The sequence below is a fragment of the Rattus norvegicus genome, chromosome X, assembly GCF_021556685.1.
Source record: "Rattus norvegicus strain SHRSP/BbbUtx chromosome X, alternate assembly SHRSP_T2T, whole genome shotgun sequence".
NCBI classification, from domain to species: domain Eukaryota; kingdom Metazoa; phylum Chordata; class Mammalia; order Rodentia; family Muridae; genus Rattus; species Rattus norvegicus.
In genome coordinates this window covers 27,035,536-27,179,714 of record NC_141554.1, presented here as the reverse complement: position 1 = coordinate 27,179,714, position 144,179 = coordinate 27,035,536, and the positions used below count along the sequence as shown (strand labels likewise).

Below are 144,179 nucleotides of genomic sequence, written 5' to 3'. Positions count from 1 at the left end.
TTTGTTGATTTCTGTTGTTTTGACAGAGAGTCTTTCCAGGTAACCTGTGCTAGCTTTGAACTTGTCATCCTTCTGCCTGACTCCATCCCTGAATTGCTGGCTTTACAGCTGTCAGGAGGTACTACACCTGTCAAGAGGAATTTATTTTTGAGTCAATGTTTCATGTAGTTCAAGCTGGCCTCGAAGTCACTATGTAGTTGAAGAGGACATTGAACAGGATCCTCCTGTTTCCATCTCCTTAGGCCTAGGGTTAAAGGCTTTTGAAACCATGCCCAGTATAGTTATGTATGCGTGTATGTATATGTGTGTGCACTTGTGTGGTATGGTACATATGTGGAGGTCAGTGACAACTTGTGGTAATCAGTTCTCTCCTTCTACCATGTGTGCCGGGCCAAGGGGATTGAACTCAGGTTGTTAAGCTTGATGACAGGTATCTGTTTACCCACTCAACCATCTCACTGGGCCCAGGAGAGATTTTTGATATCGTGTCTTACAATATTTCTCACGCTGGCCTTCAAATGGCTGAGCACAAGCCATCCTTTCACCCTTGTCTCCTGAGTATCTGGAATGATAAAGAATTAATGAATGTAAACAGACAAAATGGTTAGAACAGTGCCTAGCACTATGAAAGCACTTTTGTAACTATATCCATTTCTGCATTTCCATTGGAGACTCTTTTCAAGACCTCTGGCACGGGGATGGGGATTTAGCTCAGCGGTAGAGCAAGGCCCTGGGTTCGGTCCCCAGCTCTGAAAAAAAGAAAAAAAAAAGACCTCTGGCAGATATAAAATCAGTGAGCATTCAAGTCTCTTCTGTAAAACAGAAGTATTGTCATCTAGCTTATACACATTTTCCTCTATATTTCTAGATTCCTTTGTAATAATTTGATACAGTGTGAAGTACAAGTAAATGGTAGTTAGACATGTTTAGGGAATGGTGACGAATAATATCCGGTATAGATAGGTTTTTTTTTTTTTTTTGGTTCTTTTTTTCAGAGCTGGGGACCGAACCCAGGGCCTTGTGCTTCTTAGGCAAGTGCTCTACCACTGAGCTAAATCCCCAACCCCAGGTTTTTTTTAATTACATTAATTTATGAATGTTTGTGCCATGGTATACATGTGAAGGTCAGAGGACAGCTTTCAAGAGTGACCTTGTGGACCCCAAGGAACAAACTCAGATCATCAGGGTTTAGAGGCAAGTTCCTTTACCCACTGAGCCATCTTGCTGGCCCTTGGATGTAGTTACTGTTTCACAGTTAGTTGAGTCAATGGATTTATCACCTATATATAGAGAGCTAACTGTGCTATAAGTATTGGAGTAGAAATTATGAGACAGGTGTAGTAGTACACACCTTTAATCCCAGCACTCAAGAGGCAGAGCCAGGCAACTCTGAGTTCAAGGCCAGCCTGGTGGTCCACAGAGTGAATTCCAGAACAGCTAGGACTATACAGAGAAATATCTCTCTCTGTCTCTCTCTCTGTCTCTGTCTCTCTCTGTCTCTCTCTCTCTGTCTCTCTCTCTCTGTCTCTCTGTCTCTCTGTCTCTCTCTCTCTCTCTCTCTCTCTCTATATATATATATATATTCCTAACACTCAGAAGACATAAGTAGGAGAATTGTTACAAGTCTTAACTACATAAGAAATTGCAGCCAACTTAGATTATATAGCAAGAACTTGTTTCAAAATACTCTGCCAACATCCAGACTCTTGCTCCTTGGAATTTAGCCCCCTAAAAGATGCTGTCAGCACATTGCCCGATTTCTGAATGTTAGACATTTCTTAACTGAATCAGACCCAGTGGATGACTTGTTTTTCTTTCAGCCTTCAGAACTTGTGTCTTTCCTCTCTCTCATTTTTTAATTTCTTACTGTTTTCATTGAGGTAGCGCCCAGGCAGTCTCAACACAGTATGTAAATAGACTCAAACTTGCAGCAATTTTCCTACCTCTGCCTCCCAAGGGCTGAGATTACAGGCATGGGCTACCACACCCTGCTGGGGGAGTTTTAAAGAGTAGATACATTTTCTGTAGTTCTGGGCATCAAAATCGGGGACCTTGTGTGAACTAGGCAAGTGATCTATAGCTGAGCTTTATCCCCAGATAATTTTAGTTGAATAGTCTTCATTGGTTATTTAAAAGGCAGAGCGTTTTATAATTTAAAAAGTTTACAGTAACCAGGCATGGTGATTCATACTTATAATCCCAGCATGCTGAAGACAGAGGCAGGATTACTGTAAATTTTAGGCCAACTTGAGTTGCATATTGAGTAATTCTCAAAAAAGAAAAAAATCTGGGTTGAGGACTCAGCTTAGTGGATAAAGTGCCTTCCATGTAAGCATGAGGACTAGAGTTCAAATCCCTAGGACCCACATAATAGCTGGGCAGGCATGGTAGCCTCTTGTTATCCCTGTACCTCACAGAGGCAGTGATAGTGATAGCAGTCCGTGGGGTTAGGTAACCATAGCCACATCAGTTAGTTCTGGGTTCAATTGAGAGGCCCTGCTCCAGTAAAGTGGAGAGGAACTGAAGAAGACATGTGATGTGAACTTTGGGCCTCCACATACATGCACATGTACCTCCATACCTACTTGGGGCCCCATACATGCAAACATACATGAGCAGTCCATGGTTCATATCCACATTCACATGCAAAATAAGAAAGCAAATTATTAGCTGGATGTGGAAGTTAAGACGTGTAATTTCAGCACTTGAGATGCTAAATCAGTAGAACTGCTGTGGGTTTCAGGTATGTCTGGGATAAACAGTGAGACCCTATCAAAAAAAAAAAAACTCAAAAAGTCCCAAACCCCAAAACTTATAATTGCAAGTGTTGGTGGCAGAGGTTTTTAATCTGGAGGCATCCTGCTTGTCTGGCCCGTTGATAAATAAGCACTAGTAAAGGTATCCTGGTTGTACAACAGAGGGAAAGGAGCTAGCTGGATGTGTGAAGAATAAGTACAAGGTTTGAGGATCTAGGAGGTACATAAACTTGAAGATGGGAGAGAGGTGTCTGAGACTACTTTCAGAAGTTCAGGAAACTGCACGTGATGCCTCCTTTAGTCTAGTCATGAATGGATGGTTGGGTGATAGTTGGGTAAGGTAAGGGGTCAGTGTAATTGTGAAGATAAGGATTAGAGATAGGTAGGGTTAGCATTAGGGTTAGGGAAAAGGGAAGGGTTAGTGTTAGTGTTAGGTTATACTAAGTGTAAGGGAAGTGTTAGGGGACAGTTTTGTGTTTGGAATTGGTGTTGTTGTAGGGAAAGTGGTAGGGTATGGTTAACCGTAGGGGTAAGGGTAAGCTGAGAGTAAAGGTAAGTGTAAATGTAAGTTTAAGGTTAATAGTAGGGATGGGGAAGGGGTAGGGGTTAGGTTGGGGTTAGGCATACAGGTAAGGGTAGGTGAAGTGTAGGTTTAGGGGTAGGTGTAGAAAAGGTGGTAGGTGTATGTGTTGCAATTGGAATTGAGGTTGGGTCTGGTTTAGGGTAGGGTATGGGTAAAGTAAGAGGTAAGGATAAGTGTAAAGGTTGGGGTAGGGATTGGGATTGGGGTTGGTGTATTGAAAGGGCTAGGAGTAGCAGTGTGGTTAGTGGAAATCTTTAGATGTAAGGATACCAAGGAAGTGGGAAACCTAGGTTATTGGAAGGGCCACCTGGTGTCCTCCAAGTGGGTGGTGATTGAACTTTGTTGGAAAACAAAGCTGTGAGCCACGAACTTCAGTAAATGTGGAAAAGTGACTTTTCAGTGATAGACACAGCAGAATGGTAGGGACCCCAGAAGAGCAGCAGGGATTTTGTTGTACTTTTTTGCTTTTTTAAGAAGAGGGGGAGATATAGTTCCAGTCTGACAATGGTGACTCAGGAGGATCCCTCCCATCCCTTCTGGGCTCAAGATTAATGTTCCAGAAAGAACATCCATCTTTTGAAAAATCTTACAAGTAAACCTTTGTTACTGGGAGAGCCAAGACTAAGGGTGGGCGGTTGGCCAGCTGTTCTGAGGAGAGGCTAAAGGCATCTAAGAGTGCGGATCACCTTTATATCGGAGTTCCAGAGGACACCAAGGTAAGTTAGATGCCAGGGAAGAGGAGGGAAGGGACAGATGAAGTCAGTGCATCTGTGGGTATACAGGGACATTTGGGTGGGGAGAATATGGGAGATGAGAGATCAATTAAGGGGCAAGTCTGTGTATACTGATGTGAGAGTTGATGATTTTAGGCCCAGAAATTAGATGCAGGAATTAAAATTTAGATGGTGTATACCTCTATCTCCAGCTACTGGGGAGACTGAGGCAGCAGGATTGCTTGAGCCAGAGTTTCAGACCCATCTGGACAACATAGTAAGACTCACCTCTCTAAAATAAAACAGTTTTTCAAAATCATATATCTAGGTAGGCGTTATGGCAGAGTAAGGAGCCAATCTATCAGCTACATAGTGGTAGATGTTTTCCTGAGGAAACTAGTAAAGCCAGAGTGACCAGATGATCCTGTGTGCTGAGTGGTGACTGACTCTGTCCCCTTTCCCCTTTTTGTCCTCCTACTCTTTCTTTTCCTCTTTGAAGTGGGTGCTTTCCTTTGAGTGATGTCTTTTCTTTCACTGCTTGTCTATATCCAGTGCTAGGGCTCCTTTGTCAAGGAAGTCAGGGATGTGGAGGTTGTAAAAGTTCTGAGACCTAGTTCATTCTAGCTATCACCTTCCTTTCAGTTGCAACAAAGTACTTTGGAAGTAAAGACTTGAGGTCTATTTTGTTGCTATTTTCAAGTGGGGGACATTGTTGGGTTTGCTAGCTCATACCTGTGTTCACAGCGTTTGGGAATCCAAGGCAGTAAGATTGTTGCAAGTTCAATACTAGTCTGGGCTACATAATGAGACTGTTGCTATGGCAACTAATATTCTGGTCAGATTTCTACCATCTGGTTATATATTGTTTCCTCTAACTTCCTACTTTTAGCTAAACTGGTAACAAACACGTTACCCAAGTTAAATAATAGCTCTTTTGTTTCTACTCATTCAGAGTAAGACTTGTAGCATATTTTGTGTGGTTGATTTTTTTTTCCTGGTGCCCATTTCTTGACTCTTGGAGTTTGTTGAGTTTGATGTCCTAGTTCTGAGCTAGTCCCTTAGGATTTTCTTCCTGGGTTTTAAGTTAGAGTTCTCAGCCATGTCACCAATTAATCCAAAATTTTATCAATGTCCAGTTTAACCCTGTTTTGTTTGGTTTACTTTGCAGCCTTTATTCAGACTTAATTTTGTTTTTTATCTCCTGTTCCTCCCTTTTCCTCTTCTTCCTACCCCACCCTCACTTGGACCTTGAACATGTTGAATACATTTCTACAAAAGTCCCTAATTTTTATTTTTTGGCAGTAGTTTTCCAAGGAAGGAAATATTTTTACATAAAAGTGATCAGATAGAAGAACTTGGTTGGAATGTAATTAGCCCCTTTCTTCAGGACTTAACTGAACTTCCTAATTTAATGCTTTAACCTTGAAACATTTTGTGTGCCCATATGATGTCACAGGTAAAAGGTTTACACTGGGAAATTTTGTCATGTACACAGAATTATTGAAAATTGCATTGAGTCTGAAACATAAATGAATCTCATAGTTTAATTTAGCTCTATTCTCCCAAGACATTTCTTTTTTTAAATATAATTTCATTCTTTTATTTTTAAAGAATTATTTATTTTATTTATATGAGTACACTGTAGCTGTCTTCAGACACACAAGAAGAGGGCATCAGATCCCATTACAGATGGTTGTGAGCCACCATGTGGTTGCTGGGATTTGAACTTAGGACCTCTGGAAGACCAGTCAGTGCTCTTAACCACTGAGCCATCTCTCCAGCCCAAGACATTTCTTTCTTTTTCTTTTGAGACAATGTTTTAAGTTGCCCAGGCTGACCTTGAACTCACTATATAGCCAAGGAGGGATTTCTGGTTCTGTCTACACCTCCCGAGGGCTGATATAACAGATGTGCAACATCATGGTGTTTTTTGTGGTGTTAGGTAGAGAACCCAGGTGTTAGCTCTCAATTTTCTTAATGTTGGTGAAAAGGAACAGCTGCAGCCGAGAGACACTGGGTTATCGAAAACACTGAGGAACTAGGCCAACAGTATACTGTATGAATGTGTTGACATTAGAGTGGAAACATGCAAGAGTTTTAAGATGGGCATGTGGTTATGCTTATGTATCTACAGGGAATGAAAAAATATGGTTACCAACAAAACTTATAAAGACTAGATCTGACTACTAAGACACCATCTAATACAACTGACTTTCCAAAGAGTCCTTAAGTTTCCATTTCACCCAGGGCTTTATGCAAGTGTTGTATCAACTGACTTATATCCGCAGCTCTTCCCTTTGATATTCAATTGTTTATATATAAATATTCCAAACTAGGAAAATCAAAATCTGACTCACTTCTGAAGAAAACTGTTTTGGATAAGAGGTATCCCAACCATAGTGGCCTTGCTGTTAACTATTCAGAGTCTGCTTCCTTCTGTTGGGAACTTTGATTTGGACACTTGTAAAAGTTTTTTGTCTCTTCTCCTTCCCTCCCCCCTTTCCTTTTTTTTTTTATATAGGGTTTCTCCATGTAGCCCTGGCTGCCCTGGAACTTAGTCTGGTAGACCAGGCTGGCGTCAGAACTTGGAGATCCACTTGCTGCTACCTCTCAAGTGCTGGGATTAAAGGCATCATTGCCTGGCTTTCTTTTGGAGATGGGGCTTCTCTGTGTAGCCCTGGTTGTCCTAGAACTCCCTGTGTGTGTATGTCAGGCTGGCTGTGAACTCTGAGATCCATCTGCAGAGTTCGGGCAGCCTCTGTTTACTGAGTACCATTGTTCCCAGCCTTAAACTTTTCTCTTTATTCATGGAGTTCAGAAATTTTGTCAGGTATGCTAGGATGGATTTTGTTGTTGGTAAACTTTCTCTTAGTTTGGCACTACTGGGGATAGAACCCAGGTCATTGTATGCTGAACATTTAATCCATTACTGAACACATTCCCAGAGCCCACTGTCTTAGGTTTTTATTGCTGTGATAAAACACTATTACCAAAATGAAATGTTGGAAGAAATGCAATATTTCAGTTTACATGTTCTAATCACACAGACCATCTTTGAAGGAAGTCAGGAAGGAATTCAAGGTGGACCTGGAGGCAAAAACTTAAATAAAGGCCATGGAAGAGTGCTGTTTATTGACGTGTTCCTGAGTCCTGGGATCAAAGATATTGACTACAACCACCCAACTTTAAAAAAGTAGTTTAATGTATTTTAACAGCAAACATATAGAAACAATACAAAAGACAGACAACATACTTGCATGTAGAACAACTCAGAAAAGTACAGTGAATGAATAGAATCTACTGTCTGATAAAAATGCTACAAACACTATTTGGTTGCAATCAATAAGACATTGACTTTTTTTTAAAAACCCAAATGCTGGCATTGTCTAGAAAAATTTAACAGGTTTATTTAGAATTGTTTTAAAGTTGCTGTTGAAATGTGTTCACTGAAACATTTTGCTTATATTAATGCTTTACATCTTCTGTTTATATTAAAAAAATTCACACACAAAAAGAAACTGAGAATACTTGATTCTGTCCCCTGTGTTTCCCCTCACAATCATATACTTATAGACCTTTGACCCTATGGAAAACAAATCTAACATTCAGAACTACTGATAACAGGAAGAGGAGAATTTTTTTGAGATGAAATGTTTCCCCTCACATTGAACTCTTAAGCATGTACTCCGAATATGCCGCATGCTGGCTGTATATTTTTTGATAATAATTGTTACATGTTTAGCACATAGGTTGGTATCTTCATAAAGGCCAACTCCTCCAAATATAATGGTGACAAATTGTGGTGTGGATGTGGGGAGAGGTGAGCATTTATTCACTGCTGGTAGGAGTGTAATCTGGTACAGCCAATTCAGAAGTCAGCATGAAGGTTCCTTAGACACCTAACATCTGCCACATTTTATGGCACACACTTTACATAATGTATATTCTTATTCAACTGAATGTATTTTCATTCATATTTTTAATAAAGTTACTAGGAGATATTTTGAACTTACAAAAAAAAAAAAAAAGAGCCGATCAAAAAGGCTTCTCTTGCCTCCTGCAAAACACCAATAGCTGCACTCTGGAAGCGCACATTTGTCTTGAAGTCCTGATCAGTTTTTTGCACCAGATGCTGAAAACAGAAGTTCACTGGACTTCTGTTAGTATCTGATTTCATAGAGCACCACAGTACAGGGCCTGTAACACGATGAGGTTTCTTCATCCTCAGTAGAGGGCGCACTCTTCTGAGGGGCTTTTGTTCCCAGTTGTTTCCTAGTAGCTATATAGAAAGTCTTCTTTGAAAGAGCTGTTCTAAGGGCACCTGCTTCTTTATCCTCCTCCTTTGGCTGGCATTAGAGTGTCTAACCTGGACCACCAGCCTAGGGATGGCACCACCTACAATGGGCTGCACCCTCTTCCATCAATCACTAAGAAAATGCCCCACGGGCCAGTCTTACAGAGAAATTTTCTCAGGTGAAGTTCCCTTTTCTCCAGCTTGTGTCAGTTTGGCCAGAAGACCAACCAGGCACCCATGTTTTAATTGATGCTCTGTGTACCTTTCCATTCTGAAACCATAGACTTATCTTCAAGGTAAAGAATTTTAATCTGTCATTAACAAATACTTGATTCTCTATTTGTACCTTTTCTTTTTCAAGAATTCTTGTTTTTGAAGATTAGTTTCTACATTTTCTAGTTTTATTCTCATTTATAATTTCTTTTCTTTGGAATTTTATTCCAAATAATCTACCCCCCCCCACTGTCTTCTATTTTGAATCATTATTTATGGGTGAAATTCCACTGTGGCAGAGAAGTCATGGAGGGGAAAGCGTGATGCAGCTGTCATATGGTCACTGTGTTTAGGAAATGGAGACAGATGAATGCTGGTGCTCAGCTGCCTTCTGTCTTTTTAACCCTCTGATTCAGTCTGGGACTCTAGTCCATGGGATGATGTTTTTATCTCCAACCTCTCTGGAGATACCCCAAGGAACATACCCAAAGGCGTGTTTCACAGTCCTCCTAAGCAGGACTTTGGGCATGTTGAGGAGAGGTAGTAACAAACACACATTCAGGTCACTTGAGAGAATTTCATTAAGAATTTATGGAGTTTACACTGACATAATTCTCAAAATATTGTACCGAGTTACTTCCTCTTGACACGTGGTGGTTTTTGCCATCTGCAGCTCCATCTTATGCTGGATCTAGACAGACTTGGCATCTGAGGCTTCTAAATTTCCTAGTTGGCCTGGCTTTCTGATTAAACCATTAACAGACATTGGGTAGTGGGTGATTGCAATTCTCTTTCTGTCTTTTCAGAAAACAAAAAACCAGGTAAAGGTTCTAAAGGCTGTAAGAAGGTAAGTGGGCCTTACCTTCAGATGAGGTGTGTGTATTGTTGGGAGTCAGCTTAGTTATTGGGAGACTTGTCATAGGGACGAACAAATCTGGCTGACTTTTTTTTTCTCACTCCTTTTGGCTGTAGGAAAGTTACCTGAATATCTGAAGGTGTGTGTGTGTGCGTGTGTGTGTGTGTGTGTGTAAGCCATATACTGCTTTGTGTGTGCTTGGTTTACATGTAAGGGATTATTGTCGTCCCTCTGTACTTTTGTAGTGGTGGGTATTGAACCATACTGAGCCTTGAGCATACTGGGCAAGTGTTCTACCACTGAGCCACATACCCTCAGCCCCGAAATTTGCATTTTTGACCAGTTCTCAGGGCTTGTTGCCCTGGGTCCCAAGACCTCATTTTGGGAGCTGTTTGTCAAGAAAGGTTTCTCTTTGGTCTTGGAAAACCTTCCTGACTGCCCCTGTCCCTATCACTTTCCTCTCAGTTCCTGTCTGGTTAGAAGAGAAGGGCCTCACCCTAGCTAGACAAGCAGATTTCAGTCCTCATCCAGACTATCTTCCCTGCTCCTCTGGGTGGGAGGTGGTTTCCATGGATTCAATAACTGTGTTTATTTTTTCTTTTCTTGCTTGGCAACCAGCCCGCAAGGCAAAATGGGAAGAAAGTAACGTCCAGACCATCATCTGCTCCCCAGATTGTTCATGGCAATGACCATGCCAGTCGGGAGGCCGAATTAAAGAAGAAAAGGGTGAGCCTTTTGTCTTTGGGGAGTGATGGTCTGGCTTGAATCTCAGGTCTGCATAGTATTCCGAGGAAGGGCAGGGGTTCTTGATACTCTTCATGGTTAGGGTAGGGAGAGTGAGACTGGTCATCGTGGTACTGGTTTTAATTTTCCTATTTGCTCACCTCGTTTTGCCCTTCCAGTTCGTTGCTGTCTGCCTTATGTTCCCATTGATCCACCAAAACCTCTGCTGCTGGCCTCCTCTACACCTTCTGTCTCACATTCACCACCGTGCTTTCCTTAGAGTACTCACATGTTGTCTTTGTAGTTTCCCACTCCTCTGTGTGTCTGGATGGCTCTCTCCTCTGTGACTAGCCTTTTGAAGTCTTTTGCTGCTTTCTTCATGTTTCCTTTGTTAGGCAGGATTTTGCTTTGTTGCCCAAGCTGGTCTTGAGTGTTTGGGTGTGTGAAATCGTATCTCAAACTCTGAGTAGCTGTGGCTACAGGTATGTGCCAGTTTAGCAGCTCTCTCTTTCTGCCTGGTACATCCTATGACCTTGTTCTTGTTTGGACTTAAGTGTTTTCCTCTCAGAGTGCTTCTCTCTCTGTTTCTCAGGTACTCTTTTTTATTTTTGTCCTTTTATTATTTTTAATTTTTAATAATTATTATTTCGAGACTGAGTCTTTTTGTATAACAGCCCTGGCAGTCATGGAAATCACTCAAGTCTGGTCTTGAGCTCATAGAGGTCCACCAGCCTCTGCCTCCGGAGTGCTGGGATTAAAGGTGTGCACAACCAGTACTCAGCACTTTTAGTAATTTTTTAAAATTTAAAAAAAATTAATTGGATAGTTTATTTCTTTATATTTCAAATGTTATCACCTCTTTCTGTTTCCCCTCCGACTTTTAGTAATTTTTAAAATACACTGTATTTTTTTATTTGTGGTGGTGGTGGTGGAAGGGGGCAAATGCAAGCTTGAATGTGCCATGGTCCATATGTAGAGGTTAGAGGGCAACCTGTGGCAATTGCTTTCCTCCTTCCAGTATAGATTCGAGGGATTAAACTTAGACTGTCAGGCTTGAATGGCAAGCCTTTCTATCGATGGAGCCACCTTGCTAGCCCCCTCCCCTTTTAATTTTTAGACTTGCTTGGATGATATTGGGTCTTGCTATGTACTCTGGCTGGCCTGGTAGCCTAGAGTTCACTATGTAGTCCTGGCTGGCCGGCCTTGATCTGATAATGGCAATTCTCCTGCCTCAACCTCTCAAGTTGCTGGATTTAGAGTTGTGTGTATTCCCTGCTCTTTTAATTTTTCTCTGCCACCCTCCTTCCCTTAGTCTCATTTTTCTTCTCTGGCATTTTTGCTCTCTTATCTGTCCCTTTCCTTCTATCCCCACTTCTTCCCTCCTATGTCCTACAGACCTACCCAGATCCAGTCACAGTGTGTGCTTGTTTGGTAGGTTGAAGAGATGAGGGAGAAGCAGCAGGTTGCTCGGGAGCAAGAGAGACAAAGACACAGGACCATGGAGAGCTATTGTCAGGATGTCCTGAAACGTCAGCAGGAGTTTGAACAAAAGGTAAGAAAGCAGTTTTTATTGCTGGCTGGGATTGAAGTAGATTTGCTGTTTTGCTGTAAAGGAAGAAATAGCCACATAGTAACACTTTGTTTCAAGGAACAGGAAAAGAGTAAAAGAAAGGGTATAAGGTCAGGAGAGGAAAGGGATGAGTGCAGAGAAGGACACCAACTGGGAGAGAGAGGTAAGAGAAGAGGGAGGAAGGGGCCCTTTGCAACAGATGTGCCCACAGATGTGAAGAATGCCTCTCCCAAGTTTGAGCCTAAAGATGGAGTGGCAGTGGGACTAGGGAGCAGGAGACGTATGACTGGGGCATGTGGCAGGAAGGAGCATGGGAAAGGAGGACTAAGAGACAAAGGAGTGTCTCGCTTTTCTCCTGGGTCTCTTTCTGTTTCTGGCATCTGTTGTCTTACAAACACAATATGCACTTGCAGCTCCCACGCCCTCAATGGCTTGGAGTAAATGATTTCTTTCCTGGTCCCATGTGCCTCATGCATTGTTTTTTCACACTTTCTTCTTGTTTCCTGCTTAACCCCCTTGTGACCAAGCAGGCCTCTGCCTGGTGCTCACATGGAGTCAGTTCTATCTTTCCACTGTGGTTCCAGGGATTGAACTCACATCCTCAGACTTCACAGCAAGTGCATTTAGTGGGTGAACCATGGTTGGCCTGATCAGTGCTCCTTTTAGGTGATCTGGGACTCCCTTGTGTGCTCCAGCTTCCGGTGGTTTTCAAAAGTCTTTGCTTCTTTCTTCTCCCTCCCTACTTGTCCCTGTTTACCCTAGGCTGTTTTCTTTTTTACAGGAAGAAGTTTTGCAGGAATTAAATATGTTTCCTCAGTTGGATGATGAGGCCACAAGGAAGGCCTATTATAAGGAATTCCGGAAGGTAGGAGGATTCATTTCCCCCTTTTCTTTGTTTTAGATAAGATCTTATTTTTTAGCCTAGGCTAACCTAGAACTTGCTAGATCCCAGCCTGTCCTGAACTTGCAATCCTGCTTCATCAACTGCTGGCATTATATGCTTGAGTTGTGTAACAAGTATCCATTTCTTAAAGCCTTTTGGTGAGGACTCCAGTTTATTTCAATTTCTTCTTTCTGTTTTTTTTCTAACTGAACTGGTGACTACCACCCCATCTGTTCTCAACATTCTTTCCCTGTATTCTCTGTCCTGCAGGTGGTAGAGTACTCTGATGTGATTCTGGAAGTCCTGGATGCTAGAGACCCATTGGGCTGCCGGTGTTTCCAGATGGAGGAGACTGTCCTTCGTGCAGAAGGCAACAAGAAGCTGGTCTTGGTCTTGAATAAGATAGGTAGGTTTTGGAAGGGTTTTGTAAGACAGGGAAGGGTTAAGTAAGCTAAGGCTAGCTCAGATTACGTGCTGAGACCCAGCAACTCAGTGGCATGCAGAATAGTCATTCATAGTAGGAATTTTTGTTCAAATTTCGAAAGTCAGAAATATCATCTGATATATATACACATAGAGAGTATAACATGGGTTGGGGGTGGCTAGAGTCTGAATTACCTTTTAGCCCTCTTTCCTTGCAATTTTGAGCCAGTTTAATACCTGGTCATTCTTAGAGACCTGTCCCCACAGACTGGAACTCAAAGACCAGGGCAAGGACATGGCTTGGGACTCATTGAAGGTTTAGTCTTATCCTACAGTTGCTATTTTCTTTGGGATACCACACAGGCCATATCATTCCCAAGAACTTCTATTTCTCAAACAGTAAAGAGGATCATGAACAGCTCAGTCTCGTAGCTTTTTTGTGAGAATTAATGCAGAGCTTGGTATATAATCCACTCATCACAAATGATACCCATTCTGGGTGATGGCTTTTCTTGACACTTAGCCTGGCCTAGAATGATTGGGAAGGAAGTGGGAATGAAATCTTTGTGCACCTTGACATGGAATGGGGTGGCTGGGACAAAACTACTTCTTTACATATTTTCTTGAAGAGAATAAACCTCAGTGATGGCCAGCTGGCCCTGTGGATCAAATTGTCCTTTGTAATTCCATCCTGGGACTCGGCAGGATCAGTTCAGGCAAGAGGAGAAATCTGTTAGCAGGAAGTGGACCTAGACATGGGCGTGTGGCTTGGGGGAAGCCATCAAAGTACTGAATCTTACAAGTTGTGGCTGTTTCTATTTTTCTAAGACCTGGTTCCCAAGGAGATTGTGGAAAAGTGGCTGGAATACCTTCGCAATGAACTGCCGACTGTGGCTTTCAAGGCCAGCACACAGCATCATCAGGTCAAAAACTTGGTAAGCTTTAAGTTACGGTGTCTAGCCTCTTCCATTGTGGTTTGGGGCCATGGTTGTAGGTGTTAAGATTTGGATTGGGCTTTCAAGTTTGAGGTATTTTCTCTAGTGGGTGACTTGTTAATTTTTATTCCAACTTCTTCCTGTGTTATTGCCCTTCAGAAAGCATGTTTTCTCCACCTGTGAGGGTGTAATGATGCATGCTATCTATAAAAGGTCTGGAAAATAGAGTTAACTACTTCTGAACTCTTCAAAAATGTCCATTTCCCTCCTCTATAAAATAAGGCATAGGAGGTTGGAGAGATGATGATTTAGTGGTTAAGAGTTCTTCTGTTCTTCTGGAGGACCCAGGTTTAGTAGCCAGCATCCACATGGTGCTCCCAACCATCTATAACTTCAGTTCCAGTTCTTTTCACCTCTCCAGATAATAGGCATGCATGAGGCACACAGGCATATACACACAAAATACTCATAGCAAAAAATAAATAAATTTTTTCTGTTTTGTTTTGTTTTTCTGAGGCAGGGTTTCCTTGTGTAGCCTTGGCTGTCCTGGAATTGGCTGGACCAGGCTGGCCTTGAAATTAAAGATTTTTCTTTTCTGTATCCTGAGTGCTGAGATTAAGGTGTATGCCACAATCACAATTTTAATAAATAAATAAATAAATAAATAAATAAATCTATCTTAAAAAAAAACAAAAAAAAAAAAACCAAGGGTTGGGGATTTAGCTCAGTGGTAGAACGCTTGCCTAGCAAGCGCAGGCCCTGGGTTCAGTCCCCAGCTCCGAAAAAAAGAAAAACAAAACAAAACAAAACAAAAAACCAAAACCAGGTGGTGGTGGGCTCAGGCCTTTAATCTCAGCAATCTGGAGGCAGAGGCAGATGGATATCTGAGTTTGAGGCTAGCCTGGTCTACAGAGCAAGTTACAGGACAGCCAGGACTACACAGAAACCTTGCCTTAAAAAAAAAAACCAAGAAACAGAAAACAAAACTCCAAACAAGGCATATTGATATCAATATAGAAATGTAAAATATTAAGGTATTATAGTGGCATTGGTTGTTTTGGGGGAGGTAAATTGGTTACCGGGAGCCAAGCTTTTCAGTTTTGCACTATTCTTTTTTTTTCTATCTTTATTAAAATGAGTATTTCTTATTTACATTTCAAATGTTATTCCCTTTCTCGGGTTCCATGCCAACATCCCCCTAGACCCTCCCCTTCCCATTCTATATGGGTGTTCCCCTTCTAATCATTCCCCCATTACCCTCCCCCCCGCAAGAATCCCATTCACTGGGGTTTCAGTCTTGGCAGGACCAAGGGCTTCCCCTTCCACTGGTGCTCTTACTAAGCTATTCATTGCTACCTATGAGGTCAGAGTCCACGGTCAGTCCATGTATAGTCTTTGGGTAGTGGCTTAGTCCCTGGAAGCTCTGGTTGGTTGGCATTGTTGTTCATATGGGGTCTCGAGCCCCTTCAAGCTCTTCCAGTCCTTTCTCTTATTCCTTCAATGGGGGTCCCTTCTCAGTTCAGTGGATTGCTGCTGGCATTCACCTCTGTATTTGCTGTATTCTGGCTGTGTCTCTCAGGAGAGATCTACATCCGGCTCCTGTCAGCCTGCACTTCTTTGCTTCATCCATCTTGTCTAATTGGGTGGCTGTGTATGTATGGGCCACATGTGGGGCAGGCTCTGAATCGGTGTTCCTTCTGCCTCTGTTTTAATCTTTGCCTCCCTATCTCCTCCCAAGGGTATTCATGTTCCCCTTTGAAAGAAGGAGTGAAGCATCCGCATTTTGGTCATCCTTCTTGAGTTTCACGAGTTCTGTGCATCTAGGGTAATTTGAGTATTTGGGCTAATATCCACTTATCACCTTTTTTTTTTTTGTTCCGGAGCTGGGGACCGAACCCAGGGCCTTGAGCTTGCTAGGCAAGTGCTCTACCACTGAGTTAAATCCCCAACCCCAATCTATGTCTTTTTATTGGGGAGTTGAGACCATTGATGTTGAGAGATATTAAGGAATAGTGATTATTTCCTGTTATCTTTGTATTTGGAGGTGAGATTATGTTTGTATGCTTTTCTTCTCTTTGTTTTGATGCAAAATGATTAGTTTTTTGATTTTTCTAGGGGGTAGCTTGCCTCCTTCCTTGTGTTGGGCTTCACCATTTATTATCCTTTGTAGGGCTGGATTTGTGGAAAGATATTGTGTAAATTTCTTTTTGTCATGGAATATCTTGGTTTCTCCATCTATGTTAATTGAGAGTTTTGCAGGATACAGTAACCTGGGCTTGCATTTGTGTTCTCTTAGGGTCTGTATGAGATCTGTCCAGGATCTTCTGGCTTTCATAGTCTCTGGTGAGAATCTGGTGTAATTCTGATAGGTCTGCCCTTATATGTTACTTGACCTTTTTCCCTTACTGTTTTTAATATTTTTTCTTTGTTTTGTGCATTTGGCGTTTTGACTATTATGTGATGGGAGGAGTTTCTTTTCTGGTGCAATCTATTTGGAATTCTGTAGGCTTCCTTTATGCTTATTGGCATCTCTTTTTTTAGTTTAGGGAGGTTTTCTTCTATGATTTTGTTGAAGATATTTACTGGTTCTTTGAGCTGGGAGTCTTCACTCTCTTCTATACCTATTATCCTTAGGTTTGGTCTTCTCACTGTGTCCTGGATTTCCTGTATGTTTTGGACCAGTAGCTTTTTCCATTTTACATTATCTTTGACTGTTGTGTCGATGTTTTCTATGGAATCTTCTGCTCCTGAGATTCTCTCTTCCATCTCTTGTATTTTGTTGGTGATGCTTATATCTATGGCTTCTTGTCTCTTTCTTTGGTTTTCTATATAGGCTTATCTCCCATTTGTGCTTTCTTTATTAGTTCTATTTCCATTTTTAATTCCTTTACCTGTTTGATTGTGTTTTCCTGGAATTCTTTCAGGGATTTTTGCGTTTCCTCTCTAAGGGCCACTATTTGTTTACTTGTGTTTTCCTGTGTTTCTCTAAGGGAGTTCTTTATGTCTTCCTTGAAGTCCTCCAGCATCATGATCAAATGTGATTTAAAATCAAGATCTTGCTTTTCTGGTGTGTTTGGATATTCAGTGTTTGCTTTGGTGGGAGACTTGGGCTCCGATGATGCCATGTGGTCTTGGTTTCTGTTGCTTGGGTTCCTTTGCTTGCCTCTGGCCATCAGGTTGTCTCTGGTGTTACCTTGTTCTGCTATTTCTGACAGTGGTTAGACCTTCCTATAGGCCTGTGTGTCAGGAGTGCTGTAGACCTGTTTTCTTGTTCTCATTCAGCCAGTTATGGGCCCAGAGTGTTCTGCTTTCGGGCGTGTAGTCTTTCCTGTCTACTGGCTTTCAGCTGTTCCTGTGGGCGTGTGTCCTGAGTTCACCAGACAGGATACTTGGAGCAGAAAAGTTGGTCTTACGTCTGATCTCGGTCCTGAAGTCGCTCCTCAGGGCTGGGTTTCAGCTCTCCATGAGGACAGCAACCAGAAGGGCCTTTCCCTACTTCTGGGTCCCTGTGCGCAGGGGGGCCTGATGGCGCTAGGTATTTTCCTCTAGAGTCAGAAATGTGGGCAGAGAGTAGTCTCTTCTAGTTTCCCAGGTGTGTCTGCCCCTCTGAAGGTCTAGCTCTCCAGGGAGCTGTTTGACTGGATCCCTTCAGATCTGGGCGCAGTCTGGACTGCAGGACTCCTGCAGCTTGAGTGCCCATATCTTCCTGTTCTCAGAGGCCCTATACAGTTTCCTCTTGGGCCAGGAATGTCGGCAAACGTGGGCAGTATTGGTGGTGTCTCCTGCCCTGTAGTCACAGGAGTGCCCACACGTCTGGGCAATGAGGTCTCTCTCCCACGGGGTTTGGGAGCAGGGAACTGTCTGCACCATTCTTTTTTACAATGTTGGGCATGGAGCTCAGAGAATCTTGCTCTGACATTCTACTATCGAGAACCATTTTTCAATATTCATTATTATTTAAGTAGTGTGTTTATTAATCCACTTGCGTTTATCTCCTTGGGATGTGGACAAGTGTTAATGTGGGCTAACTACTGGCCAATGGCTGGGTCATATATTGGACTCATGCCTTTGATATTTTCTTAGACACTGAGAAGCTGTTCTTTATGTAAGCTGTGCCAATTAATCCTCCTCCCACTTGGGTTAATGGATTTGTGAAAAGAACCTCTTTTCCTACACTTTTGCAAATATAATGTGTCTTGCTTACAAATTTGTGGCTTCCTACTTTCCCACCATCAAAACTAAAAGTAGGGAATTTGAGGTGGCCTTGTCCTGTGTAAAGTGTTGCACAGGCAGAGAGGTCAGGCTTCCCTTTTGTGCATATGAGACACTAAAGCCCTAGGAAGGAAAATAGACTTTTCCTCATAGGCCTGAGAGAGAGAGAGAGAGAGAGAGAGAGAGAGAGAGATGAAACCTGTTTTGCCTCAAGCTGGGATGTCTTCGTGCCTCTGCTGTGGGAGTCAAAAACCATGCATATTGGGTTAGAAGCAGGGACAGAGGAAGTTGGAGACATACAGACAACAGCAATTGGAACCAAGAAGAACTGGGAAGGAGTCAGCGTGATAATCAACCAAGCTTAGCAACCCCAGGCTGGTTCTGAATATCCCATTAACATGTTGGAAATATGGGCTCATAATTCCTTCTCTTACTTGGTGCACATTTTTGTAATATTCCCCATTTCCAGACTCGGTGTAAAGTTCCAGTGGACCAGGCCTCTGAGTCACTGTTGAAAAGCAAAGCCTGCTTTGGAGCTGAAAACCTCATGAGGGTCCTGGGGAACTACTGTCGTCTGGGGGAAATACGTGGCCACATTCGTGTGGGTGTTGTAGGTAAGGCTGGCTAAAGTAGGCAGAGGGCCCAGGCTCCTTCCTTGGGCAGTGACTTCATTGAGGGAAAGGGTTTGGAATTTTGTGAAGCTTCTTTGGGAAAATCGGAAGAGTTCTGGAGTGATTTTGCATTTGCAGTTTTGTCTGGTGGGACATGGGAAGGCATATTCAGATTCGGTGTGGTTAGAGCCAAATACTTGGTACCGAACACTACAGACTGTCAGAGCTGTGGGAAGGAAGTGTGATCTACCCACCTCTTCCAGACAGTGAGACAGAACAGTGAGATCCACAAAAGGAAACAAGGCAGAGCTGAGGCTTAAGCCTCAGTCTTTCTGAAACCCAAGTACTGTAGAAGGAGATGAGAGGGAGCGGGAAAATTGAGAGGCAGGGAAAGATCATCAGAAAGGGAAAGTGTCTCAGCTTGAGACACTGAAGAGAACTGTACAAACTGTACAGACTGTACACCACACTCTTGAATAGACAACAGACAACAAAAAGAACAAAGCCAGATTGTGAAGTTGGTGGTTAATTAAAAATACAAATTTAAGCTTCAGGCATAAGAAGAATGAAGGAGATATAACCCCAAAGAAATGCTAAAAGGGACATTAAAACTATAATGTGGCCAGGCTCGCTGACCCAGACCTGTGTGTTAGTTGCTTTAGAAGGCTGAAGGTTTGAGTTCAAGGCTAGCCTTAGGGAACTCAGTGAGACCTTGTTTCATAAAAAAAAGTAAAAGATCTGGGAGTGTTGCTTAGTGGTGGAAGACTTCCCTAATATTCATGAGACCCTGGGTTCAGTCCCCAGTGTTAAAAACAGCAGGAGATAGTTGAAGTGTGTACAGAAACATGTAGAGGGGTCGGTGAAGAAGAGACACTTGGGGTATGTACTTGTGTAGATATGCACGTCCAAAGAAAGAACATAGGAATGTAGACAGTTTGAACGAAAGAGATATAGCCACAGGGACATACAACATAGGTCTACTATAGGGATACCATATGTGCCCAGATCCACTGTAATTCTCTGATACAACCTAGAATCATAGGCAAACAAACATGCCTGCGATGAGACGAAGTGTTTGTATAATAAGAATTAAAGACATAGTCAGGGAGGCATACAAAGAAAATACAAGGCCATAATGAAACTCAAATGGGAACACATCTATAGACACACTCCAGAGAGAAGGAACAGATTGTCCATGTCATCAGAAGTGGAATGGACAGGGTGGAGAGTTTCAGAAGAGATAGTGTCCAGATTGAGAAAGAGTGATTTAGATACTCTCATAGAAACAGCTGTGAGGGCAATAGATTTATTGAGAGGTCTAACACAAGGGAAAAGTGGTCACATTGCAAATGAAAAGGACCAGGAGACACATAGAGGTGTATCGACTTCCAAGTACCTATCACAGATCTTCCCGGGCACACATGTAAGAGAGTAGTGCATATTGGTAAACTTTAGTACCCATAGAGGACAGTGAGAATGCCATCCAGTGTAGGAACTCACAAAGACAGCCCCAGACTGAAAGTGGTGCACAGGTGCTGCTCAGATACAGATTCCATAGGCGAAGACAGCTGTGCAGAGGCGGGGGGGCATCTGGCGAGGAGTCCCTTTTCCCAGGGGAATTACAAGTTCGAACAGGTGGGTCTGTTTCAACACTTGATATCCATTTTCTGTTAGGTCATGTCTGTGAGGCCTTTTGTGGAGAGCCCCTCCAGGCTTGTTGTCGTGGGAGGTGGACTGTACATCTGAAGAGAGGGCCATGTGTGCTTAGAATGCTGATGTGTGAGAGAGAGAGAGAGAGAGAGAGAGAGAGAGAGAGAGAGAGAGAGAGAGAGAGAGAGAACACGAGAGAACTAGAAAGACCCAAAGAGGCTTGGTTGGCCAGGGACTGGGGTGGGAAGACAGTAGTGTACTTTAGCTCATCAATGGCCTGGTTACTGCCTCTGCCAGGCCCGTTCTTAAACAGGCTGGCCTGACTTCCTGTGAGCACTTTCTGCGCTGAGTATTCTGCTCCTACTTTGCAGGCCTTCCCAATGTGGGGAAGAGCAGTCTGATCAATAGCCTGAAGCGCAGCCGTGCGTGTAGTGTGGGAGCTGTTCCTGGTGTCACAAAGTAAGATCTGCTCACTGCCCCACTTCCAAAATCTTTGACATTACCATTCCATCCTAGTTCACATGCCTTCAGCCCCTACCCCATTTCCTAATTGTGGACCATCCTCTGATTCATACCCTAGGTTTAGGAATCCTACTAATAGCCCTCCTTTACCTGGCTCATCCTAGGTGTAGGTTGGAGACTCTGCTGGGTCCTTTCTAACAACTACAAATAGCTCTGTTGCTTAGATGAAGCAGCAGAGACCCAGAGAGTCAGAAACTTGTCTGAGATCCTACAGGTAAGTCCTCAGTATAAGAAAGTAAATTTTAGAATTAGCCCTGGGTCTGTAGCACCTCATAGCCCCCTTCCTGGCTCTACATCTTTCCACTTCACCTAAGACTTACATACCTTCCCCTCTCTTCTTTGACCTCCCAACCCCCTAGACCCAACATTTGTGACTCAATATCATGTATAGCTGGCCCTTGTTTTTTTCTGTAGATTCATGCAGGAGGTCTACCTAGACAAGTTTATCAGGCTGCTGGATGCACCAGGCATTGTCCCAGGACCCAATTCAGAGGTGGGCACCATCCTGCGTAATTGCATCCATGTGCAGAAGCTGGCAGACCCTGTGACCCCGGTGGAGACCATCCTTCAGCGCTGCAACCTGGAGGAGGTACAGAGCCAGGGTCCTCAGTGGATGCTTGCCCTACCCCACTATTTCACAGGTCCTTCATCCTTCGAATGGCTTTTCTTCTTCATTTTGCTAGATTTCCAACTATTATGGTGTGTCTGGATTCCAGACTACTGAGCACTTTCTGACTGCAGTGGCCCATCGTTTGGGAAAGAAGAAGAAGGGAGGTGTCTATAGTCAAGAACAGGCTGCCAAAGCTGTGCTGGCTGACTGGGTGAGGTGAGGAAGGGCTTGAGTAGGAGGTGGTGTTTATTGATGCCAGTAGGGGCAGCCTGATTTCCTGGGTTCCAAGGTAGGGAACGGCCAAAGACTTGGTCATGCCTTGCTCAGCATTCTGTGCCTAGTGGTTATTCAGCAGTTCAGCACACCGTGGAGACACTGTCGTCTGGACTTTCTTGTCCTTTGTCCTCTTTTGGAAGGTTTTTTTTTTTGTTCTCAGATATATCATCAGCAATCCCTCCTTGTCTCCCAATACAGTGGGAAGATCAGCTTCTATACGCCACCACCGCCCACTCACACTCTGCCCACCCATCTCAGTGCTGAGATTGTTAAGGAGATGACTGAGGTCTTTGATATAGAAGACACTGAGCAGGCCAATGAAGATACCATGGAATGTAAGTGTGGATGGGTGAGGCACCTTTTTTTTTTTGTTCTAGTAGAACCCAGACCTAATGTCAGAGCACACATTTGATCTCCGCTTCCCTGGGGCTACTTGGGGTTTGTTATTAAAATGTATTAATTGTCCTGCAAGGTAGAATATTGTAGTTTGGGCTGTGAGGGTATGGGTAGGGGTGGTGGTTGTGGTGAACTTTTGGTAGATTGCCTGACTAACTGGAACCCTTTTAGGTTCTTTTTTAGGTGAGGCTTCATTTCTTTTTGTTTGAAACATCCCTTTAAAAGCTCATGTGTGTGTGTGTGTGTGTGTGTGTGTGTGTGTGTGTGTGTGTGTGTATGGGTGGGTGGTGTTGTGTTGAGACATGGTTTCACTGTGTAGTCCTTGGCTGGCCTATAACTTATTATGTAGATGAGGCTGGTATAAACTACCTCTGCCTCCCAACTGCTGGGACTAAAGGCTCAAAAATGGCTATGTATGTTTACATGGGCCTGTAATTGCAGCTGAACAACTGAATCAAGCAACTAAATGGTCCTTCTCCCTATTCTCCCTCCTATTGCCCTAGGCTTAAAAAAAGGACATTGAGGATTAAACCCAGGGCCTTGTGCTTGCTATCATAGCACTCACCACTGAACTACACCCATGGATGTTCTAGGATTTTTAGACAGGATTTTTCTGTGTAGCTTTAACTGACCTAGTGCTGACTGAATAGCCCAGGCTGACTTTGAACTTTAGATAATTCTCTCCCATCAGTCTTCTGAGTACTGATCTGTCACTGTTCCTGGCTGCTTTACAGTCTTCTAAGCTTTCTTAGGTTTTGATTTTTCCCTCCATTGGCTAGTAAGATAGTCTATTAAAACAAGTTTATATTTACTGGGTGTGGTAGAACATACCTGTTAATCCCACTACCTGAGAGGCAGTAGAAGGGATCTCCATGAGTTCCAAGCTAGCTAGAGCTTCATAGTGAAACCCTGTGTCAAAAAGAGTGGTGTTTGTGTTACAGGCTTAGCCGTGGGAGAATCCGATGAGCTGTTGGGTGACATGGACCCCCAAGAAATGGAGGTCAGGTGGCTCCATTCTCCACTGGTGAAAATAGCAGATGCCATTGAAAATAAAACCACCGTGTATAAGGTATCTCTGCACATCTTCATAGCAGCTGTCTCATGCACAGGGTTCTGGGGCGGAGTCAGTTCCTTCTGCCTATCTCCCCTGGGGTGCTGAGATAGGAGTCGCTTCCTATGGGCTTGTAGATGCTTGATGTGGTGGGTTTTTTTGGCTAGAAATTGACGTGTCTAAGGAGCTCTTTCAAGCACGCTTTCCAGCCCTGCTTCCAGTCCGTAGCACAGGCATGACCTTAGTCACCCAATTATTCAGTTAGCAGATGCTTCCTTCTCCTGACTAGTATCCAGAATCCCATACACTGTTAGTCACCAAATCCCATGGCTAGTCCTTACCATATTTCTTGAGACATGGCCAAAATTTCTCATTTCTATGGTTCCTGTAATCCTAAAGTATGCTTCTAGGCCTCAACTTACCTGGACATATGCTCCACGGTTTCTTTTGCTGCTGTTTGAGACAGGGTCTCATGTAGCCAAGGCTGGTTTTGAAGACCTGATCGTCCTGCCTCCCAACTCCTCAGTGCTGAGTTTACAGGTATGCATCACATATGCCTGGCTATTCTGTGGTTCTAGTCTGAACTTGTCAGTTCCTCTGCTTAAACACCTTTCCATGGCTTGCTATTCAATACCGTCACAGCATCATATGACTCTGCTTTGTTGTTGTTATTTTCTCTTCCAAGACAGGGTTTCTCTGGGTAACAGCTGTGATATAGACCAGGCTGGCCTCAAATTTACAAAGATCCCACTTCCTTCTGCTTCTCAAGTTCTGGGATTTAAGGAGTGCTCCTCCATGGCTGGGCCGCTCTGAGTTTTTCCAGCATCTTTTTTTTTTTCAGCCACCTACCTCTGTTCCTCCAAAGTTTTCATTTCAGACACATAGAAGGAGTGATTATGGGTGGGCAATAATATGGGAAGAGCCTGGATTTAAGTGCCCTAAACTGTACTCTTGTTAGTTGGTCAGAGAACCCTTAAGCTACATCTTGAAGACTGAAATCTCTGGGCTCATAACAGGGCTCAAAGAGTATGGTGTTTGGAGGGAATCGTTAGTGTTATTATGTGACTGGAGTAGAGGTTGAAAAAGATGAATCTAGAGTCTGAGCATAGAATGCATACCTTAAATTTGACTTTGACCCTTAAGGCAACAGGAAAGCATTGATAAGTCCCTGTTTTCATTTCTGAGTCAAATCTCCTCTTCAGTTTTATGTATTAAAATAAAAAAAATTTAACTAAGCAATATGTGCTCATCACTTAAAATTGAGAATTGACTAAAGTGAAAATGAAAAGTACATCTCTTATGTCTGACCCCTACTCACTCTGTTCCCTCTTTGGAGATGGTCACTATTATCAGACTTTGTGATGTCTGAAAGACCTATCTTGTATTTATTTACACACACACACACACACACACACACACACACACACACACACACACACACACCGTTTGAGATAGCCCTTTTTAAATTTGAGACATGGTTTCTCTGTGTATCCTTTGCTGTTCTGGAACTTACTCTGTAGACCAGGCTAGTATCAAACTCTCAGAGATCTATCTGCCTCTACCTCCTAAGTGCTGGGATTAAAGGTGTGTGTCACTCTGCGCCAGGCTGAGATAAAAGCTTTTGTCAGTGCTGGGGATTGAACCCAGGGTCTCAGATACTAGGCAAGCCCTTTACCACTGAGCCACATCCAGCTCCGAGTAACTATTTTAATTAAAATAGAGGAGGCTTTCCCCATTGTTCTGTACTTTACTTATTTCACTTACAAATTTGTTTAGTGGTTACTTCAAGACCTCTTATTTTTCATGATGACATAATACCTGGAAGTATTTAGCAAACATCTCTTGTTGCCATGGCAGTGAGTAAGAATAGTAATTCAGAAAGAAAGGGGGCCAGGTTGGCCAGGGAGGAAAGTCACCTCTAATCAGTATGTTGTAGAAGGTAAGGTGGGAACATGTGCTGTGCCAGGGATCACACTATTCCCATCTTTACATAGTGCTAGAAGTTTCCCATGCCTAAAGAAAAAAAAATCTATAAGCCTGTCTATTTAAGGCTTCCTTTCCAAATAATATTTTTGATGGAGTCCCTGGACACAGTATATTTCTTAGAAACTGACAGTAGTCTCCCATTTTTGTACTACAAGTTCTCGATTCTATCCAGGGCCCTCAGCAGACCTCCCCATTACACAATTCCTAGGAAATACTGTACGAGGATGCTACCGTGTCTGCCTACCTTGACAGGATCTTCATTGTGGAAACACTGTAGAGTGTACTGCCATAAACTAAGAGGCCTATGACAGGCCACCGTCACATATGTGGCTCACTGTTGCCTGAATCATGGTTAGGTGACTGTGTACTACCTTAGGTATGTGTATATTTATATGGTAGATTGGTACATGATACACAGTAAATGCTCTGTTAATATTTGCTTTTACTGCTCACATGTACCCACCACACAGATCCCCTTCACACTGCCCCAATGGGTAGACAACATGCTTTGGGTTAGCTTTAGCCAACCAAGGTGGAAGTAAGTCTAACATTTCTTTGTTTCCAGGTTTGTCCCATATATCTGGGCCCAAAGTAGGTGTTAAAAGTACTACCTGAGTAAGGCCTAGCAGGATCACTTCAACAAAGGATCATTATACTATCAGTTGTCACTAATCAAGTAGATAAATAGGTTTTCTGTTTTTTTTTTTTGACAGTCTCTGTAGCCCAAGCTAACCCAAAGCTTAACCATTTAGTCCAGGCTGGCCTTATACTTATGGCAGTCGTGCCTCAGCCTTGTGACTGCTAAGATTACAGGTGTCAACCACCACTGCTTCCTTTCCTTTTTTAAAATCTTGTAAAAGCCTTGTAGCCAAGTTGGGGACGACATACACCTTTAAGCCTTCCCTGCAGAGAGGCAGAGGCAGAGGCAGAGAGGCAGAGGCAGAGGCAGAGAGGCAGAGGCAGAGGCAGAGAGGCAGAGGCAGAGACAGAGAGGCAGAAGCAGAGGCACAGAGGCAGAGGCAGAGGCAGAGAGGCAGAAGCAGAGGCACAGAGGCAGAGGCAGAGGCAGAGAGGCAGAGGCAGAGGCAGAGAGGCAGAGGCAGAGGCAGAGAGGCAGAGGCAGAGAGGCAGAGGCAGAGGCAGAGAGGCAGAGGCAGAGGCAGAGAGGCAGAGGCAGAGGCAGAGAGGCAGAGGCAGAGGCAGAGGCATATCTCTGTGAGTTCAAGGCCAGCCTGGTCTACAGAGTGAGTTCCAGGATAGCCAGGCTGTTACACACAGAAACTGTCTAGAAAAACAACAACAAAAAGCCTTGCAAGCTACCCATTAATCACCTTGTTGGACAGATGAACATATCGAGGCTAATGGGGTCACTAAGTATCAGTTAGAATATGGTGGGGCCACAGTTGGCTCCACACTCCTCCTTACCCATCCCTATATTCGCTTTCTCTGTAGAAGTGTTTGGAGATCAAGACCCCACCATTATTCTTTTTCTTCCCAGATTGGAAATCTCACTGGGTATTGTACCAAACCAAACCGTCATCAGATGGGGTGGCCTAAACGCAATGTGGACCACCATTGCCCCCAAAATAACCGTGTAGTGGAAGTCAGTTCAGTGGACCGCCGCCCGATGTTGCAGAGGATCCTGGAGACAGACCCACTTCAACAAGGCCAGGCACTGGCATCTGCCTTGAAGAATAAGAAAAAATTGCAGAAGCGTTCAGGTAGGGGTACTTGACCATTCTTGTGTTCTGGAACATGTCTGATTGGGGCTAGGACTAGGGGCTTTTGAATAAGCATCTCCATATGTCTATCTCCATGGAAGAGTTGGAGATTGGAGAGTAGGAAACTCATGGACTGGTAAGTGGTTCTCAAAATTTTAGCTTGCATTATTGTCACCTGAAGGTTTCGTTAAGGCAGATTTTGGAGTCTGCACTTGAAGAACCACTGACCTTGCCCGTGTATCTTGTCCTACATTTCTTGGGAGCATTCTGTCAGTTAGAATGCCTATTATCATTTGTCTAGGCAGTGCATCCAAAACCCACAGGATACACAATAAAATCTCTTAAGGCTTCTTGTCATAGGCAGCTGGTTAATTCCTTGTCCTTCTTAAGACAGATATATAGAGAACTCATATGTTCTGAGTTTTCTTTTCCACACAAATGCTTGTCACTCAGTATACAGTTTTTGATTCATAATTTCTCCATTCTGTATCTGTCTTAGTAAAAACCTAAGTTTTTACCGCTGTGAACAGACAGCGTTACCAAGGCAACTCTTACATGGACAGCATTTAATTGGGCTGGCTTACAGGTTCAGAGGTTTAGTCCATTATCATCAAGGCAGGAACATGGCAGCATCTAGGCAGGCATGGTGCAGGCAGAGCTGAGAGTTCTACATCTTCATCTGAAGGCTGCTAGGGGAAGATTGACTTCCGGGCAGCTAGGATAAGGGCCTTAAATCCCGCCCCCACAGTGACACACCTACTCCAACAAGGCCACACCTTCAAATAGTGCCACTCCCTGGGCCAGGCATATACAAACCATTGCAGTATCTTAGCAATATTTCCACATCCCTATAGAAAAGAACTTCATCTCTTTGTATTAATGGCAGTCCTTTGTGTAGTTGACCCCTTCAGGTTTTCAGGTTACTTGTAGTTGGGCCTCCACATCTGTGGCTTCTGTACTACAGATTCAGTTAAGTGGAAATGAAAATCATTTGGGAGAAATTGCATCTCTTATGGGCTGGAAAGATTGCTCCATTGTTAAGAGCACTTGTTGCTCTTGCAGAGGACCCAGGTTTGGTTCCTAGTACCCTCATATGACTCACAAGTGTCTGTAACTCGAGTTTTAGGGCATCCAACTCTTCATCTGAGCTCTGTAGGCACTTAGCATGTGTTTCACATACATAGTCTCAGGCACACATACATGTACATAAAATAATTTTTTCAAGACAGTCTCACTGTGTAGCCCTGGCTGTCGTAGAACTCACTCTATAGACCAAGCTGGCCTCATATTCACAGAGATCCACCTGCCTCTGCATCCTGAGTGCTGGGATTAAAGGCTTGTGCCACTACACCTGCCTACATACAATTTTAAAGTTAAAATAAGTGCAGGCTATGTTCCTTGTCATTGTTTTTTGAATGACACAGTACAGCAGTTGTTTCATAGTGTTTGCATTATGTTGGGTATGATAAGAAATCTTGTTATACAGGAAGTCGTATGTAGGTTATATGAAGATACTCCAGTATGTGTAGTAAAGCTGTGGCTTTGTTAGCCCCCATGATTACTGAGGCGGTAAGAAAACAGTTTCAGTGCAGTAATAAAGGTAAGTACCATCATGCCTTACTATCTGTGGTTACAATATAAATATGTAGATAGTTTTGATTGACTCTGTCATCTATTCTTTTTAGGCCATATTTTATCTATATATTTATAGGCTATCTTCTTTTGGCTCTATAGTGAGTCCTGAGAATCCAAGGGTGACTTGCCCTTAAACTCCAAGTCTTATTAGGGAGTAGAGAGGAGACAAAACAAACAGTGGCAGTGTAGATCAAACACTCTGAGGGCATAAACAACAAGCACTTCTAGGGAGCTTAGCCTAGCTTGGAGATAGGGCTGATCAGCAGAGGGTATCTGGAGAAGTCTCAAGGAATCCCGAGGAACAAGTGTATCTTAAGGATGAGACTGAGTGGTAGGCATTCAAGTTCGATTGTTTGGGGGTGGGTAGGGGTCATGGAGGAGTGCTGAATTCACACAGTAGAAAGAAGTTACTGTTTTAGTACTCAGAAGACAAAAAAGACTTGGAATCCTTTGAGTCTGAAACCATGAGAAAGAATGAATCTCCCTGTGAAGCTGACAGATTTAATGGCTCCTCTGTTTTGTTGAATGATTAGAGGTGTAACTGAGCCAGTTGGTAGGTTAGTATAGGCCAAGTTAGTGATAATGGCTGTGGCAGGCCTGTTGACTAAGCCAGCTACCCAAAGATTGCCTGTATTTCTCCATCTACAGATAAAATCGCCACTAAGTTGTCTGACTCCATGATGTCTATGCTTGACCTCTCTGGCAATTCTGATGACTGTGCTGATGACTGAGCAGCTGACCTTCCCCTCATACTGCAAGTACTGCTTCCTGTGGGATGGGCGAATCCAGATGCCTTTCCATTCTCCCTGATGTACTCACATAGTCGAAAGCCTCCATATCATGTATCTTCTGCTGCGGTGCCCTCCCTTCTTATCAAAGGTCTGGAGCTGCCAAACCCCAATACCCTCTAATCCTTTCTGTCTTTGAAAATGACTTTGTGTTTGTTTTTGTGGTGCCAGGAATTGAACCTAATAGGTCCTCACACACGTTAGACAACCATTCTATTAACAAGCTGTAGTATTTTCATCATCACTATCATGGATACATCATTATCATTGGGGAGTCTGCTCACTCAGCCTCCCAAGTACAGGCTTTTGCCACCATTCCCAGCTTCCACTGTGTTTTACAAGGTAAATAAAATCAGCAGACTCTTGGCATGGTGGCAACATTACTTGTAACCCTGACACTTGGGAGACTGGAGCTAGGAGGACTGTAAGTTATAGGCCATCCTGAACTGTCTGGCAAGACCCTTTCTCAACAAAACACAAATAAGCAGAGTCCAACTGGGCACATACCTTTAATCCTAGCACTCTGGAGGCAGAGGAGTTTCAGGCCAGCCTGGTCTACAGAGCAAGTTCCAGGACAGCCAGGGCTGCATAGAGAAAGCCTGTTTGGAAAAAACAAACACTAAAACAACAACAAAAAATTTGTAATTATTAAAAAAGCAAATGAGCAGAGTCCAAGTGTTGACAGTGTACCTTGCACTCTAAATTCCTGTGTCCTACCCTGTCAGTTAGGCTGATAAGGGTTAACCTCTTGGACAGGTTCTAAATGCTAGACTGCTGAGAAACCTGGTGGTGGTGGTGGCAGAAGTGGCGGTAGTCCCTAGATGGGTGATTCTTTTTGTTTTTATCACCCTATCTCAATGCCAAGGCTCTTGTCTGTTATTTTCCAAATCAATAGGTAGGTTCTCATCTGGGTAATGTAGGAGTAGAGGACAATGGTGAGTCTTCTGTCTCTGGAAGTGTCTGGGAATAGGATAGAGGATGAAGATTCTAGAAGGAGCATACCTATCATAGTATGTTGGAAAGCCATTGGCTGCAGGATGTTCAGGAAATGTAGACCATACCTATTTTCTGGATGGTTAGGGGCTGAGCAAAAACTACTAAACTCGGAGAATCAGTACTACCTTTAAGCTTAAATATATCCCTGCCAGGAAGGGGTAAGGCTCAGAAAGCTGATAGAATGTACTCATGTCAACATTAAGTGGTGGTGTGCTAGGTTTAAAACTTGAGTCTAGGGGTTGGGGATTTAGCTCAGTGGTAGAGCGCTTGGCCTAGCAAGCGCAAGGCCCTGGGTTTGGTCCCCAGCTCCGGGGGAAAAAAAAAACTTAAAAAAAACCTTGAGTCTAATTCAAGTCTTTTGTAGCCTTTTGTTTGTATTATTTTGCCTTCTCAACAAAGGAACACCACTCTGTAATGTTTTCTGTCATCATGTATTTAAAATATATTTTCTCTACTCTTTTTTTAAAAAAAACAAAACGGTAGTTTTTTATGGAAAACTATCCTTTCTAAGTCTCTTTAAATGATGTCTAACTTAATTCACTGATTTCATCTTAAGTTTTGATAGACAATAATGTATTAGAAATAAAAGCATCTAGATTCTTGGGAACATAATCATGCCAAAATGAAAGAACTAAAACCAGATGTGTGGCTCGCACCAGTACTCCAAGAACTCAGAATGCTGAAGCAGGAGGATGACTATGAAGTTAAGTCCAGCCTGGGCTGCAGACTAAGAGGCAGTCTCAAAGCAAAACAACACAATCTGGGACTCTAGGTATTCTAACTCTAATGTATCTCAAGGTGGCGGGTAGCGTGTGCATGCACAGACAGAGGGTCTCCCCCATATAACCCAGTGTGATCCTGAATTTTTTAGCCCACTAATTAGCTTTCCAAGTACTGGGATCGTGGTGTTTGCTGTCATGCCTGACTAGTTCTTTATTCTTAAAACAAATTTCTGGGTCTTTAAAAAATCCTTTTTATACAGTAAATCTCATCCTTTTTAATTTTAAGTTCTATAAGTTTGGACACCTTTTAACAGGGGTGGTCTGCCACCATAATCAAGATAGAGAATTTTTATGGCATTGTCTCCAAACTTACTGTGTCTCCTATAGTATAGTCCTGTCCCCATCCTAAGAGCCTAGCAGGCACAGAGGTCTTTCCTGTTCCGTAGTATGATGTTGTAAGTCACACAGGAGCTTATTTTATGGCATTAAGCTTTTAGCTTTTTCCTTCTAAACCTTACATTCACATTAGATGCGGTTGTATAAGCTCCGATAAATGGATACAGACGAGTAATCATGAACAGAGTACAGAAGAGTTCTATTAGTCTCCCCTCCACCATTCCTGGTATTTCATAGTCAAATCTTGTTCTCTCCCTGACATTCACTGACGTGTGCTTTCACTTTATGGACTGTCTTTTGAAAAGAGTTGTAAGTGGAATTTAATAGTATGTAACTTTTGAGAATAATGTGCTAGAAATTAGAGATTTTAAATCCGTATCACTGGATGTATCAATAGTTTTGATTTCTGTTTCATATGCTATTGTGTGGATGTCTTACTGCTTATTCAACCCCAAGTTGGAGGACATTCGTTACAGTTGAGGAGGAAGTTGTGAATAAAGCTGCTATAAAACCTTGTGTGAGACTGTTTTCATTTCTTTGGCATCACTACCTAGAGTTGGATTGTTGCAATATATGGTAAGCATATGGTTAACATTCTAAGAAACCACTAAACTTCTTTGTTCTTTTAATGTACATTTAAAAATATTTTGTCTGCATGTGTGTCTGTGTGTCTGTGTGCCATGTGCGTGGCTTGGTGCCCACAGAGGCCAGAAAAGGTGTTATATCCCATGGACTGAAATTATACATGGTTGGTAGTGAGCCACTGTGTGGTTGCCGGGAACTGAGCCTGGGTCCTCTTCAAAATCAAAGTGATCTGAACTGCTAAGCCATCTCTCTGGATCCTAATGTAACTTTTTAAATTCATGTGCAAAACATTGGTTTTCATTTTGACATTATACACACACATACACGTGTGCACACACACTCCCATGTATTTATGCATGCGCACACATACACATTACCCACCTGTTGATGGACACCTTGGCTGGTTCATTAGCTTGTCTTTTGTAGAAAGTATAGCAAGAAAATGAATGTACAGCTCCCTCTGTGCTCTGCTGACTTGGATTCCTTCAAGTATATATCCAAGAATTAGTACAGTTGTTTTTTTATGAGAGCTGTAATTTTTAAGGTTTATGTGTGAAAGAGTGAATACCACATGTTGGGGTGCCTGTGAAGTCAGAACACATCAAATTCCTTGGAACTAGGGTTACAGTTTTAATATAGGTGCTAGGAACCAGACTCTGGTCCTCTGGAAGAGCAGCAAATGCTTGTAAGTATTGAGCTTCCCAGTAGTTTAACTTTCTGAGGACTCTCCATACTGCTTTCCTTAGAGGCTACACCAGTTTTGCTTCCCAACGGCAGTGCCTAATGGTTTCTCTTTCCTCACATCTTTACCAGCATTTATTGTCCTTCATTTTCCTGATGATGGCCATTCTGACTGGGATAAGATGGATTCTCAAAGCAGTTTTAAGGGCTATTTCCCCTGGTGGCTGAGGATGATGAACATTAAGATAAAATTGCCAATTTCTATTTCTTTAACAATGTTTTCATTAGTGTTTTTGAAAATTTCATACATGCAATATGAGATGTATACTTGGCAAAGATAGGCGTTCCGTGGGCTGTCTCTGCTGATGTTTTCCTTTGCTGTGCAGAAACCTTCTAATTTTGTACACACCCATCTTTCAAACTTGGGGAGTTATTTCCTGTTCTCTAGGAGTCATTTCCAGAAAGTCCTTGTCTGTGTGTACCTCAAGTGTTCCCTTCCCCCCTGTTTCTCTAGCAGTTTCAGTTTCAGGTCTGACTTTAAAGTCTTTGATCCGTTTTGAACTGATTTTTGTGCAGGGTGAGAGATGGATCATGTTTCATTCTTCTGCAGGCTATCATCAGTGCCATGTTTTGAAGAGCTGTCTTTTCTCCGGTGTATATTTTGACAGCTTTGTCAAAGATTAGGTAGCTGTAGGTGTGTGGGTTTATTTCTGGCTCCTTTATTCTATTCCTTTTGTCTGTGTGTATTTGCTAACCCATTTCCAGTGTGGCACTAACTTGGGATTAAAGGCATGCATGTGCTTCCATACCTGGCTTATAATTTCCTTTCTAAGGTTCTATGTAGTTTTCAGCATTTGAAGTGCAATAAAAATCATAATCTCAGCACTTGGGAGACAGAGGCAGGTAGATCTCTGACTTTTTCAGCCGGGCTGGTCTATAGTGCGACTTACAGGGTGACCAGGGCTACACAGAGACAAACTCTCTTGAAAAACCACCCCCCCCCAAAAGACAAAACAACAACAAACCCATATGTTTAAGTACTTTTTGTTTATTACTTTTTTGGAGACAGTCTCTTGTAATCCAGATTGGCCTTGAACTTAGAGATGGTTTATCTTTTGGATATAAACCATCTACGTAGACTTGAGAACCACATGGAGATAATATTTTTAGTTTTGGGGCAACTACCATACTGTTTTGTAATGGCCATACTAACTTATATTCCCATTAATAGTGTATAAGAGATCCTCTTAGATTCTCTCTCTGATTCTTTCCTCCCTGACTCCTTTCTCCCTCCCCACCCCTGACTCCTGGCCACCAGTTCCTGGCCGACCTCTTTTCTCCTCCCCTATCCCCTCCTCCCTCTCTGTCTTCTGTCTTTACTCCCTTCTCAACTCCCTTTCCCATATCCTAAATAAACGCTATTCTGTACTTATAAAAAAATCCTTTTAGGCTGGAGAAGTGGTTCAGCAGTTAAGAGGTCCTATCTTCTAGAGGGCCTGTACCCAGAACGTCCATTGCCACATAATCACTCCTGCTCCAAGGGATCTGATGCCCTCTTCTGGCCTCCTCAAGCACTTGAGCTCATATGTACACTGCCCCACCTTCCCAATTTTAAAAATAAAAATAAATCTTAACTTTGAAAATGAGTTTCTTTTTCTCTGTATCCTCTCTAAAACTTGTCTTTTGACAGTTTTTCCCCCTTGGTTTTTGAGACAAGAGTCTTTCTATGTAGTTCAGGCTGATCTTAAACTTCTAAGAATCCTTCCGCCTCTGGAATACTTGGATCACAAGGGTAAGCCACTGTGTCTACCTTCTCTTCTTATAGTACCCAGCCTAATATGTGATATACTATTGTGATTTTGATTTGGCATCTCTTCATGATAGCTATTAATATACATGGCCAGTTTTACTTTCTTTTTCTTAAACAGTATATTCCTACCACAGAGTTAGACATGTTATACTAAGGAAGAGGCAAGTTTCGTGCCCTCAAGAAGTTCTTGGTCTACAGTGAAAATACCAGTATGGTTGTTGCTACAGCAGAGAGATTTCTTTTTTCCCTCTTGTTTCTGCCTCTTTTTGAAATAGGCATTTTATATCTGTAGACAATCTATTTTTTATTGGATATTTTTTAAAATTTACATTTCAAATGTTATCCTGTTTCTTGGTTTCCCATTCATAAACCCCTCATCCCTTTCCCCCTCCCCCTTCTATGACCATGTGCCCTCACCCCTCTACCCCTTCCCACCACCCTGCCCTGACATTCCCCTGCACTGGGGCATCGAGCCTTGGCAGGATCAAAGGCTTCTCCCATTAATGCCCAACAAGGCCATCCTCTGCTACATATGCAGCTGGAGCTATGGGTCTGTCCATGTGTACTCTTTGGATGAATGCTGGTTTAGTCCCTGGGGGCTCTAGTTGGTTGGTATTGTTCTTATGGGGTTGAAAACCCCTTCAGCTCCTTCAATCCTTTCTCTAACTCCTCTACTAGGGACCCCATTCTCAGTTCAATGGTTGGCTGCAAGTATCCGCCTCTGTACTTGTCATGATCTGGCAGAGCCTCTTAGGAAATCACTGTATCAGGCTCCTGTCAGCATGCATTTCTAGGCTTCATCAATATTATCTGGGTTTGGTGGCTGTATATATATGGGCTGGATCTCCAGGTGGGGTCATCTCTGCATGAACTTTCCCTTAGTCTCTGCTCCAAACTTTGTCTCCATACCTTCTGTTAATATTTTTGTTCCCCCTTCTAAGAAGGACGGAAGCATCTGCACTTTGGTCATCCTCCTTGAGCTTCATGTGGTCCATGAATTGTATCTTGGGTAATCCAAACTTTTGAGCTAATATCCACTTATCAGTGAGGGCATAGTGTGTGTGTGTGTGTGTGTGTGTGTGTGTGTGTGTGTGTGTATGTGTGTGTATGTGTGTGTATGTGTGTGTATGTGTGTGTTTGGGTTACCTCACTCAGGATGATATTTTCTAGTTTCATTCATTTGCCTATGAATTTCGTGAAGTCATTGTTTTTGATAGCTGAGTAGTATTCCATTGTGTAGATGTACCACATTTTCTGTATCCATTCCTCTGTTGAAGAGCATCTGGGTTCTTTCAGCTTCTGGCTCTTATAAATATACTGGAGCATGTGTCCTTGTTATATGTTAGAGCATCTTTTAGGTATATGCCTGGGAGTGGTATAGCCGGGTCCTCAGGTAGTACTATGTCCAATTTTCTGAGGAACCTCCAGACTAATTTCCCAAGTTGTACCAGGTTGCAGTCCCACCAACAATGGAGGAGTGTTCCTATTTCTCCTCTACATCCTCGCCAGCATCTGTTGTTATCTGAGTTTTTGATCTTAGCCATTCTGACTGGTGTGAGGTGAAATCTCAGGGTTGCTTTGATTTGCATTTCCCTGATGACTAAGGATGTTGAACATTTCTTTAGGTGCTTCTCAGCCATTTGATATTCCTCAGTTGAAAATTCTTTGTTTAGCTCTGTACCCCATTTTTAATAGGGTTATTTGATTCTCTGGAGTTTAACTTCTTGAGTTCTTTTTTTTTTGGGGGGGGGGAGCTGGGGACCGAACCCAGGGCCTTGCCCTTGCTAGGCAAGAGCTCTACCACTGAACCAAATCCCCAACCCCCAACTTCTTGAGTTCTTGGTATATACTGTATTACAAGAACTTCAAGTCTCTGAAGAAAGAAATTGAAGATCTCAGAAGATGGAAAGATCTCCTGTGTTCATGAATTGTCAGGATTAATATTGTAAAAATGGCCATCTTGCCAAAAGCAATCTACAGATTCAATGCAGTTCCCATCAAAATTCTAACTCATTCTTCATAGAATTAGAAAGAGCAATTTGCAAATTCATTTGGAATAACAAAAAACCCAGGATATCAAAAACTATCCTCAACAACAAAAGGACTTCTAGGGGAATCACTATCCCTGACCTCAAGCAGTATTACAGAGCAATAGTGATAAAAACTGCATGGTATTGGTACAGAGACAGACAGATAGACCAATGGAATAGAATTGAAGACCCAGAAATGAACCCACACACCTATGGTCACTTGATTTTTGACAAAGGAGCCAAAACCATCCATTGGGAAAAAGATAGTATTTTCAGCAAATGGTGCTGGTTCAACTGGGGTCAGCATGTAGAAGAATGCAGATCGATCCGTTCTTATTGCCCTGTACAAAGCCCAAGTCCAAGTGGCTCAAGGACCTCCACATAAAACCAGATACACTCAAATTAATAGAAGAAAAAGTGGGGAAGAGCCTCAAACACATGGGCACTGGGGGAAATTTCCTGAACAGAACACCAATGGCTTATGCTCTAAGATCAAGAATAAACAAATGGGGGGTTGGGGATTTAGCTCAGCGGTGGAGCGCTTGCCTGGAAAGCGCAAGGCCCTGGGTTCGGTCCTCAGCTCCGGAAAAAAAGAAAGAAAAAAAAAAAAGATGAAAGATGAAAAAAAAATCAACAAGTGGGATCTCATAAAACTGCAAAGCTTCTGTAAGGCAAAGGACACTGTGGTTAGGACAAAACGGCAACCAACAGACAGATTGGGAAAAGATCGTTACCAATCCTACAGCTGATGTAGTGGAGATTTCTGCAGTCTTCATAGCCTGGGACACAGAAGGTCAAATTTGGCAAGGAAAAGGTTTACAGGAGTGAGCTTTTGAGCGGAGACTTGAAAGGAGAGTAAAAGTGTTTGGCAAACAGTGAGCAGATACAGGCCAAAAGCTCATTTGTTGAACAAAAGAAACCATTTTTCAAAGAAATGATCTTTTCCTCATTGTTTGTTCTTGGCACTTTTGTTCAAAATGAGTCTAGGTGCATGGATTTATAGTACTAGATTTTTTTTATTAGACCTATGATAGAGTTCGAAATTAGGAAGTATGATGCTTCCAGCTTTGTTCTTGCTTAGGATTGCTTTATTTATTAAGGACTGTCTGGAATTTTAGAATTTTTTCCCTAGGATTTTGATAGCAGTTACATTGAACTTATAGATTACTTTGAGTAGTCTAGACATTTTAGCCATACTAATTTCTGTGCTTCCTGAACATTGGTATCTGTCCATGTATTTGTATTTGTAGTTTTTTTAACCTTTCTTCCCCTCTCCTTTCTCTTTTACATTGATTTTATTATTATTATGACAATTTAAATATTTAAATTTTTTTAAAATTTTAGGTGTATGAGTGTTTTCCCTGTCTCCCTGCATGTATGTATACCACATTCGTATGTGGTGTCTACTGCCCATGGAGGTCAGAAGAGGACATTGGATCCCCTGGAATTATGGTTGGTTGTAAACCATCATGTTTATTCTGGGACCTGAACCATGGTTCTTTCAGAGAGCAGCAGATTGTCTTAATTGCTGAGGCATCCAACTCCTATGTTATTTTAACTATTACTTTTATTTTATATTATTTTATGAGTATTGGTGTTTTGCCTGCCTGTATGTTTGTGTACTACTAGTGTGCTTGGTGCCTATGGAGACCAGAAGATTGTCAGGTTCCTTGGAACGGAAGTTCCAGATGGTGAGTCACTATGTGGATGCTGGGAAATCAAATCTGGGTTTTCTGGAAGAGTAGCCAGTGCTTTTCTGAGCTGTCTTTCTATGCAATGTACATTGAACATTTTCATGTACCTTCCCCCAACTCTTCCCGTGACCACCCTCTCCACCCTCCCATCTCTTCATACCTAACTTCAAAATTTCCTCTTTCCCTTTTCCTCTCCCTGTTGAGTCGAGTTTGTGTTTCCAACTAGTCTTGGGAGTCTTGGGAGCTGGGCTTCCGCTAGCATGGGGTCAGTCTAGCCAGGGGTCACATAGTTAAACAGAACTGACTCTCCTGGCAGCTATCACATGCCAATAGCTCTTCAACTAGTGGTGGGATTTTGTGCCCACCTCTACATCTCCATTCTGGGATTTGACCTGGCTTAAGCTTAAGCAGGTCTTGGTCATTGCTGTCACAATCACTCTGAGGTCAAATGTGCAACTACCCCTTGTGGCTGAAAAAAACACTGGTTTCTTTGATGTTACTATCACCTCTGACTCCTACAATCTTTTTGCTTCCTCTTCTTCTAAGATCCCTGAAGCTTTGGATGGGGGTACAGTGCACTATGTATGTCTCATTTAGGCTGAGCACTCCAGGCTCTTAGTAGCTGTATGTTAGGGTCTCTGTGTTAATTTCCATCAACTGCATGGAGAAGCTTCACTGATGAGGATTGAGAGATGCTTTGATTTATGATGTGATGGCTATTCTTCGCTACATCTGTAATTAACTAAGATCCAAATTGGCTGGGTATACCTGTGAACATTTTTTTTCCTCTTAATTAAAACATTTGAAGTGAGAAGATCCACTTTCATTTTTTAGGACTTGTCTTCCTTTTAAGATTTTATCTATTTATTTTGTCTATGAGTACACTGTAGCTGTCTTCAGACACAGCAGAAGAGGACATCAGATCCCATTACAGATGGTTGTGAGCCACCATGTTGTTGCTGGGACTTGAACTCATGACCACTGGAAGAGCAGTCAGTGCCCTTAACCACTGAGCCATCTCTCCAGCCCCAAGAAGATCCACTTTCAATCTGAATCTTCTGAGGTGGAAAGATTCACCTTGAATTCAGATCCTTTGAGGTGAGAAGATAAATCTTTTCTCTGAGTCACTCCTGCAGGGCACAGAAGGAGGAAGCTTGCTTTTTGCTTGTTTGCTCTTGCTGGCAAGTTCGTTCCTATACTAGTATTAGAACATACTTCTTTGGGATTCCAGCATATACTGAAGATCAGCTGAGACATCCAGTCTCGAACAACTACTAAATACTTAGACCTTATGTCTTATGTAGGTAGACAGCCATTGTTGGACTAGCTGGACTATAGCTTGTGAGCCATTCTAATAAATCACCTTTGTGTGTGTGTGTGTGTGTGTGTGTGTGTGTGTGTGTGTGTGTGTGTTTGCTTTGTGGGGTTCACAGGTGGGTGAGATTATTACTTTTTTTCTTTCAGTGGTATGCATGGCAACTTCAATGCACATAGCACCACGAATGCTAGCCAGTCAGGAGGAAGATTCCATGTGAGTACCAGCTTGAGTCCTTCATGTCCTGGGACTTGAGTTTTTCTCCAGCAATAAGACCCTTTTTTAAAAAAAATTATTTTTATTAGATATATTTCTTTACTTACATTTCAAATGTTATTCCCTTTCCTGGTTTCCTGTCCATAAACCCCATCCCTTCCCCCTCCCCCATATGGGTGTTCTCCCCATCCACCCCCCTTACCGCCTCCCCTCCCCAACATTCCCCTGCACTGGGGGTCCAACCTTGGCAGGACCAAAGGCGTCCCCTTTCACTGGTGCCCCAACAAGTCTATTCTCTGCTACATATGCAGTTGGAGCCCTGGGTCAGTCCATGTATAGTCTTTTGGTAGTGGTTTAGTCCCTGAAAGCTCTGGTTGGTTGGCATTGTTGTTCTTACCGGGTTGCAAGCTCCTTCAGTTCTTTCAATCCTTCCTCTAATTCCCCTAAAGGGGGTCCTGTTCTCAGTTCAGTGGTTTGCTGCTAGCATTGACCTCTGTATTGGACATGCTCTAGATGTGTCTCTCAGGAGTTATCTATATCTGGTCCCTTTCAGCATGCACTTTTTAGCTTCATCAATCTTATCTAGTTTTGGTGGACACACACACACACACACACACACACACACACGGGATATATATATATATATATATATACCACATGGTCCACATGTGGGACAGGCTCTGAATGGCTGTTCCTTCAGTCACTGATCTAACTTTGCTTCGATATCCCCTCCTATGGATATTCTTTCCCCTTTTAAGAAGGAGTGGGAGCATCCGCATTTTGGTCATTCTTCTTCTTCTTGAGTTTCCTGTGGATTGAATCTTGGGCAATGTGAGCTTTTGGGCTAATATCCACTTATCAATGAGTGTATACCATGTGTGTTTTTCTCTGATTGGGTTACCTTACTCAGGATGATATTTTCTAGTATGTTCCATTTGCCTATGAACTTCATGAAGTCATTGTTTTTGATAGCTGAGTAGTACTCCATTGTGTAGATGTACCACATTTTTTTGGATCCATTCCTCTGTTGAAGGGCATCTGGGTTCATTCCAGCTTCTGGCTATTATAAATAAGGCTGCTATGAACATAGTGGAGCACGTGTCTTTGTTATATGTTGGAGCATCTTTTGGGTATATGCCCAAGAGAGGTAGAGCTGGTAGTGCATTGTCCAATTTTCTGAGGAACCTCCAGACTGATTTCCATAAAGGTTGTACCAGGTTGCAACCTCACCATATATGGAGGAGTGTTCCTCTTTCTTCACATCCTCGCCAGCATCTGTTCTCACCTGAGTTTTTTTCTTAGCCATTCTGACTGGTGTGATGTGGAATCTCAGGGTTGTTTTAATTTGCATTTCCCTGATGGCTAAGGATGCTGAACATTTCTTTAGGTGCTTCTCAGCCATTTGATATTCTTCAGCTGAGAATGTTTTGTTTAGCTCTGTACCCCAAATAGTCCTAACCACCAAGTGGTCCTAACCATCAAGTCCTAGAATAGCCAAGAGTATTTGCATTAGCCTGTAAATGCTTAGGGGAGGGTGTTCATGTGACCCCATTGACCAACAAGTCTAAAAGAGATAACCTATTCTAAGTGCTGGGGCTTTTATTTGTTTGTATAGGGTATCTCGTGGGGGTGTTGTCCTTTACTACCGTTGAACGGTAACTCCATTAAACCTCTGTTTGTATACATATATATTTTAGAAGGCATCTATAGGGGTTGGGGATTTAGCTCAGTGGTAGAGTGCTTGCCTAGGAAGCGCAAGGCCCTGGGTTCGGTCCCCAGCTCTGAAAAAAAGAACCAAAAAAAAAAAAAAAAATAAGAAGGCATCTATAGCATTCGGATTCTATATGGCATTTTCAAAGGCTGTTCGTATTAGTTATCCCTCCTCATTTTCTCCTCTATCCCACACTCATACTCCTACCCTAATTTAACCCTTCCTATTCCATTATTCCCTCGCTTTATACCACTGTGTTCTATCTGTCTTCCCATTCCAAGCCCCCCTCGACCATGGACTCTTTTAGAATACTTCTAGGGGTATTCTAAATTGAGCACATATATCTGGAGATTCTGAGCTGAGATCCACAAATAAGAGAAAACATGCATCATTTATATCTCTGTGTTTGGAGTTACCACACTCAGAACGATTGTTTCTGATTCCATTCATTGACTTGAGAATTCCATAGTTCTTGACAGTTGAATGTAAAACTATCACATTTAAGTTATCCATTCATCCCTTGATAGTCATCTAGGCTGCTGCCATTTCCTTGATATTGTGACTAGAGCATCAGTAAACATAGAGGAATTGTCTTTGTAGCAACGTTCGGAGTCTTTTGAGTAGTATATTCTTAAGAAGCTAGACTAGATATAATATGCCTCCTTTCAGTTTTGTTGAGGAGCCTACACATTGATTTCCACAGTGGTTGTACCAGGTTGTACTCTCACCAGCAGTCAATTCATCCTCCACCCCAAACTCACCCCCACTAGCATTCCCCTTCCCTGGGGCATTAAGTTACTACAGGATTAGGTGCGTTCTCTCCCCTTGAGATCAGACAAGGCAGTCCTCGGCTACATATGTGCCAGGGGCCATGGACTAGCCCACATATGCTCTTTGGTTGGTGGCTTAGTTTCTGGGAGCTCCTAGAGATCTGGGTTGGTTGACAGTCTTGGTCTTCCTATGGGGTTGCTATCCCTTTCAGCTCCTTCAATCCTTCCCTAACTATTCCATAGGGGTCCCTGACCTCAGTCCAATGGTTAGCTGTAAGTATCTGCATCTGTCTCAGTCAGCTGCTATTAGAGCCTCTTTAATGATAGCCATGCTAGGCTCCTGTCTGCAAGCACAACACAGCATCAGTAAAAGTGTCAGGGTTTGGTGCTTGCACATGGGATGGATCTTAAGTTGGGCTGGTCACTGGATGGCCTTTCCTTCAGTCTCTGCTCCATTTTTGTCCCTGTATTTCCTTTAGACAGGAACAATTCTGGGCAACTGGGGGCCATGCCTATCTATTGGAGATGGTCTCTTTAGCATACAAGTCTTTCACTTGCTTGGTTAGAGTTACCCCAAGATATTTTACATTATTTGAGGTTATTGTGAAGGGTGTTGCTTCCCTGATTTCCTTCTCAGTCCATTTTTCATTTTTATATAGGAAGGTTGATGATTTTTGTGAGTTATTTTTGTATCCAGCTACTTTGCTGAAACTGTTTATCAGCTGTAGGAGTTCCCTGGTGGGATTTTTAGGGTCACTTATGTATACTATTGTGATGGTTTGCATATGCTTGGCCCAGGGAGTGGCACTATTAGAAGGTGTGGCCTTGTTGGAGGAAATGTATCACTTTGAGGGTGGGCTTGGAGACTCTCCTACTGGCTTCCTGAGGATGCTGAGTCTGTTCCTGGCTTCCTTCAGGTGAAGAGGTAGAACTCAGTTCCTCCTGCACCATATCTGCCTGGATGCTGCCAGGCTCCTACCTGATGATAGTGGACTGAACCTCTGAACCTGTAAGCCAGCCCCAATTAAATGTTGTCCTTTATAAAACTTGCATTGATCATGGTGTCTGTTCACAGCAATAAAACCCTAACTAAGATAACTATCGTATCATCTGTGTCTTAGTCAGGGCTTCTATTCCTGTGCAAACATCATGACCAAGAAGCAAGTTGGGGAGGAAAGGGTTTACTCAGCATATCACTTTGCTGTTCATCACCAAAGGAAGTCAGGACTGGAACTCAAATAAGTCAGGAAGCAGGAGCTGATGCAGAGGCCATGGAGGGGTGTTACTTATTGGCTTGCTTCCCATGGCTTGCTCAGCTTGTTCTCTTACAGAACCCAGGAGACTAGCAGCCCAGGGATGGCACCACCCACAATGGTCTGGATCCTCTCCCCTTGATCACTAGTTGAGAAAATGCCTTACAGCGGGATCTCATGGAGGCATTTCCTCAAGGGAGGCTCTTTTCCCTCTGATAACTCCAGCTGTTGTCAAGTTGACACACAAAACTAGCCTGTACAATCTGTAAATGTAGTTTGACTTCTTCCTTTCCAATTTGATTCCCTTGATCTCCTTTACGTATCTTACTACTCTTGCTAAGACTTCAGGTACCATATTGAATAGGTATGAAGAGAATAGACAACCTTGTCTTGTTCCTGATTTTAGTTGAAATGCTTTGAGTTACTCTCTGTTTAGCATCACATTTGCTGTGTGGCAAGCACAAGGACTTTTTCTCATTGAACCATCTCACAGGCCAATATCTGCCCCCCCCATTTCTATTTATTTTTTTTACTGCCTATGAATCATACTTTCTCACTATTTTTATACCTTATAATTTTGCATTGAAAAGTACAAATTAAAAATATACAATGTGCTGGGCATGGTGGTATATACTCTTAACCCCAGCACTTGGAAGGCAGAAGCAGGCTAATTTCTGTGAGAGGTCAGCCTTGTCTACATAGCTAGCTTTAGGAGTCATGGCTACATAGTTAGACCTTGTCATGTACAATTTTCTTTATAAAATATATGGCAGTTTTGATAATCTGATTTTTCTCTTTCTTTTTGGTATATTATTGTTTTTTTTTCATTTACTGTCTTTAATGAACTATTGTTTGTCGGGGTGGGTTCTGAGACAGGCTTATTCTGTATAGCTTTGGCTGTCCAGGCTGGCCTCGAACTCAGATCCACTTATCTCTGCTTTCCGAGTCTGTGATTAAAGGCTTGTGCTGCCATCACCACCACCTAGCTTTTTAATTAATTTTGTAAACTTATCCTTTGTCATGTGTGGCCACTGAAGGTTCTTCTTGGTGAGCAAATTGGTCAGCTAATGGCTGCCCATAGGTCTCCTTAAGTGGCCAGAAGCAGTGACTCTCATTTCAAAGCATGCTCATCTTTTTTGAGGCATACCTTTCTCCTTGTAATGCAGCTCACAGTTCTGCCACAGGTTCTACTTCTCTTGTTTCCGTGACATGTGGGGTTTATGGTACTCTCATTGTTCATCAGATTGCACCTCCCTATGTATGCACACAGCCCTGGGTTGCATGGAACAGTCTGGATTGCTGGAAATATGTTGGAGTTTTTGAGGATTTTATGGATATCCTATTTCTCAGCATTGTCACATACATTTTGGAGCTGCTGACTTACTTCTTTAAAATCTTATTAGGAATGTCAGGTTTGGGTCGAAATAACACTAAACAAATGTATTTCTTTTAGATAGTTGCCTTTTTAAGGCCCAAGGTCAAAGCTATCTTCTGCACATGGACATAGCCTCAGCTCTTTATTAGGTCAGTCCTTGCAAAACCTTCCTGTCCATCAGTCTGCCTCCTAATTTCATCTGCAAAGATGGTAGATTGTGAGCAACTGGTCCAGAAGGCTGAGCAGGCCACAAAGAGATGGGTGTAGCCTCAGCTATATAAGAGAACACTCATCTCCAGCTGCTGCCTTTTGTCTGGAATACAGTGTCCTGCCTGTTTTCTGCCCTTTCCCCACTTCCACAGGAAAGCAAGTGATTTGTATCCATAGCAACTCAGTGATGTCACACACAGTGACACAGAGTACAATGAGTCTAAGGTCTGGTAGGAAATTTACAGATGACATTTGTCCAAGATAATATCGAACAGAGCTGATAAGCCAGGGAGAATGGAACACTTCATCTACCCAAATTAAAAGTTTCATTTCCTTTTAGATATGCACTGATGTCCAGATGTGTCTTACTCACTGGTTTTGAGATGTCTCACAGAAGGCCATAAGGTACCTTAACATTTTTAAGCATTTATCAATTTCATTTCATTTTATTTTGAGACAGGGTCTCACCAAGTAGCCCTGGCTGGCCTGGAACTCACTGTGTAGATCAGGCTGAGGTATGTACCACCATACCAGCTCATCTCATTTATTTGAAAAACTGGGCAATAACAGGATAGTGTGTGTGTGTGTGTGTGTGTGTGTGTGTGTGTGTGTGTGTGTAAAAATTAAAAGACTGCATGCAATAAGCCTTTCCAAACTTGAAGATGTTTATCTCCATTTAGTGCAGGTCTTCTTTGATTTTACTCTTCAACAATTTCTTATGGATTTTTAAAATTTCTTTTCTAGAAAGCCAGGACCTTGCTTATTAGGCAAATGTTCTATACTAAGCCATATCCCAGTCAGCTGGTTTTCTTTTTTGTGGGATCAAGGTCTCAGTAAATTTCCCAGGCAACTTGTACTTCCCTTGCTTCAGATTCCTGAGGAGCTAGGATTACAGGCCTGAACCACAGTCTTGACTTAGTTTGTAATGTAAGATAAATCGTTTGCTTTTATTTTTTAAGATCAGGTCTCACTACATAGCCTACAGTGTCCTGGAACTCACTATGCTGCTCATGGTGACCCTGAACTTATGATCCCCCTGCCTCATCCTCCCAAGTGATGAGGTTATAGACATCCACTATCATGTCTAACATCATTTTGCATTTTAAAGCATACGAACCCTATACATGTTTTGTTAGATTGATTTAAGGGTTTAGTTTCTTTGAGCTGAAACAAAGATTGTTTTAATTTTTGTTTCTACTTTTTCATTGCTGGCATATAGAAATATGTTTATGTATATACTTTTGTTGAGTCTTGACATGACCTGTTTTGTTAGCTGTTCCATTAGCAATAGACTATAATGCATATTCTACTCTCATTAGATGGAGTAGCCTATATTTATTACTTCCTGTTGATTGATTGTGGACTACTGGGTTCTTCTATATCACATATAGAACATATAGACAATATATACATCCTATAATTATTTTATCAATTGTTAAAAGAAGGGTCTTAGAATATTCAGCTCTGCTGGAGAGATAGCTCAGCAGGTAAAGGTACCTGCTGTCAAGATTGAATACTCAATACTCATATAATGGAAGGGGAGAAGCAGTTCTAGCATGCTCTCTTCTCTACACATGTCATGGTATGTATAAGTGTGCATAATAAATGAAAAAATAATTTTCAATTCTAACTGCAAATTTCTCTACTTTTCTTTTGAATCCCATCAGTTTTTACACTTTTTACACTTTTATTGTTTGATGTATATATACAGACATATGACTTATTTTTTTATGAATTGAGTTTTGGGACATTTAAGAATGATAGACATTTTATTTTTCTCTCTTTGAGTATGTATGTACATGTGTTTATGTGTGTATGTGTATGTACGTGTGTGTGTGTGTGTGTGTGTGTGTGTGTGTGTGTGTGTGTTTGTATACGTGTGGAGACCAGAAGTCAACCTCCTGGGTCATTCCTTAGGAACCACTCATCCTGTTTTTCCAGACAGGATCTCTCACTAGGACCAGGGATTCACCTAATTAGGTTAGGCTGACTGGCCATGGAGATCCAGGCCATAAAATACCATTTTATATTTTATCTGTGAAAAACTTTAGATGTATGGAAAGGTTGCAAGGACAGCAGGGGTCCCATGTGCTCCCTATCCTATTCCTTGTGTAAGGTCCACAGCATGAGTCAGAAGAAAGGGATGTTGATCACTAGTCACGACATTTCCAGTCTTTTCAGTGTTCCCCAGTCATCTCCATTGAAATATCTTCTTTCCTCTCTAGGATCTAGCAGTACACTGATGATTCCTCTCCTCTAGGAGGAACAACCAGGTCCCTGTGATATTCCTAGTCCTGTGTCCCTTTATAATTTGATAAGAGGTATGGGTTTCAAAAAGTGTTACAGAAGTGTGGGACCCTTTCTGTAGCCACCAATTTGCCCTTGACACGCCTATGTGAGTCAACTCCACAGCTTTCTCTGAGCTGGCCCCTAAGCCATAGTCTTCTTTTCTCTGCTTTATCTACTCATTCCACATCCCTTTGGCCTTACTTCAGAAAGCCCACTTTTATTACCCTACAACTCCAACCAGTCTGTGTCCCTAGGATTTCTTGCTTGGATCCTTTATGTCCTCCCTTTCCAGACACTGAAAATACACAGCAGAGCATTTACTGTTTCCAGAAGTCTTAACATGTAGTTGCCACCACAACCTTAGAATGTCACAAAGGTGCCACTCCCAGAGGAGGAAACTGAGGCAAAACAACTCAATCAGGACAATATAATAATTTTTTTGGTCTTTTGAGACAGGGTCTGTCTGTGTCATCCTGACTGTCTTGGACCTTACTCTGTAAACCAGGTTTACCTCAAGCTCACAAAGATCCATCTGCCTCTGCCTCCCAAGTGCTGGGATAAAAGGCATGTGCCACCACACCCAACACCACACTCTTTTCGTTTGTTTGTTTTGGATTTTATTTGAAATTTTCTTCTTGTGTATTCATTCTTCTGAACAAAAAAAGAAAATATTTTTGTTAATAAAAGTAAAATGATATAAAAGTCAGTACAATTCCAAGTTACATATTGAAAGGTGACTTTGATGACTATGATGACTTTTGTGACTTTTGCTAGATACAAGTTATTTCTTAACTTTTATAATGTTTTTAGTTTAAATAATAATTACATTACTTACCCCTCCCTTTCCTCTCTCCAGAGTCTCCCTCAAATTCCTCCTGCACATCTCTCAAGTCAATGGCTTCTTTTTCCTTGATGATATTTGTGGTACACACACACACACACACACACACACACACACACACAGAGAGAGAGAGAGAGAGAGAGAGAGAGAGAGAGAGAGAGAGAGAAAGAGAGAGAGAGAGAACCCACTGAATATGTTTTTGTCGTTTGTCTGTATATGATTTGAATCAGATAACCAATTCAGGGGTTCATTCTTGGGAAAGGCTAATTCTCCCTCTTATAGTCGTCATTGGTTGCGTATAGTTGTTTGTATAGTAATGGAACCCCGTGATAGGTCACCCCTTTAGTGTTGGCATGCCTAATTCTATGGCTCTCGTCCCAGTCATGTGTATGCATTCATGTGTCTGTACCTGGCATTCTGGCTCTTATAACATTTGTCCTCTCCTTCACGATGTCCCTGGAGCCATAGATAGCTGGCTTCTTTTCCAGCACTTTCTTTAGTGGGCCTACATATATTTATACTACAAATGATGGAATTTCAATAAATGAAACGTAACATGAGGGCTGGGTGGAGAGATGGCACAGTGGCTAAGATCACTTGTCACCCTTGCAGAGGACCAGGTTTGATTCCTAGTAGACACCTAGTAACTCACAACCATCTGTAACTCTAGTTTCAGGGGAGCTAAAACCCTCTTCTGACTCTTCAAGGATGTCAGGCATGCACACAGTACATATAACTACATGCCGGCAAAATACTAATTCATGTGAAATAAAATTCAAAACAAACCACAGCAAGATAAGGCCTGGGCATGTCGCTCAGTACATCCTTGCTTAGCATGTTCAATGGCTTGGATTTCACCTTCAAGTACCATACCACTAAAATATACCACATTCTTGTTTTGAGACAGTATATTTTGTCCCCAAGCAGTCAGAAAAGCTTTTTATTAGGGATGAGGAAACACGCATGCTTATACAGAGAAAAGACCCTTGGCAGGGGGGCGGGGGAGTGTTTGTTTTGGGAAGCTAAAGTGTAACTTCTCCTTGGATTGACTTTTTTAAAAAAAGCCTCTGAAGGGCCTTTCTCCCCTAATTTAGAGTTGGCCAGTTGAAAGGAAGACAGGATGGCTGATTGGCCTAACCGCTGTGTAAACATGTCCTGATATGGCCTTGAACTTGTTGAGCCAGCCCATCAGTTTGGTAACTGTCAGGAGGAAACAAAGCCTTTGTTTTAAGCTGTCAGGCTTTTGTCTCTGGTCAGGAGGGTGAGGAGAGAGCCAGCCATGGCCACATTCCCTATCTGTCTGCCCATAAAGAAATCTGTCTAATCCTTCCTATGCTTTAGCCACACTTCTGTGGATTGAAGCTAAAATGGTGGACTCGATAGATACACTATCTGTCCTTTGTGGACTGTTCAGTCCAATGAGTGCATAGTTGTCGGAACACAGTCGAAAGAATGACGCACGGTGAGCAATGCCTTGAGGAACTGTGAGAGAGGCTCCAGGAAAAAAAGGCAGAGGGCTTTTACCTGAGGTGCATTCTGTTCCCTGAATTGTCCTTGGACATGATTTCATGACTCCTGGGACAAACATTTATATTCAATTTATAGACCATGTTTATTCTCGTTGGATGTGAGAACAGAGCTATAGAACCCAATCTGGTCAGTGTACCTTGAATCTAGATATGGACTTCTGCCTTGCTTTTGTGCTTTCCCAGACACAATCTATAGTATGTGCTACTAGGCAATTGTGTTTAAATTCATCTGTTTTCAAGATGTTCTGGAAATGAATTGCTCTGTTAATATTTAGTATATGCTTACTGGCATTTATTTACATGTTTTCTGATCACATTTTTCTAAACTTGGGCAACCTTTCTTGGTTACCTTCCTCGGATCATTGCTTTCTTGGTTACATTTGTGTATAAAGTACTCTAAAACTGAAGTAAGCTTGTCTATATATAGCATTAGATTGTGGTCCACCCTTCTCTTTCTGGTCTTTAGATCTCAGGTCCAGCAGACACGATCTGCACAGATTGGCCAAAAAGTCGACAAGGGGTTGTTTCAGGGACCTAAATGAAAAGCCATGAGAGGACTCGAGGACCCCTACAGGAGGTGGTAAGCAGGGATTAATATGGGGCTACAAGTAGGAAAATGGCACCATATGTATGAGTTGATACATCCTTTCTTTAAAAAGACTAGTGCTGCCATGTCTAAAGCCCAGCTGCAAGACTGTTGGGATTTAATAACAGAATATAATCCTTGGTTTCCTGAAAAGGCCACTCTAGATCCTGGAGTATGGAATCAAATTAAAGAAAATATAGTGAAACCCCATAAATAAGGAGGAAGTATTCCAATACAATCCTGGGTGACTTGGGCATTGGTTCATATTGAGATACAAACAATAAATGGGGACAAGCCAATGGACTTAGAAAAGGCCATGACAGATTCTTTATGTGAGGATGAGTCAGATAATGAAAAACACACACACACACACACACACACACACACACACACACACACACATACACACACACACACACACACACACACACACACACACACACGCACGCGTGCGCATGGGCATGCGCACCCATACTAGAAAGAATGTCTTTTTTACAGTGCAAGGTCAGAAAGGACCCATTGGAGCAAAAGCAAAACTGTTGTTTGATGCTAAGCACCCCTCATTGTCTGCTCCCTGGCCTGAACTATTGTATCCTCCTCTACCTGAGGACTGTGATGATGATTGGAGGGCCTAGGAGTGAGGACACATGGCAGGAATTACCAGATTCTAGACAAACACTACTGGAACTTTCAGAAATGAGACAGGGGCCTGATGATCCATATCAAGATTTTGTTTCTCATCTCTAACAGCTGGTGAAATGTCTTAGAGTTGATGGAGAGGCAGAAATACCCATTATTCACAACTGGCATATGAGAAAGCTAATGCGGCATGCCAGACTCGCATCCATCCCTTTAGAAAAAAAAAAGGAGATATTATGATCACACCTGCCTCTGTGCTGATAGTGGGCCTTCCTATATTCAAGGGATAACTGGTTCCAGCCCTCCATGGGCAGATAGTGCCTTAACTATTGGCAGTCATTCAACATGGGAATAAGGAATGGATAATGATAAGTAGCCCAACTTTATGTCAAAAGTTGCCTGTTAATGTTTTAAAAAAGAGCTGAAGAACTGCTTCTTCTTGCTTTTTATTATACATCATATAGATGATATTCTGCTTTCTACAGAAAATAATAAAATGCTAAAAGATTGCTTACAAAAATAAATATTAGACTAACCCTTTAAATTTGTATTCTTCATTAAACAAATAAAATTTTTGTTAAATACTTCGGATGACGTAACACTGGGTTCTGTTATTTTATGCCCCTGTAAAATATTTAAAAACTAACAATGCTCCTGTATAGATTACTAATCTTTTACAGGAATTTTGCCAATAGTTTGATATAGCCCATATCACAGGCGTTTCTCAGGGTCAATCTTTTGTGAGAAGAGCTAATGGACAACTTAAGCATAATTTACAAATAAAGGAGGTGGAGTAGGGTAGTTGGACTATTCTTTAAAATACCTTGTATTTTATATACTTAAAAAAAAAAAGACTGGGCAAGGACGGCCTTACTGCTACAGAATGTTGCGGGGTCCCTCCGAAACAATTTAGTGTCACAGTTCTTTGGAGAGATGTTATGTGTAGTCAATCGAGTTGCCTGGCTCCACTAATTCACCTGAGCCAAGCCTGTGTTTTTGTTTTTTCCTCAGACTGCTGAAAAGCCAGTGTCAGTATCTAAAAGACTAACTTGACCTATGGCAGATAGGTAAAGACATTACAAAGTGTCAACAAAAGGCCTACACCTGAGGAAAAGATACAGAATGGAACAACAGAGTTGTCAAACTCAAGGGACAGAGACTCAGATGAAGAATTTAGTGACCAAGGGGAAAGAGTTGCTGAATTCTCAGGGAAGGGCGTGATGGCAGCAGAATGGCTGACTGTTCTTCGTATGTTGTCAGTGTTCAGTGCATCTGTTGCTGCTGAAACACCCTGGGCGTATGTACCTGATCCTCCTGTCCCTCACTTTGTAAATTGGGAAGAAATTAACAGTCCAGTTTATGTCACTGACTCTGAGATCTTGGATACTATATTGTTCCTCAAGGAAAGAGGGTCACTTGACAATTCAAGCCTTACACGATAAAGTAGTAACTATTCAATATTCAAAGTTAGATAACTTACCCTCCTCCAAAACTTTTAGTTTCCACCTTATTGCACACTTTCTGTTATGGGTATTCCCACATAGTTAAAAACTGATAATGGTCCAACTTTTACTAGTAGGAATTTTACGAAATTCTATGAAGAATGGCAAATTAAACACATCATTAGAATCCCTTATGACCCTGTAAGGTCAAACATTTGTAGAACATACACATTTTACCCGTAAGAAACAACTTTTAGGGGCTGGAGAGATGGCTTAGCAGTTGAGAGCACTGGCTGTTCTTCCAGAGGTCTTGGGTTCAGTTCATAGCATCACATGGTGACTCACAAGTGTCTGTAACTCCTGTTCTGGGAGATTTGACCCCCTCAGGGATTCCAACACCCTCACACAGACATATGTGCAGTCAAACACCAATGTATCTAAAATAAAAATAAGTATATAAAAAAGGAAACAATTTTTTAAAAATAAAAGGGAGCAGGGAACTACTTCCCAAGATATTCCCCTTGCTGTTATCTTATTTACTTAAACTTTTTGCCCCAAGAGGTACCTATTGCTTAAGCTTCCTGGCATTTTCAGGCTACTGAGCCATGCAGCCATTGTTCTGTCCCATATAGTATAAAGAACTAGACCACTGGGTACCAGGATGACAAATTTCAGACCTTTTCTAAACAGTTGCCTGGAATTTGAGGAGAAGCAGTAGCAGAAGGGGATCCTGTGTCCTGGCAGGACAGTACCATGTATAATCGTCTTACATCTTACGCCCATCTCATGTCTGCTCATGCTTCTCTTAGGATTGTGATGACTCCAGACAAGAGGAAATAGCTTAAAATTGAAAAAAACCAAAAAAGTGGGGAGATACTGGAACACAGTCGAAAGAATGATGCACAGTGAGCAATGCCTTGAGGAACTGTGAGAGAGGCTCCAGGAAAAAAAGGCAGAGGTCTTTTACCTGAGGTGCATTCTGTTCCCTGGTTTGTCATAGGGCATGATTTCATGACTCCTGGAACAAACATTTACATTCAGTTTAATAAGATATCTTTATTCTTGGTGGACATCAGATTATAGCTATCATACCAGAACCCAATCTGGTCAGTGTACCCTGAACCTGGATATGGGTGCACATCTGTTCCTCTTCTCCCTTGCTTTCGTGCTTTCCCAGATATAATCTATAGTATGTGTCATCAGGCAGTTGTGTTTAAATTCGTCTGCAGGGAGTTCTGGAGATGGACTGCTCTGTTAATGCTTAGTATGCACTTACTGGCAGTTATTTACATGGTTTTCTGATCACATTTTTCTGATCATTGCCTTCTTGGTTACATTCATTTACAAAGACTGAAGTAAGGTTGTCTATAGCATCAGGCTACAATCCACCCTATTGTAGGTCCTCAGATCTCAGGTCCAGCAGACAAGATCCGCACAGGTCGACAAAAATCAACAATAGTCATTAAGAAAACACAGTTATACTTACGTATCCCTGGAGACTTGATTTCAGGCTTTTTTGCAAATACCAACATCTATGCATGCTTAAGACTGTTTTATAAAAATTGATGACATTTGCATATAGACTTTGCATATCTTACTGCATACTTTGTTATTATTTTAGTTAGGATAGGAAACAATGGATTTAATTGTGACATCTTCATCCATATATACAAGTACAGTTTGCTCCTATCTGCCCCCTAGTTTGTTCTCTTTCTCTCCCCTTCTGTTCACTCTCTTCTTTGTCCAAATAGTTCTGCTTCTGTTTTCATGTCACATAAATCAAGCTTCTAGATATAAAACATGATATTTATGGTTTTTATTGTATTTCTTATACATGCTAGGCATTTTTTATATTGAGATTATGGTCTCACTGAAGTTGCTCTAGCTAAACTTGAACTCACTGCAGCCTAGGTATCCTTGAATCTGGCATCCTTCTGCCTCAACTTCCTAAATTACTGACATTACAGGTCTGAGTTATCCGACTGGACGAATTTAAGTTTGAGACAAGGTCCCAAAATGATGGGTTCAAGTGACCTCCTGTGCTATAGTTTCTGGTTCTTCTGTATATTTTCAATCATTTTAAAATTACTTTTAATAGTTAGCAAAATATAAATACCATATAAATAGCAGTTGTACCATATTGTTTAGGGTATAGAAAAATCTATACATGTGCAGTATCGAAACATTTCTTCAAATGTTTCCAATCTGTGGTTATTTGAACCTGTGACTGTAGACATTGCAGATATGGAGGGATGACTTGAGAGTATTGTGTAAGGCAGTTATGACCACTATGGAGAAAAATAAAGCTGGGTAACGGGGATAGAGTATGCTCTGTGTTCTAGTTTAACTAGGGCATTTGAAGGCTGGAGTTTGTTGAATGAATAGAAGATCACTAAATCTTCATATCTATACGCATTTCCCAAATGTGGTCCATTTTGCCTATTTAAGAGCTTGAAAATTGTAGCCCTTCATCCTCACATTTCAACCTCCTTGGATTGTATCTGTTGTGTGTGACGTAGATAGCCAGCCTGCTCTTCATATTAGCTCTTGTGGAGAGATTCTAGCATCCAGATATGACAGAATTTCTCCTATAGTCAGAATTCTTTAATTCTCTCTTGTCTATAAGATAGACATTAAGCTTCTGCAGTTGGAATTCAAAGTCTGTTTTGTCCTGATATCTGTAATCTCCTCCCTCATCTCCTACTTCTTCTCTACCTGTGATTAATCTTGGGGGCATTCAACTACATGCTGATCTTACAAAAACCAAACCAAACCAAATGATTACCATTTTTTACCATATCCTTAACTATTACTTTGGTCAAAGACGCCATGGGATAAAGGTCAAGAGATCATGGCCCTAAGGGCTGCCTAATTGGAGTTAAGAGCATCCTAGATGAAACAGTAAATACTAAGTAATAACTTGGGATTATTGATAAGGAAGTAGATTCTAATAGCATGGAGGGTAGGCAGCTGCTCAGTTAATATAAAGTCTATGAGTGTGTCTTTCATTCGGGAAGTCAATGATCAAGGCAGGGTAGAAGCCCTGGGCTGGGATTAAAATAATTTCTACTATACTTGATCAAAGAGGTAAAACCCTGCTAAAACTGTCTCTCCTTTTCTTAAAACATGTATACGACTCCCAACTCAATTAAAAAGTCCAGTCCTCACACAGACAAGTGTGCGATTTGGTCTCTATTGCCCCACTGAGCTTTCTCCCTGTTCTCCATCCCTCCTCTGGAAAGAGGCCAAATCTTCCACTACCCTCTTTTGCTCCCTCTGTCTACAGGACTCTTTCCCTATTTGAGTAGTTAATTCTGATTGCTATGCTCAGAGGGCTCTTCCTTGAGTTGATTTCCCTGAATCTGATCTGCAAGAGAAATATTAATACTATGCTGAGGGAATTTTAATAATGATTATGTGAATCTGGAATCATGGTATATAAAGTTGGCATCTTAATTTGGGGATTCTGACTTCTTGGCGAATACCAGGTCAGCCACAGCTTCATAGCAAGACCTTGTCTCAAAACAATAAACTCTTTTTTTTAACTAGAAGAATCATTTATTTCTGCTCCATTCATACACCACGTTGTCCAGGTAACAAGTCCCCCATGTGCATCTGAAGTAGCCGAGTACCACACACAATGTTTCAAGGCAAAGCACCGCTGCAGAACTGGTCAGTCATCCAAATATCTCAGCTTTTACCATACACTTCTCGATTTGCATTAATTTCTGAAAGTCAGAAATATCATGTCCAAAAACTGATGATGGGTTTGTAAAAAAAATAATCATTTTATTCCATACCAAAGTTTTAGGAGGAGTATATTTTCTTTAAGAAATAAAAAAAACTAAGAAAAAAATGCCAATTAATACAGCTGATACACTGGGATAGGTCATCAGGAAAAATACTGTAGTGCACTTGACACCACGACTTCCAGGCCTAGCTTTGGGTGTCACTCACTCCATGCAATGGTTATGCCACTCTCCAATCTTTTCCACATTACACAAAGAAGTGGTTCAGCCTTTACAACTTTATTAACAGGAGCAAAGCCGTGATTCACTGATTTCTTCTCCAAAGGTACTAGCCCATCAGGTACCCCGGCAATTTCATTCTCATGAATACTCTAGCCATGAAGAGACTCAGTAGAATACAGATGAAGCCAATGAGGAGGAGGAGGAGGAGGAGGAGGAGGAGGAGGAGGAGGAGGAGGAGGAGAGGAGGAGGAGGAGGAGGAGGAGGATGAGGAAGAGGAAGAAGAAGAGGAAGAGGAAGAAACCTATTGAGTTTTGGTGTATTTGGTGCATTGGATCAGTCCAGAATTATGAAACCTAAACCTCCCATTGTAAACAGAAAGCTAGATGCAAGTCCTTCCATAATATACTGTCTGTTTACTCTGTAAGCCAAGAAAGCTCCTGATCTCTGATACCCATGTTCATTGGTCATTGAGCCAACACTTGGAGGTTCAATGATAACATCATAGATTATTCCTCCGGTAATGAGGAAGTAAGATACCACCACCAGGGTGTGCACCGTTATAGCCGACGGCATGTGCACCCAGGGTGCTTTCTTTCTTTCTTTTTTTTTTATTAACTTGAGTATTTCTTATTTACATTTCGAGTGTTATTCCCTTTCCTGGTTTCCGGGCCAACATCCCCCAACCCCTCCCCCTCCCCTTCTTTATGGGTGTTCCCTTCCCCATCCTCCCCCCATTGCCACCCTCCCCCCAACAATCACGTTCACTGGGGGTTCAGTCTTGGCAGGACCCAGGGCTTCCCCTTCAACTGGTGCTCTTACTAGGATATTCATTGCTACCTATGAGGTCAGAGCCCAGGGTCAGTCCATGTATAGTCTTTAGGTAGTGGCTTAGTCCCTGGAAGCTCTGGTTGCTTGGCATTGTTGTTCATATGGGGTCTCAAGCCCCTTCAAGCTCTTCCAGTTCTTTCTCTGATTCCTTCAACGGGGGTCCTATTCTCAGTTCAGTGGTTTGCTGCTGGCATTCGCCTATGTATTTGCTGTATTCTGGCTGTGTCTCTCAGGAGCGATCTACATCCGGCTCCTGTCGGTCTGCACTTCTTTGCTTCATCCATCTTGTCTAATTGGGTGGCTGTATATGTATGGGCCACGTGTGGGGCAGGCTCTGAATGGGTGTTCCTTCTGTGTCTCTTTTAATCTTTGCCTCTCTATTCCCTGCCAAGGGTATTCTTGTTCCCCTTTTAAAGAAGGAGTGAAGCATTCACATTTTGATTATCTGTCTTGAGTTTCATGTGTTCTAGGCATCTAGGGTAATTCAAGCATTTGGGCTAATAGCCACTTATCAATGAGTGCATACCATGTGTGTTTTTCTGTGATTGGGTTACCTCACTCAGGATGATATTTTCCAGTTCCATCCATTTGTCTATGAATTTCATAAAGTCGTTGTTTTTGATAGCTAAATAATATTTCATTGTGTAGATGTACCACATTTTCTGTATCCATTCTTCTGTTGAAGGGCATCTGGGTTCTTTCCAGCTTCTGGCTATTATAAATAAGGCTGCTATGAACATAGTGGAGCACGTGTCTTTATTATATGTTGGGGCATCTTTTGGGTATATGCCCAAGAGAGGTATAGCTGGGTCCTTGGGTAGTTCAATGTCCAATTTTCTGAGGAACCCCTCCAGACTGAGTTCCAGAACCAGTTTGCAATCCCACCAGCAATGGAGGAGTGTTCCTCTTTCTCCACATCCTCGCCAGCATCTGCTGTCACCTGAGTTTTTGATCTTAGCCCTTCTCACTGATGTGAGGTGAAATCTCAGGGTTGTTTAGATTTGCAATTCCCTTATGACTAAAGATGTTGAACATTTCTTTAGGTGTTTCTCAGCCATTCGGCATTCCTCAGCTGTGAATTCTTTGTTTAGATCTGAACCCCATTTTTAATAGGGTTATTTGTCTCCCTGCAGTCTAACTTCTTGAGTTCTTTGTATATTTTGGATATAAGGCCTCTATCAGTTGTAGGATTGGTAAAGATCTTTTCCCAATTTGTTGGTTGCCATTTTGTGCTAACCACAGTGTCCTTTGCCTTACAGAAGCTTTGCAGTTTTATGAGATCCCATTTGTCGATTCTTGATCTTAGAGCATAAGCCATTGGTGTTTTGTTCAGGAAATTTTTTCCAGTGTCCAGGGTGGTTTCTTAAGCTTCAGGTTGGGGCATTAGAACACTAAAAATGGGACTTGATACAGAGTTTCCATGTCCCCCATGGTAGGGCCAGCCTTCTGGCCTCCAGCCTCCTGCATCGCCCAGAAACCAACAATAAACTCTTAAAAGAACAGTTAAGTCTTCCTCAACACAGGATGCCATTTCATTCCTTTTGGTAATGCTTTGTAGTTCTTGCTCTACAGGTCCTTCGTGTCCTTGATTAAATTTGTTTCTGAGTTTTTTTTTAATTTTTATTTCTGTGTATGAGTGTTTTGCCTGCACATATGAATGTGTACTGCATGAGTGCCTGGTGCCCAGGGAGGCCAGAAGAGGGTATCAGATCCCCTGGAACTGGAGTTACAAGTGGTTGTGAGCTGCCATATGGTTGCTGGGAATTGAACTCAGGTCCTCTGGAACAGCAGCCAGTGTTCATAACAACTGATCCATCTCTCTAGCCCCAACTATTTTATTCTTTAGTTGTGGTTGTACATAAAATTGTTTTCTTAATTTTCATTCATTAGAGGCATAGAAAAGCTAAGTGTGTGTGTGTGTGTGTGTGTATCTTGAGCTAGTATCTTTACTGAATTTGTTTATGTGCTCTATATAGCTTTCTTAGGAATTCTTTGGGAGTTTCACTTATGAAACTCTATAAACAATGTCACTTATAGAGACAATTTACTTCTTCCTTTCCACTTTACTTTCCTATGGCTGTAATACTAAAAAGCCATAGCTTAGGAAGCTGGAAGAGCAAAGCTTTTTTTTTCATAATTCTGAAGCCTGAGATCCAAGGTGCCAGAAGGGATCATTTCTTCTTATGTCTTATATAGCCTCACCTCTTTTTGTATATCCACAGCATCTATTCTGCTGAGGCTATGAATCATATTAGACAGAGGACGTTATGGGATTAATTTTGATTCATATCATCAAAGATTTTGGTCCATCACAGGGGAGGTATGATGGAGTTCATGTATGGCCATGGCTTCATATGCGGCACCCAGAAGTGGGTCTGCTGGAAGAAGTATGTCTCTGGGTACAGGTCTCAACCTTATATTGCCCTATGGGTTCAGTCTGTATTTTCTGCTTTGCCATTCCTTCCCTGCTGTGGTGGACTGAAATTTCTGAAATATGAATGAAGATAAGCTCTTCCTCCCTTAAGTTGACCCTGTGAATTACAGGTCCTTGACACTTGTTATCAAGGAGCAATGTGCAGAAGACTTTGGAGCTGTGGGCTAGAGACGCCTACAGAGCTATAAGCAGAAAGTAACAGCCCATCTTGGTTGAAGAAGAAAAAGACCACAATGTTTATACAAATGTTGATAGCAAGTATTGTTCTCATGAGGATTAAAATTGGACTGAGGAAAGGCTCAGGGCTATGCTGGGATTGCAAACACCCAATGTAGTTGCTGGCAACTAATAAAGACTTTCTATTGGCTTAAACCCATGGCCAAACATTCTTTTCTGCTGTGTACCCCACAATAGGATTTGATCAGTACAGACTGTATCTATATGGACATACCACACTAAATTTACTATAGGTAAAGTTCATACATGCTAATGAAAAAGCTATTGTTGTAGGCATAACAGCACAAACTGTCAATCTCAGCACTTGAGAGGCAGAGGCAGGCAGACCTCTGAGTGTAAGGCAAGCCTGGTCTACATAGCGAGTTTCAGGCCAACCAGAGCTTCATAGTGAGATTCCTTATTTAAAAAAATGTTCTTAAAAAGCTATATGTTGGAGCTGGAGAGATGGCTCAGCGGTTAAGAGCACTGACTGCTCTTCTAGAGGTCCTGAGTTCAATTCCCAGCAACCACATGGTGGCTCACAACCATCTGTAATGGCATCTGGCTCTCTCTTCTGGTGTGTCTGAAGACAGCGACAAAGTAAACACATACATGAAATAAATGAATCTTTTTAAAAAAGTTATCTTTATTTTTATGAAGAAGACATGGAGGTTTTTATAGGGATGACATTCAACTTACATATTATTACAGGAAATATGGACATTTAAACAATATTCTCTGCAATTTATGAGCATTGAACATTTATGTCTTTCAATTTCTTTCATTAGTGTTTTATAGTTTTAAGTGTATAATCTGTCCAATTTTCTTTTTAAATTTATATCTATGTATTTTGATGTTTAAACTTTTAAAAAGATATATATTAATTTTACATTGTATGCATTTATGAGTGTTTTGCCTGCATAAATATGTGTGTGTGTGTGTGTGTGTGTGTGTCACACGTGTGCTAGCAAAGGGTGTTGGACTCCTTGGGACCAGAGTTACAAATGGTTGAGCAACCATGCCAGTGCTGGAAATTGAACCTGGGTCCCTTGCAAGAGCAACATGTACTCTAAACCACAGAGCCATCTCTTTAACTCCCCTACCTTATATTTTGAGACTGGTCTTTTGCTGAACCTGGAGCTTGTTGATTTTACTATTTAGAATGGCTGGCAAGTAAGATGCTGGCCTTCTCTATTTCCCAGCACTGGGATTACTGGTGCTGCTGCAATGTTGGTGTTGTTGTTGTTTTGAGACATGGTTTCTCTGTGTGGCTATGGCTATCCTGGAACTCACTCTGTAGACCAGGCTGGCCTTGAACTCAGAGATCCATCTGCCTCTGCCTCCTGAGTGCTAGGATTAAGGCATGAGCCACCACCACCCAATGCCATTTCCATATTTTTATGCCAATGATGGAGATCTGAACACAGGTCCTTATGCTTGGAGTGGCAAGTACCTTAGTGAGTTGTCTCCCCATCCTCAACTTGTTTTATGTTATTTAAGAATTTTGTATAAATATTTTTCAGAGATCCTGCTTTGTAGATATTTTTGGGTAATGTCTTTGTTCACCTTACGTATGAAGTGACATTGGTTTCATGATGTTAGGAAGACGTGCCTTCAGATCTTTTTGTAATCTTTTCCCTTTTGTTAAAAAAATTAGTTCTTTGGGAATTTCAAAGTGTGAGTTTTGTCTGTTTTCACCTCTCCCCCAACTCCTTCCAGATCGCCCACCTTTCTCTATGCACCCAACTTTGTGTCCTTTTTTTTTTCTCTTCAGCCATCAGGTCCAATTTGTCTTCATATTTTCATAGGAGTCTGGCCAGTGGATCAGTAGCTGCACTCTTAAAGAAAACTTACTGTCCCTCTCCCGGCAGCTCTCAATTGTCCGTAGTTCCTTGGCTAAAGGTGGACTAAATATTCATCTCTCCTCTCCATGCTGGGATTTGTTCTGGCTGGAGCTCGCACAAGGTTTGTGCATGCTGTCATAACTGTTGTGAGTTTGCGTGTGCAGTTGCCCTCTAGTGTCGGGAAGATACAGTTTCCTTGGAGTCCCACAGCATCCTCAGCTCTCACAGCCTTTCTGCCCCCTCTTCCACACAGATGCCTGAGACTTGTGAGGAGGTCTTCAGTAGAGATGTTGCTTTTAGGGCTGAGTGTTCTGCAGGCCCTTATGCTCTACACCTTGGCCAGTTGTGGGTCTTCATGTTAGTCCTCATCTCTTGCTAATAGATGCTTCAAATTTCTTCCTCTTTTGAATCATTCACTTTCGAGCCCAAGAGTGTTTGTAAAGGTCAAAGGGGCATTCAAGTGTTCGTCCTCTCCTTCCACCATGTGGTCCCTGAGGATCGAATAGGTCTGCAGCCTAGATAGTAGGCGTTTTTACTCTCTGAGCTATCTTGCCTGTTATGGTATGAATTCATATTTGAAAGTTTGATACAATTCAGCTATAAAGTGTCCAGGTGTTGCCCTGGGCTTTGTGGGGAAGTGGGAGTTTTATAATTATTACTTTGATCTATGCTATTTGTCTGTTCTTGCTATTTTTCTTCCTATTGCACTTTAAGAAGTTGTATTTTTCTTCAGGGATTCATCAATATCTTTCATATTATCATATTTCCATGTAATTGTCTATAAGGTTCTTTTTTATGATGATTTCTCCAGCTCGATTTTGGATAAAAAATTATATCTACTTATTTATTTGTATTTGTATGAACCCTGGTACATGTATGGAGTTCAGGGGACAAAGTAAGGGAGTTATTTTTCTCCTTCTTCCATGTGTGGTTCAGGGATTGGCCTCAAGCTGTCAGACTTGGCTGAAAGCACCTTTGCATGCTGACCCATCTCACTGGCCCTCCTGTTGGATTTCATATATTTCAGGTTTGCTAGTCTAGTAAAGCATTTATTATTTCAAAAACCACCCCTTATCTTTTCTCTTTTATACTTGATTTCTGTTCTAGTCTTTATATTTACAGCTTTTGGTCAAATGTGTCTGATGGACTTTTCAATTACTGTAGCTTTCATAGTCAACATTTCTTTTTGGTTTCTCTTCATACTTTCTATCATTTAAATTTATATTAACACACAGAACCTTTTTTCTTTCAACTTTTGCTCATGTTTTCCTTTAGCTATCTGAGCACATTTGAGCCAACCATGTTAAAGTATTTACTTGGTAAACCTAATTCTTCGTACTTTCCAAGGGATGGCTTCTACTGATTTATTTGGTTCCTTTTTTTTTTTTTCCCGGAGCTGGGGACCGAACCCAGGGCCTTGCGCTCGCTAGGCAGGCGCTCTACCACTGAGCTAAATCCCCAACCCCGGTTCCTTTTTTTTAAAGACTGGTTTTTATTTATGTGTCTGTGTATGTATCTGTATGAGTATGTGCATTTGTGTGTGGGTGCCCATGTGGACCAAACTAGGGCATTTGATTACTTGGCGCTAGAGTTAGAGGCAGTTGTGAGCTATTTGCCATGGTTGCTGGGAACTAATCGCAGGCCCCCCTAGAGCAGCAAGTAATCTAAAATACTAAAGCTATCTCCTGCCTCCTTATTTTGTTCCTTTAGCTGAACTACTCTTTCATGTTATTTTTTGTGGCAAACCTTTACATTTAGATGGAGACTGATGTGGAAGGATCCAAAGATTGAAGGCAGCCCAGGCTTCATAGTAAGTTCAAGACAAAAGGAGAATGCATTTGAATGTCCTACTATGTTAATGCTGCAAATTATAGTTCCTCTTCCCTTCGCCCTGACTTTGCTGTTTTTGAAAGCCTTAATAATGTGTTTGTTAGGTGACTTTTCCAAACTAATTTTGTGAACACTGTATTCCTTATGTGTGCTCACTGAAGTCTCTGTTTCTTAGTTGGTGTTTTTATAGAGATTTCCTAAACATAAGGAGCCAAAAAACACATGCACTCCTCCCCCACAAAACCTTTCAGCAAACCAAAACCAAATTTACAAAAAAAAAAAAAAAAGTCAAAAGCAATAGCAAAACTTATCTTCTTATTTTTTGCAAAAACTGATCTATTTTAGGGTACTGTTGCCTTAAGAATCGCTATTGGTGATGGCTGGGGGTCTGCTCAGTTCTTTTCTGAGCACATTTTTTAAATTCTGCCATTTATGTTTTTTCTTTTGAATATTCCAATTTCTCAAAGAAACCCACCTCAGCTTTGCTCCCAGGACTTTAAATGGTCCAGTTTACATTTTGGCTCAATCTTTTTTTTTTTTTTTTAAAGAACATCCCATTCAACACTGGCTTTATTACTGGGCGGGGCGGGGGCAACAGATCCTTGGCAGTGATTGGGCTGAAAGCTCAGCTTTCACCAGGCAGAGCGGGCACACTAGCAAGTGCAGCAAGTAGGCGTGTATATATGTCAACCCCACGTAGAAACACAGCCTCGTGCAGTCGTTCATTATGGTCATGTAGTAACACGGGTGTGCGGTTCATGGGCGAGAAGTCCAGAGCTGGGATCCCTACCACTCGGATATATCGGCTGTCAGTGGCAGCAGGAAAGATCTCTGGCTCCAGAGTAAGGTTCATTTCCTTGCAGGCCCCGCTGAAAGCTGCCCACCATGGGTCTGTATCATCAGTGGGTGTCATTCGAGGCTCTGTAAACTTCTGAGCAAACTCAAAGGTGACCTCCTCTCCCGCTTCCTGGCACCAGCTCTGCAGCTGCTTCTCGAAGGCCTTCATGACTACATCTGGCGCCACTCGGAAGTCAAAACAGGCACTCATGGTAGCAGGTAACACATTATAGGCCACACCACCTTCGAGCTTAGTCAGATTCACTGAAGTCACAGCCCCTTCCTTCAGGCGAGGTGGCTCAATCTTTTACTCTAGACGTCTACATATTCTTAGTTTTTCTTACATTTTGAGGAATCCAATCTCACTTTTTAAATAAAAAAATTCACTTATATTTTGAAAATTTCGTGCATGTATATGATGGGTCTTCTTATTTAAAATTTTTCCTACACTCTATTTTGGTCCTTTTTCTTCTCCCCTGCCTGCATTGTGAGTGAGGTGAGACAGAGATCAGTATCCTCTGGAAGTCCTCCAACATCTAAGTAAGTTAGTTAGAACACACAGAAAGGGTAGCTTACCCATAGAGTCTGCTCTGCTTTTTCCCTCCAGAACCAGATGTCAGGCTTCCACATGGAAATGCAGGCTTCTCTTTTCAGGACCACCAATGTACTGGACACCAAGTACAGATTCCAATAAGCTTTCCTATTCTGTTGGTGGGTTTTGTGTCAACACAAGCTAGAGTTACCAGAGAGGAAGGAGCCTCAGTCAAGGAAATGAATGCTGCCATAAGATTCATCTGTAGGGCATTTTCTTAATTAGTGATTGATGGGGGAAGGCCCAGCCCATTGTGGGTGGTGTCATCATTGGACTGGTGATCCTAGGTGCTATAAGAAAGCAGGCTGAGCAAGTGATGGAGAGCAAGCCAGTAAGCAGCCCCCTCCATGGCCTCTGTATCAGCTCCTGCCTCCAGGTTCCTGCCCTGTTTGAGTTCCTGGCCTGACTTCCTTCAGTGATGAACACTGATACGGAAGTGTAAGCCAAATAAACCCTTTTCTCCCCAGTTTGACTTTTGGTCATGATGTTTCATCACAGCAATAGTAATCCTAACTAAGAAACCTACCATTTTAAAATTGCCTTTTTAAATCCAACATTTGTTTAGTTGCTGGAACCCCTTTTCTTGGTTCTTAGTGTTTTGACAAGTTGGTTATTAGTTTCTGCTTTGTCTGCAGTGTTTCTATGGAGAAATAAGACTTTTGAGGTGTCTCTGCTATTATTTTGATAATAGCCTCCACCACAATTAGTAAGTATGTGGCATAACCTGTGTTTTTGAATACAGCATCCAGACTGGCCTCAAACTTGTGATCCTCCTGCACAACTAACACTTTTTTTTCAACTTGCTATTAAAAAAAACTGCTTCAGAGGTATCTATGATCTATCTATCTCTATCTATCTATCTATCTATCTATCTATCTATCTATCTATCTATCAATCTATCATCTATCTATTTAATAGTGTACTGCCTGAACCAGACCTTGGAACTGTTAGAAACAGTTTCTCAGGTCTCATTTCAAATCAATGGACACAAAATCCCTGACAGTTCATGACTCCCAACCATTTTGTTTTCACAAGCCCTCTAAGTGATTCTGAACCATTACCCTAGGTAGGCAGCCGATGCTTGTATACATCTACAAAAGTAGGATTACTGAGGGGAGAGCGATGCTTGTATACAACTACAAAAATAGGATTACTGAGGAGAGAGCTACTGCAGGAACTATTTTCCTTCCCAACACCCCTTTCACCAGATGTTCCCAACTAGCTTCCAGATTGCATCAGCTTAGCATTAGCCAGCCCTAGTGTTCACACTCAGTCGGCTTGCTGCAAGGAGGGCGGGGCCTCATGTGGATATCTGGAGGAGAGGGCCTGCTAGGCTTAGCCAGGGTGGGTGCTCTATGCTGCAGAGCTGCGGGTACTGGTACGATGACCAAGCAAGTAGTTGGCTTGGGGACTGTAGCTTTTCTTGTGTGTCACTTCTCTTTTAGAACCGCGAGTTTGGAGGATCGCCTTAGTATTAGATTTTCTCCATTTTTTTTTCCAATTACGGGGAAAAATCAGAGGGGAAACTCTGGGGCCTGTGGCAGTGACGTTCTATCATTGGTCAGTGGCGAGGGCGCATGCGAACCAATGACAAAGACGTCATTGCAGCTGGAGGAGACTTTGGGGAGGAAGGTGTGAGAGCGCAACCTGGTGGGGAGTTCATGCCAGCAGTGCAGACTGCTTAGAGCCCGCCCAGAAGAATAGAAAGGGAGGAGTCTTGGACGCCAGGAAAAAAGCTGGGACTGGGCCAGGGAGAGGTGAGCCCTCTGTCCAAGCGGCCATAGAGCTACCCGAAGGCGACCAGGCAAGTGGCCACCAGGGGGTGACCATGCCTGCAAAAGACTCCAAGTGGGCTCCACGCAGTCTGCACCATAGATTTTGAAAGCGCTTGTTTTTATATCCTATTTTTCTTGTCCTGACATATGAGAGCAAATGGATACTGGGTGACTTGCCTTTGTCAGAGCAGAACTCAAAGAAGAACTGATAGAAAACAGACATATGATTAAGACTCTTGACTGAAAGATGAGACTGGCTAAATAAGTCAACAGCTGGAGGATAATTCATAAATGACAATGTTTGGATCTTTAGTTTTGAACTTCACAGAGAAGAAAATGTAAATGTCCCCTAGGCAATGCTATGCCTCCAAAATTTTTACATTGCTGCAATCAGAGCACACACATAACCCTGTATCCTTAGTTACAGCATAATAATTTTTCCTTGTTGCTATAGAATGTCCACAGCTTTCATCCCTAGGTAATAGTTGTAGACAGCTGTGCTTTAACCCTTTTACTTTTGTTGGATGCAAAGACGGCTTCCCAGTATTGGATCAGAGAAAAAAAGGTCCCACAAGGGATAATTTTGTGTTTAGAATGTTTGTTTCTCAGGAGGGGACCCAGATAAATGGTCATTGATTCTGAAGCAGATTCTCTGGGAAAAATACCACGAGCATCTTTTTTAGGCTTTTGTCAACCCGCTTTCCCAAAAGGGATTATACTGGTTGACATCAGAGGTCAAATCAGAAACTGATTCTGGTGACGCTGGGTCTTGTCTGTCTCCAAGCTGGGTTTAATTTTCCTGCCCTGCTGCTCAGCTCAACTTTATTATTAGTCTTGACCTTTGGGGCAAGGCAAACACACACCAAAGGTTCAGGGACAACTTTAGCAACTGCGACAGCTGACAGGAGCCACTGCAGCTCATGTTTCAGGCTTGAGCAAATGGCTTGGATGAATTTGCCTCACTGAGAGGGAATCTGAGATGAGGAACAGGTTTGGGAGGGAGCAGATGAGATCAGTTTTAAATATGTTTAGTTCTAAGTGCCTTTGGGACATCTAAGGGGAGGTAGCTAGGAGACAGGAGTACATATGGATAAACAACAGCTTGCCCTTCTCTGAACTCCCAGGGCCCCCTGTCTGCATCTCTGTGGCTTATGTTGCCTGTTACCTTGCAGTGTGCCCCAGGAGTTGCTCCTTCAGGCTGGGATGAAGACCTGCTTTGTGTGTGTGTGTGTGTGTGTGTGTGTGTGTGTGTGTGTGTGTGTGTGTGTGTGTGTGTGTATTTCCTTTTCAGGGTCCAGCACAGTACTTTCCATCTTGAAAGCATTGGATGATTCCTGTTGTTGGGGCTCTGACTTGAGAGGAAAAGCTTAGGGAGTTTGACAGAGTTCCAGGAAGGCTTCCTGTAAGAGGTGGCATGATGGTACTGTTAATAATTATAACCATTTGCTGTATCACATGTACCACATGCCAGTCACTGTGTTACCTACATACATCAGCGATGCCACTTCTTGCCAAGTCATCCTTACATCTCCTTGTGTGTGGAGTCCAGTTCTACTCACAGACAGCTCTTGCTAAAGAGCCGAGCAAGGAGTAACTGTGCAGCAGATCTTTCACTTTAGGGCACAGTACCGACCCAAGGCCAGTCCCACTATCTGTGAGTGAGTGGCCCAGCTTTAGTAGATGAGGTGGACCAATCCGATCAGCTCTCCTTGGGAATGTGAAATAAGAGATGCAGAGGGATGTTGCCAGTTAGTTGTGGGGAGCTAAGCTGAGAGGTCCAGTACACCAAGATGCTGGTTGGGTTGGGAGTGCTATGGACTAGGTCAAGTGCCTGTTGAACAGCTAAATGTAGTTGGCCAAGCAAGGACATGGGGCAGTTGTGCAGAGAGAAGCAGGCTTGTGACGTGGATGAGCCATATGAACGACAGACCTCTAGAGCAGAGAGGTTCATGCTACAGCTAGACATTTCCTCAAGCTCCAGGTACAATGAGCTCTATTTGAATTCCTACCCTTGGATTTCTGCTTCCTGATCTTGCTTCATTTGGTTTCTGTTTCTTGCATCCAAAAGAGGCCCAACCCAAGCAACCCTTTCCATAGATTCCATTTAATTTGTGCTTCATCCCCTCAGAGGTGAGTGTTCTTTTCCTCATTTTACAAAGTGGAGAAACTGAGGCTTAATGAGATTAGCTTGACTAAGGGATTACCCAGTCTACCTGTGTCTCTGAATTGATTTCTTAATTTCTTGTTTAAAATTGCTACCAGTATTTTATTTATAAAAAAAGTAAAAGAGGATATAGGATTAGTCTCATCTGATCTTACCCGATCCCACTGTCAATCAGCTACTCCAACTCTCCTCTTCATTTTCTAGTTGGACTGCTTTTCCTCTTGATTTTCTGGCGGTTGGCCCCTTCATGTCATTTAAGTCTTGATTGTTACCTCCTCAGAGAGGCCTTTGGTCAACCTCACAATCTCATTGAAATCTTGATCATTTGTAGAATTAGCTTATTGTCTAGCTCCCTTCAGAAATAGCAACTGAAGTCCTACCTGTATCCTTGGGATCTAAAAGATACTCTATAGAACAACTTAAACTGCTATTTGATGAATGCATAAATGGATAAACTAAAAAAACTCCTTCATTAACTCTCTTCTCTCAATGTCTCTCCAGAGGCACCATGAATCACTTCTGTATCTGCCGAGGCATTTTATATAAGTCTACAAGTGTGCATATATCTCTCTATAAAGATTAATATGACCACTTTTTAAAAAAGTGGAAATTCTCAACTTGTTTTTATACAGTATATAACAGTTTATCAATTACATCTTTGTGTAGCAGAACCGTACTAAAATGATAACACTGTAGTATAGAAGTATGTATATATACTGGAAATTATGTAACCAGGTTTTTCTTGTAGGATGTTATTTCTTCTTATTATTTTAAGAAGAGATGTTGAATAAATATTCTTGACAAATACATATTTCCCCAAATGCTTCCCATACCCATTTGTTGTCTTTTGACTTTCCTTGTCATAGATATGCTGCCCAACTTTATTTAAAGTTATACATGGTCATGTTTTTTGATCCTTTCCTTCATGGAGTCTAGGTGTTCATTTTATGCCTTACAAAGATGTTATTAGCTCCAAATATTAATATTTAAAGTGATTGGCTCAACATTTCTGCTAGTAATTTCATGGTTCCACTTTTGCAGTTTTAAGCTTGGATCTATGTGGATCTTATTTTAGGGTAGAGTTTGGAACAGGCTATAGCTTCTTGCCCTTCAAATGCTAAGTCTCTGCTGTTTCAGTCCAACAGCTACTGAGTAATTCCCTGGATCCATAGGATTGGGTTCTTACTATTGAGGTTTCATATGCACTCTGTTTATTTCTGTCCTCTGTCTTCTACTCTGTCAACCCGGCTGTCTACACCTATACAAGTACCGTCCTGTTTTAATCGCCATAACTTTATAATACGTTTTCATATTTGGGAGGGCAGTACTTCTTTTTGATTCCTTTCCAGAACATTTATTGTGTATGTCCACATATTCTTCTTCTATGTGAATCTGATTATTCCAAAATACCCACTGAGCTTTTCATATTGAATTTGTCGGTGAATTTGGAGAAGATTTCATCAGCTGTGACAGCATTGAGTCTTCCTAGCCCCGAGGAGGGTCTGGGTTTTGAATTGTTCCTGTGCTTTCTGTTTCTCAACAGCATTTTCAATTTTCCTAGATCAATTTTCCAAGTATTTCTGAATATTTCTGAAATATTTCCGAGTACTTTTGGTTGTTGCTGTGTAGATACTCCCTCAGTATTATTTGTACTCAATATGGAATACTGATTATTAGTGCATAATTCAAGGCTGTTATTGCTTTGAATATGTTTTCTGCAGATTCCACCATGCTTCCACATTATATGCCCATGCCATCAACGAATAAGATTGTTGTCTAGTTTGACGTTTATGTCTCCTTTCATTCTTTTGTCTATTATATTGTCAGAATAGTCATTGTGGTGATGATGGGGATTTACCCCCTTCCCTGACTTTATTAAAAATTCTCACATTTCATTATTTATCCTGATACTGGTGTTCAGTTAGAAATAACATTCTTTAACAATTATATACTTGTTTGGGAATATGTCCTTTATCCGAGACTCTTTGATATTTCAAGAGCTCAGTTTTTAAATCATTGAATAGCACTTGTGCTAGAATTTGTTTACTCATTAAAGGGACTCTTGACTTCTTTCAAGGTTTAACAATTATGAGTAAAGCCTCTCTAAGTGTTTCTGTGCAGACTTTTGCATAAACAGTTTCGACTCATTGAGTAAGCAACAGGGTTGTAATTACAGGGTCATAAGATTTGTAAGCAATAGCTGAATGCTACTCTCCATTCCTCCAGCCGTGTATGAGAGTTCTGTTGTTCTGCATTCTCACCACCACTCGATGCTTCCAGAACTGTGGATTTAGACAATTATAGTGTGTAGTGTTGTTTCATTATTTTTAGAACTTTTGCTGCTCTAATGGAATAAACAAAATAAGGCGGACAAACAAGTACTGTGCTTTGTTTTTTATATGCGATAATGAATCTGAATGCAGAGTAATGGTAGGAATGTAGAGTGGTCAGAAGCTGGGAGGTGGACAAGAAGAAAGAAAGATGGATAGCATGTACTGACGTGGACAGAAAGTTGCTACCTGAATTTCTGCCAATTGTAATTTTATCTATCTATCTATCTATCTATCTATCTATCTATCTATCTATCTACCTACCTACCTATCATCTATCTAATGGATTATAGAGTATGTGCATGTATATGTGGGTTCTTATAACTGTGGTGCATAAGTGTGCAAAGACAGGAAGAAGTCACTGGGTGGCCTCTACTACTCTTGATCTATTATTCCTTTCAAGCATGGTTTCTCTTTGTACCTGTGGCTCATGTTTTTTTTTTCAGCAAGGCCTGAAAACTAGCAGAGTGCTAGCAATCTTCCCATCTTTGCCTCATGAGAAGCTGGGGTTATTGGCATGCTTGGGACATCCAGGTTGTTATGTAAGTGCTGCAATCCAAACTCCAACTGCCATGGTTGTGCAGCAACCACTGTTAACCACCAAGCCATATCTCAAATCCTATTATTTTACATTTATTATTTATTTGTGTATGTGTACATGTGTATGTGTGTGTATTTGTGTGTGTGTGTGTGTGTGTGTGTGTGTGTGTATGTACGAGTGGATATAGGTGGATACATGTGTGTGATCATGCATGTGAATGTCAGAGGACAATTTGCAGGAATTAGTTCTCTCTTTCCACCATGTTGATTTTGGAGATCAAACACAGGTTGCCAGTCTTGAAGGCAGGTACCCAGTGAGCCATTTTGCCAGACCATCATTTTGTCAGTTTAAAACAACTTACTCATTATGACTGGGATTTGACTTGGTGTAGAGCATGCAATTTTGTTTATTTGAGACATGTTTTTTTCCTGTATGACCCTGGCTGTCCTGAAACTCACTCTGTAGACCAGGCTGGCCTTGAACTCATTGAGAGCTGCTTGCCTCTTCCTCCCTAAGGGTTGGGATTAAAGGGATATGCCTCTACACCTGGCTCTAGAACTTATTCTTTCTAGATGTAGCATCGTACCCATTGGCAAATTTTCTCTGTTTTGGTCTTATCTCACCTACTTCAACCTCTGTTAACCACTATTTTATAAAAGTAACTTTTCAAGTATTCTGTAGGTGTTAGGAATGCTGTGAATTTCCTTCCCCCAGTGCCTGTTTTATTTCACTTAGATTCATGTCCTCTTCTTAGTCATATAATTACAAACAATAGGCTTCCATTCTTTTTATTGCCAAGTGGTAATCTATTATGTATATATAGCATATTTTCTTTATCCATTCATCTGTTTATGAATATTTAGACTAATTTTATATTTTGGCTATCATAAGCAGCATGACAATAAAACTCAAGGCCAGTAGGAGTGTAGGATTATATAGTAATTGTGTTTTTGTTTTTTCATGAATTGACATCTTCATTTCCACGTGACTATGTTAATTTATGTTCACACTAAAAGTGTACAAGCATTCTCTTTCTTCATATTCTTTCGAGGAATTGTTATTCTTAGCTTTTTATTATGATTTTTTCAAACAATATATATTTTGTTCATATTCTTCCTTCCCAAATCCTCCCAGGCTTTTTCCATCTCCCTACCCAGTCAACTTCATCGTGTTTTTTTCTTTCTTCCTATCTAAAACAAAACAAAACCAAAACTCCCTAAACAACAACAAACCTCAAAATGGAAAATCAAAAAATCAAAACAAACAAACAAACAAAACTAATAAGACAACCTCCCCCCCCCAACAACAAAAAACAATCCCCAAACCTTAACCAAAGCACACAAACCCCATGGAGTGGAATACAAAGGAGTGAGAAGAACCGGACCTGTCAGAGGCGACTCCAAGGAGACAGTTTCACAGACATAAGACTGATCCATCCAGGAACCCACAGAGACTGTGACAGCATGTGCACACAAGACCTGCATAGGTTTAAACCAGAGACAATTCCAGAACTGAGAAGTAGACATCAAGTCATACTCTCTAACGAAGAAACTATTTTTTGCCCTCCTGATAACAGCCATTTTAGCTGAGCTGAGCTGATATTGTACTAAGGTTTGGTTTGCATTTCTCTTATGGTTGACATTGAGCGTTTTCTTGGATGTTTGGCCGTTTGTATGTCTTCTTTTCTGAGATGTTTGCTCATGCCTTTAACTTATTCTGAAATTAGCTATTGGTTTTTGTTGTTGTCACTGGAGTTTCTTTTATCTATGCTTATTTATTTATAAAATGTGGAATTTGCAGATATTTCTCCTTATTCTGTTGTCTACATCTTTAGTGTATTGATTAAGGTTCTTTATTATCCTGGAAAGTTTGCTGTCTTTCAGTTCATCTGTGCCTTAGAGTTTTTCTCTCAAAAACATCCTTTTCCAGATCAATAGCATATAGCATTTCCTCTGTGTTTTGTTGTGGTCATTTTAAGGTTTTAGAACTTTCACTCTGAGTTGATTTTTATGCATAATAAGAGACAGTATCTAATTTCATTCCCCTCTCTATGGATATTCAGTTATCTCCTTTAAAGTTATGCTTTTATGATGGTATGTTATCGATACATTTATAAAAATCAGTTGGTTAGAAATGTATGGGTTTGCTTCTGGGTACTGTTCAATTGGTCTGCATGCCTGGTTTTAGTACTAGTACCACATCATTTTGCTCTTTTAGAATTTATATATATATATAGGTGTAAAGAAGTTTCTATGAGCTGGTAGTGCACGCCTTCAATCCCAGCACTTGGGAGGCAGAGGCAGGTGGATCTCTGTGAGTTTGAGGCCAGCCTGGTCTACAGAGTGAGTTCCAGGACAGAAACCCTGTTTCAACGAACAAACAAACAAACAAACAAACAAATGAGGTTGGTGTGAAAAGAGCAACACACACACACACACACACACACACACACACACACACACACACATACACACACACACAGGTGGGGGATTCAAAACTGTAGGTGTCACAATACCAAAAAGCACAATCTTTGCATGAAATAGAGCAAAGTAACAGAATATGGAATACACAAACAAACAAACAAACAAACAAACAAACAAAGCAGTTTACAACCAGATGAGTTTTGACAAATGTTGGTAAAACAGTCATTGCAGAGAGGAAGACATCCGCTTTCAAAACTGGGGCTGGGAAAACTGAAAAGTGACATGTAGAGGACAGGCACACTGACTCCCATTTTTAATTCTCTACCAAACCTAACTCAAGATGCATTCTAGACTTTAATACATGACTCGAAATTCTGAAACTGTTATTAGAGATCATAAAATACTTCAAGATATAAACACAGGCAATGTTTTTCTAGATAGGACTCGAACAGTATAGGGAACAAAAGCAAAAATTAATGAATGAGATTTCATCAAGCACAGCAAAGGAACATAAGAGTGACTAGATAGTCTATAGAATAGAAGGGAATACTTGCCAGGAATTTATTTAATCTGCCAGGATTTATATTTCCCCAAAACTGAACAAAAATCCACACGATTTAAAGATTGGCAAATAAACTCAATAGTGACTTCTCAAATGAAGAAATATGAATGACAATCTGACAAATGTATGAAAATTGCTTAATATCATTAGCTATCGTGGAAACACAAATCAAGCACAGAAATGCCTGCCCCTTGTAACCACAGTTAGAATGGCTGTTGTAAGTAGTCCTATCCCCATACAAATGCTTTCATGAGAAATGGAAACCTTTACACTACTTGTAGGACTGTAAATTAATGCAGCCATGAAGAAGGGACATGAAAAAGATTACACTGATACTAATATGTCACCTTTTAATTTTTACCCCATTGGCATTTGGGGGCTTCTCCAGAGTATATTTAAGGGACAGAGATGGCGAAGCCCCCAAATGCCATGGGTATGAATTAAAAAGCTTGCAATAATTAAATCTCATTGTGCATACCTGGTCAAATAATGTCAGATGAATATCTGGCCCCCATTTTCAGTACTTCATTCTCTTTAATGTCTGAATAGTATTCCATTGTATGGTTACATATTTTATGTACTCATTTGTCAATTTATGGACACTTGTCTACATTTCTGCTATTATAAATATTTATGTGTAAGTATATGTTTTATTGCTTACTTTCTCTTCTAGGATTGGAATTTCTTGGCCATGCAACCATCTAATGTTTTTAGGTAGCTACCAATAAATTGACTGCACTGTTTTACAGGTGCATTATCTGTGTCTCCTCAGCAGAGCTACTCAGTGTCCACACGATATATTATGGCCATCCTAGTGAATGGGAATTACTACCCTTGGTGATTTCTATCTATTTCTTTCCCCTGGTGTCGTATGATATTGAGTAGCATCTCACATACCTGTGTGTGTTTTGCATATCTCCTTGTATATTCGTTCATGTGATATTATATATATATATTATATATATAATTTTTATTTTATGTACATTGATGGTTTGACTATATGTAGGTCTGTGTGAGGATGTCAGATCTTCTGGAATAGAGTTCCAGTTGGGATGTGCCATGTAGATGCTGGGAATTGAACCCAGGTCCTCTGGGGGAAAAACTACAAATATTTGTGTCATTTCAATTTCTTGTAATATTCTTTGAATCATAAACTATTTATTAGAAATGAGTCTTGTTATATTGCCCCAGCAGCTTTAAACCTGTAAATCCTGCTTCAGCCTCTAAGGTTCCTGGGATTATAGGCACAGATCACAATGTCTTGAATCAAAACTATTTATTTTAGATATGTATGACTTACCAGTCTGGAGAGCCATCTCCTTCAGGTCTAGAACACACACACACACACACACACACACACACACACACACACACACACACACACACACACACACAGGGGTGGGGTGGGATGGGGGCCAGAGTGATGGCTCAGAGGTTAAGGGTGCTTGCAGAAGACCTGGTCAGTTTCCAGAACCCACATAGGGACTCATGACTAACCATCAGGGGATTAGTTACCCTCTTCTTCTTCGGGCCCCAGGAATGCATGTGATGCAGAAACATACATGTAGGCAAACACCCATACACATAAAGTATAAGTAAATAATTTTTTAAAAATACTTTTACTATGTTTTCTGAAGTATTTCCTTCTGTTTTGATAATGGCACCTCTATCTTCTCTGTCTTGCTTATTTAAGACTGTTAATGAATCTAGTTTTAGAGGCACAGAGTTTTTCTTCCATGAAGATACTTATTAAAAATTTCTAAATTTTCATCTGCTGTTTTTTGAATTTTATTCCATTCCCTCCTGCTTTCATTTTACTTTGTCATTTTTGTAGGAAGCTGTGTTGAATGAGAGTTCCATATGGGTGAGAAGAAATTATCCAATATTGTTTTTTGACCCCCAGGCAGTGTGACATAGGCATGATAGCTTTTGCAGTAAGAGAATACTCAGTTTTTTGTATCTAGAAGTCTTTTGTTTGATATCTTTTGTTTGTGTTTTGGAACAGGATTTCTCCTTATAGCCCAGGCTGTCCTGAAACTCACTCTGTAGATCAGGCTGACTTCAAACTCAGATATCCGATTGCCTCTGCCTCCTGAGTGCTAGGAATAAATGCATATGCCACCAACGATAATTTGTTTGTCATCTTTAATCTTACCAACTGAAAAAAAAACCTGTACACTCTTAACATTGTCTCTACTTTGCTTGGTGTCTGCATGTCTAAAGTCTCTCAGCTTCACCTTGTTCAGAGTTGGGGGACAGTTGTTGCTGATCAAAACCTACCTGGCAAGTTAACTATTACTATCCCCCAACTCTACAACAATTTAGAAATTCCCTTGAGACATGCGCAGAGGTTTGCCTCCTAGGTGATGCTCGAGGGAGTTTGTTGGTTATGTTAACCAAGGTGGAAAGACCCAACCTAACTGTGGACAGCACCATCCCATGGGCTGGGATCCCAGACTAAGTAAAAGGGAAGAAGGGAGCTGGGCACCAGCCTTCACTGCTCCCTGCTTCCTGACTGGGAGTGCCATGTGAGCAGCTGCCTCCACTCTGGGCCCTGTGCTTTCCCTGCCATGATGGAGTATGACTTTAAACTATGAGCTAAAGTCAACCTCTTGTGTCTGAGTTGACTTTTTTTTTTGGTTCTTTTTTTTCAGAGCTGGGGACCGAACCCAGGGCCTTGCGCTTCCTAGGTAAGCGCTCTACCACTGAGCTAAATCCCCAGCCCCCTGAGTTGACTTTTGTTGGGTGTTCTGTCACAGCAATAAGAAAAGTGACTAATACTGTGCATAGCTAGTCACCACACACACAGACTTTTAACCAATCTCTCCCCTTTCAGTCCTATACCTCACTGCCACTTTCCAAAACGCCCTTGATTCTTATCCATAGCATCTTCCTTAACAGATACAAACATGTTCAAATTTATATAGCCCCTGTGGTCAAAGAAATGCCAGTGTTCTAGATGGACTGATATATAGTCTTTAAAAAATTATTTATTTAGGGGTTGGGGATTTGGCTCAGTGGTAGAGCGCTTACCTAGGAAGCGCAAGGTCCTGGGTTCGGTCCCTAGCCCCGGAAAAAAAAAACAGTAAAAAAAATTATTTATTTATATATTGACTTATTTGTGTGCATGTAACTGCAGGCCTGTGTGTGCTATGGCACAATTATGGAAGTCAGAAGACAACTTTCCAAAGTTGTTTCTCCTACCTCATTTAGTCAAGGTCCCTCTTGTTTCTATTGTATTGTGTACTCCAAGCTCACTGGCCCACCAGGGTGATTTTCCCCGTCTTTAACTGCCATCTTATATGTAGGAGTGCTCAGATTACAGATATATGTTCTGTGCTGCTTTAGATGTGGGTTCTAGGTGACTTTTTTTTCTGCAGAGCTGTTGCTTTAGCCCCATTTCTCTTTTAATTTAACAGTTATATCTTAGAGATCTTCCACTTAAGTGCATATAGAATCCTTGATTCTTATCAGCTGCATTTATAGCATTCCATTGATAATCATAGTTGTATAGTCAGAGATGATCATCTGGTGAGATTATAATGCGGCTGAAAAGCCTTTCTCCTTTTCTTCCTTCCTATCTATCCCCATCCCCTCCCTCCCTCCTTCCATCCCTCCCACCCTCCCTCCCTCCTTCCATCCCTCCCACCCTCCCTCCCTCCTTCCATCCCTCCCTTACTCCCTCCCTCTTTCTCTCTTTCTTTCTTTCTCTCTTTCTTTCTTTCTTTCTCTCTCTCTCTCTCTCTCTCTCTCTCTCTCTCTTTCTTTCTTTCTTTCTTTCTTTCTTTCTTTTCTCTTCTGGAGATAAAGTCTTATAGCCCATGCTGGATCAAGTTCTCCTTATGCAGCTCAGGCTGACTTTAAACTCAATGATTTCCTTCTGTAACCTCCTAAGTGCTTGAGATTGCAGACATGTGTCACCATGCTTGTCTTGAGCTGAACAGTTTCCATTATCTAGTGATACTAACCATCAAGACATTCCAGGGCAATATATTATTCATGTATTTGTCCTGGATGCTAGTGTAAAAAACCTACTATGCTTCCCGATATAGAAAAATGTAGCACACATAATAATGTACAGCATACATTACTTGAAAATCAGTCATCACCAATGACTACAATATGTGCTTATATATTTAACATATAATATTTACATTAGTGTTTGCAAGTATAGTTCTACTTATATAGAGTTCAGCATGGAGTATGCAGCTCAGTAGGAGAGTGTCTGCTTGAATTTGTGAGGCCCTGGGTTCAATTCCTCACACCACAACTAAGACTAGAAAGGAAGCTCCAAAGCAAAGCATGGTTTTGCTGGGAAATGGCCAGCCCCGTGCATCCCATACCTACCATGCCTCTTAATTCTATCAAGAGACCACATTAAGGACTGGAGAGATGGCTCAGCTGTTAAGAGCGCTGACTGCTCTTTCAGGGGTCCCAGCAACCACATGGTGGACCAAAACCATTTAGAATAGAATCTGATGCCCTCTTCTGGCATGCAGACAAATATGCAGACAGAGTATCATATACATAAAGAAGGAGAAAAAAGAGGAGGAAGAAGAGGAGGAATGTAGTACTAAAAATTGACTTGTTTTATCTTGGTTTGTATGATCACATTCTATGACTGCACAATAATGAAACTGCCCAATAACACATTTTTTTTTCAAAAGGAATCTCCATGATGATGAGATCCATGTCTGTGAACCACAATTTATTTAACCAGTCTCCAAATTTTAGACATTTAGGTGAATGTCTTAGTTAGGGTTTCCATTACTGCAACAAAACACCATGACCAAAAAGAAGTTGGAGAGGAAAGGGTTTATTCAGCTTACACTTCCATATCACTGTCACCAAAGAAAGTCAGGCCAGGAACTCAAACAGAGCAGGAACCTGGAGGCAGGAGCTGATGCAGAGCCATGGAGGAGTGCTGCTTACTGGTTTACTCCCCATGGCTTGCTCAACTTGCTTTCTTATAGAACCCAGAACCATCATCATAGTGAAGGCACAGCCCACAATGGACTGGGCCCTCCCACATTGATCACTAATTGATAAAATGCCTTACAGCTGGATCTCATGGAGGCATTTCCTCAGGGAGGCTCCCTCCTCTCTGATGACTCTAGCTTGTGTCAAGTTGACAAAAAAAGAGCTAGTACAGTGGGTTCCAAACTTATTTCACTGCTAGGGGTCTAACTATATTGCAATACCTGCTGGTCCAGCATATCCAGGAGCCATGTCCTCAACACTTGTTTTCTTGAGGCCAAGTCCCATTATGTAGCTGGGGCTGACCTTGAACTCCCAATCCTCCTGACTGCATCCCAAACACTGGAATTAAAGGTGTGTGCTACCACATCTGACTTTGTAAAACAGTATTTGCACTGCAAATGGTTTCTGTGAATTTGCCTTTTTACATATTTGAATATATTTATGAGACAAATTTTTATAAGTAGAATTATTGGGCTAAATATGCATTTATAAAATTTGTTATATTTTTTCATTAACAATTCACAAACATTTAGATGAGCAGCCTCTTGTTAGGCATGTTGTCGTTTTCTTTAAATACTACCCAAAGATCCCTGACTTTATTTAGCAGGGTAAAATATACAATCTTCAGAATCGTAGCATCTTCAGTTTTCTCACGTGACCTATGTTGGTATGGAGAGGTAGTCGAAATGGTTTAACTGTCAAAGTGGAGGTTTTTCAGGGTGTCAGATACTATCTCCACTTTATGTCAAATCCATTCTTGTTCATTTCTCTTATGAAAAACTTGATAGCTAGAATTCGTTGTTTTCATTTTGCATTTGTGCTAACCATTTTTACCTTGTTTTATTTATTCTTCCATTAACCCAAATATATTCTGTGGCATACTCCATACCATATGGATCCTTCAGTATCCATATGGAGTTATTCACAGTAGTCAAGATATGGAGTCAGACTAGAAGCCTGATATGTTCAGATAAAGAAAATGCTGTGTATGTATGCAATGGAAGTTTCTTCTTTTATTTAGTTCATCTTTGACCTTTTTTGTTACACTTTTTTTTTACTTATTTACTTATTTTTATAATATTAGTTCTTTGAGAATTTCTTTTTCCTCTTTCTTTTTTTGAATTTGACATTTTTTCTCCATCTTTATTAACTTGGGTATTTCTTATTTACATTTCGAATGTTATTCCCTTTCCCGGTTTCCGGGCAAACATCTCCCTAATCCTCCCCCTCCCCTTCTATATGGTTGTTCCCCTCCCAACCCTCCCCCCATTGCCGCCCTCCCCCCAACAGTCTAGTTCACTGGGGGTTCAGTCTTGGCAGGACCCAGGGCTTCCCCTTCCACTGGTGCTCTTACTAGGATATTCATTGCTACCTATGGGGTCAGAGTCCAGGGTCAGTCCATGTATAGTCTTTAGGTAGTGGCTTAGTCCCTGGAAGCTCTGGTTGCTTGACATTGTTGTACTTTTGGGGTCTCGAGCCCCTTCAAGCTCTTTCAGTTCTTTCTCTGATTCCTTCAACGGGGGACCTATTCTCAGTTCAGTGGTTTGCTGCTGGCATTCGCCTCTGTATTTGCTGTATTCTGGCTGTGTCTCTCAGGAGCGATCTACATCCGGCTCCTGTCGGTCTGCACTTCTTTGCTTCATCCATCTTGTCTAATTGGATGGCTGTATATGTATGGGCCACATGTGGGGCAGGCTCTGAATGGGCATCCCTTCCTTCCATTTTTGAAATAATTTCTCTGTGTAGTTCTCAAATTTACTCTATATATCAGGTTAGTCTTGAACTCAAAGATTGGCCTGCCCCTGCCTCCTGAATCCTGGGATCAAAGGCATTCATCACCATGCCTTTGTAGTGGGAAATAATAAAATCAAAATGCACCAACCCATGTTATTGCCGGCACTGGTGGGCCACATGGCATCTGCAGGGTATTTTCATCTCAATGAGCTAAATGTTTCCACCTGACTCTTTAGATTCCCAATTTCAATCTCAGACTGCTGCCAGCTACTCTCTGTCTCTGGTTGGTCTCTTCACCTCCATGACTAACCCCATCATTGACCATCCATCGTGGGTCACTGCCACGCCAGTCCCATACAGAGACTGTCTATCTTGAGGCTCTCTTGCTATGGACTCTGCTCACAGTCCCAGAATCCACCCCATGTAGTCATAGTCACAATTCCCAGTATCCAGGTGAAATAAAAAAATCTTGTAATTTATCAATCAGATTTATCAGTAAGTGCTCACCCCACAAAACGGTCACACAGTAAACTCTGAACCAATATTGATATAAACTGCTCACCTAGATCAGACATATTGTCCTATAAAAATCTATCCCTTATGAAACATTCATAACCACATGTGGTCCTTTAAGGCCACACAGATGTGAGTTGTTTTTCTCTGGTTCTTCTCCTTTCTTTCTCCTCTCTCTCACCTTACAAAAACTCTGTCCCCACCTTTCTTTTTCATTGCCCAGTCACAGGCCTTGCCTTATCTTGTGCTTGCCCTTACCTGCATATAGACAACAATCCATATGCCTGGTCCAGTTCTTCAAGAATTTTGATCATATACACCTCTCCTCCAACTTCTTCCAGATCCACCCTCCTTCTTTCCTCACCTACCTTTGTGTCCTCTTTTGGTTTTCAATCCACCAAGTCTGACGTGTGCTGCCCACTTACTCAAGTGGTAGGTTTGACCTTCCCCTGGACTGCAGTCACTCTACCAGAGGTCATGCTCTTAAGTAAAACTAACTCTCCCCCTTCTAGCAGTTATCAGTTGCCAAGAGCATCTCATCTAGGAGTGGGACGCCATGTCTACCTCCTGTCCTCTTCCTGCTGGGATTCTGTCTAGCTTGAGCATGCACAGGGCTTCTGCATGCTGTCTCAACTGTTCTGCATTCATATGCATCATTGCCTGCCTTGTTTGGGAAATGCTGTTTACCTGAAGTCATCCATCTCTTCTTGCTCTAAAGACTCTTGCTACCCTCTCTTCTTCAGTGGTCCCTGAGCCTTGGGAGGTTTTATACAGAGATCCTGTTAAGGGCTGAGAATTGAATTTTATGTTTTCATGGGACCCTGGCTGCTTCTTAATAGAAGTGGGATTTCTGTTATTCTATTTTACTGTCATCAAAGTCAATCAAATAATAGAAAATACACTGTCAAGAATTATGTAGTCCAGTAATAATTTAAGTGTGCCAAATAATAAGTTAAAAAGCCACCCACTCATCCCATCCGTCTCAATTTATATGAGGTGCTGTAATTTTCACAATATCGACCATGCTTCATGAATACCAGCTCACATATTTTCCAAAATTCAGTCAATATTCTGAATTTAAAAATCATTTTTGTGATATGACGGCTGATAACTCCATTAAGGCCTTTCTTAAGTTCTGTTAAATGCAAAGGAATGGGAACCATTTGTCTTGTAAAAGGATTGGGTCAGTCAAAGGAGTAATTCTTGTTGTTATTATGAATGTCTATATTTGTAAATGATTTCTTTGGCAGTGGAAGTATTTTGTACTTTAAGACAGCACAACACTGAACTTTTGTTAGGAAGGAGAAGGACTGAAGGAAAAAAGAGCCCACTCAACAAGGCCTTCACGATTCCTGATGTTAGCATGCATTCTGTTTTTACAGTGAATTCAGGACCATCACAATGTAATAATTTGACATACATCACAGTCTTCAAAGCCATCATAGCTCTTGTCTTCATTCACTATATCTTTATTTCCTTTGATCCCTCAGGAACTTTAGCAGTTTCTTGGTGAGACAGGAGGCAGTCAGCTTCCCATTTGTGTCTGGAGAAAGTATGCACTGTTCTCTCGCTAAGTATACTTTTTTTTTTCCTTTTCTTTTTTTTTTTTCGGAGCCGGGGACCGAACCCAGGGCCTCGCGCTTGCTAGGCAAGCGCTCTACCACTGAGCTAAATCCCCAACCCCCTAAGTATACTTTTTTATTAGATAATTTATGTGTTTACATTTCAAATGTTATCCCCTCTTCTGGTTCCCCCCTCTACCATCACCCCTCCCCCTGCTTCTATGAGGATGCTCCACCTCCCACCCACCCACTTCCACCTCAACACCCTGGCATTCCCTTACACTGGGAAAACAAGCCTTCCCAGGACTTAGGGCTGTCTGCTAAACTAGCAGTGACTTTCTCTGAAGGAGAAGCCAGGCAAGATAATTCTGATGTCCCCCAGGGCCCACCAACAGTTGCTTTTAGAGTTATAAGCAGACATAAGGCAAAGCAGACTGCTAGAGGGGAGACGGAAAGCGTAGTCTACAAGGAGGTGCCCTACACTATTAAAGAACTTCATGAGTTTGCCAATTCATTCAAGCAGAAGTCTGGGGAATATGTGTAGGAATGGATTTCAAGGGTGTGGGATAACGGTGGAAAGAGCCTGAAACAAGATCTGGCTGAGTTTATTAATATGGGCCCACTGAGTGGAGAGTCTAGGTTTAATATGGAGGCTTGCACAGTTTACAAAAAAGGTGTCAAAGTTTGAATGGTTGGCTGATGCATTGTCAAAAGCGGGCCTACTGAAAAGGAGTTGGAGAGGCCTGATATTCCTTGGCTTAGTGTTGATGAAGGGATCTTTAAAATGACTTTTATTTTTTTTACAGTGCAGTCATTACCCCATCCTGGTCCACCCTCCGATTTTAAGGCAATTTCAGGGAAATTGCAATGCTAGGATGTTGTGTAAAACCTAATCCTCCCTAATGGGATGGCCCAGGAGACATGCCCTTTACGAATCCTATAAGACGTAAAACATGGTGAGAGGGACACCAGCGCATAAAGAACTTTGTTGTTGACTTTTTCCTTGTGTCAGACCTTAGGGTTGGAGATATGGCTGCTCAGTTGAATCAATTAAATGCAATGAGTTTAGTTGACTCCTGAAATAGCAGGGACTAGGTGGCAGCACTGAATCACCAAAGGCAAGGTGATTGTAGTTATAGGAACGGGCACTATAGACAAAGAATGCCCATAATGGCTAAATCGTAACAGTCAGCACAGGCAGTGATTTTTGTGTTGGCGTGACTTATATGGATCTTTGGTACTGGCTAATCAATCATGGCAGTTCCTTATATGCAATGATAAGACTCTTCCTGAATTTTTGTTTGATCTGTATAAGAAGAAAAATTCTCAATGAAATGAAAGAATGGCTACATCACATTTTGGCAAGATGAAATATTGGTCCATAAACCAATTTCCAGACTTTCGTCAGTTTGAAGACCTACAACCCCTTGAAGAGATGGCCAGGTCTCCTTAAGAAAGGATCTTGATTAAAATACCCTTTCCCCACCCTTCCCCAGAGGGATCTACAGCCTTTTACAAGGGTAACTATATATGGGAGAGAGAAAACAACCAGATATTCTAGGGTCTGTTGTATACTGGTTCAGAACTGACATCTATACTGGGAGATCTAAAGGATCATCGTGTCCTTCCATTTACAGTACGGGTTTGGGTTGGTGAGGCGACTCAGAGGCTAAGAGCACTGACTGCTCTTCCAGTGGTCCTGAGTTCAATTCCCAGCAACCACATGGTGGCTCACAACCATTTGTAATGAGATCTGGTGCCCTCTTCTGGTGTGTCTGAAGACAGCTACAGTGTACTCATATACATAACATAAATAACTAAAATCTTTAAAAAACAAAACAAAAAAAAACCCTATAAAAATAAAGCAGAGGCTTATGGATCCAGTGGATTGCCAGTCTCATCTTGTAGTTATCTCCCCATTTCCAGAATGTATAATTGTGATAGATATAATTAGAAGTTGGCATACTCACATTGGTTCCCTGACACATAGTGTGAGGACTATTATAGTTGGAAAGGACAAATAGAACCTATGAAGTTGCCTCTATCAGGAAAAATATTGTACCTAAATAATATATTCCTGGAGGAATTGCAGACATCAGTGCCACCACTGAGGACTTGAAAGATGCAGGAGTGGTGGTTCCCACCACATCTCCTTTTAACTCTCTTGTCTGGCCAGTACAGAAGACAGGTAGATTGTGGAGAATGACAGTTGACTATCAGAAACTTAAATCGAATAGTGACTCCAATTGCAGAAGCTGTGCCAGATGTGGTGTCCTTACTTGAGCAGATTAACACGTCTCCTGGCACACGGTATACAGCTATTGGTCTAGCAAATGCCTTTTTCTCAGCACTTGTCCATAAGGACAACCAGAATCAATTTGCTTTCAGTTGGCAAGGCCAGCAGCATGGCTTTACAGTTTTATCTTAAGAGCATATTAGTAGGCATATTAGCTGTCTAGCCTTGTGTCTTAACTTACTGTAGAAGGAATCATGATCTTCTGTTTTAACCACAAAATGTCACACTGGTCAGCTATATTTTACAAAATATCACATTGGTCTACTATGATTGGACCAAGTGAGCAGAAGATAGTAACCAATTTGGACTTGTTGGTGACACATATATGCACCAGAGGATGGGAAATAAATCCAACCAAAATTCAAGGGCCTTCTATTTCAGTGAAAATTTTAGGAGTCCAGCGGTGTGGGGCATGCAGAGATATTCCTTCAAGGGTGAACACCTGTCCTGTCTCACCACCAAGAAAGAAGCACAATGCTTAGTGGGCTTATTTAGATTTTAGAGACAGCAATCTCTTACTTAGGTGTGTCCTTCCAGCACACAGGAGGAAAAAAAAACACAAGCAAACAATGGCTTTGGATTCTCTTACATGACAAGTTATTGTTTAAGCACATGTACGTCATGGACTTTTTCTATTTGACTTTATAAAAGACTGGGATTCCTTTCCTTTGTATTCTTTTTTCCAGGATTATATATATTTTGCGTGGTATTCTACTTAAGTTTATTCAATCATATTGGTATGAATTATGTGAGTTGCTGGGTGACTTTGTCTTTGAAGTTAATGCTTAAAGGTTGTGGGATAATCTTCAGATAGTCACAAAATATCCCTTTAATATCATACTCTAAGAACTTTGTAAAAAATTAAAACCCATTTTAGTCCTTTACAGTTTCTAACTATACCATTTTCCTCTCTGGTTCTAAAAATGTCTGCATTTTATACTATGTTTAGTATATGCAAATGGATGGAGACTTTGTTGACAGATGTCCTGAGCTCTGCAAGAAAGGTACTGCAATATGTAAGAACATGGTAGTGTTCAAACATTATAATTACCCTACTGTTATGAGAGGCAAGTGAGAAATGAGTCAGGCTAAAAGATCTGTAGTTCCCAGCAGGGTCTTCTGGCCAGAGTGGGAAAGGCAGAACATGCCCCAACTCCTGGGAAAATTCCAAGCAAAATACCACTCCCATCCCCACCCCTGCTGCCCACACAGGCACCATGAGTTTCTATTCTCTATAGGCTCCAAGCTCTGGACCCATGTCCATATTCTGGTTGTCCCTGTCTCTCTAAAGAAACCGAAACGCCCTATATTACAACTTCTCTGGTACTGTTCTGTGCATCTCTTCCTGACCTTTGACATCAGAACCATGTCTCCTTTTTGGAGTCTACATCTAATCATTGAATGGTAGTTAAATTCTCATAAGCTGAGACAAATGTGCTGATTTAAATGAGAATGGTCCCCATTGGCTCATACTTTTGAACACGTGGTTCTCAGCTGGTAAAACGATTTGGGAAGGGCTAAGAAGTGTGGCTTTGTTAGAGAACGTGCATCACTGGGATTGGGCTTTTGTTTCAAAAGACCCCTGTCATCCCAAGTGCTCTCCTTTTGCCTTGTGGTTGTGGATCAAGATGTGAGCCCTCAGGTCTTCCTGCCACCACACTTTTGCTCAGCCATTCTGGGCTCTGACCCTCTAAAACAGTAAGACCATTTAAATGATTCTTTTTATAAGTTACCTTGGTCATAAAGTTTGTCACAACAATAGAAAAGTAACAAAGTCAACAAAGATTGGATGGATTTTGCTTTAGTGGTAAGATATCCTAATACAACCAGACTGGAGGAAAATTTAATGCTGGGAATGAGAAATTATTTTTTAAATTTAATTTTAGTTTTACTTATTCATTTTAGATCTTGTTCACTGACCCCCTCCTGGTCACCTTCCACAATCCCTATTCTCTGCTTGTCTGAGCAGATGGGGTCGGGGGGTGACACTTTAACTCTCTGTGAAGCTAGGTGCTTCCTCTCCCTCTGAGACCAGTCAGGACAGCCCAGCTAAAAGAACATATCCCAGGGACAGGTAACAGCTCTTGGGACAGATAGCCCCTGCTCCAGTTGTTTGGGACGCACATGAAGACCAAGGTGCACATCTACTGCGCATGTGTGGGGAGGCCTAGGTCCAGCCCATGTATGTTCTTTGGTTGGTGGTTCAGACTCTGATAGCCCCAAGTATATGAGCTAATGGTTTAAAGAACCATAGCAAGTGATTTAACAGGGGAAAAGTCACAGAATTTGTGGAAGTGTCTTGGTTCTCTTAGCACATTTACACTATTATTGTGGATATACTAAATTGGTGACATAATGCAATATGTATTTTTAATTTTTATATTTTATTTATTTACATTTTAGGGAACATATGCCATGGAGCCCATGTGGGGATCAGAGGACAACTTGTGGGTGTTGGTTCTCTCTACTACGAAGGTCTTGGAATGGAACTCAGATAATAGGCTTGGCAGCAAGAACCACTGAGCTATTTTGCAGCAAGATTTTTTAACCATTGAGCCATCTTGCTAACCCCTAAATATATGTTTTGAGAGAATATATAGTAGATTCTTTTTCTAAGGCTGAGCATAAGTATTGTAATTGTTTATTACCTGTGATGGTACTACATATTACCTATGATCAAGAAGGCCATTATTTATCAATGAGTCTGTTTTAAGTCTAGCAGAGGAGAGGTGGCAGGAGTTGTCTGGCACTGCATAGCTGGAGAGTATTGCTTCTGTATTAGATTCCATTGATTTTTGTCTCCTGAACAACTCATGTCAAAGGTTAGCGTGCACAGAACAGTGCCATAGGAGCTGTAATATAAGGCATGTCGGTTTCTTTTCTTTTCTTTTCTTTTTTAAGATTTACTTATTTATTATATATGAGTACACTATAACTGTCTTCAGACACACCAGAAGAGAGCATAAGGTCTCATTACAGATGGTTGTGGACCACCATGTGGTTGCTGGGATTTGAACTCAGGACCTCTGGAAGAACAGTCGGTGCTCTTAACCACTGACCTATTTCTACAGCTCTGTGTTTTTTTTTAGAGAGACAGGGACAACCAGAATATGGACATTGGCCTAGACTTTGGATCCTATAAGTAATAGAAACTGTTTGGTGGTGCCTGTGTGGGCGGGGAGTTTGACTTTGTGCTTGGAATTCTCCTAGGAGTTGGGGCATGTTCTGTCTTTCCTACTCTGTGGCCAGTAGGCCCTGTTGGGGACTACAGCCATTGTTCCACAGTCAAGGACTATTGATCCCTTTCATTCTTATTACAGTACAGCCTTGTCAGCGCTGAGGCCCAGTGCAAATTAAATGACAACTGATTGGCATGAGTTGATTAAAATCTTCACTGGCCTGTTTGCTTAGATCATTGTAAGTATTAGTTTCTGTACTAGCTGTCCTTGTTTCCAAATGAAGTCCTAGAGAACGGAGGTCTAGGCCTGGGTTGGGGGGTCAGCTGGGCCTTCCCCATTCGTGTATATTCCAGGCAGCATTTAACAGATATCCTGGGACTGAGAAAGACAAGTCCCCTCTTTCTGTTCTGAAACAATAGTTCATATTGAAACATTAAATGGCTTAGCTTATAATGATCTTCAGTAACTTTGTCTATAAAATGGGTATTTTTTTATAGGAAACGATGATCTTTGTGAAAACTAGTATATTCTCTTTTATTCATGCATTTGACTTATGGGAGTTTAACCACAATTCAGTGAATAATGTGGACTCCAGAAAGGATACATGGATGTGCTGGTCCTATAGCCTGCCTCATTTCTCACATCATATCTCACAGTACCAGGGTAATGCTAATGTTTAAACAGTATTTCCTTATACATTACAGTGCTTCAAGCTTACACGAAGAAACGGGCATCTTTCATGACTCTCGAGATTGTGTTTATCTCAATAATAATGTTCTTTATAACTTATGGAGGGTCTGTTTAGCTAAATGTGATGGTAGTGCTTTTTTCTTTTTTCTTTTCTTTTCTTTTCTTTCTTTTTTGTGTGTTTATGCTTGATTTAGAATCCAGCTTCTGGAAAATCAATTTCATTTCATAGCAATGGTCATTAAGCAGAAAATGCAAACATATAAATTTTAGTCTATGTTTAGAAAGTTGTTGGGTTTGAGTGATTATTTAGTTTTGTTTTTCTAGGGATAGTAGCTCTTTCACATCCTGTTTTGTTTCCTGCCCTTGTTAGTTGTAGCGATTTAGACAAAAGACAAGGAAGACAAGCTGTCTTTTAGGAAGGCACTATTGTTTATGTCATCAAGACAAATGACGACATTCTTGATGTGCAAGGGAGTGACTGGGCTTGCAGTCATTATTTTTATGTAATAAATAAATCTAAAAAAAAAGGAAACAAGATCTTCTGCAAAGAAAGGTCAGAAAGGTCACACCATCCTCCACTTTCATCCCTTCTCCTTGTGTCCTTTTATTGTCTTTGGCTTGTACGTGCTTTTCTTTGTTTAGTGGGCCCTATACCATCAACAGATCTTTAAGACTTCTTGTGCTTTATCTTAGGCGTACATCCCTTTGTAAAAGGCCAGACCCTTTCCCATTTAACTTTGCCTCTTGGTTTTGACTTCCTTGGAAGTTCCCAAGTTACAAAACATTCAAATATATTTTCTGAGTGTCAGATTACTTTTTGAGGCCAAATAATTGGATGTGTGCAACACATTTTTCCTCATTACTTAGGGCCAAATCCCAGGTGTGTACCAGAGTAAGGAGGTGTAGAGTTACAGAATGACAATGAGGAGAAAGCCTTCATTTAGATTGAGTTTTCTGACAGGTTTTCTTCATAAATAAATGTTTGCTTTATCGAAAGCTTCTATGCACCAATTAATATGATTATGTGCTTTGACCTATTTAGATTGCTAATGATGTGGATTACTTTCAGAATATTAAGCCATTTTGTATTCCTGGCATAATCTCTGGCTGTGAGATAGTACCATTTTTATATACTACTGTATGTGATTAGCTACAGTCTTTTTTCACTTTTAAAAAAAGAAATATTACACACACATACACACACACACACACACACACACACACACACACACTGTAGCTGTCTTCAGACACACCAGAAGAGGGCATCAGATTCCATTACAGATGGTTGTGAGCCATCATGTGGTTTTTGGGAATTGAACTCAGGACCTCTGGAAGAGCAGTCAGTGCTCTTAACCACTGAGCCATCTTTCTAGCCCTCTACAGTTATTGTTTTCTAAATTCTGTATTCATAATTGTGGGAGATATTGGTATAATTTTCTTTCCTCTAGTGTCTGTGTATATTTAAACTAATGTTGGTCCAACACATTTTTCTGAGCAGTATTATCTTCTTTAGTTTTCTAGTAGAAATAGGAAGAATTGGAAATATATCCTCTTTACCTAATAGACTTACAAAGTGGAATGATTTAAGTTATTTATTATCACTTGGTGGAGTTTTTGTGATTTATGGTATTTGAGAGTTTAATCCACTTCATCTCAGTTTCAAATTTAAGGGCAAAATATATTTGAAGTATTTTCTAATTATGCACATAATATCCTCAGACTCTGTAATGATATTATATGTCCCTTATTGCTCAGAATTTTGATAAACTGGTCAGTCTTGTCAGCTTTATCAATATTTTTAATCTTTTCAGAGAATCATTGTTTCCTGTAACTGGTTTTACGCTTTATTCTGTTTTTTTTTTTTTTCTTTCCGGGGCTGGGGATCGAACCCAGGACTTTGCGCTTCCTGGGCAAGCGCTCTACCACTGAGCCAAATCCCCAACCCCTTTATTCTGGTTTTAAATTTTCCTTTTTTTTTTCTTTAACTTTATCTCTTACCCTCTTTAGCTTGATTTGAATGTATTTTCTTTCTTTCTTTTTTTCTTTCTTTCTTCCTTTCTTCCTTTCTTTCTTTCTTTTGCCTTTCAGTTCTGCCTAGTAAGTAGCACCACATAACTTGCTATATGCTGCATTTTAATTTTTATAAGGGTCAAAATATTTTCTAATTCATCTTTATACTCTTTGACCTATGAGTTACTTAGAAGTATTTTGTTTATAAGTATTTGCAAAATTTCATGATATCTTTCTATTATTCTCAACTTCAGTTGTTGTGTGAAAAGATACTTTGTATGATTTTTATTCTTTTATATTTGTTAAGGATTATTTGCTAACCTAGGATATGTTTTTTCTGGACTAGCACTTCTTGTACAATTAGAAGGAATTTGCACTCTGATGCCAAGTGGACTGTTCTAAGCATCTGAGTTAGGAAAATGGTAAGTTGTGCTTCACTTCTGCTTTCTGTAGGTCCGTGATAATTTTTCTCTTTCTTTCTTCTGTTTTTTTTTTCTAGACAGGGTTTCTTTGTGTAGCCTGGCTATCCTGGAACTTGCTTTGTAGACCACGCTGGCCTCAAACTCACAGAGACATGCCTCTGCCTCCCAAGTGTTGGGATTAAAAGCATGCACTACCATCACCAAGTCCTTGATGATTTCTATCCTTTGGTTTTACAAATTGCATTTTGAACATTACATCTTTTTAAATCCATTCATTAGTCTGATTTTTCTCCTGGATTAATTGTTGGGAATTTTCTTAATAAGGGTCACACTGCCCTGGAATAAAAGTGATTTTTCTTATTTCTAAGTTAGACTTTATTTTGAGACAGTCATTTCACTCTTTAGCCCTGACTGGCCTGCAACTTGCTATTAGACCAGACTGGCCTTGGACTCACAGAGATCTGCCTGCCTTTCTTCTAAGTGCTGGGATTAAAGGCATGTGCCGCTAGTTAAAAAGAACATTTAACATTTGATTTTTTAATTTTATTTGTGTGTGTGTGTGGGGGGTAAAGTAACTTTTATTTGCCTGATGTAATTGTGGTCTCCAAGGCTTACTGCCTCTGGTCTGCTAACTTAGGCCTAGTCCTGGAAGCTTCTACCCTCTGTACAATCTAGTCTAGAATGTTTTCAGCCTCTGAGACTTACTGCTGAATAGACTCACCCTTTCTAGTTCTTTCTGACCTCTGGCTGACTGGTTCAACTCAACTGTTCTGGCTTAAACTCCTCTCTAAGCTGACTGCTTCAATCTGGTTTCTCTTGGCTCCTCCTGAATTGCTCTGCTTGGCCTCCAACTAATTCTAGTAATCTTTTCTAATCTTCTGGATCCTTCTCATTCTCAGTCTCATTCTGTCTTTACCTGTGTCTAGCTCGTTCTCTCTTCAGTCTGTCTCTGTAAAACAGTCCCAGTAAAACTGTCTCCTTCTCCATCTCTGTGCTACTCTACTCTCCCTCTCAACTCTACTTCACTACTCTTCACGAATACTACTGTGTTCCTGTACTGCACTCTCTTGTACTGTCTGTTTCTCTTCCTTAAGTAGCTCCCCTTTCCTCTCGTGTCTCCTGAGAGTTGGGCATATTCTGTTCTGTCAAATCTTTCTCTGATTTGTCACTTTGTCTGCCACTCAATTAGACATCACTGTCAAACATGGGTGCTTCCTTCTACAAACTAATGTTATCTTCATTGTTTGGGATTACAGGTGTATACTAAGGGTGTGTTGGTATTCCAGCCAGAGTGATTAAAGGTGTGTGCTAAGGACTGAGCTACACAAGTAGAAACAGGTTCAAATATCCCATAATATGTGTGTGTGTGTGTGCGCGCGCGCGTGCGTGATATCTCATTACCTAGAACTTCCATTTTGTTGCCTACTAGTTGTAAGTGGATGTTCCTTTCTTATTTCTGTAGGTTTTCATGTGTTTCATTTACAGGCTGTACTCTAAGTAATCCAACAATGACTGCCTATGTGTGGAAAGTCTAATATTCCAGTAGTTGTTCATTCTTCAATGCTGGGTCTCTCCGCTGGTATATATCAGTATATATAAAAAGTATATACCAGAATCCAAAAGGAAGACTTGCTAGCGAGGATGGAAGGAAGCAGGCAAAGAGAGTGAGTTTTCCTATTCCCTGATAGGTATTGTAACATGTTGTTGTTAACAATTAGCTCTCTAACTGTAATTAAGGCCAGCTCAACAGGAGGGAAGTCATGCCTGCTATTAATTGCTTGAAGCTAGTGATGTCAGGGATATTAGAGCACAACCTACTACTGCCTTACTAAGCCAGCAACCATTCCTAACTGCATTCTAACTATTCATCTGTATATGCATAGAGATGTGTAGTTTTCACCCCTTGTTTTAGTCAGTGTTCTACTGTGAAAGATAGTATGACCGTGGCGACTTTAATGTAGAAAAACATTTAATTGGAGCTGGCTGACATACAGTTTCAGAGGTTTAATCCATTATCATCATGGTGGGGAGCATGGTGGTGTATAGGCAAACATGGTGCTGGAGGGGATGCTCAGAGTTCTACTTCCTGACCAGCAGGCAGCAGGGAAAGAGAGAGATAGAGATAGAGATAGATAGCTAGATAGCTAGATAGCTAGCTAGATCAATAGATAGATAGAGACAGAGACAGCGAGACAGAGATAGAGAGACAGAGACACAGAGACAGAGATAGAGAGACAGAGACACAGAGAGAAAGAGAGACAGAGACATAGAGACAGAGACAGACAGACATAGAACCTGGCTTGAGCATTTGAAACCCAAAAGCCCACCCTCAGTGACACACCTACCACAACAAGGCCACACTTACTCCAACAAGGCTACACTTACTGATTCCTGTCAAGAAACACTGCTCCCTAATGACCAAGTATTCAAATCTGTAATCTTGTAGGGGCTATTCTTACTCAAACCACCACATGCCTTATCAAGGAAACTTCCTTTTACAACAGAAGGAAATCATTACAGAAAACCATAACTGATCAAAATACAGAAAACAAGTGATTATGGGATACCTGGCCCCAATTGATATATCTACAACAGAACTCCTACATCGAAGGCTTAGGGACCATTGCAGAAGAGAGCCAGAGAACCAGAAAACGTGCTTTTAGAAAGGACAGGGAAGCTTTACCCATGATACCTCAACAATATGGCTTCCCAAACAAGCTCTGAACAAGTACACCACCAATAGACATGCTAATACGGAAGTGGGAAATATCATGGGGCCCTATCCCTGGGACAACCAAGAACTGCTAAGGGCAAGAGAAATGGTCTTCTCCAAGGATGAGCTCCCTAATTGGTTATCCAACACTGAGTGATCAGCCCTGAAATTCTATATATATAAGTAACAATCAACAGACTGTGCAGGTTGGATTTATATATTTTGGCATTTATATACATCTATAACCGTGACGATCAATGAAAGAGATGGAGCAAGGTGAGTATATGGGAAGGATTGGAAGAAGAAACAGGAAGAGAAATATGTAATATGTAATATTTTAATTTTAAAATTAAAAATACTTAAAAATTGTTACTTGTTTTTAAAATATCTTCTATGTATTTGTTGATACTTTTAATTTAATCGTTTGTTACAATCTTATATTTTTGGTTGTGAGCCTAGCCTTTAATGGCTGAGCCATCTCTCCAGCCCTCGTTTGTTACAATCTTAAAGAATATTCAAAAGTGTGGGAATGCTTTCCTGTTGTCCCAGCCCTTGGATGGAGGCAGGAAGATCAGGGTTCAAGGCTATTCTTGACCACATAACAAATTCCGGGTCAGCCTGGACTAAATGAAACAAAACAAAGCAAAACCGTATATACTAGTACTAGGTGTGCTCTGGGGTGCCAGTGCTTCAAGCTGTCTTGGCTAACAAAGAGAACCCGTGCACATGTCTTTGTACATATCTGTATCTCTGCTTCTTTCTGTTTTTCTCTCCATTGGGCCACACCAGTAACTCCAATTCTGAACCATGATTCTATTACAATACAAATATAGTAAATCCATCCTTTGGTCATGAGAAACTTGCTTCTACTTAGAACAACTATGCTGCTTATTGAGTGTAATTGACTTATAAAAAATTACACATCTTTCAAATGTACAATTTGCTGTTTTAACACACACACACATATTCATAAAAATCCATTCTCACTATCAAGATCATGAAAATATCCTTCACTTTCAAAAGTACCTTTTAGAATAAGATCTAATCAGATTTCTGGGCATCCCTTGTCCCACCCAAGGTTGGTATGCAAAACTGACTACTAAAACTTACGTTTTAAAATTCTGCTTTAACAATACCAACGTCATTGCCACAGCCGCATCTGCTTCTTACATTTCCCGTCTCTTTAATCCGTGTTTGTCTTTTTGTTTCAGTGTACCTTGTAAAACTGGTTATAACTTCTGTGAACTGTCCTTCAGTGATTTGGGGGTCAAGCTTGGAGAAGGGAGGTCACACGTAATCTACTTCTATGATTAGAATTCAGTCTTTCTGTGAGCCTGTCTTTGAACTCGGAAACTTAATATTTACCTCCTCATAAACAGAAGAGCAGTCTGACTTTTTCCTTCCTGCAGGTTGCTTGGACCCTCATGAAACATCAACAGCCTCTTTAGGCTCTAAGGGAACAGTTTGACTTTCTGGAAGTTCTTGTTAAGAATAGAATGTGCTTACACATTCCAAAATGTCTCCCATTCCTATCTTCTTACCATAAATGCAGGGGGACTTAACCCTGATAATCATTGGGAAGATTATCTTAAGCTCCTACAGGTAGAACTCACAAGTATGGGACCCCTGCTGTAAGGTTGAGTTCCCCTTGATCTTTTTATATTTAGAACCCTATTATCTCCCCACCAGACAAACCATATTGTTTTCATAGAATGATATGGTCTGTGGAAAATTCATATTTCAAGTAACAAACCTAGGAACCAGAGCAAGTCAAGCTGGTGTGCAGGGTCAAAGACACAATTTGACCAAATGCTATTAGCATACAGAAAAATATGCATCTGATAGAAAAAGGTCCATGGATGATTGAGTAAAAGATTATGGAGGTTATTGCACTGACACTCCCGAGGAACAGTTCCTTCAAGACAACGTAGTAGATTGTAGGCACAAGGAATCCCTGTTGCATAACCACAAGTTGAATTCATGTGTACTTGTATCTCCATTTTATTGGTTATTTTATTTACTTACATTTCAAATGTTGTTCCTCTTCCCAGTCTCACCTCTGCAAACCCCCCATTCTATGCCCCTTCCCCTTTGCCTCTAAGAGGGTGCTTTGCCCCACCCTCCCACTCTAGCCTCACCCCTCTAGCATCTCCCTTTGCTGGGGCAACAAGCATCCACAAGACCAAGAGACTCCCCTCCTACTGATGCCAGATAAGGCCATCCTCTGCTACATATGTAGCTGGAGCCATAGGTCCCTCCGTGTGTACTCTTTGGTTGGTGGTTTAGTCCCTGGGGGCTCTGAGGGGTCCAGTTAGTTGACACTGTTGTTCTTCCTATGGGGTTGCAACCCCCTTCAGCTCCTTCAGTCATTCCCCTAACTATTCCACTAGGGTACCTGGGCTCTATCCAATGGTTGGCTGTGAGTATCTACATCTGTTTTAGGTGCTGGCAGAGCCTCTCAGAGGACCACCATACTAGGCATCTGTCTGCAAGCACTTATTGGAGTCAGCAATAGTGTCTGGTTTGGTGTCTACAGATGGAATGAATCCTTAGGTGGGGCAGTCTCTGGATGGCTTTTCCTTCATTCTCTGCTCCATTTATCGTCCCTGTGTTTCCTTTCGACAGGAGCATTTCTGGGTAAAAATTTTGAGTTGGGTGAATGGCCCTTTCCCTCCACTGGGGGGCTGTGCCTATCTATTGTAAGTAGTCTCTTTAGGTTCTATCTGCCTTCTGTTGGGTATTTCAGCAAATGTTATCCCCAGTGGGTCCTGGGAGCCTCTTCTCTCCCTGGCATCTGGGACTTTCTAGTGGTTCTCCTGCCCTCTCCCCACTGCTACTTCTTTCTATTCATTCTCCTGGTCCTCTGGACTTCTCTCGTCTCTTCCCATACCTAAACCTGCCCTAGCTTTTTCCCTCCCTCTCCTGTCTCCCACCAGGACCCTCCCTCCCTCTACCTCATGTGATCATTTTGTTCCCCCTTTTATGTGGGATTGAAGCATTTACACTTTGGCCTTCCTTCTTGTTAATCTTCATATGGTCTCTGAGTTTTATCATGGGTACTCTGAGCTTTTGGGTTAATAGGCACTTATCAGTGAGTGCATACCATGTATGTCCATTTGAGTCTGGGTTACCTCACTCAGGATGGTATTTTCTAGTTTCATCCATTTGCCTGCAATTTTGTGAAGTAATTTTTAATAGCTGAGTAGTACTTCATTATGTAAATGTACCACATTTTTCTGTATCCATTTTTCCTTCAAGGACATCTAGGTTATTTCTAGCTTCTGGCTATTATAAATGAGGTTGCTATGGATATAGTGGACCATGCGTCCTTGTTACATGTTGGAGCATCTTTTTGGTATATGCCAAGGAGTGGTATAGCTGGGTATTCAGGTAGAACTATTTCCAATTTTTTGAGGAAACTCCAGATTGATTTCCAAAGCAGTTGTACCAGCTTGCAGTCCCATAAGCAATGGAGGAGTGTTCCTCTTTATCCACATCTTCTTCAGCATTTGCTATCACCTGAGTTTTTGATCTTACCCATTCTGATGGTTGTAAGGTGAAACTCAGGGTCGTTTTGATTTGCATTTCCTTGATGATTAAGGGTGTTGAACATTTCTTTAGGCATTATCCAGCCATTTGAGAATCCTCAGTTGAGAATCCATTTGAGACTCCTCAGTTGAGAATTCTGTACCCCATTTTTAAATTGGGTTATTTGGAAGTTAGTTTCTTGAATTCCTTATATATTTTGGATATTAGCCCTCTATTGGGTGTGGAGTTGGTGAGGATTTTTCCCTAATCTGTTGGTTGCCATTTTGTTGTAATGGCAGTGTCCTTTGCCTTATAGAAGCTTTGCAATGTTATGAAGTCCCATTTGTCTATTGTTAATCTTAGAGCATAAGCCATTGGTGTTCTGTTCAGGAAATTTTCCCTTGTGCCCATGTGTTCAAGGCTCTTCCTCACTTTTTCTTCTATCAGTTTCAGTGTATCTGGTTTTATATGAAGGTCCTTGATCTACTTGAACTTGAGCTTTGTACAAGGAAATAAGAATGGATTGATTTGCATTCTTCTACATGCTGACCTCCAGTTGAATGAGCACCATTTGTTGAAAATGCTATCTTTCCTCCAGTTGAACCAGCACCATTTGTTAAAAATGCTATCCTTTTCCATTGGATGGTTTTAGCTCCTTTGTCAAAAATCAAGTGACCATAGGATTCATTTCTGGGTCTTCAAGTCTATTCCATTGATCGACTTGCCTGTCTCTGAACCAATACAATACAGTTTTATCACTATTGCTCTGTAATACTGCTTGAGGTTAGGGATGGTGGTGATTCCCCCAGAAGTTCTTTTATTGCTAATATTGAAAATTTATTATATGACAAACCATCTTTAGTCTAATGTGTAAAGGACAAAGCCACATGTAAATATTTCATGCTCTTTTCCATAGCAGGCTAAAAGTAACAAGGCCTGAGATAAGCAAAGTGATAACCATGTCCCCACCCTGAGAAACCAGTACCAACAATGACAGGAAAGTCTTGTAGATTTAGGCATCTTTATTGTTTTTTTTCAGACAGGATCTCATGTAGTCCAGGTTGGCCTCCAACTTCCTATGTAGCTCTGGCTGGCCTGGAACCCCTGACGTTGTTGCCTTCGTCTTTTTTAGAAGTTTGAGTAGACCTTTGTTCTCACTTCCTTGAGAAACAAACTATAAAACTTAATGAGGGCAGCTGTTAAGGTGATTTAGTTTGATTTAAGGCAAAACAATTTTTATGTATGTATGCTAAAAATACCCCATAGATACTTTTAACAAAATACTGGAAAATAAGCTCAAACACAATTACTTTTCAGAACTGTTTCCTGAAAATGGTCCTGATAATGCCGAGTTATAGATGATCATGAGGATCTTGTTACACCTGATTATTGGAAGTTTTGGGGTCAGGTTTATGTCCAAAGCTGGATTTTGCTCAGATAATAGCTTTTAAACAAGGAAATAGCCGATCTATCATGATGAATTCAAGACTCAAGTAGTAGAGGTGTATCCATGAAACTTGTCTCAAATGTTTAAAAATTACATATGGTGTAACCTTAGAATCTATCCTTATCCTGGTCTAAACCTTGAATTGTTCCTTGTGTTTGTTGCTTTTTTTGAGAGAGGATATAGTCAAGGATGGCTTTCAATTCTTAATCCTCCTGTCTCTGTCTTCCAGGGGTTGGGGTTGTAGTGCTGAACCACCACACCTGACATTACTGTTTGGGAAGGTCACCAGCCTTCTCATACTGAAGGGGAAGAGCCAAGCCTTTGTTGAAATATACATGCAAGAGGTTGCTGACACCACACGTATCAGTGCCATGCTGCCAGTCCAACTATGTCTAGTTCTTCAAGCACAAGGTGCTCAAGACCAATAGCTCCCCACACAAGGTGCATGCCAATCGGGTAATCTTACAGGTGGTGAAGTCAGTACATTTGAGAAACCTGGTCTTCATGGGCTCCAGTGGCCCACATACACCAAGATGGTGATGGTTGACCAGAACACCGAACTCAGGATCATCATGGGAAAATCTCTGCTACTCAGTGATCCTGGATGCTCTGCACCAGGCCTTCTTCAAGTGTGGCACTGTCCTCAGTATCATCATCTTCACTAAGACCAACCATTTCCAGGTACTGCTTGCTGTACTATGCTCACCACTTGAGCATCCAACATGTTAATCTGGCTTTAGATAGCCAGAACAGCTACATATCACACATTACTTTTCCAAGCTCACAGTGCCAGTTGGTTTTTTGTTTTGTTTTGTTTTGTCAACTTGACAATAAACCTAGACCTATATCTGGGAAGAGGGAATCTTAGTTGAAAAACTGCCTCCATAAGTTTAGCCTGTAGGTAAATCTTGAGGGTATTGTCTTGATTAATGATTCATGTGGCAGGGCCCAGCCCACTGTTGATGGAACCACTTGTGGGCAGGTGGTCTTAGGGTTATATAAGAAAGCAGGCTGAGAAGGCAGTAAAAGCAAGTCAGTACACAGCATTTCTCCATGACCTCTGCTTCAGTTCCTGTTTCCAGGTTCCTGCCTTCAGCTCCTGCCCTGGCTTCCCTTGGTGACAGAGCATGACCTGAGAGGTGTAACCTGAAGTAACCTTTCCTCCTTGGATTGCTCTTGGTCATGCTTTATCACAGCATTGGAATCCTAACTAGGACACGTAAATGTCTACAACACTAAGTACAAGAGTCATGACTGTGCTCTCTGAGGCCACCTTTGGGGAACAGATAGCTTCTTGGAGCAGGCCATGGCTACAGCATTGTCCTTTTTGACCCTAATGTCTCTGTCTGCTTCCCCTCCAACCTCCACCAGGCATACTATCAGCAGCAGTTGCAACTGCATCATCATTTCAAGTCTGAAGGTGTCAGGGATTCCATCTTGCTGGCTGGCAACCTGAACACAAGAAAGCACAGAGCCAAGCCCCTTTATTCTCTTCAGTATCTATGGTTATGTGAAGCAGGTGAAGATCTTGTTCAACAAGGCGAAGACAGCAGGTAGGCCCAGCTGGCCATGAGGCACCCAAACAAACTATATGGGGAGCCAATGCATATTACAACATCAAAGCACCAGAGTGTGCAGCTGCCTTGTGAGGGGCAGGAAGACTGGCTTCACCAAAGACGCTGATAGCTCACCAGTGCACTGCTTCAAGAAGCTGGGCCCCAAGTTCTTTAAGAATTTCTTCCTGTTCTCAGCCATCCGGCAACTCATCAACATCCCTTCCTCAGTGTCAGAGCAGTTCCTCAAGAACTTCTCAAGCAACAAGGGCATGACCAAGGGCTTCAAATTCTTTCAGGGACTGCAGCCCTGAATTCATGCTCTCTGTCCCATCCATCATCCCTACTAGAAGAACTACATGATGGTTCTGATCCAGATAAGTTTGTTGGAGGAAGAAGTGCAGGCACCCATTAAGCTGCAAATCCATGACCAAAGCATCCCTGAACAAAAAGAATAATGCTGGTGGGATTGTTACTCCAGAATTCAGGATATATTATAGATCTCTAGTAATGAAAATATGGCACTGACATCAAAGAGACATGTATGCCAATGGGACAAAATAGAAGACCCAAACATGAGTACTTGTAACTGCAGCCATCTGCTATTCGATAAAGAGGCAAAAAACATACCCTGGAGAAAAGACAGAGCATCTTCAACAAGTGGTGGGTAAAGCTGAAGACTGTATGGCGACATGCAGATGAATGGATCGGACTCATACCTGTCCAATCATACCCAACATTAGATCCAAGTGTACCAATGACTTCAATTTGAAACCTGCAACATTAAAGCTGCTGGAAGTAAACATATGCAGTTTCCTTCAAGAGATAAATGAAGGGAAGGACCTTCTCAACAGGACCACATTTGTTCAGGAATTAAGGTCAGCAATTGACAACAGGGACCTCATAAAACTGAAGAGCTTTTGTGCAGCTAAGGAAATAATCAAGTGAAGAGGAAGCCTACAGAATGGGAGAGGGTCATTGCCAGCTACACATCTGTTAGAGGGCTAATATCTACAATATATGAGGAACTCAAAGAACAAAGAGTCAAGGAAACAAACAGCCCAATTAAAAAGTGGGCTGGGGATGTAGACAATTTCAACAGAAGAAATAGAAAGGGCTAAGAAATACCTCAGAAAAAGTGTCCAACTTCCTTAGCAATTAGGGTAATGTAAACTAACCCAACGTTGACAATTCTTAACGAGACTACTGACAACAAATGCTGCTGCAGATATGTCAGCGGGAATGCCAACTGGCACAGCCACTCTGAAAGTCCATATGGAGGATCCTCAAAAAGCTAAAAATAGCTCTACAAAATAACCCAGCTCTACCCTTCGGCATATGCCCAAGGGGTATCCTCCTCTACAGATTCTTACCTGACTCTGTTCACTGTTGCTCTATAGCTAGGAAATGGAAACAAATGAGATGTCTGACAACTGACAATTGAATAATGAAGAAGGTCTAAGAATCCAGTAGTTATTCAGTGCCAGAGGCTGGATATCTCAGCCGATCTTCAGAATATGTCAGAGCCCTGGCAAAGTAGGCTCTAATGCTCGTAAAGGGATGGACTTGCTAACAAGGCGAGAGCAAGCACGCAAGGAAAGAGCAAGCTGCCTTCTTCGATGTCCTTCCTATAGGCTTCCAACAGAAGGTGTGGCCCAGGTTAAAGGTAGATCTTTCCCATCTCTAAGGATCAGGATTAAAAGTGATCCTTCTCACTTCAGATTATTTAATTAAAAAGGACCTCACAGGGATAACCACTTGAGTTTAATTAATCCCAAAAGTAGTCAAGTTGACAGTCAAGAATAGCCATCACAGAAACCAGAGGTGGAGCTGGGTGGCTGGGTGTTGGACTTGACACAGGAATAACAAGCAGTACACAGGTGATATGGAGTAGGAAATAGCAAAAAATAGGGAAGGGGTCCAACTTGGGAGGAGAGAGGGAGGTCAATACAGAGAGAGAAGGGATGTGGGACAGATAAAACTAATATTATTTGATAAAGCCCCAGAGAATCATTTTATATTTACCTAAGATTATATACAATAGAAGAACAAGTGTATGTGTATAATGGATGTGTGTGTGTGTGTGTGTGTGTGTGTGTGTGTATGTACTGACAATGTTCCCCACAAGAATCATAGATTAAAAGGTAGCCCAGTACCAAGCCTGGTTCAAATGGCTAAGGTAGTCCAAGTGATTCTGAGTATAGATGTAGCCCTTGGTTGCCTGTCAGCGGTGGAGGATAGACCCCGTTGCTGAATAGACCAAACACTTAGGATATACAATCTTGAGCTGGATGTGACCTAAAAACCTCTTTTCTGTGGTCTAGCTTCCACTGTTTCAGAAAATACTATGGAAGCTGTCAAGGGAGGAAAATACTTAAACAGTCCTACCCAGTCTTACCTATGAACCAGAACAATTGCCATCACGGTAAGACTGTAGGTAGAATAAGTGACAATAACATGTTGGCAACCAAGAGCTCTGTCATAGACTTAAAGCCCACCCACTAGGAGGGAAGTAATGCCTGGTACTTGAATCCTAGTCAACTTCATGGGGCTAGTGAGGTTATGGACTGCAGAAAAGAGTGCACTGCTGCCACTTTGCTAGACCAGCATAATTCCTAATACATTTTAAATCTTATCCTTATACCCAGAGATAATGTAACTACCACCAGGAAGCCTGTCTCTACTGCAAATGGAAACCATCACAGGAAACCACAACTGGGCACACTGCACAGACTGGCAGATTGGGGGAGCTCAGGCCCACGGACACGTAAAGCTCAGCTCTATGGCCCAGGAAACACTGAGGAAGAGAGTGGAAAGATTGTAAGAGCAAGAATACCTGGAAGCCTACGAAGTTTCTTCCAGAAATGGCTGTATAAATAAAACCAGAACAATGCCAATGTCAATGGAAATTTTGACATAGGAGAGCAAAATTTTCACTGGACAGAGAACTCTAGGCAACCAATGAGTCCTGGGAGAATTAGCCTCTCCCAAGGATAAGCCCAAATACTGGTTGTCTGATGCAGAGTGATCAGACTAGAGACCATTTATACTCAAACAACAAAAGTGGACTCAGTAGCTTGGATGTATACACACATATACATAGATATGCATGTAACAATAATAACAGAACAAGCCCATCAACCTGAGAGTAAGGGCTGGATAGGTAGAGGCTGGAGGGAGGGAAGGCAGAGAGAGAAGCAAGGTGTAATTCTGCTTTAATTAAAAACTTATCAACTGAAATAACCTTACAGACCAGATGTATATTTTTAAAAAGAATCAGTTTACCTGTTCTTTTAAAAATCAAAATTTTGTCAGGCATGTTGGCATGCGCCTTTAGTCCTTGCACTTGGGTGGCAGAGGCAGAAGGATCTCTGTGAGTTTGAGGCCAGCCTGGACTACAGGACAGCCAAGGGCTACACAGAGAAATCCTGTTTCAAAGAAATTTCCACAAAACTAAACTAACTAAGTAAATAATAATAAAAAAGAAATCTATAGCAACTAATGAGTTCTGGGAGACCCATTTTACAGTCTGTGCAGGGACCTGTGCCTTGAAATGCCCAGATGTGAGGAGGTCTCAGCAGCCCCTAGAACATAGCCACCTCCTTGGGCCTTACACACTAATGCCCCACAAGTCACCTACTCAAGCCACCAGGGTCTGTTTTGACCTCCAGCTGAGCAAGGTGGCCTGCACTATGGGATTCCTAGGTTTTTCAGAAGCTGTGGCTGCCACTCCTAACCTTGTAATCAAGTGACATGATTCTTCTATGTTGATAGCTAGGCCAGAGGGCTCTTTCTATCCTTGGCTGCAGAGCTTTTTGTGATGTTTTGTGTGGCTGCAGACCCATCCCTAGCAATATGTCCAGTAGAATCCTGAACTTTTCCCATTTATGTGTAGTTTTACGTAATTTTTAATAGCCACGATATGATGCTATGCGTGCACTCTTAGCTTCTATACACCTATGCTCTTCCCTTCCTTCCTGGTAGCTAAGTCACAGGTGGGACTCAAGATGGCACAGCCTCTACCTGCCCTATCAGGAGAAATAGCTTTGAAACTGTCAAGGCCTTTCCACCTCCAAATTTTGTACCAAAGTTTGGTTTCTACCCACCTCTGACTCATACCCAGGTAGAAGGGCCGATTCCAAGTCTTTGCCTGGTCTCTCCAACCCTCACCTCTGTATTTAGCTTGTATTCAAGGGAATGTGACCCTGGACTTGGAGGTTCTATGAAGAACCAAGTCAAGAGTGTGAAAAATTACAATTTTATATGTGTGGGAGGGCATCGGTGTAGTGTTTATTTTTAATGGTGATAGGTGTATATTTTGGTAATAACGATAGGCTCAGTTCCCTGGTGACATTATACCCTGTCTCAGATGACTGTGTGTGAGTGTGAATGTGTGTGTGCTTCCAGCAAAGCCACTTTACAACCTGTGTTTTCCCTTCTGTGCTATAGAAAGAAGCATCAGCTGGGTTGAGCCTGGATTCAGTAAGCTTCCGTTTCCTATGGAGGATGGGAGGGCACATTAAAATACATGAAACCAGCATTCAAGCAATGGAATTGCAATGTCACTTCCTCCCACTCTACAACTCACTCTCCTTTGACTATAATATACATCTCCAATCCTGGAAACTTGTTTTTAATGGTGATAACAAAGAGACCACAAGAAGATCCAAGATCAGAATTAGGCCTACCAACTCACTGCTTCTATTTCTGCCACCCGCACCCTGCAAGACAGTCACCCTAAGAAACAAATGCCAGCCCTTGTTCAATCCTGAACAGGTGCAAGTTACAGTTTTATGTATGGCCAGCCTGGCTATCAGAACAATAATTGTCCCAGAGCAAGGCTTCCTGTTCTTATGCTTTGCCCAGTAAATAAATCAGATACATGTCCACATGGAGACTGAGCTGCATGTCTGTTACATATGGTCCAGGGGCCTCGTCTCAGCCTGTGTGTGTTATTTAGTGCCTCAGTCTCAGAGCTCTCAGAGGTCCAGGTTAGTTGACTCTGTTGGTCCTTTTGTGGGGTTCTCATCCTGGCCTCAGTAGGAGAATGTGCCTAATCTGGCAGAGACTTGATACACCAGGGTCGGAGGATACCCAGGGGAGGGGACCCTCTCAGAGGAGTAGTAGGGGGTGGGCGGGGTCTTTGTGAGGGGGGACTTGAAGGGGGCAGCATTTGAAATATAAATAAATAAGTAGTTATAAAAATTAGATGCATGTTGGAAAAGTGAGTGTACCTCCCTCAAAAGAAGAGGAGAACCATTAAATACATGAAGACAGAACTTCACAGGTTAAGAGGCTCACCCGTCTCCAGTGATTTATCTGCCAGAGCACATATGAAACTCTCATACCCCAGCATGGTCCCGTCACCTGGTTGGCTGATTCCAGGGTAATTCTGTCTATGGCAGGTAAAGAGGCTTTTCTATTAGAAAATTAGTGTCACCTGTTCTGTCCTGCCTTAATTTCTTTTCCTGTGTTTATCTCAATAGTTTGGGTCAATGTTGTTTTCTCTCAACCTATGCCTGCTACACTGTTGTCTCATCTTCTGCTCAGTTCTTTTGTTATGAAGAGACATTATGTCCAGTCTGCAGACATTTAGGTCATGAGTTGCCTCTTCCTCATTTCCTTGACCTATTAACTGTGACAAATCAGGATTTCCCAGTCCTCTCTATCCTTCAGTATACCTCATCGCCCTTAATAGCACTCTGTTTCTCTCTGGGATACACAAACTCCAGGCAGCACCTCTAAAAGTTTTTCTACTTTCAATATACTGAATAGATCACTCTTATTTCTACCTCAATACACCCTCAAACTGAAGTCCTTCAGAGAACTCCAGCCTTTTGTTTCTTGTTTCAGATTCTTAAAAGTCTAGGATCCTTATGCCCACTAATTCCCATGCAAACCCTTTCATTCCCACTGCCAAGGCCTCTGATGGAAAGTCTAGCTCGAGATCAATCATTAATGAGATTTTCTTCTATACTTGCTTGTCCTCATCCCATATCCTCTCCTCAGAACCTTTCCCCATTACACCCTATTTCACTGTTTCAGACCTGAAAGATGCTATTTTCACCATTGTCCTGTCTCTTGAGTTTCCAGATATTTTTGCCATCACCCAGACTAATCCTGACAGCCAACACTCACAACAGCTCACGGATGGTCCTTCTCCAAAGATTACAAGACAACTTACATTTGCTCAGATGGCTTCTCGCTTTAGAGCTTTCCTTTCCTTAGCACATCCTTCTCTAATATGTTGACAGTCTATTTCTTTGTAGTTCTCTTTAAATGTCACCTCACAATACCATCACCTTCTTAAATTTCCTAGGACAATAGGGATACACGTTGTCTTAGGCCATCATCCAGCTTAGTCAACAATTTGGTACTAGGGGCTCCTCCTCACACAAGTGCAAAGGTCAATTACAATGCAGAGAAAACACTTCATTGCTACCTTACAACCCCCACAAATAAAAAAAAAACTTTCTTGCACTCACAGCATCTTTAGCAACTGTATCACAAATTATGGGCTTATTTCGAAAGGGGAAGAGCCTCAAACACATGGGCACAGGGGAAATTTTCCTGAACAGAACAACAATGGCTTATGCTCTAAGATCAAGTATCTGACAAATGTGACCTTATAAAATTGCAAAGCTTCTGTAAGGCAAAGGACACTGTCATTGGGACAAAACAACAACCAGCAGATTGAGAAAAAGGTCGTTACCAATCCTACATCTGATAGAGGGTTAATATCCAATATATAAAAAGTACTCAAGAAGTAGACTCCAAAGAGCCAAATAACACTATTAAAATGGGTTACAAAGCTAAACAAAGAATTCTCAACTGAGGAATATTGAATGGCTGAGAAGTTCCTAAAGAAATGTTCAACATCCTTAGTCATCAGGGAAATGCAAATCAAAACAACCCTGAGATTCTAGCTCACACCAGTCAGAATGGCTAAAATAAAAAACTTATGGGACAACAGATGCTGGTGAGAATGAGGAGAAAGAGGAACACTCCTTCATTGTTGGTAGGATTGCATGTTGTTACAACCACTCTGGAAATCAGTCTGGAGGTTCCTCAGAAAACTGGACCTAGTACTTACTACCTGAGGACCCAGCTATACCTCTCCTTGGCATATAGCCAAAAGATGCTCCAACATAAAACAAAGACACATGGTCCACAATGTTCATAGCAGCCTTATTTATAATAGCCAGAACCCAGATGACTTTTAACAGAGGAATGGATACAAAAAATGTGGCACATCTACACAGTGGAGTACTACTCAGCTATCAAAAACAAGGACTTCATAAAATTCTCAGGCAAATGGATGGAACTAGAAAATATCATCCTGAGTGAGGTAACCCGGTCACAAAAGAACACATATGGTATGCACTCACTGATAAATGGATATTAGCCCAAAAGCTTGGAATACACAAGATAAAATTTACAGACCACATGAAGTTCAAGAGGAAGGAAGACCAAAGTGTGGGTGCTTTAGTCCTTCTTAGAAGAGGGAAAAAACTACTCTCAGGAGGAAACATGGAGAAAAAGTGTGGAGCAGAGACTGAGGGAAAGGCCATCCAGAGACTGCCCCACCTAGGGATCCATCACATATGCAGCCACCAAACCCAGACACTATTGTGGATGCCAAGAAGTGCTTGCTGACAGGAGCCTGATATAGCTGTCTCCTGAGAGGCTCTGCCAGAGCATGAGGAATACAGAGGCGAATGCTAGCAGCAAACCATTGAACTTAGAACAGGGTCGCCATTGGAGGAGTTAGAGAAAGGATTGAAGGAGCTGAAGGGGCTTGTAACACCATAAGAACAATACCAACCAACCATTGCAACCCCATAGGAAGAAATATCCACCAACCAGACCCCCAGAGCTCTCAGGCATTAAACCACCAACCAAAGAGTACACAGGGATGAACCAGCCTCATATGTAGCAGAGTATGGCCTTGTTGGGCATTAGTGGGAGGAGAGGCCCTTGGTCCTGTGAAGGCTCCATGCTCCAGTGTAGGGGAATGCCATGGCAGGGAGGTGGGGATATCCAATAAAAAAGGAAACTATATGAAGTCCTATGGGAAGCCTGTCTTCTCCCCTCACAAACCACTCTAGACAAACAACCAAAAATTACACATGCCACTGAACTATATTTAACAAACTGGCCCCAAATTTTGCCTTTAGCTTTTTGCAGATTTACGGCCAGCCCTAGGATGCTTTTTACACTTAAATCCTGTCATGCTAATGTACTGTAGATCTCTCCCTCCACCCTCATGTTCCTACCCAACACTTTCCTTTGGTTAACTATTTTAGAGCTTGCTAGAAGTATGCTGATGGCGAATGATGATCAATATCTTTTCTTACCTTCCCCGCACTCCACCTTTAACATAAAACTGAAGACTGATTCCTCCTTTAGGACCTATCAAGACCAAGACAAACCCTTTAACCAACCTCAGAAGGAATCCTTTGGAGTTTTTTTAACCACTCAAACTGCAGCTAAACGTTTAGGACACCCGCCTTAGATCCACCTCTCTTTCTAAGCATTCTAACCTCTCCACCAAATTCAAACAGACTAAGGTCTTAGTTCACTGGATTCTCACACACAGTTTACTAGTGAGCTCTTCTTCAACACATAAAATAAACCATTTTCTCTTATATGTTTTTCCCAGAATTCCATCTCTTTTGTTACTCGGACCCACTCTCTCCCTCCTGTGAAAGCACCCAAGCCATCCAAGCATTAAATTAAACAGTGAGGCTGAAGATATGGTTCCATCACTAAAGTATTTGCTACGCAAGAAAGAACTCCCTAGCACCTACATCAAAGATCAGGCATGGTGGTGCATGTTTGTAATCCCAGCACTGTGGAAGTGTAGGCAGATGGGTCCCCCAGCTAGTGGTGAGCCCAAGGTTCTAGAGAAAGACCTTGTCTGGAGAAAACAAGCTCCTGAGGAATGACACCCAAAGTTGACTTCTGTCCTCCACATGCACCCTCACATAGACTGACACACTCTCTCTCACACACAAATGCACGAGTCTCCACCGGAATGTAAACAGGAATGTAAAACACACAGACAGACAAAAGAATTTTATGTACAAAGATTATTTGTCTATTCTGCCACATCTCCAAATAAGGGGGCTCTTCTCCATTTCAGTAAATCTTTTAAACTGGATTATCATCAATGCTACCTTCATATTCAGACAAAAGCCATATAAATGTCACCTTTTAATGGAAAAGTTCAAATCTGCACTCACTTTGATAAATCTCTACTAGGACATGGACCAATGCTCCCCAGGTTAAAATTAACCCAGTCAGTTCCCATTTGTATTAAAACCTGCAATTGTAGGCCTCTCCTCATCTTCCATAAAACCTACAGATGTTCCTTCCATTATCTTCTTTAAACTCTGAAGCCACTCCCAGTCTCTAAGAAGACTAGACGACTACATTAAGGGATAGTTACCTTAACCAACAATTTAACCAATTTGAGTTGTGAACAACATAAAAAACATTGTTCCACAACTCAAGGTCTGTTTTTATGATAATTAACTTTTTTTCCCAACCAAAGAATAGAATCTACCAACTGTAAGAAATACTATAGAAGAGAAACTAGCTCATGCTTGGTAATAGATCTCTTCAGAGGTTTTCTTGTCTCTCTTTTTACCCAGATGCTTAAACCTGACATAGCACCCTCCCAAATCCCTCCACTGGGAGCTATGGCCACAGGAGAAAATTACCTTCTATTCAAAACCCTTTTCCATCACTGTTTGCATAGATAGGGTACTGGTAATCTCTATTTGTCTTGGTTTACCCTCTTGAATCTATGTTCTCTGTGGAATGGAGGCATTTTGCATCTCTCCACCATTGGGCAGAGACTCCACACAGTACTTTAATACTTCCCAACCATCCCTGTCCAACTGCTGCTTCACAAACCCTTGAGGAAAAGCTAATTCCTAATGGTCTCTGGCAGCAAATCAGCTAAGTCCCAGTATTCCTTTCAAAGGTGCTGTCTGGCTTGGATCTTGGCACTTAGTCCAAACAACACTTTTCCTATGCACAAGCCAACATGCAAGGAAACCCACTTTCTTGGCATAAGGAACATAATGGTGACTAAACTCCTTGAGAGAGATGGTACTTCCAAACAGACTGGCCCTAGATTTACTAATAGCCAATGAAGGTGGGTTCTGTGCAGTGTACAAGAAGAATGTTTTATATGTCAGCGAATCTGGGCAATTACTATAAAACTTTCCTGTCATAATTTAAAAAGGCAATAATTTAGAAAACTACAAAAACTTTGGGTTGTATACTGGTTTAAATGGAAGGCAAATACTCGTCTTGGATAACTTCCCTCCTAGGTCCTACTCCTATCTTCCTCCTTATGCTGACTTTTATCCTTTCCACTTCCATAAGTAAAAGTTCAAACTCTTTCAGCATAGATAGCTAAACTACAGCACCTCAGTCCAGTATTGACCCTTTTCTCCAAATTTTCCCCTGTGTGGATTGGCAAGGTCAGCTCTACATCCCTAATCACCAGGAAGCAGCCTAGAGAAAGTTAATCTTTGGCCTTACTTTCCAGTTAATGTGAATTTTTAAACTCTGAGAAGAGGATTTGAAAGAACCAAACAATAGCTTTGTAAACTATAAAATGCCTTCCTCTTACCTTAACCCCATCTTTGAGCCTTAGTTTAAGTGGAAAGCACTGTGTCCACCCTGTGACATCTGTCTGCTGAGCCAGATAAGAGACAAATGAAGGAAATTCAACTGTTTGGTTCACTGTTTTTTGAAAAAGCTTTGTATCCGTCCTATGGATAACTCCTTGGAGCTGAACTCATAAATACCTTTCAAATTCTTGAAATTAGTCTCATAACTGCTCTTTAGGTAGTTTCTTGTAAATATCCCGCCCTCCCCCAACTACCTTATTGACCACTCTTTAGATGCAGCCATGTAATTGTCCTGTTTTGGTCTCTCTCAGTCTATGAAGAGCGAATGAATTTCTTTGCTTATGCAATCTTGGTGCAAACCTTTGCTCCCTTGAACTCCAGCCTCAGTTTCCCCCTAATAATATTAAAATGAGATGGGAGCACCGGGAATAACGTCTACATCACTTAGCTTTGCTCTCTCATCTCTTGTGTATACAGATGGCCAATAGGGGATAAGAGGTAACTGTGACAGTAATTCTCTTAACAACTACTGGCATTGATGTCATTGCTTTGGGACATTGAGAGGAAGCCTAGTGTGGCCACAAAGATGACCATTTCCTGTGAGAACAAGTGTGCAAGCTTCCCAATAAAATGTACTATGTTAAAATCAATGAGGAGTCCAAAAGATGAGACAATGCCTGCTACCCACTGATTGTATTTCTGTGCAGTATGGAATAGATGAAAGGCTGTTTTTTAAAAAAGCTGAATATGGTGATATATGCCTACAGTACATGTATGCATACATGCATATATGTACATGTTGCTGTGATATATGGGAACATGGCTTACAAATGAGAAAGACTTAAGTATGTAGTTTCCACTTAGAGATTCAGATTCAAGCTATGAATGAAACTGTCCCCAGTTCCTGATCTTCAGACTCTGTGACTTGCTTAGGGTTAGGGACCCTGTCTGAATCATCTGTGCCCCTTATACTTCTGGGGTGCCCCCTAAAACCAAACTGATGTTGGTGATTATATTTGAAGGGGTGGTGAGCCATCTTATTAGCCCTTCATCTGAAAACCAAGAGGATTTGACTTGGTGATGTTTTGAGACTTGGATGTCCTATGTCTCTGTGGAAACTCGCACAAACAATCCATACAACATCTCCCTTAAGCTGGGCAGGGTGTGACACATGTCTGTAATCCAGCATATGGGATGCTGGGGCAGGAGTTGCCACACATTCAAAACCAGTTTGGGTTACATAGAGAAGCACATCACAGGAAATAAATCTTCATACTTGAACCTTGATCCCCGAGCAAGTCTGCACTAACTCAAGAGTCCTTTACTTCTGTTCCCTTCATTTTTTTGTGACTGTTCAAGTCACACCCACAGACACAGTTTTTGTTCTGGCCTCACTTATAACAAGGCCATTACTCTACCCAGTACACATGAAGAGAGCTCTCAATATGATCCTTCTTGGTAGAACCAGGCCATGACAATTCAACTTGCTACTCTACATTTATTTATGGAAACCCCTATCCATACCCCGGCTTTACCTTATTCATTTTAAACTTCTGGTCACCCTTTCTTTGGCTCAAGTCCTCCATTGCTTCATACACAGACTATAAGCAAATCTACTCATCTTGGTCCATACCAGGATTCTTGAAAGCCAGTCAGGATTCTGTCAGGTTTAGACAAGTCTCTAATGTATATAGTTATACAGTGAGAGTTGGAGTATTGGAGATGAGGTCCTGCCTCCTTTTTCTTTTTTTTTCAAACATTTACTGACACAACACCAGTTTTCCTTCTACACAGCCAAGTTGTTAGTTTCAGATTAGCTGAGCCATTAGGACTGTCAATTGCCACGAAATCAAAAGTGATTCTGCATGTCAAACTCCAGTAGACGACATCACGGAATATAGGTCACTGATAAGCCCCGGTGCGGTCAGCAAGTTACTAAGCTTCTTAAAGTCACTGACAGGAGTGCACGATAGGATGACATCACTGGCTCACAGTAAACCACGGTGAATTAGTAGGCTACAACTAGGTAGCTCCTCTACACCGAGGACTGCAGGGTGCGGTGAGCATTACAGAGGACAGGGTTCTGCCAGTAGGTGAAGGCCAGATCTTACTCCCAGCTATGTACTTCTGAAAAGACTGGTTAGGAAAGCTTGCAGGGAGAGGTTCCCTCATCTCTTTGACTACCAACTTCCGCTTTCAATGAGACAGCTATGTATTTAGTATGGCCAACACAACTGATTACTATGCTACCTCTGCCACCAGTTCCTCATAACACATTGACCTCTTTTCTTGCTTCACCCACCTGCCTTCTATGTCTCTGCTTGAAATTTGATAGAAGAAAGAATTTTTCCTCATTCAAATCCTGCTTCCCTTTACTTTTATTTTTACATCCCTCCCTTGCTCTTCGTGGAAACAGTGACTTTCTTAGCCCTCCCCAAATTAGTGGTTTCCTTTGGTTCTGCCAACACTAGCGGCTACTCAAAATTTCATTCGAGCATGTTTCCACACAGGTGTTTCTTTTCAATTAAAGCAAACTCTTTGATGCCTTAAAGTTAAGCCTACTACTTTAGTACAGTATGTGCATTGTGACCTGAAACTGCTTTCATATTTCTATGAGAGGCAAAGAAAGGAATTTCTCAGAGTTACATTTATACTAAAGTTCTTCAAATGTGTGCTTTATGTTGTGACTGCTAGATTGGGATACATTATCCATATGAATGGGATTGTTGAATTTATTGAATGAAGATAACAAGTTATACTCTGAAATTTGAATTCTTACAGCTTATGCATATCTGTATTGATAGAAAAGGAAAATGTTTTTACATTGGATGTACTTACATTAAAAGTTATTTGTTGATTGTCTAAGTTAGTTATATAAATCTAAATTGCATGATTCTTTAATTATTTTATGCAATGGTTTTTTAAAAAATTTAAATTTACTTTTACACTCCAGATTTATTTCCCTCTTGGTCCCCCCTCTGACTGTTCCATATCCTATACCTCCTCCCCACAGCCCCCTCAGTCTCCATGAGGATGTCACCCCACCAGACCTCCAGTCTCTTGAGGGTTAGGAGCATCTTCTCTGACTGAACCCAGACCCGCCAGTCCTCTGCTCTATATGTGTTGGGGACCTCATATCAGTGGTGTTTGCTTTCTTGTTGGTGGTCCAGTGTTTGAGAGATCTCGGGGGTCCAGGTTAAGTGAGACTGCTGGTCCTCCAACAGAGTCACCCTCCTCCTCAGTTTCCTCCTGCTCTTCCCTAATTCAACAGAGGGGCCAGCAGCTGCTGTTTATTGGTTGGTGCACATATCTGCATCTGACTCTTTCAGCTGCTTATTGGGTCTTTTGGAGGGCAGTCATGATAGGTCCGGTTTTTGTGAGCACCCCATAGCCTCAGTAATGGTGTCAGGTCTTGGGGCTTCCCCTTGAGCTGAAACCCACTTTGGACCTGTCACTGGACCTTCTTTTCCTCAGGCTCTTCTCCATTTCCATCCCTGCATTTCTTTCAGAAAGGAAGAATTATGGGTCAGAGTTTTGACTGTAGGATGGCAGCCCCATCCCTCACTTGATGTCCTGTCTTTCTGCTGGAGGTGGGCTCTACAAGTTCTCTTTCCTCACTGTAGGGCCTTTCATCTAGGGTCCCCCACTTTGAGTCGTGAGTGTCTCTCACTTCCCAGGACTCTGGTACATTCTGGAGGGTCCTCCCAACTTCCTTCCTTCCATCCTCCTTCCTCCCAAGGTTGCCTGTTTTCATTCTTTCTACTGGCCCTCAGGGCTTTAGTCCTTTTCCTCCACCTAATAGAAAATGTGGTTCATTTACACAATGGAATACTGCTAGGCTATTAGGAATGCGGACATCCTGAGTTTTGCAGACAAATGGATGGAACTAGAAAATATCATCCTGAGTGAGGCTACTCAGACTCAAAAGGACATGCTTGGTATGTTCTCAGTAATAAGTGGATATTAGCAAAAAAAAAGTACAGAATACCCAAGATGCAGTCCACAGAACTCAAAAAGGTCAATAAGCTGAAGGACCCAAGAGAGGACACCTTAGTCCCCCTTGGGAGGGAGAAAAAAAAGCAACCATAAGGCGGGAGTGAGGGAGGGATAGGTGAGGGGAAGGGAGAACATGATCTGGCAATGGTTTGTTTTTAATAGTTTTTGATTTGAAGAATTTGCTTGTAAAATACCTTTGGTGTAGCTTATGTTCATTTACATTGTGAAATAACTGCTACTTTAGTCGCATCTAATTAATTTTGGTACTTTATTCAATTGGCATTCCTGAGTGAGAAAATTATAAACTAAACTAAAACCATAAAACTAGCTATTAGTAACATAATGGATTATTATACTGAATACAAATTTCCATAAAGTTAACAACTCTGAGAATTATTCATAAAATTTGTTTTTTTTTTCTTTTTTTCGGAGCAGGGGACCAGCTCTACCACTGAGCTAAATCCCCAACCCTATTCATAAAATTTGATTTAGTAAAGTATACAGTAGCATCTTTTATTTGTCATGATTACATCATTTCTCTTTTCTCCTTCCTCCCTTCCTCCCTATCTTCCTTCCTTTCTCCCTCCCTTCCTTCTTTATTTTCTTCTTCTCCCAATCCTTCTCTTTGAGATATGGTTTCATGTCGTTTATTGGCTTGGAATTTGCTGTGTAGCCAAGGATAGTTTTGCCTTTCTAAGTATCTGCTCCCTGCTCAGTTTTAAGCAATGTTGGGGATCAAATGCAAGACTTTGTGCATGCTAGGTGTCTTAGTTAGGATTTTTACTGCTGTGAACAGATACCATGACCAAGGCAACTCTTATAGGGACAACATTTAATTGGGTCTGGCTCAAAGGTTCAGAGGTTCAGTCCAGTATCATCAATGCAGGAACATGGCAATATCCCTAGGCATGGTGCAGGAGGAGCCGAGAGTTCTACATTTTCATCTGAAGGCTGCTAGCAGAATACTCACTTCCAGGCAGCTAAGAGTAGGGTATTAAAGCCCATGCCCACAGTGACACACCTACCCTATGAACTGAGCTACATCTCCAGCCCCTGTTTGAAACTGAGTCTCATGTAACCCAGGCTTGCCTTAATTTCTCAATTCTCCTGCTTCTACCTGCTGAGTTTGGGTATTATAGGCATATATTATCATGCCTGACTCTTACATTGTGTTTCTTGATTAACATTGTTTGTTTGTTTATTTATTTGTTTGAGACAGGTTGTCTCTGTGTAGCCTTGGTTGTCCTGGAACTTGCTCTGTAGACCAGGCTAGCCTCAAACTCAGAGATCCACCTGCCTCTGCTTTGCAAGTGCTGGGCTTCTAGGTGTGTATCACCATCACCCAACATTATTTTTTATTTTTTATATTCTGCCCAGTGATGAAACAGTAGCACCATCTAATTATGCCTTGCCTCATGACTGCACCTGATGATGCTACTTGTTCAAGAGTATTTAGTAATATCCATGTAAAAGTATCACATTCTTCAAGACATGAAATCTCCTTTAAGCAATAGTCATGTCAAGTGCCAAAATACTTATTCACTTCAAGTCACACTTTTTCCCTGTTTGTAAGAAAGTTTCTTCCGAGAATAGCTTTGACACATAAATGAATAATTTTTTTTGTTTTATTAAATGAGATCAAGTCCTCCTGACAAGAATTACTTAAATGACACGTCTTCTTCCATTTGCAATTCTATTGTTAAGGAGATATTGACAAGAACATGAAATAAGTAGGCTTTGCTTAATGGATTTTTAAAAATAGTCCAGAATTTTGGAATCCTCAGTTTTCAGATTTAAAGGAATAAGCTGCTTCAGATAAACTAAGGATTTTCTTAACTTCATTTGTTAAAAAGAACCAGTGGAATTTTGAATACATAAAAAATGAATGGTACCAGATGTCAACACAAAATGTAAAATCCTTTCACTGCTCAATTTAACTACCATAAATGCCAAAGTATGAGAACAATCGCATGACAATTACTTCAATGTTAACAGAAAGAACATCAGATGCTATTTGAGGGTTACAACACAGAATATAGACAGGACATCTTCCTGAGAAGTCTGCGTGCTTTGCTCCGACTTTGATTATTGTCTGCATCTTCAGACAAACATTCACAAAAATTATATTTACATGATTTGTGCTAAAAGTAGAGTCTTTTTTCATCAATTCTAGCTGAAAAAGATAATCTGTTCAGGGTAAAGGGGATAACATTGGAAATGTAAATAAAAATTTCCAATAAAAAGATATTCTATGCAATAATTTGTCTTGTGTTCTGAATCTGAGCTGTAAGAGATTTTCCTTATAGGCTTTATCCCAAGAAAGGGGTTGTACAAGTGAAGGCAACAGTCTTCTGCATCATAGGGTTTTACTGTGAAGGACCTGAGATGTTTAGATGTTTGACAGTCCTTCCACTATGAAACAGAGCTGTTACACTGTAAGCTAGTGGTTCTCAATCTATAAGTCCCAACTCCCACAGGGGTCACATATCAGATATCTTGCATATCAGATATTTACATTGTGTATCATAACAGTAGCAACATTAGAGTTATGGAAGAGCAACAGAATAATTTTGTGGTTGGGGGGGCACCACAACATGAGGAATTGTATTTGAGGCTCTCAGCATTAGGAAGGTTGAGAAGCACTGATGTAAATTGTTGAGGTAGATTTCATACTGCCACTTGGGAAATTACTTTCAATTTTGGAATCTGAAAAGAATTCTGGTAGCAATATTTTCAAGTTGTCATTTGAGACTCAAAACTGATGATGATAATCAGGGCAGATGAGCACTGGAATTCCTGCTGTGATGAGTTATCATCACTGGAATTTATATTACTCAAATATTTGGTATTTTATCATTTTCTTCAGTTCTAGTTTGGGACACTGTATCTCCTACTGAGCAGTTATAAGTTGGTTTATATCTATTTTATTATAATTATCATAGTAAATGAATAATTGCACTTTATACTGAGATCCTTAAAAGAATGTTTCCACATGTAAGAAATGTGGACTGTTGATAAGATCTGTCATCACATTTAACTTCGTGTTTTGACATTTTGAGATTCAAATATATGAAAATAGAAAAAAAAACCAACAGCCATCATATGAAATGAAAGGCAAATTACTAAGACAGGAGACTTTAAGTCTTCTCCTTACAGAATGATGAGTGCAATATGCAAGAGAATCAGCTTCACTTAACCATTCACAGCATGCACATAGTTCTTTTATTTTTCATTGTGAAGTCTATAATATGATGTCATACAATACATATAAACATCAATCACCATAATTATAAAGTAAAGCAGTACATCCATTACCCCACAGTTAACCTCCCTCTCTCTCTCTCTCTCTCTCTCTCTCTCTCTCTCTCTCTCTCTCTCTGTGTGTGTGTGTGTGTGTGTGTGTGTGTGTGTAAACAGTGGGTGACATCTCATTTATCATGAAAAAGATCCTAACCCTTAACCAACTGTAGATAAGAGACTCTTGAAAGGGCTGTGAACTGGTGAATTGATCTTGATACCTGATACAAACAAGTTAAACATGTTGTTTGTCTGCAAGGAAGGCTGCATTGTAACAGACAACTTTCTACAGTAACATAGGAGCTCTAGGAAGCTTCGAGAAGGGATTGATGGACATTGACTAGCCAAAGCATGGAGGGACTGACATTTTGTTCTGTTTTGTTTTGTTTTCAGACAGGGTTTCTCTGTGTAGCTCTGACTGTCTTGGAACTCACTGTAGAGATTAGGCTGGCCTCAAACTCAGAGCTCTACTTGCCTCTGCCTCCTGAGCGCTGGGATTAAAGGCGTGCACCACATTGACTCTTAACATGTTCTGAGGCTGACTGAAGGGCAAATTTGAATGGCCCTATAGTGTCTGACCCTGCAAATGGAACTGGATTATTGGCTGAAATGTTTTCAACAAAGCACCTTTTTTCTATTTCTTGGTCACAGGTTTTTAGCTGCCACTGACCATCAGTCTTGGCACCAGAATTAGTTCTCTGAATAGCGGCAAGAAATTCAGGAGAGAACATTCTGGAAGATCATGTACTTTTGGTGCCAATATGTTGCTCATCTAGGCATTGTACTAAGTCTGTTGAGTGTTTACGTGTGTATGATGTATGATGTATGTATTAATGCATGTATGTATTAATGTATGTATGTATGTATGTATGTATGTATGTATGTATATGGTGTCACATAAAGACCTTACAAGGAGTTCACGGACATACAGAGTTCATTTTAAGGAAATCATTTTTTATGTTCTCAACTTCTGCATTTATTCTTTTCTAAACCTGTTATCCTTCACCACCACCTGTTTGTAAAAGAAAAGCAACCTTACAAGCCATCCAACATTTGATACAAGTTCACTGCCCCTCGTTCATCAAAAATCTCCAGCCATAAGTTTAACCATGAAAAATGCCAAACACTGGGTTTAGTGTTGAGAAAGTGAGTGATTGTCCTACTAGGGAAGAAAACCTTCCAGGAGGCACATACTTTGCAAATGTTTGGTGTTTTTTGTTTGTTTGTTTATTTGTTTGTCTTAAACAAAAGGGTAAGAAAAGAAACCCAGTGTATTTGGCAGCTGCTATGTATTATAAAAAATTCTGATGACAGGCAAGCAAGTGCACTTTAGGGTTATTTGAAGGGTTCATAGGTAGAGCGGATACTGTGATACTGAGACTGTGGTAACTAAATGCTTTTCTATCTCACATTTTCATTTGCTGCCACCGCTTGCATATATAAACAAAGACAGAAAAATCAGTGGTACTTAATGCTGTCTTCTTATAGTACATAATTATTTTGCTCCACGGACACATTTACTAGTCTTTCAAAATGGCTGTTTTTCTCATTAAGGGTTACATTTCAAATAGCAGTTTTATACTAAATTACTAATTAATGTTCTTGTGATCAATTTCACATAGTAGTTCCCACAATAGTTATCTAATCTTAACAAAAACCTTGTTATTTGAACCCTTTCATTATATATATTTCTTTGCAGAAAATATGATAAGGGGGCAAAATTATATCATGCACAAATGAATTCATGAAGATCAAATTCTTTGGGGAAAGTGGAATGTAAATGAAGTTCAGGAAGAAGTGGTATAAAATGTCTGATGGTGTTTACAAGAACTGGCAGCTGTTCTGAAATGTTTACCATGGGCGGCAACTAATTAAATGTCAGGAAGAATTTGAGATGGCAGTTAGAACACACACCAAATATTACAGTTTTCCAAAATCCTTTTTAGAGGATGTAAGTAAAATTTCCAGAACATCATGCCTGCTTGAGGCGTAGGGTCTCTTAAGAGTCAGAGCCAGGCACACAGCAAGCTTTCCTCAGGACACTGGGTTTAACTCTTGGAGAGTGTCCCATGCCTTTTTAAACAGAAAAAAAATGCCTCTATGGCTCCCATTAAATATAAACTTCCTACAAGACAGTTTGAGAAGACTGACGGCTATACTTTGCTTTCTGAAATAACATGCTTACAGTTTCCTGGCTCTTATGAGTAGAGCAGCAGGGATCGCGACTGAGCAAATGTCTGCAGAGGGGGATGCTGAGTCCTTTGTCATATGCCAAGGAGGGGCATAGCTTGGTCATATGTTGGATCTATTGTTAGCAGTTTGAGAATTCTCCACACTGATTTCCAGAGTGGCTGCACCACTTCGTGATCTCACCAACAGTGAATGAGGTTCTTTTTCCAGATACCCCCACCCCAATATTTGTTAGTAGTTTTCTTGATCTTAGCCATTTTGGTTGGGGTAAAAGGAAATCTCAGAGTAATTTTAATTTATACTTCCCTAATTCCCTAAGGATGTTAAACGCTTTTAAAGATATTTCTTAGTCATTTTATTTTTTCCCTTTGAGAACTCTCAGTTCAGATCTGTAGCTTCCCTCCCCCCTTTTACTTCACTATCATTAAATTAGCATAGTCATATATGATCCCTATACACTGAAGTGGACAGCAAAACTCTAAACAAACAAACAACAAAAGGATAGTGAGTTGTCTTATGCTCAGTAAAAGTGTTAGCCTCAAGACTGATTAAGTTGCAGCAAGCAACTACTCAATTACAAAATATCTGTTTTGCTGGAGGGCTGTGTCCCTCATTTCAATTTCCGGACCATCTGCTAAGAGTGTTGGGACTGGAGGGCTCCCTGAAGACAGAGGTCTGGTTTACTTCTTCCCACACCAGCACAGTGCTCTTGGGGCACCAAGGTCAGGAGAGCTGAGTGTGGAGATGTGAGCAGGATCCCAGAGCTGCCCTTTCCCAGCTGTGTCAGCATAGGCTGGGAAGCCTCAGCCTCACGGCTGGTTATGGAATGATAAGGATTCACGGAACTGATGGGATAGAGGACAAGGCAGGGTTCTTGATGTTGTCTGGTTAAGAGTGAGGTGAGTTATGGTGAGGGTTTCAGACACTGAACATGTAACACAGAATCCTGGCGTGGTATTTACAGGCAGCTCCAGCAGGAATTTCCGAGATCAACATTCTTCTGATTCTGCTCAGTGCCAGCAACCCCCTCCTACTTTGTGGATATCAGTTTGTCCAGCTGTGATTCAGAGCTGGACTCAATCTCTTCACTCACCTGGCTTCTGCCTTAGGGTGCTGCTTTTAGACTAGGTAGTCAGAGAGATACATGTCTTCTCATCAGTGGATATGGTAGAGAGATAGTTGGACTGGGGTAATTGTTCCAGTTTACAGAATGGGATGCTAGAGTCAGACCCAGGGGTTCGAGTCCCAATGGACTTGCCTTTCAGCTTTGTGTCAGCCCTAATGTAGACCCATGCAGGCTCTGTGATTGTTTCTTCAGTCTCTGGGAGCCCTGGTAAGCCCTGATGAGTTGATTCTGTGGGCAGTGCTCTCCTGGTGTCCTCCTTCAGCTCATTTTACGAGTTGATCATTTTTAAATTCTTTAGGGTTCTTTTTTTGAGTTGTTTCTATAATGTGAATATTATTCTTCTACTAGATGTGTAGCTGGCACAGATTATCTCCCATTGCTTATTCTTCATCCAGTTGCTTGTTCCCTTTGCTGTACAGATTTTTTAGTTTTATGAGTTCCTTCATTCCACATTAAAATGTGTCCTGTTTGGAAAGTCCTTTCCTGCATCTCTATATCTCTTAGAGCACTGCCTATGCTTTCTTCTAACAGTTTCAGCATTTCAGGCTTTAGGTTGAGGTCTCTGATTAAACTGGAATTGATACTTGTGCACGGTTACAGATATGGGTCTAATTCCATCCTTTTACATGTGGACATTCATTTGCCCCAGCTCCAGTGGCTGAAGACTCAGTATTTTCTCCAGTGTGTAATTCTGGTGTCTTTGTTAAATATTAGATGGCTACAAAATTATTTATGTTTTTTTCTATTGATCTACATGTGTATTTTTGTAATAGTACCACATTGATTTTTAATACTATACTTATAAAATACAGCTTGAAATCTGGTATGGTCATCCCTCCAGATTTTTAAAAAAATTTTTTATCTTCTTTGCTCAGTACTGCTTTGGCTATCTGGGATCTTTTAGCTTCAAATTTAATTTTAGGATTCTTTTCAATTTCTGTGAATATCATGGAAATTTGATTGGGATTCCATGGAATGTGTAAATTGCTTTTTGTATGATGGCCATTTTCACAATATTAATTCTATCCATCCATGAACATGAGATGGTGTTCCACTCTGTGTGCCTTTCTCTCTCTCTCTTCAGAAACTCCAAGGTTTCCTTGTGGCTATATTTATTCCTAGGCCAACCCAGGTTACTATATTGAGCAAAACTGTTATGATTGAAGGAGACAGATTATTTTTCATCAGTGAAACAAACTAATGCAGTTCATTATCACAAAACCATCAGTAAAATAGATACTTAGAGGAATACTTCAGATTGAAGACAGAGGTACATCCAGAAGACATCAGGATAGAATAAACCACATTGCAAGAACTAAACAAATGAAGAATAGGAAGACACAAAACACTACAAAATCAACAGTGATAGGAATTAATGCAGTCTTACTAATAGTAACTGGGGATATTAGTAATTTAAATTCTCCCATTCAAAAGTTACAGGCTAGCAGATTGATTTAAAAAAAGATAGTGTATTAACGAAGACAAAATAAATTTGGAACCAAAATTATTTGGAAGGAATATTGAAGGTCATTTGATACTAATTAAAGGAACAACTTATAATTCTAAATATATCTGCATTAGTGTACCCAATTCAATAAAACCATCACTGGATGTTTTTTAAAATGTAAATCCCAACATAATAATAGTAGTTGGCTTCAATACCTTTTTTTCACCAATGAAAAGTCTTCATGACAAAAAGTAGAAAATAAAAAATAGAGGAAAAACCTGAGTCAAATAACATAACAGATCAAATGGACCCAAGATGCATCTACACAATATTATATCCATTTCAGCAGTCTAGGGAACTATTCAAAATAGAATCTATAATAAGATACAAAGTAAGTTTCAACACATACTGGAATATGAAATAATACATATTGTATAGAAATATATTATATAGGGATACAACATATGCTAGGGAAATAGTCAAAGCATTTCTACCAAAATCAGAAGACAGGAATGCACACTTTCTGTACTGTACTCTTAATAGTGCTTGAAATTCTTAGCAAAAGTAATAGTATAGAGAGATAGAAGAAATACAAAGAGAAAGGAAAGTATCAAAGTCTCCCTATTTGCAGATGATACGAGTCTATATATAAGAGAGCTTAAAGACTCCACCAGGAAACTCTTAGATCTGATGAATACTCTGGGCAAAGTGACAAATACACAATTAACATACAAATATCAGTAGCCTTCTTATGGTGGCTTGAATAAGAATGACCTCCACTGTGTGTTTACGTTATTTTTTTTTTTTTGCTTTTTTCTAAATTTTATTTTTCTTGGATATTTTGCAGCTAATGCCGACGTAGTTACAACTGTAAAAGTACATGCTGAAAGGAAAAAGTTTAAAATTGCCCCCTAGACAAAAGTTGAAACCAAAAGCAGGCCCTGGAACTGCCTGTTCCAGAAACTAGCTGATCACAGAAAGAGTAATTGCACCAGCTGGTTCAGCCACTTTGTTCCAGAAACTAGTTAACCATAATAGCAGCTGACCATAATAGCAGCTGACCACAGTAGCAGGAACTGGTTAACCATAAAGTTAGATTAAAATCTTAAAGAACAATCATGAGAAACAGGAGGTTCTTCCCTTGTGATTTGGTATGGTTTTTCCTTTAAATACCCCTTCTTCCAACCATTTGAGGTCGAACTCCTCTACCCCCGCGTGGGATACGAGTCTCGACCCCAGTGCACTGGTTTCTGTCGTCCCTATCAATAAACCTCTTGTTGATCGCATCAAGATTGGTCTCTCGTGAGTTCTTGGGGGGTCGCGTCACTCCAAGACTTGACTGAGGGCCTCTCCGCTCTGGGGGTCTTTCACATGCAAGAAAGGAAGAAGTAAGGACCACGTTCTGTAAATGAAGCTCAGGTTGCCTGCAAAGCTGGCAACACTGATTACTGTTGGAAAGCTGTGTTCAACATTTATTCTCACACAATTAAAGGGATACTGCCAAAAAAAAAAAAAAAAAAAAGGAGGAAAAAGAAAGAAAGAATGGCCTCCATCAGGGCCCTGGTCATTAGAGAGTGGCACTATTAGGAGGCGTGTCCTTGTCATGGTAGGTTTGGCAGTGTTAGAATAGTGTGTGGCTGGGCTTTAGGGTTTCAAAAGCTCAAGCCAGGCCCAGTGTCTTTCCCTTTCTGTTGCGTATTAATCCAGATGTAGATCTCTCAGCTACCTCTCTAGCACTATGTCTACCTGTGTGTTGCCATGGCACTAATGGACTAAATTTCTGAACTATAAGCCAGCCCTAATTAAATGTTTTCCTTTGTAAGAGTTGCTATGGTCACTCAATAGACTTCACAGCAACAGAATATTGACTAAGACATATACCAATAATAAATATACTGAGGTGGAAATTAGAAAAAAAACTTTCCCCTGCACATATGTAGCAGATGTGCAGTTTGGTCTTTCTGCAGGTCCCCAACATCTGGAGTGGGAGATGTCCCTAAATTTGTTGCCTGCCTGTGGATCGCATTCCCCTAACTGGGCTGCCTTGTCTGGTCTCAGTGGGAGAGGATGTGCCTAGTTCTGCAGTCACTTCATGTGCCGGGGTGGGATTATACCCAGAGGGGGTGCAGGGCTTCTCCATTCTGAGACGAGAAGGGAAATGGGAGAGGGAAGGCTATGTGAGGTGGGGAGACTGGAAGGAGAAGGGGGCTATGTTTGGCATGTAAAGTGAATAAATAAATGGAAAAAATTAACAATTTCCTCAAAAATTACCTTGGAATAAGACTTATCATAAAAGTGAAAGACTTCTACAATGAAAAATTTTTTGCTGATAATATTTTTACTTCCACTCTTCATAAACAGAACTCTGTGAAAGAAGAATTTGGTATAATTGTGTTGGGTACAAAATTATAAATTCAAATACATTTTATGGCTGAATCTGGACAGTTACATTCATTTACATTCTTTTTCCTTTTTTTTAAGGCAAAATTCAATTCCTAAGTTTCAGTTCAGTTCAAGCAGCATTCAATGTTAATTTTTTTTAGTCCCCAGATTTAATCAGTTTTAGCAGTACTTGGTATGCTTGGTATTTTAAAACTTCTTTAACCACACCTGTCTTGTGTTCCAGAGGGAGATGGGGGTTCCCTCACCTGTTTCAGTTTTTTTCTCACTTTTTTTTACGTAATTTAAATTTTTTTCCCATATTTATTAAATTGGGTATTTCTTCTTTACATTTCAAATGTTATTCCCTTTCCCGGTTTCCAGGCCAACATCCCCCTAACCCCTCCCGCTCCCCTTCTATGTGGGTGTTCCCTTACCCATCCTCCCCCCATTACTGCACTCCCCCCAACAATCCCGTTCACTGGGTGTTCAGTCTTGGCAGGACCAAGGGCTTCCCCTTCCACTGGTGCTCTTACTAGGCTATTCGTTGCTACCTATGAGGTTGGAGACCAGGGTCAGTCCATGTATAGTCTTTGGGTAGTGGCTTAGTCCCTGGAAGCTCTGGTTGGTTGTCATTGTTGTTCATATGGGGTCTCAAGCCCCTTCAAGCTCTTCCAGTTCTTTCTCTGATTTCTTCAACGGGGGTCCTGTTCTCAGTTCAGTGGTTTGCTGTTGGCATTCAGCTATGTATTTGCCATATTCTGGCTGTGTCTCTCAGGAGAGATCTACATCTGGTTCCTGTCAACCTACACCTCTTTGCTTCACCCATCTTATCTAGTTTGGTGGATGTATATGTATGGGTCACATGTGGGGCAGGCTCTGAATGTGCATTCCTTCAGCCTCTATTCTAAGCTTTGCCTCCATATCCCCTCTTAAGGGTATTCTTGTTCCCCCTTTAAAGAAGGAGTGAAGCATCCGCATGTTGGTCATTCTTTCATGTGGTCTGTGCATCTAGGGTAATTCGAGCATTTGGGCTAATATCCACTTATCTATGAGTGCATACCATGTGTGTTTTTGTGTGATTGGGTTACCTCACTCAGGATGATATTTTCCAATTCCATCCATTTGCCTATGAATTTCATAAAGTCATTGTTTTTGATAGCTGAGTAATATTCCACTGTGTAGATGTATCACATTTTCTGTATCCATTCCTCTGTTGAAGGGCATCTGGGTTCTTTCCAGCTTCTGATTATTATAAATAAGGCTGCTATGAACATAGTGGAGCATGTGTCTTTGTTATGTGTTGGGGCATCTTTTAGGTATATGCCAAGAGAGGTATAGCTGGGTCCTCAGGCAGTTCAATGTCCAATTTTCTGAGGAACCTCCAGATTGATTTCCAGAATGGTTGTACCAGTTTGCAATCCCACCAACAATGGAGGAGTGTTCCTGTTTCTCCACATCCTCACCAGCATCTGCTGTTGCCAGAGTTTTTGATCTTAACCATTATGACTGGTGTGAGGTGAAATCTCAGGGTTGTTTTGATTTGCATTTCCCTTATGACTAAAGATGTTGAACATTTCTTTAGGTGTTTCTCAGCCATTCGGCATTCCTCAGCTGTGCATTCTTTGTTTAGCTCTGAACCCTAATTTTTAATAGGTTATTTGTCTCCCTGCAGTCTAACTTCATGAGTTCTTTGTATATTTTGGATATAAGCCCTCTATCAGTTGTAGGATTGGTAAAGATCTTTTCCCACCATGTTGGTTGCTGTTTTGTCCTAACAACAGTGTCCTTTGCTTTGTAGTTTTATGAGATCCCATTTGTCGATTCTTGATCTTAGAGCATAAGCCATTGGTGTTTTGTTCAGGAAATTTTTTCCAGTGCCCATGTGTTCCAGATGCTTCCCCACTTTTTCTTCTATTGGTTTGAGTGTATCTGGTTTGATGTGGAGGTCCTTGATCCACTTGGACTTAAGCTTTGTACAGGGTGATAAGCATGGATTGATCTGCATTCTTCTACATGCTGACCTCCAGTTGAACCAGCACCATTTGCTGAAAATGCTATCTTTTTTCCATTGAATGGTTTTGGCTCCTTTGTTCAAAAATCAAGTGACCATAGGTATGTGGGTTCATTTCTGGGACTTCAATTCTATTCCACTGGTCTATGTGCCTGTCTCTGTACCAATACCATATAGTTTTTATCAATACTGCTCTGTAATACTGCTTGAGTTCAGGAATAGTGATTCCTCCAGAAGTCCTTTTATTGTTGAGCTATCCTGGGTTTTTTGTTATTCCAGATGAACTTGCAAATTGTTCTGTCTAACTCTCTGAAGAATTGGATTGGAATTTTGATAGGGATTGAATTGAATCTGTAGATCGCTTTTGGTAAAATGACCATTTTTACTATATTAATCCTGCCAATCTATAGGCATGGGAGATCTTTCCATCTTCTGAGATCTTCTTCAATTTCTTTCTTCAGAGGCTTGATGTTCTTATCATACAGATCTTTTACTTGCTTGGTTAAAGTCACACCAAGTTATTTTATACCATTTGGGACTATTATGAAAGGTGTTGTTTCCCTAATTTCTTTCTTGGCTCGTTTCTCTTTTGTGGAGAAGAAGGCTACTGATTTATTTGAGTTAATTTTATACCCAGCCACTTTGCTGAAGGTGTTTATAATTTTTAGTAGTTCTCTGGTGGAACTTTTGCGATAACTTAAATATACTCTCATATCATCTGCAAATAGCGATATTTTGAATTCTTCCTTTCCAATCTGTATCCCTTTGATCTCCTTTTGTTTTCTGATTGCTCTGGCTAGAACTTCAAGAACTATATTGAATAAGTAGGGAGAGAGTGGGCAGCCTTGTCTAGTCCCTGATTTTAGTGGGATTGTTTCAAGTTTCTCTCCATTTAGCTTAATATTAGCTACTTGTTTGCTCTATATGGCTTTTACTATGTTTAGGTATGGGCCTTGAATTCCTGTCCTTTCCAGAATTTTTATCATGAAGGTATATCCTTTTGTTTTAGGATAGAATGTTCTATAAGTATCTGTTAAGTCCATTTGGTCCATGACTTCTCTTAGTCTGTCTGTGTCTCTGTTTAACTCCTGTTTCCATGATCTGTCCATTGATGAGAAGGGGGTGTTAAAATCTCCTGCTATTTTTGTATGAGGTGCAATGTGGGCTTTGAGCTTTGGTAAGGTTTCTTTTATGTATGTAGGTGCCCTTGCATTTGGAGCATAGATATTTAGGATTGAGAGTTCATCTTGGTGGATTTTTCCTTTGATGAATATGAAGTGTCCCTCCTTATCTTTTTTTGATGACTTTTGGTTGAATATCGATTTTATTCGATATTAGAATGGCTATTCCAGCTTGCTTCTTCAGACCACTTGCTTGGAAAGTTGTTTTCCAGCCTTTTACTCTGAGGTAGTGTCTGTCTTTGTCTCTGAGATGTGTTTCCTGTAGGCAGCAAAATGCTGGGTCCTCATTGCATATCCAGTTTGTTAGTCTGTGTCTTTTCCTTGGGGAATTGAGTCCATTGATGTTGAGAGATATTAAGGAATAGTGATTGTTGCTTCCTGTTATCTTAGTATTTGGAGGTGAGATTATGTTTGTGTGCTTGTCTTCTCTTTGTTTTGGTTCAAAAACGATTAGTTTCTTGCTTTTTCTAGGGTGTAGCTTGCCTCCTTGTGTTGGGTTTTACCATTTATTATCCTATTTAGGGCTGGATTTGTAGAAAGATATTGTGTAAATTTGGTTTTGTCATGGAATATCTTGGTTTCTTCATCTATGTAAATTGAGAGTTTTGCTGGATACAGTAACCTGGGCTGGCATTTGTGTTCCATTATGGTCAGTATGACACCTGTCCAGGTTCTTCTGGCTTTCATAGTCTCTGGTGAGAAGTCTGGTGTGATTCTGATAGGTCTGCCTTTATATGTTACTTGACCTTTTTCCTTTACTGCTTTTAATATTCTTTTTTTGTTTTGTACATTTGGTGTTTTGACTATTATGTGACAGGAGGAGTTTCTTTTCTGGTCCAATCTATTTGGAGTTCTGTAGGCTTCTTGTATGCCTATGGGTATCTCTTTCTTTAGGTTAGGGAAGTTTTCTTCTATGATTTTGTTGAAGATATTTACTCGTCCTTTGAGTTGGGAGTCTTCACACTCTTCTATACCTATTATCTTTAGATTTGATCTTCTCATTGTGTCCTGGATTTTCTGTATGTTTTGGACCAGTAGCCTTTTCCATTTTACATTATCTTTGACAGTTGTATCAATGATTTCTATGGAATCTTCTGCTCCTGAGATTCTCTCTTCTATGTTTTGTATTCTGTTGGTGATGTTTGTATCTACGGCTCCTTGTCTGTTCCTTTGGTTTTCTATATAGGGTTGTGTCCCTTGGTGCTTTCTTTATTGTTTCTATTTCCATTTTCAATTCCTTCACCTGTTTGATTGTGTTTTCCTGTATGTATTTCAGGGATTTTTGTGTTTCCTCTCTAAGGGCTTCTACTTGTTTACTTGTGTTTTCCTTCATTTTTCTAAGGGAGTTCTTTACGTCTTTCTCATAAAGTCCTCCATCATCATGATCACATGTGATTTTAAATCTAGATCTTGATTTTCTGGTGTGTTTGGATATTCAGTGTTAGCTTTCATTGGAGAATTGGGATCTGATGATACCATGTAGTCTTGGCTTCTGTTGCTTTGTTTCCTGTGCTTGCCTCTCACCATCAGGTTGTCTCTGATGTTATCTTGTTCTGCTATTTCTGAGAGTGGCTTGACTGTCCTATAGGCCTGTGTGTCAGGAGTGCTGTAGACCTGTTTTCCTGCTTTCTTTCAGCCAGTTATAGGAACAGAGTGTTCTGCTTTCAGGTGTGTAGTTGTTCCTCTCCTCTGGCTTTCAGCTCTTCCTGTGGGTATGTGTCCTGAGTCCACCAGGCAGGTCACTTGGAGCAGAAAATTTGGTCTTACCTCTGGTCTTGGGCCTGAAGTTACTCTCGGGGCTTGGTTTCAGCTCCATGAGGGCAGCAACCAGAAGGGCCTACCCCTCCTTCTCCTGGGTCCTTGTGCACTGGGGTCCCAGATGGTGCTAGGTGTTTTCCTCTAGCGTCAGAAATGTGGGCAGAGACTAGTCTCCTCTGGTTTCCCAGGTGTGTCTGCCCCTCTGAAGGTCTAGCCCTCCCTCCCATGGGATTTGGGTGCAGGGAGCTGTTTGACCGGGTCCGTTCAGATCCAGGCGCAGTCTGGACCGCAGGGCTCCTACGGCTTGCCTGCTCTTATCTTCCTGTGCCCAGAGGTCCTATATAGTTTCCTCTTGGGCCATTGATGTGGGCAAAGGTAGACAGAAGTGGCCAGCTCTCCTGCCCTGCAGTCTCAGGATTGCCCACACGTCTGGGCGATGAGCTTTCTCTCCCATGCGGTTTGGGGGCAGGGAGCTGTGGGCTGGGACCAGCGAAGTTCGGGTGCCAGCTACAATGAAAATTTTAAAACACTGAAGAAATGGAAGAAGACACTAGACAGTAGAAAGGCCTCATATACTTATGAATTGGAAGAAATAATATTGTGAAAATGGATACATTACCAAAAACAATTATATATTCAATGCCATCCAATTAAAGTTTCAGTCTCATTCTTCAGAGAAATGGGGTCAGGGGTATAGAATTCTCAAAATTTGGAGCAAGAAGTTCCAAGTAAAATTCTGTGATTTGACCATAACTGCATTTAAGTTACACCAAAGAGCCATAGTCAGGAGAACAGCATGGCACTGGCACAAAACAAGCTCAATGGTGTTGAATAGATGATCCAGACATAAAGCCTTGCAGAAACAGCCAACTGATGTTTATTTTTTTAGGAAGGTGCAAAATATACATAGAAGAAAAGACAGACTTTTAAAAAATAATGTGGAGAAACCAGAGTGTCCATACATGGACGAATGAAACTAGATCCCTTTCTCTTACCCTGTGAAAATCTTAATTCCAGATGGATCAAAGATGTTAATGACACCAGAAGTTCTGAAGGTGGTATAGGAAAAAGTAAGGCAAAATGAAGCAAACAATAGGCATAGAGAGTCAGAGAGGTGACTCACTGAGGCAAGCCTGAGTTGTAGTCTATCCTTGGAGCCTATGGTGTAAGGAGAGATTGATTTCTGGAAGTTGTTCTTAGAATCCCATGCATATGCTGTGGTACATATGCGTGCTGCATACTGTGGTGGTTTGAATATGCTTAGCCCATGGGAAGTGGCATTATTAGGAGTTGTGTCATTGTTGGAGTGGGTGTGGCCTTGTTAGAGGAAATACATCACTGGGGGGGGGGCTTATAAGCTCTGCCCAGTGTGGAAGAGACAGCCTTCTGTTTGCCTTTGGAACAAGATGTAGAACTCTCAGCTCCTCCTGCATCATTCCTGCCTGGATGCTGCCATGCTTTATGCTATGATAATAATGGACTGAACTTCTGAACCATAAGCCAGTCCTAATTAAGTGTTGCCTTTATAAGAGTTGCCTTGGTCGTGGCATCTCTTCACAGCAATGAAAACCCTAACTAAATACATAATAGTAAATGATTTAAATATACAGGCCTGATGAGAGAGTTTAGCAGGCAAGGGAATTTGTTTTTAAGCCTGAAAAACCTGAGTTTGAGCCTTAATACCCATACAGGGGAAGGTGAGATATGACTCTCAAAAATTGTTTTGACCAAAGATACAGGTGATGTGGAGAGATTGCTCAGTGGTCAGGGTCACTTGTTCTTGTTGGAGGACCCAGGTTCAATTCACAGCACCTACATGGTAGCTCACAACTGTCCATAACTCCAGTTTTAGAGACTCCAATACCCTATTCTGACCTCCATGGGCAACAGACACTCATGTAGTGCACAGACATATACACAAGAAAAACACTCACGCACATAAAATAGAATAAATCTTAAAAAAAAAACACAAGAATATCCAAGGTCTCTGTGACTAGGACTCCAGTTGCTTAGGAAATAATGCCAACAAGTCATGAATGGGCTTTCATGAAATTAGAAAGCTTTCACACTGCAAATGAAACAGTTAATCAAGTGAAGAGACAGCCAAGAGAACAGGATAAAACCTCTGCTAATTATACATATGAAGAAAGAATAATATTTAGAATATGTATAGAACCTATAAAGTATGTGAGAAGGAATCAAATAATCCAATCAATAAATGGGGTGATGAATAAATAGTTTTCAAAAAAGAGAGTACAAATGGATAATAAACATATGAACTTCAACTTCATGCGCCATCAGAAAAAATAAAATTACATGGAGGATTGAGTTTGATGGCACACAGCTTTAATCCCAGAACTTGCAAAGGAGGTGGAGGCAGAGAGGCAGAGGCAGAGGCAGGATGGGGATAGGGGTGGGGACAGGGGGCAGTCTGTGTGTTTAATGCTACCCTGGCCTACATACAGAATTCTAGGTCACCCAGGCTTACATAATAAGACTCTGTTTCAAAAGCAAGGAAGCCATCAAACAAACAACAAAGTATGTTGAAATTCTATCTCACTCCATTCAGAATGGCAGTCATCAAGACAACAATAAATGAGGATGAGGATGCAGAAAAGGGAACCTAATGTGAAATTTCAGAACAACACTAAATATAGGGGTGGAAGAGATGGCTCAGCGCTTAAGAGTACTTGCTGCTTTTGAAAAAGGCTGGGATTTGATTCTTAGCACCTGAATGACAGTTCACAATCATCTGTAGCTCCACTTGTAGACAATTTGATGCCCTCTTCTGACCTCCAAGGGCTCCTACATGAATTCACACATAATGCACATACACACACTCAGACAGACAGACACACATGCACACTTACATGTGTGCGAGCATGAGCACACACACACACACACACATACAAATACATTTAAAAACATTTTTATAAAGAAAATTATCTAAATTCACTCTAAAAGTAGAAGTACCATTTGACCTACCTAGACCACTCCTAGGTATTTACCCCAAGGACTGCAATTTAACACATCCCAGAGATACATGCATATTAATGCTTCTCTCAGCAGTAATTGTGATACCTAAAGCACAGAGCCAACATAGGTGTCGTGTCTGTTCATAGGGAAATGGGTAAAGAAAATGTGAGATTCTATATTTGAAATGGTCAACCGTGAATACTATAGTTACATCATTTGCAGGAAGGTGGAAGTAAGTGTAACTGGAGCCATTCTTTTTTTTTTAGGCTTGTTTTATTTTAATGACTGATCGATGTGAGGCCACAGCCACGCCACTATGTATAGACACAAGGGAAACTTTATTTCTTGGTCTCTTCCTCCTTGAAGAGTCTTGATCTCGTCCTTCTTGGTCTGGTGACGCTCCTCCTGGTGCTTCCAATGCTTCCTTGGTGGCAGACCCGTGTGCCTCAGCCTGGTCAGACAGTAGCTACTTGCGGGCTTTGTCTGCCTTCACTTTGTGAATCTGCTCCATGAGAATCCACTTGTTTTTGAATACATTCCCTTTGACTTTCAGGTCCAGGCTGTGATACATATGGCGGTCAATCTTCTTAGATTCCCGGTATCTCCTGAGAAGCTGGTGCAGGATCCTCATCCTTCTCATCCAGGTCACCTTCTTGGGCATCCGAGCATTGGCAGTGCCCTTCATCTTTCCTATGCCCATATGCCATTCTTATTAAGCAAATTTTGTGGGTCTCTGGAAGACAAATATTGGAATGTTCTGTCATTTGTATAATTTGGATTTCATACACATAGACAAAACTACATATGTGCACAAAACATGAAAGCAGAAGGGACGTTGTCTTGGGGGAGACAAAGGGAACTAGTCAGAGAGATGTGGGGTGAAAATTTGAGGATAGTGCAGTAGAGGGGGTGATATGCTCTAAATACATTATATACTTTCACAGTAGTGACCTCTTTAACCCAGCACCATTAAAAATTAAATACTATAGCAGAAAACTAGAAAGAAAAAGAAACAAATAAAAGGGAAGGAAGGAAAGAAGAAAGAACAAAAAAGAAAGAAAAAACTAGAGGAAGGAAGATGTTTTAGATGTTCAAAATAGTTTCTTGGAACATGCCTAATGACATAATTTTTCCTTGTAAAAGCGTGGTGTGCTAAAGCTATAGAAGGAAATCTTGCTGGTGTCGAACCAACATTTCTTTTCTCCTTTAGCCGTGTTACAGTATGCAGTTGTGGATGAGTAAGGACTCTGTAATAGCTGCTGTGAACACTAGCAGAAGGTAAAGAGAAAAGGACCCAGAAGTCTTCCCTAGGCAGAGGTTGCCGCCTGCTTGTTTTACAATCTGACATTTCAAGGCATTTTACCTTTGCTTCAGAACTCTGTTTCTTCTGTATTACTAGAGATAAATACATAACTGCTTACAACATTCTTTATTTGACAGTTGGAGACTTCAGAAGACTCATGAATTACTTACTTTTCTTTACTGTGATAAATCACCATGGCTAATGCAATTTGTAGAAGAGAGAATTCATAACTGCTTATGGTTTGTGGTGGTTTTATTGAGAATGGCCCCCATAGGCTCATAGATTTAAATGCTTGGTCACCAGGGAGTGTTACTGTCTGAAAAGATTAAGAGTTATGTTGTTGGAGGAAATGTGTCACTGGAGGTGAGCATTGAGGTTTCAAAAGCCCATGCCAAGCCCAAAGTCTCTCTCTTTGCCTTTGAATTAGGATGTGGCTACAGTGCCTGCCTGGATGCTGCCATGCTCCCTGCTATGATGATAATGGACTAAATCTCTGAAACTATAAGCTAGCTCCAGTGAAATGCTTTCCTTTATAAGAGTTGCTATGGTCATGGTGTCTCTTCACAGCAATGGAAGAGTGTCTGAGGCACAGCCTCAGAAGGATAATAGTCCGTCATGGCAGGGAAGCTGCAGTGGGCAAACAGGACAGCAGGAGTTGGAAGCTGAGAGCTTACAACTAGAAAGCCAAACATAAACAGAGAGAGTAAACTGGAAGTGGCAGAAGGATTTTAGTTCTGAAAGTCTGCCCCAGGAGACTACGTACTGCATCCAGCAAGGCCACATCTCCAAAATCTCCCCAAATAGCACCACCAAGTAGAGTCCAAATACAGAAACCCATGGGAGACATGCTCACTCAAATGCCAGTGTGAGGGTCATCACTGAGCTTGTTTTTTTTTTTTTTTTTGGTTCTTTTTTTTTTCGGAGCTGGGGACCGAACCCAGGGCCTTGCGCTTCCTAGGGAAGCGCTCTACCACTGAGCTAAATCCCCAACCCACTGAGCTTATTTTTATTAGGTAGCATCCAAGTTTTCCCCACCCCCTCCATGTTTCCATGTTGTCATTTGTAATGTTTGAGAGGATCCTTGAGATTAAAGTTCTACTTACAAATGATTTAACTTGAAAGCTGGCTTTTCTTTGCAAACTCAAATCTATCAGCTAGGTACCAAGACCAGGAATCCTATCCCTACAGGGAGCCATGCATATATTTTCTTGTGCCGTAATCAAATAGTAGCATAAGTGCATAATTATCAGTTGAACTCATCATTGCTGCTGCTCTCATCATTCAGATATGCAAATGAAGAGCACTATGGACTAAGCCTTTTAAGTGAAGGGCAATTTAATTGTCACCTGAGTGATTGCTAGTTGTTACTCTTGTACCTGGTGACTTAACAGTTTAAAATAAGCAGAAACTTGACATAACACAAAGTAAGTTACCCATAAAAATTGTTTTTATCTTTAGCGTGAAAACTTTAAGAAAGTTTTAAAAGTCACTTCCATTTCTTTTTTAAATTTATTTATTCCCTTTTATACTGATAGCAGCCCCTCATCTTCCTCTCTCCTCAGTCCCAACTTCACATACCCCTCCTCTTTTTTACCCCATCCCCTTCTCCTTAAGGAAGGGGAAGTCCCCCATGGGTATCAACCTGCCCTGGTACATCAAGTTGCAGCAGGACTAAGTGAATCCTCTTTCACGGAGGATTCCCAGGCAGCCTATCCCAGGGAAGGGATCTAATGGCAGGCAGCAGAGTCAGTGACAACCTCTGCTCCAATTATGAGGGGAACCCTCGTGAAGACCACCATGCTGCACATCTGCTACAAATGTGTAGAAGGCCTAGGCCCAGCCCATTCATGCTCTTTGGTTGGTGGTTCAGCCTCTGTTAGTTGACTCTGTAGGTCTTCTTGTGGTGTCCTTGAGCCCTCTGGCTCCCTTAATCCTTCCCTCAACTCTTCTGCAAGACTCCAAGAACTCTGCCTATTGTTTGACTGTGTGTCTCTGCATCTGTTTCCATTAGCTGCTGAATGAAGCCTCTAAGGAGACAGTTGTTAGGCTCCTGTCTACAAGCTTAGAAGAGTATCATTAAACGTCAGAGGTTGTCTCTCTGGTGGGACTCATGTTGGGCCAGTCATTGGTTGGCCATTCCCTCAATCTCTGCTTCATCTTTATTCCTGCACACCTTGTGGGCAGGACAAATTTTGGGTGGAAAATTTTATGGTTATGTTGGTATTCCCCTCCCTCCGCTAGAAATTCCACCTGGCTACAGGAGGTGGCCACTTCAGTCTCCATATCCCCACTGCTAGGAGTCTCAGCTACAGTCACCCCTGTAGACTCCCCAGAACCTCCCCAGTCCCAGATCTCTAGCTAGTCCTAGATGACCCCATAGATTTCTATTCTCTCTCCCAGGCCTCTCCCCAACCCCTGCTCTCCCCACCCCCCATTGCCCTCCCTATGCCCTCTACCACCTGGTTCCCTCCCTCCAAACACCTCCAATGTCTATTTTATATCCCCTTCTGAGTGATATTCAAGCATCCTTCCTTAGACCTTCCCTGTTACTTAGCTTCTTTGGGTCTGTGTAGTATAGCATGGTTCCCTATACTTAATGGCTAGTATCCACGTATTGTTGAGTATATAACATGCATGTCTTTCTGGGTCTGGGTTACTTCACTCAGGATATTTTCTAGTTCCATCCATTTGCCTAAGAATTTTGTGAAGTCATTGTTTTTAATAGCTGAGCAGTATTGGGCAAATGTTTCACATTTTCTTTATCCATTCTTCTGTTGAAGGACATCTGGGTACTTTCCAGCTTCTGGCTATTATAAATAAGGCTGCTATGAACGTAGTGGAGCACGTGTCCTTGTAGTAGAATGGAGTGTTCTTTGGGCTTATGCCCAGGAGTGGTATAGCTGGGTCTTAGAACCTGAAATATTGATTTTCAAAGTGGTTGTACACGTTTGCACTCCCACCAGCAATGGAGGAGTGCTCCCTTTGCTTCACAGACTCACCAGCATGTGCTATCACTTGAGGTTTTGATCTTAGACATTCTGATGGAAATAAGGTAGAATCTCAAAGTCATTTGATTTACATTTCCCTGATGACTAAGGATATTTTGGCCGTTAGAGATTCTTCTGTTGAGACTTCTTTGTTTAGTTTTGTACCCCGTTTTTTTTTTAATCTTTATTAACTTGAGTATTTCTTATTTACATTTCGATTGTTATTCCCCTTCCTGGTTTCCAGGCCAACATCCCCCTAACCCCTCCCCCTCCCCTTCTATATGGGCTTCCCCTCCACATCCTCCCCCCATTACCACCCTCCCTGCAACAATCACGTTCTCTAGGTGTTTAGTATTGGCAGGACCAAGGGCTTCCCCTTCCACTGGTGCTCTTACTAGGTTATTCATTGCTACCTATGAGGTTGGAGCCCAGGGTCACTCCATGTATAGTCTTTGGGTAGTGGCTTAGTCCCTGAAAGCTCTGGTTGCTTGGCATTGTTGTTCATATGGGGTCTCGAGCCCCTTCAAGCTCTTCCAGTCCTTTCTTTGATTCCTTCAACGGGGGTCCCGTTCTTAGATCAGTGGTTTGCTGCTGGCATTCGCCTCTGTATTTTCTGTATTCTGGCTGTGTCTCTCAGGAGAGATCTACATCCGCTGTACCCTGTTTTTAAAAATATGAGTTATTTGGTTTATTGGTGTCTAATTTCTTGAGTTCTTTATATATTTCAGGTATTACTCCTCTGTCAGATGTACAGTTGGTGAAGATCTTTTCACATACTCTAGGTTGCTGTTTTATCCTAATGATGACACTTCCATTTCTATATTGCACGAGAGATTCCTAGCTTATTCACCATGATGTAATATGGTTCTAATGTAATGGTGTACACTTGACTATTTAAGGCATACATAACCTTTCTCTGAGAAATCTGGAAGAGTTATGGTTTATTTTTGTTGTTCAATTACATCAAAATATATTTGACCCTTTGCTCTGAAGATTCCCTCTGTGGATACATTCAGCATTTAAAAAATACCAAGCTGTTACATATTAATTAGTGAGTAGATGACAGGAAGGGGGAGAAAAGCAGCACTGACAGCATTTCAGGCTTGATCAGGCAGTCTCAGCAGATGCCGCCCTCCCATTTTAGTATCCATGTTCACAGTGAATATATCCTAATGACTTTTCAATGTAAGATTGAGCAATTGACCCAAGTAGAAGAGAATACCTCAGGTATTGGGACTGGATGCTACAAATGCAGAACATCAAAACTTATGGTTAAAGCAGTCAAAGCTCCAGTGATGATTGAGAGATAAAAATGTGGACTTTTATCCTTGATATATCTTATATACACTGCTCTGCCAAGAATATAATAATTGTATGACAGTAACTCCCAGCACAATAGATCTTTGGAGATAATCCAAAGCCTAGTCTCTATAATTATATTGATACGTCGTTTCAGTTATGGGAAGCAGTATAGAATGTTAATCTAAAAATACACACATTTATTTCCATTTTGTTATTTGACACAGAATGTCCACTCTTTTTTGCATGCTCTCCTATCTCTTAAATCCCTCCCTGCCCCTACTGGTTTTTCCTCTTTTTTTTTTATTAACTTGAGTATTTCTTTTTTTTTTAAATATCATATTTTTTTTATTAACTTGAGTATTTCTTATATACATTTCGAGTGTTATTCCCTTTCCCGGTTTCCGGGCAAACATCCCCCTCCCCCCTCCCCTTCCTTATGGGTGTTCCCCTCCCAACCCTCCCCCCATTGCCGCCCTCCCCCCATAGACTAGTTCACTGGGGGTTCAGTCTTAGCAGGACCCAGGGCTTCCCCTTCCACTGGTGCTCTTACTAGGATATTCATTGCTACCTATGGGGTCAGAGTCCAGGGTCAGTCCATGTATAGTCTTTAGGTAGTGGCTTAGTCCCTGGAAGCTCTGGTTGCTTGGCATTGTTGTACTTTTGGGGTCTCGAGCCCCTTCAAGCTCTTCCAGTTCTTTCTCTGATTCCTTCAACAGGGGACCTATTCTCAGTTCAGTGGTTTGCTGCTGGCATTCGCCTCTGTATTTGCTGTATTCTGGCTGTGTCTCTCAGGAGCGATCTACATCCGGCTCCTGTCGGTCTGCACTTCTTTGCTTCATCCATCTTGTCTAAATGGGTGGCTGTATATGTATGGGCCACATGTAGGGCAGGCTCTGAATGGGTGTTCCTTCAGTCTCTGTTTTAATCTTTGCCTCTCCCTTCCCTGCCAAGGGTATTCTTTTTCCTCATTTAAAGAAGGAGTGAAGCATTCACATTTTGATCATCCGTCTTGAGTTTCGTTTGTTCTAGGGATCTAGGGTAATTCAAGCATTTGGGCTAATAGCCACTTATCAATGAGTGCATACCATGTATGTCTTTCTGTGATTGGGTTAGCTCACTCAGGATGATATTTTCCAGTTCCAACCATTTGCCTACGAATTTCATAAAGTCGTTGTTTTTGTTAGCTGAGTAATATTCCATTGTGTAGATGTACCACATTTTCTGTATCCATTCCTCTGTTGAAGGGCATCTGGGTTCTTTCCAGCTTCTGGCTATTATAAATAAGGCTGCGATGAACATAGTGGAGCACGTGTCTCTTTTATATGTTGAGGCATCTTTTGGGTATATGCCCAAGAGAGGTATAGCTGGATCCTCAGGCAGTTCAATGTCCAATTTTCTGAGGAACCTCCAGACTGATTTCCAGAATGGTTTTACCAGTCTGCAATCCCACCAACAATGGAGGAGTGTTCCTCTTTCTCCACATCCTCGCCAGCATCTGCTGTCACCTGAGTTTTTGATCTTAGCCAATCGCACTGGTGTGAGGTGAAATCTCAGGGTTGTTTTGATTTGCATTTCCCTTATGACTAAAGATGTTGAACATTTCTTTAGGTGTTTCTCAGCCATTCGGCATTCCTCAGCTGTGAATTCTTTGTTTAGCTCTGAACCCCATTTTTTAATAGGGTTATTTGTTTCCCTGCGGTCTAACTTCTTGAGTTCTTTGTATATTTTGGATATAAGGCCTCTATCTGTTGTAGGATTGGTAAAGATCTTTTCCCAATCTGTTGGTTGCCGTTTTGTCCTAACCACAGTGTCCTTTGCCTTACAGAAGCTTTGCAGTTTTATGAGATCCCATTTGTAGATTCTTGATCTTAGAGCATAAGCCATTGGTGTTTTGTTCAGGAAATTTTTTCCAGTGCCCATGTGTTCCAGATGCTTCCCTAGTTTTTCTTCTATTAGTTTGAGTGTGTCTGGTTTGATGTGGAGGTCCTTGATCCACTTGGACTTAAGCTTTGTACAGGGTGATAAGGATGGATCGATCTGCATTCTTCTACATGTTGCCCTCCAGTTGAACCAGCACCATTTGCTGAAAATGCTATCTTTTTTCCATTGGATGGTTTTGGCTCCTTTGTCAAAAATCAAGTGACCATAGGTGTGTGGGTTCATTTCTGGGTCTTCAATTCTATTCCATTGGTCTATCTGTCTGTCTCTGTACCAATACCATGCAGTTTTTATCACTATTGCTCTGTAATACTGCTTGAGTTCAGGGATAGTGATTCTCCCTGAAGTCCTTTTATTGTTGAGGATAGCTTTAGTTATCCTGGGTTTTTTGTTATTCCAGATGAATTTGCAAATTGTTCTGTCTAACTCTTTGAAGAATTGGATTGGTATTTTGATGGGGATTGCATTGAATCTGTAGATTGCTTTTGGTAAAATGGCCATTTTTACTATATTAATCCTGCCAATCCATGAGCATGGGAGATCTTTCCATCTTCTGAGGTCTTCTTCAATTTCTTTCCTCAGTGTCTTGAAGTTCTTATTGTACAGATCTTTTACTTGCTTGGTTAAAGTCACACCGAGGTACTTTATATTGTTTGGGTCTATTATGAAGGGTGTCGTTTCCCTAATTTCTTTCTCGGCTTGTTTCTCTTTTGTATAGAGGAAGGCAACTGATTTATTTGAGTTAATTTTATACCCAGCCACTTTGCTGAAGTTGTTTATCAGCTTTAGTAGTTCTCTGGTGGAACTTTTGGTATCACTTAAATATACTATCATGTCATCTGCAAATAGTGATATTTTGACCTCTTCTTTTCCGATCTGTATCCCTTTGATCTCCTTTTGTTGTCTGATTGCTCTGGCTAGAACTTCAAGAACTATATTGAATAAGTAGGGAGAGAGTGGGCAGCCTTGTCTAGTACCTGATTTTAGTGGGATTGTTTCAAGTTTCTCTCCATTTAGTTTAATGTTAGCAACTGGTTTGCTGTATATGGCTTTTACTATGTTTAGGTATGGGCCTTGAATTCCTATTCTTTCCAGGACTTTTATCATGAAGGGGTGTTGAATTTTGTCAAATGCTTTCTCAGCATCTAATGAAATGATCATGTGGTTCTGTTCTTTCAGTTTGTTTATATGATGGATCACGTTGATGGTTTTCCATATATTAAACCATCCCTGCATGCCTGGGATGAAGCCTACTTGATCATGGTGGATGATTGTTTTGATGTGCTCTTGAATTCGGTTTGCCAGAATTTTATTGAGTATTTTTGCGTCGATATTCATAAGGGAAATTGGTCTGAAGTTCTCTTTCTTTGTTGTGTCTTTGTGTGGTTTAGGTATAAGAGTAATTGTGGCTTCGTAGAAGGAATTCGGTAGGGCTCCATCTGTTTCAATTTTGTGGAATAGTTTGGATAATATTGGTATGAGGTCTTCTATGAAGGTTTGATAGAATTCTGCACTAAACCCGTCTGGACCTGGGCTCTTTTTGGTTGGGAGACCTTTAATGACTGCTTCTATTTCCTTAGGAGTTATGGGGTTGTTTAACTGGTTTATCTGTTCCTGATTTAACTTCGATACCTGGTATCTGTCTAGGAAATTGTCCATTTCCTGAAGATTTTCAAATTTTGTTGAATATAGGTTTTTATAGTAAGATCTGATGATTTTTTGAATTTCCTCCGAATCTGTAGTTATGTCTCCCTTTTCATTTCTGATTTTGTTAATTTGGACACACTCTCTGTGTCCTCTCGTTAGTCTGGCTAAGGGTTTATCTATCTTGTTGATTTTCTCAAAGAACCAACTTTTGGTTCTGTTGATTCTTTCTATGGTCCTTTTTGTTTCTACTTGGTTGATTTCAGCTCTGAGTTTGATTATTTCCTGCCTTCTACTCCTCCTGGGTGTATTTGCTTCTTTTTGTTCTAGAGCTTTTAGGTGTGCTGTCAAGCTGCTGACATATGCTCTTTCCTGTTTCTTTCTGCAGGCACTCAGCGCTATGAGTTTTCCTCTTAGCACAGCTTTCATTGTGTCCCATAAGTTTGAGTATGTTGTATCTTCATTTTCATTAAATTCTAAAAAGTTTTTAATTTCTTTCTTTATTTCTTCCTTGACCAGG

At 41.2% G+C, this 144,179-nt stretch overlaps 1 protein-coding gene, 1 long non-coding RNA gene and 2 pseudogenes across 14 annotated transcripts in view; 2 read left to right on the top strand and 2 right to left on the bottom strand.

The window, feature by feature from the left end:
• Nucleotides 1–29,360, top strand: part of Gnl3l (G protein nucleolar 3 like) — a 32,802-nt gene extending 3,442 nt beyond the window's left edge. Inside the window, 14 exon segments of the mRNA NM_001081958.1 lie at nt 9,366–9,406; nt 10,034–10,141; nt 11,574–11,690; nt 12,490–12,573; nt 12,862–12,997; nt 13,843–13,949; nt 18,631–18,775; nt 20,794–20,881; nt 21,359–21,533; nt 21,628–21,770; nt 22,029–22,165; nt 23,168–23,295; nt 26,762–26,984; nt 29,268–29,360. Of these exon segments, the coding sequence (NP_001075427.1) occupies nt 9,366–9,406; nt 10,034–10,141; nt 11,574–11,690; nt 12,490–12,573; nt 12,862–12,997; nt 13,843–13,949; nt 18,631–18,775; nt 20,794–20,881; nt 21,359–21,533; nt 21,628–21,770; nt 22,029–22,165; nt 23,168–23,295; nt 26,762–26,984; nt 29,268–29,350 (1,715 nt within the window). The 3' untranslated portion in view covers nt 29,351–29,360.
• A 27,214-nt stretch (nt 29,361–56,574) lies between these two features.
• On the bottom strand, nt 56,575–58,719 carry Ostc-ps1 (oligosaccharyltransferase complex non-catalytic subunit, pseudogene 1; annotated as a pseudogene).
• Nucleotides 58,720–64,246: 5,527 nt separating this feature from the next.
• Nucleotides 64,247–66,653, bottom strand: Acy1l1 (aminoacylase 1 like 1; annotated as a pseudogene).
• A 1,919-nt stretch (nt 66,654–68,572) lies between these two features.
• LOC147998172 (uncharacterized) lies at nt 68,573–106,361 on the top strand. 13 transcript variants are annotated; one of them, XR_015646506.1, is made up of 6 exons: nt 68,573–68,806; nt 92,156–92,231; nt 100,149–100,600; nt 101,291–103,138; nt 104,121–104,292; nt 105,922–106,361. It is a non-coding gene; the product is annotated as an uncharacterized LOC147998172 (long non-coding RNA). The 13 variants fall into 13 exon arrangements; XR_015646507.1 differs by lacking the exon at nt 105,922–106,361 and adding an exon at nt 89,251–89,347 and having other exon boundaries at nt 101,291–103,120; nt 104,121–104,420; XR_015646511.1 differs by lacking the exon at nt 68,573–68,806 and adding an exon at nt 89,251–89,347 and having other exon boundaries at nt 101,291–103,120.
• The last annotated feature ends 37,818 nt before the right edge of the window (nt 106,362–144,179 follow it).